Genomic DNA, 115,046 nt, shown 5'->3' with positions numbered 1-115,046 from the left:
TGGTGTTCAACTTGCCAACATACAGAATAACACCCAGTGCTCATCCCGTCAAGTGGCCCCCTCAGTGCCCGTCACCCATTCCCCCCACCCCGCCCTCCTCCCCTTCCACCACCCCTAGTTCGTTTCCCAGAGTTAGGAGTCTTTATGTTCTGTCTCCCTTTCTGATATTTCCCACACATTTCTTCTCCCTTCCCTTATATTCCCTTTCACTATTATTTATATTCCCCAAATGAATGAGAACATACACTGTTTGTCCTTCTCCGATTGACTTACTTCACTCAGCATAATACCCTCCAGTTCCATCCACGTTGAAGCAAATGGTGGGTATTTGTCGTTTCTAATGGCTGAGTAATATTCCATTGTATACATAAACCACATCTTCTTTATCCATTCATCATTCGATGGACACAGAGGCTCCTTCCACAGTTTGGCTATTGTGGACATTGCTGCTATAAACATCGGGGTGCAGGTGTCCCGGCGTTTCATTGCATCTGAATCTTTGAGGTCCCCACGTTCTCCTGCTGTGTGGCAAGTGATGCCCTCAGTCTATGTCCCCCTTTCCTCTTCTGGTTGGTGCTGGCAAAGTCCCTTTCCTCTGAATGGCCCAGCCCATCTCTGGGACTGAGGTTCGTAGTGGCGGTTGGAGGTAGTGGTCCAGGCTCCAGAAGGGGGAGTGGAGGGATGCGGCTAACCCACTGCCCTCCCAGAATGGGAAAAATCATAAACTTAGCTGAGAAAGCCCAGGTTATAGGAGGCACACCTGGAGACCACAGGCTGGGGGGGAGGGGCAGGAGGAGGGCACCTAGGTGGGGCTATTTGCTATCTGAGAGCCTGTGTTAGGCAGGGGCTAGTAGCACTGTGGGGCGCCCACCGCCCCCTCAAAGCGGCCCGGCCCGGGGAGCAGCTACGATGCTCACAGCTAGGGCTTCTGAAGCAATCAAGAGATGGCTCAATTGCACAGAGAAGTCCATGCCTGAGGGTGGGTGGATAAGAACAGAGCAAGTGCCATGGGGAAGCCCCCACCAACCCCCTCCACTGGCAACAGCCCCCCAAAAGCCAATCAGCCCCCCAGCTCTCCCTGGCTTCCAGCTCTACCTCCACAGCCATGTCTTACCTCCAGCCCCCCCCCTCCCCCCCCCCCCCCCCCCCCCCCCCCCGCAATGCCTCCAAACTGTCTTTCCCTCCTCGGTTACTCCGTCCCCAGGCCCCTCCACACTTCCCACCGTGGCCTGGCCTGTTGGCTTGCAGCGCCCAGGGCAGTCTGGGCTCCCGTTAGCCATGGGAGAAGCCTTACCCAGCACCTCATCAGAGAAACCGGAAACGCCCAAGTGCTGCTTACCTGGGAGGCAGAGACCTGCAGAGTGGCTTCTGGAGATGGGCTGCTTGGGTGCGCCTGGCATCTCTACAGCACTGAACCTTGGAGCCACCTTGGGCCAGGGACTCAGCCTCCTCTTCCTCGTCTGTAAAATGGGCACAGTAAGAGCGCTCACCTCTTAGGCTGCTGGGCGGTGACCCGAGAGTGTGGGAAGCCACTAACACAGTACCTAGAACACAGGGGGTGCCCAGCAGAGGCAGGCACTCCCTCATGTCACAGCCTCACATCCCAACCTATTCTCCAGGGGCCCATGATCTCTTGAAATGCAAATTAGATCTGTGACTCCTATTGAAAACTCTTCCGTGTTATCTCACTGTTAGCAGAAAATCCGGCCTGAGGCTCTCCCCTCCACTCCCCTCAATCTAGTCCCACTGGCCTCTGGTGCTGAGGGCCCTTGCATTGGCTCTTCCATCCGCCTGGAACACCCTTCCCTGCCCCTCAAAGGCAAGCCCAGCTCAAACCTCATCTCCTCAAAGAAGCCTTCTCTATCTCCCAGTCTGTAGTCCCCAGGAGAAGGCAGCCCCACATAGCTTCTCAGCTAAGACCTGACTGAACAAAGAGAAGGTTGCATTGTAATGGGGGTGCGGGAGGGGTGCTTTTTTGCAGGTGAAACTGGCCTGGTGGCCTGCCTGGCACTGAGCAGCTGTCCACCACTGCCCCAAGTTCTCAACCCTTCATAAGGAAAGGCCTGGCCACTTGCGAACACACAAATATGGTACAGCGAGCCCAGAGGTCCAAAGTACACATTTTTATTCTCGTGGGGACTTAGCCATCTCTAGTTTTGCAAGCAGGAATAAATGGAATCCACAAGAACCTCTCCCTCAACATCTTTCATTACTATTTATCACTGACCGAGTTTCCCATTTTTCCTAAAGAGACTGTGACTTGGGGGTGCCCTAAAACGAAGCTTGACAAGTGCAGCACATGGGGGTTAGTCATCCTGCGTCTGTGCCCACTGCTCCCTGGCTGAGCCACCAAAGGCTGCGGAGGCTCTGAGTAGTGGCCCAGCAGCTCTGTCCTTCACTGAGGGAGGAACTCAGGTCAGCCCAACAGCCACGGGGAGGGAGGCAGGCAAAGAATCTTTAACCCAGTTTCTGTCCACGGGACCTGGGCACTTGGCCGAGGCTGGAAGGATGCTGCCTCCACCGCCTCCAGCGCATCCAATAGCCAGATGGGCCTGCAAGAACCCACTTATCCACCCCTGTATGTCCTCAGTCAGCAGAACACAGGAACAAATGTCCTCTGGAGTGCCCCCCTTCTGAGAGGGCGTGCGCACTCCCAGCCAGGGTGCTCCAAGGTCAGGAGCAATCATCCTGCTGCCATCGGGGTGCATCTTCCTTCCTGCTCCCCACTCAGGCCGACGGGGAAAGGGGTGCCTGGCCCCCCAGGTTCACAGGACGGTCTCCCGGATGACACCGATGAGGCTGTGGGGCCGCTCAGCCTCCGCTGCTCGCCGGGGCCTCCTCTCAGCTCGGGGCCTCCCCGCAGGGACGAAGGTGCTGAGGTCTCCGCAGCTCCGCAGGTGCAAGAGGCCAGGTTGTCTCCGCGATGGTGGCACGTGGGCCCGGGAAGTGCTGGGCTGCAATGGGGCCATGATCTTGGGGAGAATAAGTGGGGGAGAGAGATGTCAGGCTCCACCAGATGTGGCCCTCCAACCTGCCTCCTTGATCAGCCATGCGCTGCTTATCTTAGTTGCTTTTGGAAAAGATCATAGGGTGTTTTCCCAAAGTGGAAGGCACTTGGAGTTCCAGAGATACTTTCAACAGACTCCCACTTGCCTAACATTCCTACGAAATTCCCCAAATGTTCAGCTGCTGACCTGCCTCACTTCACATCCCTGATTCATCCGTTGCAGGTTCTTGCTTTACATTTAACATTCTTCTCATCATTTTTATCCAATTTCCCTGGGGTCTGAGACAGTGGTTCTCAACAGGGTCGCCCGTTTCTGGAGAGGAGGGGAGTGGGTAGTGTGGATTCCCGACTCCCCCACAGCAACTGGGATGCAGCATCTCTAGTTCTAGTGAGAACCCAGGTGATACGGAAGTTCTTGAAAAGTTGATACCCACGGATCTGACATTGTGACCTGCTAGTGAGTTTATAAAATGTCAACCCCAAAGCCAGTGATGCTTCTGATTGACCAGATAACCCTTCAATTAAATAATAATAATAATAATAATAATAATAAAAGCTAGGCCAATTTATTTGTACAAATGCTTAAGAATGGTTTCACTGCAAGATCTGTTTTACAACGTAGCACATACGTAACTTTAAATATGTATACAATATCACTTACTTTGGAAAATGGCAAACATAGGGAAACTCTTCATCCATCTGGGACTGAGCAGGGGAGATCTGTCCAGTATGTACAATTACCAGGAGTTGCCTAGTCATGACTATAGGACCTACGATACTGTTATCACCTTCATTTCCACCTAAGGTCACAGAGCAGTTCCTGGGATGCCTTCTGGTTTAGTTTGCACAATTCGGAGATTTTAAAGTCATTAGAAGTTTAATCCCTCCAAAAGATGGGACATTAGATTTTGCTATCACACTGTTATTAATTTGTATTTAAAGCCCTGTCCTTTTTTCTTCATTAAGAAAACTCCAACGTGCACAGATGTCAACTGTTGCTACACATAAGTTAAGGCAAGTGATTTTGAAACAAATAAACATTTCAACGAATTGAAAACCTATTCAAGTAATACTAGAAAAAATGAAAATGTGCAAAGCTGGGTAGAGTCAATAATAAAAGCTCTTCTTCTACTTGTCCCTACCTCCTTGTGTCTGGAGGTGGGTTGGGGAAGTGGTACTAGGATGCCTCCCCACTGGGATCAGCTCCTGGGAGGCACCAGCACATGACCCGGAGTCCACTGCAATAGTCCCAACACATGAACTTTCATCCAGACTTGGCACAAAGACCCAGCAAACATCTGTAGTGAGAGCATCTGATGAGCTGTAAGTGCTTATTCATTTTCCCCAAAGCTATTTTCCAGGGAAGACTGTGCAGAAGATCCAGACCAAAGGTTTGGCCAATACTGACTCACTAGAGCTTGGCAGCCTTCCAGGAGTGGCTCCAAGTACTTGCTCTGTGTATTGGGCTATTGGGGCTGGACAGAGGGAAGGAGGCTGGGAATGACTTCTGGCACAGACCAGGGTTATGAGGAGATAAATGTCTTCCCTGCACAGATACTGCCCGCAGCCTGACCCTAGACCACCAGCTGACCACTCCATTAGAAAGCAGACAACAAGAGGGTCCTCGGTTCATGTAGCTCCTCATGCCAGTAGTCACATCACTCTTCTGCTTCCCTGAGGGGCTGGGAGAGAAACTGGCTTCTGGCTTCTGTAAGAAGAGGCCAGCAGTAGCAAGTGAGAAGGGGTTTATTCAATCTGTCTTAACTCACCTAGGACTCCACTGCCCAATGTATGTGTTGGTCACTTACTGCACACAGGCACAGGCAGCTAATGTCCATGAGCTGCTGTGCCCTGATGTCTACAGCAGCCACCCCACATTCAAGGGGCATTGAAGCAAATGCCTAAAAAGTAACAGCTTTTTTTTTTTTAAGATTTATTTATTTATAGAGAGCTCAAGGGAAGGGGCAGAGGGAGAGGGAGACAGAGAATCTCAAGCAGACTCCCTGCTGAGTGTGGAGCCACACGCAGGACTTGATCCTAGGATTGTGAGACCATGACCTGAGCCGAAGTCAACAGTTGGATGCTTAACCCACTGAACCACCCTGGAGCTCCAGGTAACAGCTTTTAAAAGAAGTGGGTAATTAAAGCTGTGACCTAAAAAAATAAAATAAAATAAAATAAAATAAAATAAAATAAAATAATAATAATAAAGCTGTGACCTACCCCTAGTTCTCATCAGAAAGAAATCCCATTCATTCAGAGGTATAGGTGTTTAGACCACCTAGTCCAACACTTCATTTTAAAAATGAGAAAACTGGGGCGCCTGGGTGGCTCAGTTGGTTGGACATCTGCCTTCAGCTCAGGTCACAATCTCAGGGTCCTGGGATTGAACTCCATGTTGGGCTCCCCACTGGGTGAAGTCTGCTTCTCCCTTTCCCTCTGATCCTACCCCTGGTTCTTGCTCTTTCTCTTAAATAAATAATAAAATCTTTAAAATATAAATAGATAAATAAATAAAAATAAAAATGAGAAAACTGGGGCACCTGGGTGGCAGACCAAAGCATCTGCCTTTGGTTCAGGTCATGATCTCAGGATCCTGGGATCAAGTCCTGCATGGGGTCCCTGCTCATCAGAGAGGCCGCTTCTCCTTCTCCCTCTGCTCCTCTCCATTGCCTGTGCACATGTGTGCGTGCTCTGTCTCAAATAAATAAAATCTTTTAAAAATAAATAAATAAAAATGAGAAGACTGACACCCAAATGGATTATGCCCAATTTTATCTTTCCACTGGGTGGTCTCAGATTAGGGAATTGTGCTTTTTTAATCTATAATCTATAGAGAAAAGATATTTATTCCTTTAAGTCCTATCAGCTTAGGTATCTTGTCAACATCTTGTGGGAATATCAAAGAGTTCCCAGAATCCTGCCAATATTAAAATTCATGTTGGTCCATCATTGCCAAAGGGCTGGGACACCATGCCCTATCCAGGGAAACCCAACTCAGCAAGTCGAGCACTGAACATGCCCCGCACTGCCCAGACCCCATGCTTTCTTTTCCCAAGGATGCTTCCACATCCCAGGGAAATTAGTTTCTCTCCCTGGGCCAAGAAACTTATGGAAAACTCATCACGTCTGAAAAGAACATGCTCTAGCTTCCTCTTTCTCCCTCCCTAGACCTCCTCACCCCAATTTCCTTGACACCATGACCATGAACTTACTGTGACTTCCGACAGGAAATCAGAGAAGCCATTTCAGCTGCTATGGAAACAAGTGATCTGACTTGTGCCCAAGACTTGTGATAAAACTACCTGTTCTAGGAAGCTGGCACTTGTGATGGCCTCCTCCATGTGCTCCTCGTCGGACTTCAGAACAGATTTAATGTTTTCCACGAGCTCATGGATGTCTGGGGTCATACTGCAGGAGGACTGCTCCAGGAACCTCGCCACCAGCAGCTTTGTGTCCATGTAGGACTTGTAATCGATCAGAGACCGTGGCCGGCATCGCGAAGCTCTGCACCTCAACCCCCTCCTCAGGGTCACCGTGGCCAGATCCGGTCTCCCCTCGGTCTGCGTTGCAGCTTCGCAGCTGAGCACGGGGACAGCTGTGGGTGGGGACAAACAACATGTGCCTGTTGGCCACGCCCCTGTAAGCCCAGCAAGGGGCCACTGAACTGGGCGTGGAAAGCATGTTGCAAATGCCAACAACCATGCACATCTTGCTTTTCATCTTGCAGAAGGAAAGGGGGAAAACAAAAACAGAAAACAACACTTCAGGGAAGCTTCTTCCCTGAAGTTCCAATAGAACGTGTCCCCAGAACATTTTATGGTGCCACATAAAACACAACCACCAAGGGAGAGACAGATGATAAGGAAAAGCATCCAGGGTGGAGCCTGAGACAGAGCAAGAGTTCCATGGAGTGATGGCTGATATGTGGGGATGGACGGGCAAGCAGAAAAAAAGATGGTTGACCCGATGAGAGAATGCTCCAAGGGGGAAGGATGAAGGAACCACTTAAAGAGAGAGATTGAGGAGAGACAAGACTGTGGGATGAGTGGAGTGCTCTGCTCCTTTTGACTGTACCTTTGTCCTACACATCCTCAGGGCCTGGTGCTGGCTTATCCACGCTCACACCATGGCTGTGAGGTAGCTCTAGGGCTACTACAGAAAGAAAAATTGAAGTGCGGAAGAATCAATCACGTCATTCCAGAAGTCAGCGGCCTGGGAAATCCCCCACAGGCTCTCATTTCCATAACTACCTACATCGGAAGGGTTTAAGGACCAGCAGAACATTACTGCGCCATCAGGTGGGTGAAGGGGAATGCAGGCCTGGTCTCTGTGTTCATAAGCCAGCCAGCAGCCTTCAGTGTACTCGAGCCTGGAGATTTCTGTGAAGGCCTGGCGATCAGGAATTTGGTATTCAAGGAAGCAGAGGGTGGGAGAACAAGTGGAGTAAGGGGGGGGGGGGGCACTCCTTTTCCTCAGGAGAAAGGCAGGCTCTATAAACCGAGGTTAGTGGCCATCCTCCAGGCTGCCATGTGCCTGTCAGAGAGAGCCAGAGTTTTCCAGGAAAGCTCCCTACAGACACTCATGTGTGAGGATAGTCAGGGACTACACTTAGTCACTGGAAGGCAATCTGGTCCGTTCTACAGTGGAGGATTCCAACAGGTAAACACATGTCTCCTCCCCCTTGCAGGACCACAAATTAGGAGGGGATTCTAGAAGGATCTCACTAAGCTGTGCAGACAGCCAAGTTCCTGTTGAAGCTGGCAGGTGGCCAGCGTGAGTCCTCAACTTGCCAGGTAGGTTAGAGACCTGCAGTGAATCAGGCCTAGGGAGCTGAGGGGCCAGGTTGCTGGCCTGTGGGCTTGCAGAGGCACGCGGTCGGTCCCAGGTGGTGGGACTCTTCCCTGCTCAGAAGACAGGAGGAGTTGTTCTCTCTGGCTCCTACTCGGTCAGTCCAGAGCTGTGGCAAACAACACAGGCTGTCAGAAGGACAGAGCCAAGACTGGGAGGGGGCGACATGGGGCCCCAGAGAGAGCTGGGTGAGAGCGTTTACAAAGTGGTCATTTGCACAGAGCTTGAGGAAAGCATAGGCACTTGTTAGAATGGTCACAGAAAGGAGCCTCTGCTGGTGGAGTTACAGATTTTCATTTTCTTCCTTTATCTTTGTTTCCTTTACTTTTTTTTTTTTTTTTTTACAATTTTCCAAATGAAGAGCTATTTGGAGATATTTGGGTATTCATGTATTCAGAAAAAGGACTCGATGTTATTTTAAGTTCTTAAAAGTTTTTTAATTTAAAATTATTCAAATAACGTCTATAACAAACTCCACACAGAGAGGGAGAGAATTGGAGTGTGAGTTTCACTCTATCTAAAGTTCTTAAAACAGGTCAGATTTAAATAACTCAACTACCCATACACAGTAAAAATAAAATAAAAAGATAACTCAGATCATAAGGGGTAAAAAAAATAAAAAATATACCCCTTTAACTTCTTCCTTGAGAAAGTTTATTTCCATAAGACTGTGAACACCCAGAAATCAGAATGATGTTTGCATTATTTTCGTGTACCTAAAACACTATCATGTGCAACCAAATGCTTTTGCTGACAATGACTTCAAAAGAAAAAACTCTACCAGCCTTAAAAATTGTGGCAGGTGAATATTCTTAATGTGCATGTAGAATATTTTATTTTCCCAAGACCTCTTAACCTCTTTCGAGACCTCTCTCAAACCGCGGGGCAGTGGGCAGCCAGAGCCACCCGCTTTCACCTGACACCTTTGGGCAAACACGCATGATGCTGTGCAAAGAACATGGGAAGTGACATCACCTCTCTCCACGGAATGGTGCAGCACAGGGTCGCTCCTCGATCTTGTCCTCAGGAGTGGGAAGACTCTCCGACTTCTCATGGGATGTAGCTGGTTTGCATCAGGAATTGAGATGGATGTGCTTTCTTCTCCAGGTGTGTTAGGAATGTCCTCACCTGCTTTTTTTTTTTTTTTTTTTTTTTTAAGAAAAGAAACATAAATTATTTCACCAGCTGCTGCCTTCAAAATGTTGGGTAGGAAACACCCGTGAGCCCAAACCTGCAGGGACAGGGGAATACAGTCAACCACATTTGCTCAGGCTGCTGGCCCCCTAAGTTTTTATTTCCCAGCACTATGGGAAACGCTGCCTCTCCAAACAACCCCTCTGAGCCTCAAACAAGCAAACAAAAAATTTTAAGTCCAAGAGCAAAATACAGAAGCCTTGTCAAAATGTCAGGGTTTTTTTCTGCAAGTGCTTAGAATCTTCTCCAGGGAAGCATCCTAGTGCAGCACTGGAAAGCTCCTTGTCTGTTTTCCAGTTTCTGACAATGCAAGGTGACATGGGTGGATGATAACAGGTCAGGTGACTTCCCTGAGGGCTGCAGACCCAACGCAGGCAGAGGAGGTGTCAAGACCCAGAGTGTGAGCCAGGTGTGAAAGTCCTGACGGCCAAGGGAAAGAGCCAGTGGCCGCTGACTGGATGGGTAAAACATTCAAGAAATGGACAACTTCTGCTCAGGACAATCAAATCACATCATTGGTAAGACTGGATCTGGGAAACTTTCTTAAGAAATGGAAGAACCACAAACATACTTAGGGAAGAGAACACTGCTGCATTATTCTAAGATGTAAAGTGAACAGAACAGAAACTTGTTCCAAATGGTGCTGCTGAAAAATCACCACCATCAAAAATAGCTAGAGCGTTGATCCATTATTTATCACCACTGCCATTTTGTGCTAGTGGACAGTTTTCCAGGTCATTTAAAACCTCTCCAAAGACAGAATGCTGTAATAATGTTCCATTAAATGACAGGGATAACTGTAAACTGACTCTCATTTTTTGAAGCAGGACGGAAAACCAGCATTCACTACCCGTGAAGGCAGCATGGCCTGGACCCGAGGTTATCAATGATGGCACAATCTCACAGCAAATCACCTTACAATAAAAAAACCCCTTTTTCCCTTTATTTTTTTTTAATTTTTATTTATTTATGATAGTCACAGAGAGAGAGAGAGAGAGGCAGAAACATAGGCAGAGGGAGAAGCAGGCTCCATGCACCGGGAGCCCGACGCGGGATTCGATCCTGGGTCTCCAGGATCACGCCCTGGGCCAAAGCGCTAAACTGCTGCGCCACCCAGGGTTCCCTCCTTTTTCCCTTTAAAATAGCCCATCTTATTTTAACAGGAGAAAGAAGATCTTAGGTGGGAAAACACAGGAAGGCCAAATTAAACTCTGTAATCCATTTCCCAGGTCCCTGAGAAGAGTCTGGTTACTCAGCAAAGATTCTGAGGCTATCTTTATTTCTGCTCACGTTATTATCTCCAAATTGCCAATGGCTGACAGTATTTTTACACCTGGAGAGAAGAATGTAATCTGAACCATTGGCTCCAAGTTATCTGACCTCCAACAATATATCATATAAGTCATTATTTCATGATGTTTTCCTCAAGTGAATCCTGAGTTTGGGCAGCAATCATGTATTTATTACCTTGCATCACTGGCACGCAGATCGGTTCCAAGGGGCTCATGGCACCTTCTGATCCTTCTGGCATATGGAGTGAAGATCCCTACATCACAGGAGAAAAGAGAGTTATTTTTTGATCTTCAACTCATCCCCAACCTGGACTCCACTCAACGTAAAAGCATGCTCAGGACCCAGACTCCCACCGCTCTCTGTAGGCTGTGCTGCTTTTTTTCTAACAGCAGTCAGTAAGCCAAAGAAGAACTACGGCCCGTACCTGTTCCTGGTCTGTCTGGCTCACCACAGCTTCGTAAGGAGGCGGGGGGTCCAGGGGACAGAACACTTCCACACCTTTGATTCGTGCTCCATAGATGTGTGGGAGTGGAATGACATCACTGCCAAGCATCCTAGAAAAGCATCTTGGCATGAGGAAGCACATCCTACAGACTGTGGGTCTGATGGTTCTTGCTTCCTTGTGATGGCCTCTGCCTCCGCAAGGTTACCCACTGACAGTGGGGGAGACCCTTCACCCCTCATGACAGTCTCCTGACCCAGGAGCAGAGGAATAATCCAAGCGGATGGATTATTAATAATCAAAGCCTGCAGTTTCTTAGGCAAGCGAGAATGTATAAAATGCAATGCCATCATTTCTTTTGAATCCACTCTTCTAGTGCACCTGGGTGGCTCAGTGGTTGAGTGTCTGCCTTTGGCTCAGGTTGTGATCCCAAGGTCGTGGAATCAAGTCCCACATCGGACTCCCTGCATGGAGCCTGCCTCTCCCTCTGCCTGTGTCTCTGCCTCTGTTTCTCTCTGTGTGTCTCTCATGAATAAATAAATAAAGTCTTTAAAAAAAAATACAGGGAAGACCAGGAAACCTGTACTCAGGCCGTGGAATACCAGAGAATGAAAATAAGAAATACGAGCAAAAGTTTAATGTCTATTCTTGAAATATGAAAAAGGGCATAAGCTGAAGGAACCAGGTGAAGGATTCTGGGCCAGCCGCATGCAAGGGCTGCTTTTTTCAGAAAGGCGCTCTGTGGATTCACAGTGGTTTCATTTTATTCCTCTGCCCTTTTACAAAAATGCAACCGGCAGAGGAAACAAAGTTGAAAACGATGCGATGTTCTTTTTTTTCCTAAAAGTAAAACCAGTGAGCCCTAGGGACTCCTTCTGTCCTCTCCAGAGGGCTAGTCTTCAATCCCGAATTAGCATAACCCCCTGAGCCATCTCTCCAGCACTCCCAAATCCCTTGGCTTTCCCCTTCAGCCAACTCCCCGTGTTTCTCCACTGCTGTGTTCTCCCCAGGGAAGTGAATACCCCCAGCTTTGCTAGTTCATTTGTTAGCTCTGGTGGTCTCTGATATTCCCCCCCTCAATGGCCACCTGTATGTTCACAGAGAAGAGAGGCTTGCTTGGGGCCAGGAGGTCAGAGGAACCACCTTCCACTTTAGATCTTAAACGACCATGGAATCCCTTTAAGAAGGAACACTGTGGGGGAGAGGAGGGCACATTTTCTCTAAAAGGACCAAAAATGAATGGCTTCCTATGGTGGTCACTATAATGACCAAGAAAGCCTCCGTGTTACAGAAGATGCTTCTAGAAAAGAAAAGGAAAGTACCCTCCCTATTAGCCAGTTCTTATTTCACATCTTTTGGGTACACAGGGATCTGTGGGGAGCAGGGAACAGGTGTGCTATGTCCTGGCAGGTTTTCTTCCTGATCCTTTACAGCCCCTCAACCCTAGCTAGGGGGCAGAATCACCTGAGGAGGTCTGCAAACTATGGGAGACCCAGGCCTTGCCTCTAGAAATTCTGCTCCCCGCAGATAAAAAGAGATTTTTCTCTCTTAAAAAATCAGCTAAGCGGCCATGGGACACCACAGGTGAATGAGGAAGGAAGCTGGGCCTCAGAAATAGTAGGAGCCCTCCCACCCAGAATCATCCCAGAAAGAGACTCCAGAGCCTGGGCTCTTTCAAGTTCACCCCAAACTCTCCAGGAAACCATCAGCAGTTCATGCTCATGAGTACTGAGGATGGACAGGAAACCCAAACAAGTACACACAAAATGTGTTCTGCTGAAGCTGACCACTCAGCTTTGAGAACTCACATGAGGTGGATACAGCAACTAAAACAAACAAAGAGTGGTCTTCCCTTGTGTCCTGGGAAGGTGTTGGGGTTACCGGGCTCTGGGGGCACAGGGTACAGAGTCACCCACCCACATAGCTTGGCTCCACTTGAGTTTGGGTTTTGAACTTTGTTAGGAAAAGGAATAAGATTGTTATGTCTACCACCAAGAAATAAATGCCCAGGTTCGGTTTTCCATAATCTTCCGTTTTCTGTAACATGTTATGTCCCCATGGTACAACCAGGTCCACAGTCACAGAATAGGCCAGAGGCTCCAACCGATTTCTGAGGATGGGGGTTGAGGGGAAGGCTCCCCTGGGGTCATGGAGGAGGAGTGTACAGTCCTGGCTGTCCCCACAAATCCAGTCACGAGGCAGAAACCCATCTTTGGACAGAAACCTTCACTGCAATCAGGTTTCTGTTTATGACAGTAATTTGAGAAGTCCTTTCTCAAGGAGGTACCAATGCACGAAGCAGCTGTATTTATAGAAGTTAAATAAATAAACCTCTCTGAGAGGTCATAGTACCTTGCAGGAAGTGGGGAGCTCCCATTGTGGGAAAACTCTTCACATAACCAGTCATGGAAATATTAAAGAAGGCATTCCTTATGATTCTTGCCTGCCTGCTTACAAGAAAGAATCACCAATCAGGGTCAAAGAGCTAGTGTCTATATCCACAAAGAGCTAGTGGATAGGTAAGAACCTAGCAAAGTCGGTCAAATGTAAAAATACCTTTGATACAATATGTATCTAAAGGTAAATAAATGTACCATTTTAACAGAGAAAGTGGCCAGCCATCTGATACTGGGAGAATTTCAGAAAATGAGGTTATTTGCCCACTGGAGATAAGATCTAGGCCTCCAGGTATATACTTTACACCTAGCAGTGTCTTCTTTCTCACAAGGATGTATTACTTTAACATCCTCCCCCATGTTCCTTCTGGAAAGTTCTGAATGGTAAAGCCCTTGGTGAGAAAGAAGCTTGTCTGGCTTTGGCGAGGGGCAGTCTCAGGACTCAGAGGGACGAATCCAGGGATGCACCCACAGGCCAAAGAGTGGAAATACCCACACTGATCAGCATTACTGTGGAGAAGCCGAGAAGAGAAAGGGAAGAGAGAGGGGAAGGCGGGGGCAGGGCGGCCTGCAGGACACGCTGCCCAACAGCACGACTCCTACACACCCATGAGTCACTTACCCTTTCTGCCACTGCGGGAAATTAAATCTGTCTGTTGCCTCCTCTTAGGTCAACCAAGGGCTCACCTACAATCTCAGAGAGCCAATTAATTCTTCTTGAAGAGGACATTTCTCTTCCCAGCTATGAAATAGCCGGCTTTTTTTTTTTTTTTTTTTTTTACTGCCTTCTTATGTGTCCCTCTGCACACAGCCTGAGACCGGGCTAAGGTATGAGCAGGTGCGTCCTTTGGTGCACCAAGAATATGTCTCTCTGGCTCCTGTTAATTCTTGGCTTATTTTCTAATAGACAAGGAAAGTCATCCTAGTCCCCGAAACTTGGAAATTCCAGGACACTGCCCCCTGAACAATAGGGAGGCTGAATTGTGTCCAACCGCCCCCCCAACCCTATCCCCCCACTCCCATACCTCCACATCCCCATTGCCACCCCCACCCAGCAGCCAGCGCCTCCAGCATTTTGGCCATCTCTAGGTCGCCCTGGGTGAGGTGGAGAGAGCGTGGAGGTGGGGTGTAGCTATGACTCTGAGCCACAAGTCAGGAATATAACCCATGGAAAAGAACGCTAACAGGGTCTGGGTGGTAGCTCCCACTGGTGACCTGTTTCAAGGTCACACGGGGCCACCCTGAGCATTGGCAAGTGGATTCCCAAAAACCCCAAGCCTGGCACCACATGTGTCTGACAACTCTCCATGTATACTCTGGGGATTAAAAGTAGAAATTCTTGGCTCTCTGAATATCAAGCTAAAGACACTAGCCTTTCTTATAGAACCCAGAGATTTTCTTTTGGAAAGTGAAATATAATTTGCTTCTCCTTAACATTCAGCTTAAGATCACTTCCCCCACGAAGCTCTCCGCAGCCCATTCACCATCATGGGTTAGGTGGTCCTCCTCTGTGCACTCAGGATCTCTCTTCTGAGAACTATTTTGATCCTTGCAACACTCATTTGTAATAATCTAGACTGTGAGCATCCTGAGAGGGGAAGGAGGACAGTCTAAGTCACCTGGAATGTCAACAACCCATCACGGTGACTAGTACACAGCAGAGGACTGACTAAATGTTTGTTGAATGAATAAGCAAAGTTTCTTTAGAGAGGTACAATTCTAGAAGTCTATAACTATCAGATGAACACACACAGCATTTCTTTCTGCAGATAGTAATTTCTGAGATTTAAGAAACAAATGATAAATTTTGAGCTAGAATCTGAGAAAGGAAATAAGCCTGATGTCTACTTTTTTCTAGACCAGGGAGAAGTTATGAATAATTAATCCTTTTTTAATGGCTGGGAAGAATGTCATGATTTGGGAACCTGCTGAGGGTGTTATAATGAACATCGATTAGGCCTGAGCGCGTTTCCAGGGCAACAGCAGCTCTCAATCAAGTCACCATACAGGTGGCTGTCTCACTGGGTATCAGTTTTCCTGGGAAGCTAATTGAAAAAGGGAATCCTCAGGTCAGGGTGGGACTTTCTTTGGTTTCATGTAGTTTAGCAGAAAAAAGAGCAGGGTTGGGGAGGTGGGGTAGAGAACCCTGAAAAGGGCACCTGGGTGGCTCAGTGGTTGAGCGTCTGTCTGCCTTTGGTCAGGTTGTGATCCCAGGATCCTGGGATCGAGTCCCACATCAGGCTCCCCACAGGCAGCCTGGTTCTCCCTCTGCCTGAGTCTCTGCCTCTCTCTCTGTGTCTCTCAGGAATAAACTAATGAAATCTTATTTTTTTAAAAAGTTAAAGAAAAAAAAAAAGAAAATCCAGAAAAATGACACAATCTGTCTAGACTTTGGGGAGAAGTGGGCTCATGCTGTGAGTCCTGGAAACCTTTCCATCTTCAGAACCAAGGGCACCTCACAGACAGCTTGGGGATGGGAGCTCTTGAGAAGGCTACCTGCGGTTCATCCGGGGTGTGCAGGAGTAAAATGTGGCGAAATAGGAAGGCGGGGGAGCCGGTGGCACAAAGTCATCAGGGTCAGGGAGCCGTCCGTGTTCTTCCACTTCCTCGGCAGAAATTTGGGACTCATCCTAATCAAACAGCACCTCTGTTAGTCAACAGCCTTCGAGACAAAGGCCCAATGGAACACGGCCAAGGTGCCACCTCGTATAGACTTACGATGCAGGATCTTCTGGCTGCAAATATCTGGAGGTAACGAAGGGCAGCTGCCACCAAGCAGACAGTGGTGGTCAGGGCATTCAAGGCACACAGGGCGAAAAGGACTTTCTAGAACAAGGAAACAGGAACACCGCTGAGTACTTCAAAGCTGATGACCAGAAGGCAACAGAAGAACTTTTTAAATAATAATAATAATAATGTCCCAAGAAGGCAATTTTTATGGGGACATGCAGGCCAAGGACTTTGATGTTTGGCTCATGGTAAGTGCCAGATAATTGCTGGTTATTAATATGACTCTCATGCAGGAAGGTATGCTTCCTCATTTTAAGAGCTTATCTTAGAAGCTTCCTGTCCCAGAAAGCGCCATCATTACAATTTTTCTTTTTTCAGGCATCAGAATATTGTCTGGAAGCGTTCCTTCCAGGAGTGTCTCTTCTGAAGTTGGTGTCTCCAATGACACCGATCCCCAGCCTCCCCGTCCTGAAGCCTCCTCCCCACCAGGACTGCGAACTGTTCTATCTTTGGCCACTGATTCTATTTCGGGAGTGACTGGCAGAGCTGCCCCGGGCACCGAACGACGACAGTGCAGGGTGCAGGCCAGCCAGGGCGTAAAGAGGGTGTCTCTTCTCTAAAGCCACGTCTCAAAATAGCAGTCAAGACAATTCCAACAGTTTCTGTTGCTCCTTAGTCCTGGCTCCCTAGTGAGGCTTTCCCCAAGGGGGGTCTTGGCTCAGAAAGTTTGGGGGTGACTCAACTACCAGAAATCCAGAAGCCAAAGATAGAAGGCTACTTTTACATTCTACACAATTCAGAGAGCTGGCAGCCAAGAGATTTCTCCTTCAAACAAAACACAAACCCAAAACAAAGATCTGAAGAAAGCCTTCAAGCGAGGGATTATCCAAAAGCTAATAACTCAGGGTTCACCAACTGATCTTGTCACTCACTGGGCTAAGGAGCCCTAAGTCAGCACTCAACTTTTATCCAATGCCCTAATAAAGGGTAATTTTGTACTTCTCTGCAACTGGTATCATTTATTTTTAACCCCCTGTTTGTTATAGTGCTACCTATGAAATGAGAGGTAAGGTGCATGAATTGCAGGACTCCTGGGTGGCTCAGTGGTTGAGCATCTGCCTTTGGCTCAGGTCATTATCCTGGGATCGCGTACCCCATCGGGCTTCCCGCAGGGAGCCTGCTTCTCCCTCTCCCTGTTTCTCCCTCTGCCTGTTTCTGCCTCTGTGTGTCTCTCATGAATAAACAAATAAAATCTTAAAAAAAAAAAGTGCATGAATTTCCCTTGGATTTACTAACGGGTATCTCTCCTAAGCCTCTGTGTCCTGGCTCGGCAGCACCCAACAGCCCTGGGGAATCACTGAAGCCAACAAAGGAGCAGCAGAACAAGGACAAATGGGCATGCAGTTTAAAGGTTTTGCTCAGAGCAAGGTGCCCGTCTGGCTTAGTCAGTAGAGCATGCAACTCTTAATCTCAGGGTTGTGAGTTCAAGTCTTATGTGGGTATGAAGCCAACTTTAAAAAACAAAGTGAAGGTTTTGCTAAAAGCTGCATCATATATGTGTAGCTACACTGTGTGTGTGTGTGTGTGAATATACATGTATATAAAAATATTTACACACACATGCATATGTATATACTTAGACTTCTTTACATTTTTTGCTATCTTATAATTCTTGAACACAAAGAAAGCCATCCGTTCGTCATTTAGGAGGACACACAGTAATCTGTGCTTCCTCCTGAAGTCATTCTGTCTCTGGGTCACCAATGACGGTTAGCTCCTATCTGCTTTCAGCAGCCCACTTGTTTGAACGAGGTAACCAAGTGGGAATATTTCCACTAACTTTCCCTTCTTTGAGGGCTCTAGCATGTAGTTACTGACAGGGGTGGAATCCATTCGAAGTACCTTAAGTAGAAGGTGAACAGCACTACAAGGCTGGACGGGAAAGAGTTTCAAGGCATTTTCTTTGTCTGTGCATTTGGCTGGTTGAAATTCTTCACAACAGAAGCAAATCTTGCCTTCGCCCAGGTCCACCTTAGGGGGGAAAAGGCAGAACCAGAACTTAATTATGAAGAATAAATACACAGGATATATATCGGAGCACCCACCATACAGGATGAGATACAGCAGGATTCCATGCCGGGTGGTGTCTGTATCTGCCAGGATCGGCTCAGGTGTGCTGTTATAACAACAAGGTTATTTCTAGAATCTGCTAAGGCCTGCTGCAGGTCAGCCGGGAGCTCTGCTCATCATAGTTCATGAAGGACCCAGGTTGATGAAGCACCTACCGGCTCAGGATTGATGGACCATGGTGCCAGAGAGGTGGAGAGCATGTGATAAAATGCACACTGGAGCTTAAAGTGGGCTTGCCAGATAAAGTATAAGACACCTGGTAAATTTGAGTCCAGATAAATAACATCATTTTTTAGTATAATCGTGTCCTAAATTATTGCATGAGATATGTTTTGTAGTAAAACAACAAAAAAACAATTAGCTGTTTATTTGAAATTCAGATTTAATTGTATGCCTTGTGTTTTTACTTATTAAATCTCATAACTCTAGCTTAAATCTTTAAGTGTCTGCTTTCGGCTCAGGTCATGATCCTGGGGTTCTGGGATCAAGCCCTGCATCAGGCTTCCTGCTCAGCGGGTGCCTGCTTCTCCCTCTCCCTCTGCAGTTCCCCCTGCTCTCTTTCTCTCTCTCTCTCAAATAAATAAAATACTCTAATCAATCAATCTTCCTCTTGAAAGTGACACTCATCATTTTAGATCACATTTCATTGCCAAAGCTAATCTTATGGCCCTACCTAACTCCAAGAGGACAAGGAAGTTCAAGCTGCCATATGTCTCTGAGAACCCCAGGGTGTACCTAGCAAACAGGAGCCCTAAACCATGCAGGCTTAAAGAGATTTCTCAGCTGACATCTCCAATGTGATTTGAAGTGATAACATCAGTGATGAGTAATCTCGTATTTGTACTGAAATGTTTTTGCAAACTTTTGGCCACTTTTCAATGTTTCCCTTGAATCGAGGTATGAAAATAGGCAATACCTGTTCTTGGCTAATTAAGACCCATAATGTGGGAGCAGAGGTTCATTTATATTTGCTCTGCCTCTTGAGCTATTGGAGTTGGCTATTCAAACTTTTGGCTAAAGAAAAAAAAAAAAAACCCATGCCTCTTTCATCCTTGTTAAATTAATTAGGCAGCTTTGACGTCACTAGTTGCAAAATTCTTCAGGAATCTTTTAAGAATAACTGAACATCTACAATGTTTGAGTTACTTAAGCAAAAAAGAGTCTTTTTTCTTATTGAATTAAGATTTTTACCTTCTAACCAAACCTACCCTCTACTTACCCTCTAGTAACAAGCTTATGGTATTTTTCCAAATCTGGAGAAAACATAGTTCCTTGTAATAGAAGTTGATTAGGAAGCAAAGGGAAAAATTTCTACTAAAGAGGACACTTTTTTTTTTCCTTTGGTTTGGTTTTCTCTTTTTTTGGATGTGAAACTTACATACACACACAAAAAAAAATCACATACACAAGTCTTAAGCACACCATTTGCAGAATTTTAAGCAACGCATACCCCTGTGCACCCCAAGCCCTTATGAACATACAGAACACAGTGTCACCACAGAAAAGTCCATCATGCCCTTCCCCATCAATCCCTGCCCCTACCCCTCTTACAGGCAAATGCTGTTTTGATTTTTTTCCACATGGATTTGTTTTGCCTCTTCCAAAACTCCATGGATCCTATAACATTTTGTACTCTGTGTCCCTAAACCACACTGAAAGGGATGCATTATGATATCAAACACCAATGCCTAGATTTTGATATTAATTCTGCCTCTGATACAAAGAATCACAACAACCAGAGTTACCTCGAGGGACTCCATCTCTATCCATTCATTTCCACTTGGTTTCTGTCCTTTCCTGGTTTGCCCACAGAGACCCTTATCTCAACAGTGTCCCCACACCTAGTTCCACAATCCAACCTCCAGACACATGCAAAAGCAAAAAGCTATCTGTGTTTGACTTTTTCTTCCATCATCTCACATTTTTTTGAAGGTACATCCTGCTGCTAATATCTACACTAGATTTTTACCTTCTAAGGGGAAAACTACTGTGGCCATTCAGGCAGGATTTCTCTAGGCAGGGTCTGGGCAGGAGGGATCTTACTTCCTCTCGGGGATCACTGCCTTTCTCTTAGCCCCTCTTCCATTAATTACTAAGAGTCCTTACACCGGGCTAAATTCAGCCAGTGTTACTCCCAATGGGCTTCTTCCTTTAAAGTCCAGCTGAGAATGTAATAGTAAGACAACTATTTAGTAGTTACAGATAAGCAGCCATAGAGTTGCTACAGTTGGCTCATGTACACAAGACCCTTGCCCTCCCAAACACCAACCATGCTCACTTTTCTCAACACCATGCAGCACTGGTTTCTATTTCTTGTACCTAGGTAAGCTTCCAAACCTTACCTAATGATTCTGCTTCCCCCCAGGTAATACTCTGTGTCATCTTACAAGGTACTCCCCATCCCACTGGAGTCCACTCTTGGTCCAAGGCCTTCCATGGAGGGAAAAAACAGGCCTGTGTGGGCTGCACACACAGCAGCAGCATTGTTTATGCATAGCCAGACTTCAATGTATATGGAATCCTTGGCTCTCCAGAACTTCTGGGGAAGGGGTGGGGGAGGGGGGCAGGGGAGGCCATGGTGAGCTGGTCCGGATGGAACAATTTTCCAGATGGGTGAAGGTTAATCTCTTTACACAAGGCTTTTGGAAAGTTTTATCATTATCCAAATAAAAATGAATATTTGGCTGAGCCCAGCTCACACAGCAGCCCTGAGGCTCTGTACAAAATGGTGCCAGGCAGTGGGGCATTTATATTTCTTGTTCTTTCTGCTCCTGACCCTTCGCCTCCCTTCTTAATCCAGGTTCTGCCCCAATGTTTCTGCAAAGCTATTCCAACTTCTCTTCGATCTCTTTAACCATCCACAGACAACCCTGTACAAGGCTCTACATGAAAACCATCCACCCTTCAACCTTGATACTATTTCCTGATACCACTAGACCCTCCCCTCCCTCTCCTTATCACCACTATTGTGGTTCTCCACTCTGACTGCTCATTAGAATCTTCAAGGAAGGGACGCCTGGGTGGCTCAGTGGTGGAAGTCTGCCTTTGCTTCAGGGGGTGATCCTGGGGTCCTGGGATCGAGTGTCACGTCAGGCTCTCTGCAGGGAGTCTGCTTCTCCCTCTGCCTCTCTCTCTGTACCTCTCATTAATAAGTAAAATCATTAAAAAAGAAAAAGAAACTTAAAAGGAAGCTTTTTAAAAACAAGGACACCATCTCTGGCGACAAGGGAACTATAACGATGAGCTCTCACACTGGCCCCATCAGAATGACAAATGTCAGGGAGGAAATGCTTGCTGCTGGAGGAGCATCACCAGTACCAATGTAAGTTGAACCCTTTAATAAGGGAACTGGCCATATATTTTAAATTAAAAATGCTTATTCCCCACCCACATTGGGAAACTGGTTAGCAGTTTCTTATAAAGGTAGACAGACATACATTTACCACATGACCGAGCAAACACCACACCCGCTTATTTACTCAAGAGAAATGATAATGGGCCCACAAGAAAACCACAACCATACAAAAATGTTTACAAGGGTTCTGTTCATAATACCCCTGAACTGGAAACAATGGAAATGTCCATCAACAGGAGAGTGGATTAAACAGTGATATTTTTATGCAATGAAATACTGATGTGAAAAAAAAAAAGCAAGCAACTGATACAACATAAAATTATACATGAATCTCAAAAATGTTATCCTGACCAAAATAAGACAGAGACAAAAAGGTACATACTCTTTGACTCCATTTGGGTGAAATCCAAGGACGGGCAAAACTAATGGTCTAGATCTTGTTTGGGGTGTACACATGAGTGTATACATTTATCAGGATGAAGGTATACATTAGTTAAAGCTCAGTGAACTGCACACTTAAGATCTGTGCATTTCATTGTAAATTTTAGCACCATTTTTAAAAATGCTCAACCACTGAGCCACCCAGGTGCTCCCTGTTGCTCTTTCTTAACACTCCTTTACAAAGTTTTCTGATTTTGTCACCCCTTTGCTTAATAACCTTACATGATGGGATCCCAGGCTCACAGCCTTTTCTGGTTTTTAAGGTTCTCTGAAATTCCCCCTTGTCTTGCCCACTCCTGGAGGCAGCTCATGCTCCCTATCATTGCTTCAAAGCCTGCCTGGCATCGCCCTACTTTTATACTTTTAACAACACCATCTCTCCCCCTAAATTCCCTATCCCTCATTCCTTGTTCTTCCAAGTGATAACAGTCCTGTACAGCTGCATTCAGAGATTATCTCCTTCAGAAAACAGTCCCTGAACCCCCTGTGGAAAGATGATTTTCCACAATGTCCTCTACGTACATCTCTCAGGCATTTATCCTTTTTGTTTTTGGATCCCGGGGTCCTGGGATCAAGTCTTGCATCAGGCTCCCCATGGGGAGCCTTTTCCTCTGCCTATGTCTCTGGCTCTGTCTCTCATGAATAAATAATAACATCTTAAAAAAAAAAAACACATTCAAACACCAAAGGTTTGAATGTGTGTAATTTTTAAAAAATGAGACAAACAGAAGAAAAAATACACCTTCCCACCAGGAATGATCGGGGAGCTTGGGAGCTTCCTCACCTAGGGAAAAGCGCCCTGGGAGATATGCAGGATGGTATGCATGGCTACATGGTTTTCAGCGGTCCAAACCCAAACCACCCCAGACAATAAGGTAATGGAGAACTAACCTGTTCAAAACAAGAATGTTAGTTAGACCTGTAAGTAGGAAAAACAGTATGTAGGGCAATAGATATAAAAGTCCCACTTTTGGAAAATAAATCATGATTAGGTTCACCTCCTACACATTTATGTAAGATAATATAAGTGTGAACACATGGAGCTTGTTAGCAGAGATTTGGGGTGACTGGCATGGTGGGGAGGGAATGAGGAAAGTTTCCCCTTCCCCAAAAACTTTCACTCGTCAAATAGCCTTCTTATAAAAAATAGCAATTATGATATGGTCCCAGTGAAGGAAATTATGTGTTTTTATCCATAAAGAGGTGCCCCAAAAATCTGTCAAATGGTTAACCATGCTTACCCAGAAGAGTGGATTTCAAATGATTTTTTTGTCTTGTCCTATACTTTTATGACTTGTTCAAATTTTTACAGTTTTATAATCAGAAACAATCATGGAGTTGGTTTTGTGGTGGGAAAAAAAGATTTAATTAAAAATACACTTAAAAATATAAAAACATACAGACGTCTAGGCCTCCTCGCCAGGCCATTTGAGAATCTCTGGGAATCTCTGGGGCCCCAATTCAGGTGTTCTTGGCAAAGTTTCCCCAAGTGAGTCTAATAGACACCCAGGGTATAGAACCATAGAATTTCTCAGAAAAGTCCATTAAAGATACCCTTGATCCATTGCAATCTGGCTTCTGCTTTTTCCAAAGCCACCAGGGCTAATTCCCCATCACTGTGACCTGAGTCCTATCCTGTCTTGGGCTCTACTACTCCCCTCATTTATTCATCATTCAAGGTATTTATTCAAATACCTATATTCCAGGTAACCTCTCCTTATCTTCCCCCAGATATAAGCCCTTCTTCTTGTGCATGACCCGAGCATTGTGTCTTACTCTGACGACCAAACCCAGTGGATCTACTTGTGGTTGGGCACGTATTCATTCCATCCACAGACGTTACTGAAGCATTTGCTGTACTTATCCCGTTCCTCTTGCACGTGATAAACCTCCAAGTCCAGAAAGAGGTCTTACTTTGCCTTTCTACTCTCAGCAGCCTCTAATCAGTGTCTGGACATAGAGATGCTACAATTTTGCCAAACCATCTTCCAATATACTGTGACTTTTCACTTCCTGTGCCTGTTCTCTTTGCCCCTTCTAGTTTGCTGTGTGATTAGTAACTGGAAAACCAAACTTGGTTCAACATTTCTTTTCCTGGGAACTCTGTATGTTAAGGGGTGGGAGGCAATGCAGGGGGCCATTAGGAACTTTCAAAATAACAGAGAAGCAGACACTGCCCTTGGGGGGATACCAGCTCAGAAGAACAGAGAAGATAGGTGTATGGAGGTCTCTAGCCCAAAAAACGAAAAGGATAAATGCCTGAGAGATGTACGTAGAGGACATTGTGGAAAATCATCTTTCCACAGGGGGTTCAGGGACTGTTTTCTGAAGGAGATAATCTCTGAATGCAGCTGTACAGGACTGTTATCACTTGGAAGAACAAGGAATGAGGGATAGGGAATTTAGGGGGAGAGATGGTGTTGTTAAAAGTATAAAAGTAGGGCGATGCCAGGCAGGCTTTGAAGCAATGATAGGGAGCATGAGCTGCCTCCAGGAGTGGGCAAGACAAGGGGGAATTTCAGAGAACCTTAAAAACCAGAAAAGGCTGTGAGCCTGGGATCCCATCATGTAAGGTTATTAAGCAAAGGGGTGACAAAATCAGAAAACTTTGTAAAGGAGTGTTAAGAAAGAGCAACCGGGGGCACCTGAGTGGCTCAGTGGTAGAGCATCTGCCTTTGGCTCAGGTCATGATCTCGGCTCCTGCAGGGAGCCTGCTTCTCCCTCTGCCTATGTCTCTACCTCTCCCTCTCTGTGTCTCTTATGAATAAATAAATTTTTAAAATCTTAAGAAAGAAAGAAAGAAAGAAAGAAAGAAAGAAAGAAAAGAAAAGAAAAGAAAAGAAAAGAAAAGAAAAGAAAAGAAAAGAAAAGAAAAGAAAAGAAAAGAAAAAGAAAGAGCAACAGGTTTGTGGTGAGTCCCTGAAGAATTCTCCTACTGGGGAAGGCCAGGGCTTAAAGCATTTTAAGAAATGCAGCACCACCTCCACTTGTACCCTCCTGCTTTCCAAGGGGTAACAAGGCCTTGTCACCAAGTTCCAAATAGATGAGATTGACTACAACTTCTCAAGAATCCATTTCTTTTGCTTTGTGCCACAGGGAAGTATTTGTCACTGAGAAGTCGTTTTATTTTATTTTATTTTTAAAAAAAAATTTTTATTTATTCATTCATAGAAACACAGAGACGCAGAGGGAGAAGCAGGCTCCATGCGAGGAGCCCGATGTGGGACTCGATCCCAGGACTCCAGGATCGCACCCTGGGCCAAAGGCAGGCGCCAAACCGCCGAGCCACCCAGGGATCCCCAAGAAGTCCTTTTAGAAAGTTCAAAGATGGCCAGCAGTTGGGCGTACGCCCAAAAGAATGGAAAGCAAGGTCTTAAAGAGATATCTGCATGCCTATTTTTATGGCACTTCACCATATTTGTGGTTAAAAAAAATGTACAGTATATGTGTGCAATGGAATATTATTCAAGCCTTAAAAGGTTAAGAAATTCTGACACATGCTGCCGCATGTGGACATGTGGAAGGCATTAGGCTAAGTGAAATAAGCCAGTCACAAAAAGATACAGCTGGGGTGCCTGGGTGGCTCAGTCGGTTAAGCATCTGACTTTGGCTCAGGTCATGATCTCAGGGTCCTGGGATTGAGCCCCGCATTGGGCTCTCCCTCCCCAACTCGTGCATGTGCACGTTCTCTCTCTCTCTCAAATAAATACATAAAATCTTAAAAAAAAAAAAAATACATGCTGTAGGATTCCACTTATATCAGGCACCTGGAGTAGTTGCATTCTCAAGAGTCAGAGAAGTAGAAGAGTGGTTGCCAGAGGCAAGGCCCAGTGGGAAGGGCAGGGGAAGGGCCAGGAGGGTGGGGGAGTAAATATGTACAGAGTTTCAGTTTTGCAACAAGAAAAATGTTCTGGAGATTGGTTGCACAACAATGTGAATGTACTTTAGCTACTGAACTTAACTTAAAAACAGTGAAGATGGTACATTTTATGCTACATGCATTTTACCGCAATTAAAAACTAAAAGAAAAAATTGGGAGGTTATGCAGGCCCACAACCTCTTATCCACAGTTCTGAAGTCCAAAAAGCCCTGAAACCAAGTTTTTATTACACCCTGCTGTCCTGGAGTCCAATGGAGTGCTACAGAGTAAAGAGTGGATGCATCAGGATTATCTTCTCAAAACCCAAAAGAGTCTGAAATGCTGAAACATAGCCGACCTCCAAAGGTTTCAGATAAAGGGCTGCTGACCTGTATTCTGACAATCTCCATTTCCCCTCTTGGGATGAGAACAGAGAGATATTGCTTGTGGACAACTGACCATTTCACTAACTAATGACCTGGTATCTCACTGCGGTTCTGGGGCTCTGCTCTCTGGTCTCTGTTTGGAAAAAATAACTGATGACCTGAGTAAAACAATTAGCAGGCAAGCCTTTGTTTTGTGTTCTCATTTCCGCTGACTGACTTCAGATTTCACTTTAGGGGGTTGCTGGGTACACGCTGGCACCTCCAGGAAAGCCATACAGGCCAGGGTGGGTGCAAGCACACAGTGGTGTTTTAGGATGACTTACCAGATCACACCTGGGCACACTGGACACAAACTGGGCCCCCTGGCAGCCGAGGATAAATCCAGCTAGATTTAAGAGGACACACACCACGGAGAGCAGCACGAAGAGGTTCATCTGAAGCGGCAGGAAAAGAGGCCATTAGAAAAGACAATAGCTAAATTCAGAGATAGTTTTGTCTGAGTTAAAAAATAATTCATATTCTCTTCCTAGCAGACACACTTTTTTTAAAGAAGTCGGAACTATGTTTTAATGTATGAACTTTTTGTTCATGTTTTAGAATTTTTCAATTTTGTTGAGGAATACCACTGCCTCTCAAGTCTTACACTCAGTAATTTCAAGTCCCTAGTTCTTCCTCTCTTTGCATATAAAGAAGCTCTGACTCCCTCAGCTCCGATCTGTTCATTGCATTAAGCCATAGCCAATTCCTCCTTATGTCATCACTATTTATTCAGAGTTTTGCAGGATCAGTGGTAAGTAGGCAAATGGAGAATTTTAGCATGTAAGTGGAACCCAGGAAAGTCAAAGTGCTCAGAGCCCTTACTGGCCAGAAGTCTCCATATACAAGTAAAAACAAAAGTAAGTCTTTTCTCAGTTCCAAACAGTGTAGGTGCTAAAAAATAAGTCCACAGTGATCTTAAATATACTTTCTCTAAAGTTAAATGCTCCAAACGTTATGCTAGATAATTCAGAATTGACAGAAATCAATCAGGGGGGCAGATTACTTACTGCAAATTAGAGACTACTGAGGCTTTTCCACTTGAGAACTATATTTATTATCAAAACCAAATCTTATTGCAAATATAAAAGATTGGAGCTAATGACGATCGTTAGAACTAAGCATCAGTTAGGGTAGCTAATGCCAGAGTTGGCTGTTAAGTGACTTCACATATGAATTCTAGTTTGGAAAGCTGATTCTTTGTTGCTGGTATTCCAAGAAGCTTGAAAGTGTCTCCTCTAAACCCATGTTATGAGTCAATATTTAATATCACATGATGCCCCTTTTCTTAAAAGGAATTCTTTCTGCCTTTCCAGGAGTAGTCTGGCTTCTGCTTCTCTCCTTATTTTGTTAATCTGTAAAAGGACCATACACTCTGTCATCAAATGTTGGAGGAAATGCTGGCATCAGCTGCTGTGTTACTGTTTCTCATGATTTCACAGTGTCTATAGGGCTTGACTGGAACAGCATGGAGCACAGCCCTCTATGTACTATGTCAGTCATTATCACGCCAAAGCTTTGGAAAAGGAAGATGTAAAGTTGGCCAAGGACAAAACATGATCTTCTCACCTGGGCTGGCAGTTGCTATTCAAAGAGACCCAATACATCTGGAATTTTCACACCCAGCAACACAATTATTGTTACTATGGGGAAGTCTAACTTTCCTTCAAAAATTATCTTTTCAGGGCAGCCCTGGTGGCGCAGCGGTTTGGCGCAGCCTGCAGTCCAGGGTGTGATCCTGGAGACCCGGGATCATGTGCCACATCGGGCTCCTTGCAGGGGGCCTGCTTCTCCCTCTGCCTGTGTCTCTGCCTCTCTCTCTCTCTCTCTCTCTGTGTCTCTCATGAATAAATAAATAAAATCTTTTTTAAAAAATTATCTTTTCATGCACTATCAGATGGCTTTAAAAAAAAAAAAGTGTGGTTATAATCCTTATGTCCACTAGCACATCAAAATCTTCCTAACTATGGGGCACCTGGGTGGCTCAGCCAGTCGAGTGCAACTCTTGGTTTTGGCTCAGGTCATGATCTCAGTGTCTTGAGATAGAGCCCTACATAGGGCTTGGTGCTCAGCTCAGAATCTTCTGGTCATTCTCCCTCTGCTCCCCCACTCATTCAATCTCTCTCAAATAAGTAAATAACATCTTTTTAAATAAATAAATAAATAAATAAATAAATAAATAAATAAATAAATATTCATAACTAAAAAATTAGCAGCATCAGATATAGAATGAGTGAGGGTTCATTACTTCCTGCACTGGTCCCCAAATCTCTTTATTAAAATCTTGAATCCAGGGCAGCCCGGGTGGCTCGGCGGTTTAGCGCCGCCTTCAGCCCAGGGTGTGATCCTGGATACCTGGGATCAAGTCCCACATCAGGCTCCCAGCATGGAGCCTGCTTCTCCCTTTGTCTGTGTCTCTGACTCTCTCTCTTTTTCAAGAATAAATAAATAAAATATTTAAAAAAATAAAAAATTAAAAATAAAATCTTGAATCCAGCTCATCAAATAACACTGTTAGGAAAACCAACAGATGAGCCACAGACTGGGAGAAAATACTTCATGTATATATTAAACAAAGAAGCTTTATCCAGGATATACAAATAATTTTTTAATTCAATAATAAAAAAACAGCAACACAAAAAAATGGGCAAAAGACTTGAACAGGAAGATACAGGAATGGTCAACAAGCACAGGAAAAGTCATTCAATATCATTAGTCATCACGAATGCAGTTAAAACCACAGTAAGGAGATCCCTGGGTGGCTCAGTGGTTTAGCGCCTGCCTTTCTGCCCAGGGTGTGATCCTGGAGGCCCAGGATCAAGTCCCGCATCAGGCTCCCTGCATGGAGCCTGCTTCTCCCTCTGCCTGTGTCTCTGCCTCTCTCTCTCTCTCTCTCTGTGTCTCTCATAAATAAATAAATAAAATCTTAAAAAAAAACACACACAGATACCACTCACATTAACTAGAAGAGTTAAAATTAGATAGAATGACAAAAGCAAGTGTTGGTAAGGATAAGGAGCACATGGACAAACACATTGCTTATCTGAGGATAAAATGGTGTTGCCATTTCTTAAAAACTAAATATAAATCTCCCATGCCAAAGAATTCCAAATACAGTTGGCCCTTGTACAATGCAGGGCTGAGGGGTGCCAACCCCCAACCCCTGCACACAGTGCAAAATCAGAGTATGACTTCTGACTGCCGATAAACTTAACTATTCATAGCCTATTATTGACCAGAGCCTTGCTGATAATATAAACAGTCGATTAACACATATTTTGCATGTTATATGTATTATATGCTGTATTCTTACAATAAAGCAAGCTAGAGAAAAGAACATGTTACTAAGAAAATCAGAAGGAAGAGAAGATATATTTACAATATTGTACTATATTTATCAGGAAAAAAACCTGCATGTAAGTGGAGCCATGAAGTTCAAACCCCTGTTGTTCAAAGGTCAACTGTGATTTATGAAGATAGTCCACCTCGACTCCCTATTCCTTAAGTATGTGCTGCACAAAGTGAGTTCCTTCCAAAGAACACAATATGGAAAGGCGAAAGGGAGCAATCTTCCAGTGGAGAAACCTGACAAATATGACATCAACCAGGTGACCAAAGTTAACGTTGCTGGTAAGTCATGTGGATGGCATGTACCCTTGATACCATGTGCTGAAAATGGCATTTTACCTCCGGTTCTTCCTCTGCCAAACCGATGATAACCTCAGTCTAATCATAAGAAAAACATCAGACAATCCAACTGAGGTCCATGCTACAAAATACCTGACAAGTACTCTTCAAAACGGTCAAGGTCATCAAAAACAAGGGAAGTCTGAGAAACTGTCACAGCTAAGTGGAGCCTAAGGAGACATGACAAGCAAATAATGTGGTAATGTGATATACTAAGCTGGGATAATGGACAGAAAAAGAACATTAGATATAAACTAAGGAAATCTGGAGGTGCCTGGGTGGCGAAGTCAGTGAAGCAGCTGCCTTCGGCTCAGGTCATGATCCCATGGTCCTAGGATTGAGCCCCAAGTCTCCCTGCTCAGTGGGGAGCCTGCTTCTCTCTCTCCCTCTGCCCGCCTTGCTTATGCTCCCTTGCACTTTTAAAATAAATAAATAAAATTTTAAAAAAACTAAGGAAATCCAAAGAGTATGTATTTTAGCTGATAATAACGTCTCAATGTTGGTTCATTAGTTGTGACAAATGTATCATGTCAAAGATGGGGAAACTGAGTATGCTGTATACAGGATCTCTCTGTGTTATCTATGAAAAACTTCTGTAAGTCTAAAACTATTCTATAATAAAGTATTTAAAAGTTTTCTATTAATATATTTATGTATATTATGTATATATAAATCTATTTATACAAATATTAATATATTTGTATTAATATGTTGATAATTAAATGTATTTAAAAACTGCAAAAAAATCTGAATATATGCCTACCTTACAATCTGCAGTTCCACTCCTAGGAAAAGACCCAGAGAAATAAGTGCAATTGCCCACAAAAAGACAGAAAAGAATGTTTATAGCAGCTTTATCAGACCAAAAGTGAAAATAACTCAAGTGTCCAAAAGCAGGATAATAAGTAAGCATATTGTGGTATTTTCAAACAGTGGAATAACTTCCAGGAACAAAAAGGAACACACTACTGATAACAACACAAAGAGGTTCAAAGACATTGAGTGAAGTAAACCAAGTACTAGATGATTCCACTTACATGAAGTTCAAGAATAGACAAAATAATCATGGTGATAGAAATCAGAAGAGCGGTGCCTGTTTGGTGGGGGGAGGGGATTGACTGAGGAGAAAGCAGAGAATTTTCTGAAATGACAGAAATGTTCCATATCTTGTTTTGGACAGTGGCTACATGGGTATATCCAACTCTCAAAACTTGGCTAACTGAACACTTATTATTAGGGATTTATATAAATTATATTTATTATATTAAAAAGAAAGCAAGAAAGACAATTCTGAATCCACCTGCCAAGACGGGAGTGTGAGATCATACAATGAATGAGGCTACTTCTCAAATGTCAGAATAACAAACAATCTGAGAGATTGCTCCAAAGATTCACTGCCTGGTAGACTCAGCTTCTCTCTCCTGCACTGGATGAGCTGCCAAGGAGAAATCAAAGTCAGATTACCAGCACACCAAACCCAGAATGAGGACCTGGGCCAAGGCACATAGGCCATGTACAAAATCACTGTGCACTGTCCTCCAAACGTATTCCTGCATGTGGCTTTTCTATTACTATCATTAAATATCAGACCAAACTTACTGGCTATTTGGTCATCTGAATTACTCTAGTGTAGACCACAGCAGCATGTATCAGGCATGGGGGCTATTAGGATACCAAGCATGTGTCTTTCAGAGGTTGGACCAGGTTCAAGGGTATACAATATTGGAGTTATAAGGGACCCACTTAGGATTTACAGGGACTTTCAGGATAGACCTCTCTGGCTTTAACCTAGTTATAATCATATAACCTCCAAGACCCAAATTTCCATCCCAGTCATCACAAGAGGGTATCCCTACCCCCAACAGGAGGCAGTAAAACATCAGCTACTAAGGAAGAAACATCATAGTCGCAAAGTGCTCAACTATATCTCAGAAGGGGAAGAATTTCTTACAGTTCTTATGTGCTTTTAAAAAAAAATCATTGCATGGGGATCCCTGGGTGGCTCAGCCTGCGGCCCAGGGCATGATCCTAGAGTCCCGGGATCGAGTCCCATGTCGGGCTCCCTGAATGGAACCTGCTTCTCCCTCTGTCTGTGTCTCTGTCTCTGTCTCTCTCTCCCTCTCTGTCTCTCTCATGAATAAATAAATAAAATCTTAAAAAAAAAAAAAGAAAAAAATCATTGCAAGTGATCTGAGTTTTCTTTGTGGCAACCACCTGAATTTGGAATCAAGATACCTAGTTCAAAATCAGGCTTTCCCACTTGTTCGTTGTGATATTTTAAGCAACCTCTGTAAGACTCACTTTTCTCATCAGCTAAACAGGTCCACATTCCTACCTCACAAGAATAATGAGAGAATCACACAAAATGATGTAAATAAAAATTCTCTGCATGCTGCAAAATGCTACGCAATCGGTTTTATTAATAATAATAGGCACTTCCTCTTTGGGGGAGAAGCTTGTTATTACAAAATGAATTTCATGAAACGAATTTCACTAGGTCTGGGACCAGCATTCTGGTCTTAAAGCTTTTAATGCACCTGAATTAACATCTTTATAAATTTCTTCCACATATTTGACCTAATTTTTTCCTGATCTTTAAGCTTAGTTCCTATTGTTCTCAACTCAAATTCATTACCACCTGCTCAGCGAAGTGAACGCCATGGGTTCCAGTTCCTAAATTCTATCGAGGCCAACTCATCATTGGGATTTACCATCAGGACATAGAAATGCCCAGAGTCAAGGCAGAGATGTCTTTCTAGAACTTGCATTTTAGACATGAAAGACAGTGGGACCCAAAAAGTGGAGAGCTTGCCCTCTGTGACTGGCACCCTGTGGCTCTGAAGGGTAAGATGCAAAATCCAAGATCCAAAGAGCGGGTCCTCTCACAGGGACTGACAACATAAGTGACACTTTTTATGCTTTTGGTTTTACTGTTACTAACTTGAGCCAGTACTTTATGATACTTATATACCAGGTAGCTTGATGCAAAGGTATTATATTTTTTATTTTGGTCTTTGGAATTCACCTCCACTTTGATCTCTTGCAGTTGTGCCCCCAGTTCATTCCAGGTCTCAATTAAATGATCCAATAAAACACTGTTTGGGGAACCTGAGGTCACCCAGAAGAAGCATCACTTTCAATTTGCCTGTTTCTGCCTGCTAAAAATTCCTTATAATCCCCATCACATAATATCATTAAATAATTATGCCTATCACAGCTTGGTATTGTTGACTGTCTTATTTGGTACAAGATTTCAATTCCCTAAATAGGTTGACCTTTCCCTACTGTCTAAGGACTCGTATTTTGCTGCTTCTTCCCTACCGCTCCAAACTCAAGATGCAGCTGAAACTCACCCAGCCATGTTTAAATAAATAAATAGTTCCAGAGATTGTGTGAAGGTTGCATTGTTTAAAAATGAGGAGGTTTAATATGGTGGAGAGAACATAAGCATTTAGTGCTACCAATTCATTAAAATGGTCCTGAAGAAATAAACAAACAAACAAACAAACAAATAAATAAAATGGCTCTGAAGGAAAAGTCTTAAACATTTTAAAAATTTATTTGTTTATATTTATTCATGAGAGACACAGAGAGGCAGAGACACAGGCAGAGGGAGAAGCAGGCTCCCTGTGGGAAGCCTGATGTAGGACTTGATCCCAGGACCCCAGGATCATGACCTGAGCTGAAGGCAGATGCTCAACCACTGAGCCACCCATGTGCCCCTGAAAGAAAAGTTATAAAGGCAGAAATCCATAAGACAGAAAGAAAAGGAAAACACCATCAGAATTTTAAAAGCTGGAAAGCTAATGGGCCAGTGTGAATTGAACTCAGGGGTCTCTGAGAAAAGAGATTCCTACAATAGCAGTGAGGAAAGCCAAAACCACAGGATTCGCTCCTCAGACTCTCCAAATGTTCAGAAATGGGCAGCAGTGAAAGTGAGGCTAGAAACTGCACTGGCTTGGAGTCTAAGAAGCAGTTAGAAATCGGTACAACCACTATGAAAAAAGTATTGGTGTTTACTATTTCTAACAAAATTCAACATCTACGGCCCTATGACTCAGCAATTCACTTTTAGGTGAATTTAGGTGCAAGACAATTAATGCATGTGTCCATAGAAAGACATGTACAGGCATGTCAGAGCACTGGTTCATGACAGCCTCAAACTGGAAACAACCCAAATACCCAAGAATAGGAGAACGGATGAACAAATCATAAGCTCATAAAGGGAATAACACTCAGTGCTGTGGTCTGAATGTCTGTGTCCCCCACAAAATACATATGTTGAGACCCTAACTCCAAGATGTTGGTATTGGGAGAGGGCACCTCAGAGGGGTGATTAGGTCTTGAGGGTGGAGCCTCATGCATGGGATAAGTGAATCTGTGTGTGTGTGTGTGTGTGTGTACCCACGCATTCACATGCAGGTGTGCATTTCCATTTAAACATCAAAAGCGGGATCCCTGGGTGGCGCAGCGGTTTAGCGCCTGCCTTTGGCCCAGGGCGCGATCCTGGAGACCCGGGATCGAATCCCACGTCGGGCTCCCAGGGCATGGAGCTTGCTTCTCCCTCTGCCTATGTCTCTGCCTCTCTCTCTCTCTCTGTGATGACTATCATAAATAAATAAAAATTTAAAAAATTTTTAAACATCAAAAGCTCACCAAATTCTTCATGAAGAGAAACTTCTCAAAAATTTCCAATTTAAAAAATATTATCAGTTCAGAATTCTTTCCCTTCACGCTTTTATTCATCTTTCTTTCCTTTTTTTTTTAGTGAGAGGGAGTGGGGAAGGAGCAGAGAGACAGGGAAAAGAGACAGAGAATCTTAGTCAGGCTCTGCGCCCACTGTGGAGCCCAATTGTGGGGCTCAATCTCACGACCCTGAGATCATGACCTGAGCTGAAATCAAAAGTCAGACACTTAACCAACTAAGCCACCCAGGCACCCCTTTTTATTCATCTTTTAATTTCCCAAGAAAATACCACTGGTGGTCATTTAAATGCTGTCTTCCCCACCCCCCCTCCCCTGCTCCCCATATACAGCCTTTTGATACTACTTGAGATAAATGAAGCCAAAATACACTTTTCTCCAGTGGGGCACAAAATCTGAACCAAAGACACAAAGACATAGATGGTCTTAAATTATCCTGAATGAGTGGATAGAGGAATCCATCCATCAATCTATAAGCAAAGGAAAGAAAGCCAATTCTTTATGATAAATACTACATGGAAGTATCATGCATTCTTACTAATATTCTAGAACATATACAGAATAGATTCTGAAGGGCAAACACTGGCTTTACTATCACTGCTTGCATGAAAATGGCTACCACCACTGTTCCTCATGGAAACTACCACTTTCTAGGGAAAGAAAATGGAAAGAAAGGGTTGGGATTCCTATCCGATTATTTCAAAGGAAGTACGAGTGTAGGTGGTGAGTAAGTGGGTAGAAGAACAAAGCACACAGTCCTTAGAATTTATGTTATGTTTTCCCATTGAAACAAGAACACTGTGTGATCAAACTGGGAATCTAACCAATATTTTAACATTTATGTCCTCAGAGACAAGGAGTCCAAGCTCCAAACCACTGATTAGTCACTGGTTAATAAGACAAATGTCATACAACCTTTGACAGTTAATATAACTGTTTAGTTAGCTCTTAACATTTACCATTTTAATTCAATTTGCAGAAGCATTTTAATACAAAGATGTAGAATCATGAGCAAAGCTATCTGAGCACCACACACTTATGCTGGAAAAAAAATGAAGACACCAAAGTAAAATGATCCCTGAACTAAGTTAGCAAAATGAATTTTAAGATTGACCACCCAGCACCAGGGCAACCAACAAAACATAACAAATCACAGCTCAAAGCCCAGACTCTGGCTGCTTTAAACTATCTCAGGAGCTCATACACTCACTGGCTTGGTTTGTCTGTGTGCCTTTAATCCTTGGATCCTAAAAGAACCTACTCCAAGGCTTCACTTCCTTGACACCCTTTAAACTCCTTCCAGAAGTTTGGCAGATATATTGCCAACATCCAGACTGGTTCCCTTTGCCAACAAGCCAAACACAGGCCCGTTGCTCTGAATGCAACCAGCCATCTCCCTTTCCTTTCAAAGATATTTAAGTATCAGATCTATTCAGGTTATTGCTGTCCCCAGATTCTCTTTTTATAACGTGTTTAAAATATAATAACGTTTATCTCCAGTTCCTTTTTCAATAGGCGCAAAAGGCTTCTTCCTATCCCCACCAGAGTGAGACAAATTGTCATCAGTTTGTTTGGGACCCAGCCTTGAGGTGAGCTAAAAGCACTTACGACAGAGAGTTGCTAATTCCTGAAATGTAATGTGCAAATCATTCCTGAAATGATTTGAAAATGAACAAATCTCAAGGGTACTTCCAGGGCTCCTTGCTCATGAAAAAGAAATCCTGCCTTGCTGTGGGGTCCTTTCCCCTGTTCCCTGGCAGATCCCCCAGTCTCCATCACCCCTCATTGCTAGAAAAGTGGCTTTTCTCATGACCTGAGCAATCAGGCAGAGCAGAAGAGGGGGTGCCCTCAGCGAGCATCGGGCTCCATTATTCCCCGATGTAACTTAGCTCTATCACCCTAAATGGGTGTGCCCTCATCAGGAATGGGGTAAGGACCAGGAGGAAAACACCCTAATGAGAGTCTCAAGAGAAATAATCGAGAGGATGACGTGGCATGTGAGCCTGGCTATTCAAACAAGGTGAAAGGAGCAGAAATGAGGTTTGCTGCAGCCCTTGGGAATAAGGTGGTAGAAGTAAATGTGGATTTGAAGATACTAACAGCCACAGGAAGGTGTAAACAAAGTTGCAGATCTGTGATTCTTGAGCCTCTACTTTTCTTACTCCTTTATTCTTTTCTCCTTTCCTCTGTGCTTCTCTAGTTTTGGTTCTTTCCCTCCTTCTAGTTGCTTCTCCACTGCTGTTAGCTTCTCAAGGATTGGCATGTTGGAGAATCAGATCTCTTGACTCCCTGGCAATGGAGATGTCAGCTCTTGAGAAGCTATGTAGAGTCAACAGTCTCCACAGATGGCCACCACCAAGTTTGCCTTCTGTACCTGCAGGCTGTTTCTCACATCAAGCGGTGGAGTTCAAAACACACTGGGGAATATTATCCAGCCTTAAAAATGAAGGAAGTACTGGCATATGCTACAAAGTGAATGAGTCTTGGAAACACTATGCTAAGTGAGATAAGCCAGATATTGCATGATTCCAACTATAAGAGGTACCTACAGTAGACAAAATCATAAGTACAATGGTGATTACTAGGGAGATGAGGAGTTACAGTTGAATGAGTAGAGAGTTTCTGTTTGAGATGATGAACAAGTTCTGGAAATGGATAGTAGTGATGGTTGCACAGCATTGTGAAGGTACTCAATGTCACTGTACACTGTACACTTTTAAAGAGTCAAAATGGGGGATGCCTGGGTGGTTCAGCAGTTGAGCATCTGCCTTTGGCTCAGGGCGTGATCCTGGAGATTCGGGATCAAGTCCCACATCGGGCTCCCTGCATGGAGCCTGCTTCTCCCTCTGCCTACGTCTCTGCCTCTCTCTCTCTGTCTCTCATGAATAAATAAAATCTTTTTTTAAAAAGTCAAAATGGTAAATTTTAAAATATGTACATTTTACCCCAACTTTTAAGAATTGCAAAAGAAAAAAAAGAGGTGAAATCCAATTCCCAATTTCCCTCTTTTCTTTTCTTTTTCTTTTTAAGATTTTATTTATTTATTCACAACAGACACAGAGAAAAAGAAGAGAAATAGAGGGAGAAGTAGAATCCTCACAGGGACCCCAAAGCAGGACTCGATCCCTGGACCCAGGATCACCAATCCCAAACTGAAGGCAGATGCTCAACCATTGAGCTACCCAGGCGCCCCACCCTCCCCTTCACTCTAAGCTGGTTTTAGGAACTCATGTGATCAATAGAATGCAGTGGACATCCAAGGGTGGATCTTAGGAAGCCTGATGCCCCCTTTTCCCCCCAGGCCCTTGGAACATTCTTCTCAGACACTCTGCATCACAGAACCCAGCCACCATGCTGGGCAGCTATTATGTGGGGAGGCCACACAGTCATGCTCTGGTCAACAGCCCTTGCTGGGCTACTAGCTGTGTCAATTATAAATATATTCCAAAATATTTGATGTGTGAGGACTGTTATTTATTTCAACACAATCTGATGGCAGGAGAAAGAGAAGAGAATGGTCAGGGGTTTAGATAAAACAAGTCTGAACATGCGTCAGGGATTTTGGTAGCTGGGCCATGAGTATGAGAGGAGCTGTTGTATTCCTCTCCAGTTAGGGGCATATTTGAAATCTTCCATGTCAAAAGAAGGATGAAGAGCAAGTGGACAAAAGGAAATGGGGAGTGGGAGAAGAAAAAGGAGAAGGAGAAGGAAAGGAAGAAATAAACCAAGTGGACTCGTGTCTCCACAAAGTCAATCCCTGGAAAAAAAATGTGGGGGGGGGGGGATGTGGCAGGAAGAATGTTCTGGAACAGAAAAGACTAAAGAGAAGAATCTAATTATATGACTGAACCTTCATTAGGTCCTGGGTTTAAAAAAAAAAAAAAAGAGCTAGTCTATACAGGCATACTTTTTGATAACACATCAAACTGTGCATTTACACATATGGAAATATTCACAGATCATACTCATTAAAAGCTTTTGATTAAGAAGTTATGCAACATTTTGGAGTAACTGGGGAAATGTTAATTAACATGGGCTGAATATTGCATGGCATTAGGAAATTACCAATAACTAAAAAAACAAAAAAAAGAAATTATAGTAACTTTCTTAGTTGTGATAATGTTATTATTCTGAGGTAGAAGAATGCCTTATTTTTAGGAAATGCCTCATGAAGTATATAGATGTGAAGTACCAGAAGCCTAAGACTTTGAAAAAATGAAGAAACAAGAAGGCAAAAATTCAAGAGGTCCAACATCTGTCTACTAGATGTTCTAGGAAGAAGGAGCAAATGGAGGGAAGGAAATAATCAAAGAAACAATAAAGAAAAGTGCTCAGTGTTGAAGAAAGACACATCTTCTAATTAAAAGACCTCAAAGCCGGGCAGCCCTGGTGGCGCAGCAGTTTAGCACGGCCTGCAGCCTGGGGTTTGATCCTGGGGACCCTGGATCGAGTCCCACATCAAGCTCCCTGCATGGAGCCTGCTTCTCCCTCTGTCTAATGCCTCTGCCCCTCTCTCTCTCTCTCTCTCTCTCTCTCTCTCTGTGTGTCTCTAGGAATAAATAAATAAAATCTTTTTAAAAAAATAATAAAAAAAAAAGACCTCAAAGCCTCAAGAAATAAAAGTACTCCAAAAGGGTGAAGAAAAAGAAGACTCACGCCTTGACACATCCTCATGTAATTTCAAAAGACCATCAGAAAAATTATCTGAAACTTGGAAAAAGCAAAGGAGATTTTGGTATTCCAATTATCTGCTTATTTAATTGGCTATTTTTTTAATTCGCTATTTTTTAAAAAGATTTTATTTATTTGTTTAACAGAGAGAGAGAGAGCGCGCGCCAGAGAGCACAAGCAGGAGGAACAGAGGGAGAAGGAGAAGCAAGATCCCTGCTCAGCAGGGAACTTGATGTGGGGTTTGATCCCAGGACCCTGGGATCATGACTTGAGCCAAAGGCAGACACTTAACAGACTGAACCACCCAGGCACCACTTAATTGGCTATTTTACAATTCTGCAGAGGCACCATTTAAGTTGTAGATTTTCTTTTTGGAAGAGATGAAAATAAATTCTGTCCAATGGAACAAGAAACCCTTAAAGTTACCACTCTGGGCCTGCTAGACATCCACCAGTTTTGTATCCATCACAGTAGTCCCCTCTTAACATTACCTACAAATATTTACCTTCTCAAATGTTCTTTGAAGCAGTTTTCCCTCATTAATGACACATGTTCACTTTTTTTTCCCAGGAGTCATGATTTTTATCTTCTTGAAAATTAAGTTTTATCAATACCCAGGTAAAGAAAAGATCTTGAAAGCTTCTAGATATGAAAAAAAAAAAAAGAGGCTGCTTACTAAGGAACAAGAATTAGTCAGCATCAAGCTTCATTCAGTGACAGAAGTCATCAAGGAATGCTTTCTAATTCTGGATAGAAAACTTGTTGAACCTAGAATTCTCTATCCAGACAAACTACCCTTCAAATGGGAGGGCAAAACAAAGACACATCAAGATATTCAAACCCTAAGAGAGCTCCCCGCTTCCCTCACATCATTTCTGAAAAGTTTTATTCGATCATGTTTCTGGCAAAATAAAAAAGGGATTCAAGGAAAAAGAATGCATGAGGCATGAGGTCTAAGAAACAATGGCTGTAATCCAAGAATACAAAGAAAAGAAATTTTCACATGACATCTGTGCAGCAGGCCTGGAACATGATTACGTCCAAACTAGAACAGGAAGTCAGTAGTCCTCCATATGTCCAAAGGAAAAAGTGGAAAAACTAACAGAGAGTGTAATTTAAGAAGCCAGATGAAGAAACCTCACACTTAGACTCAACTGATTTTTAGCAAGTATTCTGAGACTATCAGTGAGGAAGGAAGTCTTTTTAATAAATGATGTTGGGACAACTGGATACCCACATGCAAAAGAATGCACTTGGACTGCTGCCTCACAGCTTATGCAAAAATTTACTCAAAATGGACCACAGACCCAAGAATAAGCTAAAACAAGAAAACTCTTGCAAGAAATATATAAGTAAAGCTTTATAATCGTGGGTTAGATCAGCCTTCTTAAATACTACTGTTTAGCAACATAAGAAAAAATGGATAAACTGGACAACATCACAATGAAAAACTTGTGGGCCTCAAAGGACACCATCAAAAAAGTAAACTGCTAATCATATATCTGATAAGAGACTTGCAGTAAAAAGACAACCCAATGGGAAAATGTGCAAGGAGTCTAAATAGACATTTCTCCAAAGAAGACATGCAAATGACCAAGAAGCGTATGAAAAGATTCTCAGTATCAAATCAAAAACACATTGAGAGACCACATCATACCCATAAAGTTGGCTCTCATCAAAAAGGCATACAATAGTAAGTGTTGGCAAAGATGTGGAGAAACTGGAACCAGGACACACTGCAGACAGAAATGGAAAGTAACACAGCCGCTTGAGGAAACAGTTCCTCAAAATGTTCAACACAGAGATACCATATGACTCAGCCATTCTATCCTAGGTGTATCGGCAAGAGAAATGAAAACAAGTCCACAAAAACTCTGTACACTAATGTTCACAGCAGCATTATTCATGATAGCCAGAAAGTGGCCATGTCCATTATCACCTGATGAATAGATAAATAAAATGTAATACGTCCATCACTGGAATAGTACCCAATAATTCAAAAAGGGGAAAAAGTACTAATACATTCTCTAACATGGATAACCCTTAAAAATGCTATACTAAAAAAATATGCTAGGTGAAAGAAGCCAGTTACAAAGGATCACATATTATATGATTCCCTTTATTTGAAATACCCAGAATAGGCAAATTTATGGAAGCAGACAGTTCATTAGTGGTTTCCCAGGGTTGGGGGTATTGGAAGGAAATGAGAGGGACTTTTTAAAGATTTATTTACTTATTTTGAGAGAGAGAGAGAACACACACACACGGTGAGTGGGGAGGGGCAGATGGAGAGAAAGAATCTTGAGCAGACTCCACACTGAGCATGAACCCCAATGCAGGGCTTGATCTCTTGACCCTGAGATCATGATCTGAGCTGAAATCAAGAGTCAGATGCTTCACCGACTAAGCCACCCAGGCACCTTGGAAATGGAAGGGACTTCTACTGGGTACTGAGTTTCTTTTTGGGGTGATGAAAATGTCCTACAATTGGTGGTGAAGATGTCTGTGCCTATCTGTGAACATGTAACAACTACTGAGCTGTACACTTAACATGGGTGAATGTCATAGTACATCAAATAGAGTTCAATAAAACTGTTTTAAAAAAGAAGGGATCCCTGGGTGGCTCAGTGGTTTAGTGCCTGGGTTCGGCCCAGAGCATGATCCTGGAGTCCTGGAATCGAGTCCCATGTAGGGCTCCCTGCATGGAGCCTGCTTCTCCCTCTGCCTGTGTCTCTGCCTCTCTCTCTCTCTCATGAATAAATAAATAAAATATTAAAAAGAGAAAGAAGAAAAGAAGAAGAAGAAGAAGAAGAAGAAGAAGAAGAAGAAGAAGAAGAAGAAGAGGAGGAGGAGGAGGAGGAGGAGGAGGAGGAGGAGGAGGAGGAAAATAGCAGCTAGATCATCTCTGAGATTAGATGCCTTCTTTGTCAGAAGAACAAAGAAAAGAGCCATTTATAAACTCCAGAAAAGCCCCTAGGTGGCTCAGTGGTTGAGAGTCTCCCTTTGGCTCAGGTCGTGATCCCGGGATCCTGGGATCGAGTCCCGCATCGGGCTCTGCATGGGGAGCCTGCTTCTCCCTCTGCCTGTGTCTCTGCCTTTCTCTGTGTGTGCCTCTCATGAATAAATAATCGAAAGAAAGAAAGAAAGAAAGAAAGAAAGAAAGAAAGAAAGAAAGAAAGAAAGAAAGAAAGAAGAAAGAAAGAAAAAAAGAAAAAGAAAAAGAAAAGAAAAAGAAAAAGAAAAAAGAAAAAGAAAGGAAAGAAGGAAGGAAGGAAGGAAGGAAGGAAGGAAGGAAGGAAGGAAGAAAGAAAGAAAGAAAGAAAGAAAGAAAGAAAGAAAGAAAGAAAGAAAGAAAGAAACTCCAGAAATAACATAAACCTATCCGTCAATGTCATGGTCTGAAACTGAAGTGAACTGAAACGAGGTATGGTACCTAGCAAATGACAGGATCAGAAAGAATAACTAACGGATGTGACTTGGCTGCTCAAGACTGTCCTCTTTTGAGGGACATGGGATTATACCTCCTTTCCTCTAGACTCCATCACTCATGGTGCTACCAAAAATAATTTTTGGTGCTACCAAAAATAATGTCGCCGATCCCTTGAGCAAGCAGGACTCATGAAGGCCAACAGAAACCCACTTTGCTTTCTCCCTCAACGTTGCTGAAGCCCACTTTGTATGGCTGGTTTGTGCTGATGCTCAGATAAATTTGGGGCCAGGCCCACAACCTCTCTGGTCAATATCAGGTGCAAAAAATCCTCCGGCCACTTTAAGTTACAAAAAGTCTCCTTTCCGTAATTAGAATATCTGGACCTGGGTCCTAGTCAAAACTTGGAGCTTCATTTTTAAATTCAAGCTTCTGTCCCTCTTATGAGATGGATCACTATAGGGGAGGAGCAAGCTTGCAGGGGAAAGACAAGGGGTGGCTGCCATCTTCTCTGCTTCCATGCTTTTCGTGTGCACTTCTCCTCCTGAGGTCTGCCAGCCACAGCTCTGTCATTTTGGAGAGGAGGGAATCACAGAGAGACCGGGCCATGTTGGTAAAGAAGGTAAGAGCAGTGAGCACGCCTGGGTTGCTGAGCGGTTGAGCGTCTGCCTTTGGCTCAGGGCCTGATCCCAGGGTCCTGGGATCGAGTCCCTCGTCAGGGTCTCAAGAAGGAGCCTGCTTCTCCCTCTGCCTGTGTCTCTGCCTCTCTCTCTGTGTTTCTCATGAATAAATTAACAATTTATTTTTAAAAAAGAAGGTAAGAGCAGCCACAGTTCACTTGACTCTTCCTGTCTGCTTTCAGCCAGTGTTCACAGACAACTTTCTCCCAAATGATGTTCTGAAGCAGGACTGCTGAGCCTACTATTCTCTACTCTTAAAGCATCCAGAAGAACAGGCCCAGCCTCTCCCCACTTGGCCTTGGACTAGGAAAGCACAACAGTACTTTCCCAACAGTAGTTTTTAACTCTGAGGCCAGAAGGCACTTCAACGAGCCCTTTAAAATTCCCCAGGCAAGTGCCTGACACCAGTCCCAGTCAACCAAGGGTTCTCCAAATGCTTATCTTTTAGCACTCACTCCTTTCCCCATGCGGAGGTGGACTCAAAATGCCACAGCAATTCAGTAACTTTCTCCAAAACATTTGTCTCTTTAATCCCTAATCTTTTTATAGGCCAGGGGATGGAGGTCGGGTAAGGGTTGCAAAATGGTTTTCACCCAAAAGCTTTACAAGTCCTGCTTCAATACTCTAACACTGGACGGGGGGAGCTGTTGGCATTAACTCTCCTGTACTGCAGCCCCAAGTGGATCTGAAAATAAAGAATCCAAAGATGCCTGGGTGGCTCAGTAGGTGAAGCGAAGCATCTGACTTCGGCTCAGGTCATGATCTCAGGGTCCTGGATGGAGCCCAGCCCAGCCCCAAGTGGAGCCCAGCTCCCTGCTCAGCAGGGAGTCTGCTTATCCCTCTGCTTCTGCCCCAACCCCCTCTCAAAAAGGGTTTTTTTAAATAAAATCTTTAAAAATTAAAAAAAATTTTAAAAATAAAGAATGCAATTCTCATATCCTATTACAATCACATTCATATAATGAAAATACTGTAAATGCTATTGTTAGCTTTCACTACTTTAGAAACAATTTATGAATGAAATTTCAGTGGTATAATATAGTTTAAGAGCAAAATGTAAATGTTGAAACACTGAGAATATAAAAGAATAGTTCTATCACCAGGAGGCAGACGGAGGGAAAAAGTAGATTTAAGGGCTAATTTCTTCATCTTATTTTTTTTTAAAGATTTTATTTATTTATTTATTTATTTATTTATTTATTTATTTATTTATTTATTTATTTATAGAGACAGAAACAGAGAGAGAGAGAGGCAGAGACACAGGCAGAGGGAGAAGCAGGCACCATACAGAGAGCCCGACGTGGGACTGGATCCAGGGTCTCCAGGATCAGGCCCTGGGCTGCAGGCGGCGCTAAACCACTGCGCCACCAGGGCTGCCCTAATCTCTTCATCTTATAAAAAAGAATCAAAAAGATACTATCCAAAGTTGATGAATTGAGAAACAGAAGTTTATGAAATTATTTAAAATTATAGTCATTGAGAGGAGAAATAATAATTTCAAAAAAAATAGAAGATAAATAGGAGACAATGTTATGAATCTCTCATCTTTAGGATGGAGATAAACACCAGGGCACTAAAATCAAAGTTTAAAATGGCTAATGGGGGGATCCCTGGGTGGCTCATCAGTTTAGCGCCTGACTTCAGCCCAGGGTATGGTCCTGGGGTCCCCGGATCGAGTCCCACATCGGGCTCCCTGCATGGAGCCTGCTTCTCCCTTTGCCTGTATCTCTGCCTGCGTCTCTGCCTTTCTCTGTCTCTCACAAATAAATAAACAAAATCATAAATAAATAAATAAATAAATAAATAAATAAATAAATAAATAAGTAAATAAATAAAATGGCTAATGGGGAGTGTGCTCAGGTTTGGGTGATTGGAGAAATGCACTATTTTTAATTAAAGTAAGGAGTTTAATAATGACTATTTTTATAAAATAGTCTAATGACTATTTTTAATTAAATTATTTATTTATTTTATTTAATAATTTATTTAAATTATTTATTATATATTTTTAATATATTTATAAAATAGTCTAATGACTATTTTTAATTAAAGTAAGGAGTTTAATAATGAACTCCTTAAATAAGTATTTTCTTTATCTTATTTTTTTTTAAGATTTTATTTATTTATTCATAGAGACACAGAGAGAGAGCGAGGCAGAGGCACAGGCAGAGGGAGAAGCAGGCTCCATGCAGGGAGCCCAACGTGGGACTCGATCCAGGGTCCCCAGGATCAAACCCCGGGCTGCAGGCGACACTAAACCACTGCGCCACCGGGGCTGCCCAGTATTTTCTTTATCTTAAAAGGCATATAGTAAATTATCAAATGTCATGATGTCACAGTGGTATGTTTAATGTTTAATGTAGTGCATGTGTATGTCACATATATACATCACGTTATATATGTCATATGTTATATATACATACACATAGTTTATGCTACACATGTTTGATAAATATATATAACATGTTTATATGCCACATATATGTTTATATATGGTGTGCATATATATACTATATATGTTTGACACACACAATGTGCATATAGATCATTTATAAGAATATTTTGTGGATATAAACACAAAATAAATAGAAGACAGTCTCAGAGAGGTGATTTATTTATTATGCCCTAAATTATACAATCAGGGGACCCAAAGTCCAGGAGAGTCAGTTTGCATTAATGAGAAAGATCCAGGTCTGACTCAAATCTATACTCTTTTGTCTCCATCAACTTGCAGAATATCTGCTAAAAGACAATGTCCATTTATAAATTATTCTATTTTCTCCATTAAAGAACTCCATGGGCCACTCTTTCATATCCTTATTAGGAAATTACAGCTAAAAAAAAAAAGGAAATTACAGCTAGTAAGATCCAATCTGCCACCACCCCAGCCCTGACATCCAACACCAAGCGTTCACCATTAATTAATCTAATTTGAGCACCCACTGGACTTCTTGTTTTTCATCTGAGTTACCATAAATGACCAAATATTTAAAATGAATCCCTTTCATTAATTTTTGAATTCATTTTTTAAATTGTTATAAGAGTAACATTCACAGAAGAAAAAAATCACGGTCCTACAGCAGAGTTCTTGATTATGAATAACGGAAACCAACGCAGGCTATTTAAACAGAAAAGGAATTTCTTGCAGGGCTATCAGGTAGCTCACAGAATCCCCAGGAACCAGGCTCAGAAACCTGGGAAGAAGCCAAGGGAAGCTGGGAGCTGGGACCTCTACCAAGGTCGTGCCCCAGGAAAACCAGGTCCTTGGTTGCCAGCCTTGGACACCGGTTGTCTCTTTTGCTTAAGGAAGTCTAAGCTGCCCGGCCTATTCTGCATTAGCTTCAGAGTCCTGGGCAGGAGCTTCCATGAGTAGAGGTCAACTGGCTCACATCCTGGTTGCTGGTGTACAGGAGTGTCAGTATCTGGTCTCAGAAGCTTCCAGCATGGGAGGCAGGACCCGGCCTCCAACCGAGATTCACACAAAGGCAAATAAAACTCCAAAAGAAAGTTCTGATATACGGAGGCTGATCACCAAACCCAAACAAAACAAGGAAACCAAACAGCCTCTTGGTCCCACAACACAATGCATATCCTCTCTAGATATAAAATGGGAAATCAAAGTCTCCTCTTTCCCTTCCCGCTGCACTCAACAGAAGTGCCTACTGTAAACAGTTCCTTGTATATCCTTTCAGAAATGTTCCACGTGACTATAAACACATATGTAAAGATCTCCCAGATTTAAAAAAAAAAAAAAGTAAAAAAAAACCACCGTATGTATTATAACTTTCCATATGACAAGTTATCTATTTTAAGATGCTCGCCAATTCAAAATGGTCTCCCTTCTTGCCCCAAATCACTCATGGCTCCTGCGTCTCTCTCATAGGCATAGCAGAAGTGGATCCCTCTAGCTATGGGGCCCGGACAGCCCAGACACAGGACTGGCTGGAGGGCTCCCTTCTATAACCCAGACACCTACCACCACAGTGTGTCTACAATGCACTTTGACATACTTCGGCACAGACAGTGTGATACTATGTACCTATCAGCTGGCCCACCCAACACCCTAAGGACGGTCAGGGATTCAAATACCAGGAGAGTCAATTTGCATTTATGAGAAAGGCCACACTCCAGAAGCTTCCTTTGCCTTCCTCTCTCAACAACAACCAAGCAACTTTGTTATGAAGTTAGCTTGTTTAATTGCATAAAGGATGAAACTCTTAGCTTGTTTAATTGCATAAAGGATGTTAAAAATGGGTTTTCTGTGAAATTTGGGGTAAGAACCAAAACCAACATAATTTCCTGTCCCAACGCTCATCAATTCTGGGGCTGACCATACTTTTCTGACTCTGTATTAAACAATACTGAGAACAAGCAAAGATAATCTAGCTACTTGCCCCAAGAACTATTTGTTCCTCAAACGTAAGACTGTGAACCAACTAACAAAGGTAAGACTGTGAACCAACTAAAACAGTTTATCAAAACTAACAGCTTACTCATTAAATCTTGCTCCCAGGACCTCCCCTCCATTCACCCCCTAATCCAAAACTATTATGTCATAAGCTTTGCCTAAACCCTACCAATTCTTTATCTTGCAAAGGCCACTTTATAATCCCCCAGCAGGGGTCCTCAAACCCTACAAATAGGCTCTCTTTGATTCACCCTTTCTGAGAACTAGAGGCAAGGAGGTGTCCTCCCTTACTGCAGCAGATCTCATAAACTTAGCTTCGCATGATCAGCAGGATTTCAAGGAACCGCAATGGTTTTCAAGACAAATGGGTGCAACAAAAACCAGAGGTAAAAAATTGTTCACACTGTCCTGAAAGCTTAGTAAAAATTTTAGCCCTTTACCCTTTAAGCTTCCAGAACAGAGTGCATGAACAACTGTTTTGTCTGTTGGCTAATAAGTGCTTGCATGTGTAGCAGAATTTGGCCTGAGGCTCACTTTCATTGTAATAATTGACTTGGCAGGAAGGTTACCTCAAAGCTTTGGTAATTACCTGTCGCTGACAAACTAAACATGCTAATGAGAGCACACCCAGATGGCTGAAGACAGTTGGAAAGCAAGAAACTGCTTAGGCCTTGATTCTGCCCAGAGATGGGCCACCCAGAGTACTTCCAGTTCCTGAAGATGCCAGGTTCTTACCCAATACACGGTTTTGGGGAGCAGATGATCAGAGGAGAGAAATGAAAGCTCTGTTGCCAGCAGACTAAGCCCACTGTGGTCACAGATAAGCCTGAGCCCAGCCCAGGGTGCATTCATGATGCCTAAATCCATATTTTGCTGCCATGGGTTACCTGATGACACGCCAAACTGAGAGACCAAATCTCCCCTTTAAGATATTCTCAGTGGATGACGCAAATGATTCATAATGTGCTTGCCTTAATCTTAGGTCCCATTTTACACTTTACAGTTTCAACATGCATCCCTGTCTACAATCCTAAGAAATGGGCGCATGCCCATTGTACAGATGAGGAAACTGATCAGATAATTTCCTTGGCCAGTCACTGATTGAAAGTGGCAGGATTAAGACTCAAAGCTGACCCTCCTCGTGCCGTGTTCAATTCTGCCTCTTGCTCTTTTCAATCAAGGATAAACTTCCTCCATCTCTTGTCACTTGAGAACTTGAAAAAGAATTGGACAGTCACAAATAAGAAAATTATTTGTTTAATTATTTATTTATTTATTTATTTATTTATTTATTTTAGAAAATAATTTAAATTACAAACACACACACACAGAGTTGCTGGGCCTAGAGAAGTACTGAACAATTTGCTAATGGAGGACTAGTGGAGGAATGGTATAAAGAAAGGAGCAGTGGACTAGAAGTCAACATCCCCAGTTCTTTCTAATAATAGTTCATGCGTTTGTGAACTGAACAAGCTAGTTAATTCCTGAGCCACTGGTCCCTTATATATAAAATAGGAAAAATACCTGCTGTATAAACCACATAACTAAAGATATAAACTCTTAAACATTATATACATGCAATGGAGGATTATTAATTATTCTGAAGAGGGAGAATAGTCATCTATTTTTATTCCTTAAAGAACCAAGAATGAAATAATCATAGTATTTTTAAAGGGAGCTTATAATGGCCTGTTGAAAATGTCTATTAAAAGTTAAAACACCCTCCAGGTAACTAATAAGGTTTCTGGAAACCTACATAATGAGAGCTAAAGGACTCTTAAAAGATTGCTCTGATATAAGTTCATCATTTTACAGAGGCAGAAACCAAGAGATGGGGGAGCCTCGGTGGCACAGCGGTTTGACGCCGCCTGCAGCCCAAGGTATGATCCTGGAGACCCGGGATGGAGTCCCACGTCGGGCTCCCCACATGGAGCCTGCTTCTCCCTCTGCCTTTGTCTCTGCCCCCCCCCCCCCCCGTGTCTCTATAAATAAATAAAATATTTTTAAAAAAAAGAAACCAAGAGATGCTCCCAAGGTCACCGATAATCAGTGGTGATGTGTCAGCATTAAAATGCAAGTGTCTTGAACCCTCAAACCAAGACTCATTCTGAATTCTTGACAGCCAGGAAATACACTTGAAAGAACCAGAATGCACAAAGTTCAAGCTTCAGAGTTCATTTTATAAATGTACAGATTCCTAAACTGCCCACTGGTATTTTGACCTCTCCTGGTCTTGTCATCAGAAATGAAAGGGCCACCATTTACCTCGCAGCTAACCCACCTACAAGTTTCTGACTATCTGGTGGGCTAATTCCTCAATCTTTTGAGAGTGTCTGGGTGATCCATGACTCTCCCTTCAAGGCACAATAAAATGGAAAGAACCCAGATCCCTAAATGGCTTTGTGGAGCAGAACCACCTTGCCAGCCTAGCCTGTTTGGACAGTTAGATGAGAGGATGGAATGTCTACATATGTTACCAAACCATTTTTAGTCTCTTTTGGGGTAATGAAGTCTTATCCTAAATTCCATAATCTTGAAGTTAGAAGAGAAAATAGCCAGTTCATCTACCACTTCTATTCTCCATCTAGGGTACACACACAAGTGCACACACACACAGCTTGATCCTACTCGTAGTCAAAAATAGTTATAAATGCAATGGAATATTACTCAGCCATTAGAAACGACAAATACCCACCATTTGCTTCAACGTGGATGGAACTGGAGGGTATTATGCTGAGTGAAGTAAGTCAATCGGAGAAGGACAAACAGTGTATGTTCTCATTCATTTGGGGAATATAAATAATAGTGAAAGGGAATATAAGGGAAGGGAGAAGAAATGTGTGGGAAATATCAGAAAGGGAGACAGAACATAAAGACTCCTAACTCTGGGAAACGAACTAGGGGTGGTGGAAGGGGAGGAGGGCGGGGGGTGGGGGGGAATGGGTGACGGGCACTGAGGGGGGCACTTGACGGGATGAGCACTGGGTGTTATTCTGTATGTTGGCAAATTGAACACCAATAAAAAATAAATTTATTTAAAAAAATAGTTATAAATGTTTACAAACCATGTTCCAAGATTATTATTTTTGTTTTGGACACATGAATATCTTATCGGTATAAGGAAGAGGATCCAGTAAATGAACAATTCCAGCTCTTGAGTTTCCATGAAAACTTGAGTTTGACCAGTATAAAACCTAATGTAATCACTGAAGCAATCACAAAAGGAGCACAAATATAAACAGTTTTCAAAAGGAAGTATTCAAGGGTTCTCGATAAGTGTGCATCCAATAACTCAAAATGAAGATAGCTTGCCTCTCAAAGGGCTCTCTGGGAAGACCAACCTGCACCCCCTTCCAACCTCTAACATCAATATACCCCCTGACCACCCTTAAGTAGAAAGGGGAAGAATACGACATTCCAGAGGCAAGAACAAAGAGACAAATTTAAGACAAAAGCAAAAAAGAAACGTCGGGAACTCAGGACCTAAACTTCTTATTGGCTGCCAAATTAACTTCACAGTCAACAACAGACATATCTATAGCACACTGGCCCTAGGACACAGGGTGAAGAAGTTGGACAAGACCCCTGTCTTCATAAACTATCTACAGTAGGGAGACAGACAGCAAGTAGTAAACGAACAACACACAGGTTAATTATGGACTATCAAGCCAAAAGTCAGTGCTGGGATATGTTGAGAGGTAGGGACACAGGGACACAGGGCCACTATTGTTGGGGTGGTTAGGGAAGGCCTCCTTCAGGAAGTGACTGCTAAGCTGAGACCCAGAAAAAAAGGAGCCAGCCAAGCAGGGGAAGAAGGTCCCAAGTTGGTTAAGACAGCCTGGTTGTGTTTCAGCCAGAAGGAGCCCCTGTGGGTAGAGTACAGGATATGAAGGGGAGAAAAACTGGGAGTGACCAGCCAAGCCCCCATCTGCCACCCCGCACAGGGCCCTACTGGCTCTCTGATGGAACGTGGTCTCCAGCAGCACATTCCCTAAACTCAGGAAGAGGCCTGGGGGAAGCCAAAGAGAAGGTGAAGCAGCCATTATGGGGGATGCGGGGTGGGGGAGGTGGAAGAGCCATCCCTTGATGTCACTAGATTATCCCCTCTGTTCAGCAAAGAAAACTAGACTCAGGAAAGTTAAGTGGCTTATACATTATACAGCTCTTTAGGGGATGAGCTGGGACTCAGACTAGGAGTGTCTCACTGACATATCCAGTTTCTTTCTAACATCACATGACTTTTTAAAAATTTTTTAACATAATAAAGGCATGTGGCGCAGGTTATAACAGAATACTGCGGAGATTCACGTGAACCGAGGATTTTTTACTTATGATATTGACCAAGGCTCAAATGATCTCTTGATATACCCAGAAAGTTTGTCCTTGTACAATGCCTACCAACTGATTTATCTTCTTTATAAATTGATGTTAATTAACATTTCAAAACAATCTCTACTTGACCTTCTAAACACGTAATTCATAAGTTAAAATAGAGAAGTTCCTGTATTCAACAGGCTTATAATTGATGGCGATACAGAAATATGACAGAAGGCCATTCAGGCAGGCATGTGGACCCCTTGTACATGGAGACATAACATTTACTGATGTGAAAGTAATTAATGTACTATGAAACCGAAAAAGCAGAGCAAAACATGGTATACGTACAAACTGGTTATAACTTAGAGCAACCCTGTCAGGATCCCTCTTACTTCTGAGAGCTTTCCCTGTATCTTTGCTTAACAAACCTCTATCGCTTTACTAAAAAAAAAAAACAAAAACTGGTTATAACTTTGACAAAGTTGTACCTATTCTTATCAACAAAGATGAGAAATACATCTAAAGGCATGCAATAAAAATACATCTCTATTAAGGTCATTTTCTTCTACAGTTGTTTGAGCTCACATAATACATCTATGAGGCATCTTTCCAAAAGAAAACAATGTTAGAGAAATAAATGTCTTAAAAGGTTGACCTTCTTAATATCTACCTAGAACACACGCTCACATTCTTCTCACCATTTGAAATCTTAAAAGTACAAATAGCATTAGAGATTTTCTAATTTCAAATTAAATGCCTGATATTTGTATTACTGAGCATTTCAGTATGGACCCAATGGAAAAATCAGGGCAAAAAATGACTCCTATACTAATTACCATTAGTATAAACATTGGACACCAACCAACATTTTTCTAGAGAGTTGTTGCAAAACAGACCTCAGCCACTCATATGTCATAAAAGTCATCCGAAGTCTCATTTTCTCCTACTCTGCTATCTTGTAGATTAAAATGCTGCACCTAATTTACTCCTTCCAGAAATATTAACAGCATTTCACTAAGTGCTATAACTGGTGGATTTCTAAAATGTTGCCTAAATTGTCTTGTGGGCCTGAAAACTCTTTAGTTTTTCAAGACCATCAACTCAGTACTAGGCTCCATTACTCTGACTGTATTATACAGTGGGTTTCTTCTCCCTGCATTTAAGAATTTAGCTAGTTTTGTATTTATCACCCACCACCCAACAAACAGTGGTCTGCTTGAGATGAACTGTTAAGTATATACACAAAACCATTTTAGAAGATTATTTAACCCTATTTCAAAATGGATGGGAGAAAAATCAAGGGACGTGATATGGAAAAAATTTTTTTCATTATATGTATTTCAAATCGCATTTGTCAGAACTTCTACTTCATCTTTAAAAGTTGGCAACTCTATTGGTCTATTTTTTATAGTATTCCCTGAACCCAAAGGACATAGCAAATAAAAACAAAAAACAACAACAAAAAAAAAAAAAAAAAAAAAAAAAACAAACATTGGGAATGTACCAAATGCCACTGAATCGTGAACTTTAAAATGGGTTAACTTTATGTGACTTTTACCACAATAACTAAAAAAAAAGGATAAAGTTACCAACGTATGCCTTTATTACCATAAAAATATACGTGTGATAGAGAATATAAGAAGTCTAAGCCATGAAATTGAGATGTCCAACCAAAGCAAAAAAATAATAATAATAAATTATGTATTCATGATTTAATACCTGAGATTTACTTCAAAAGAATATACAGGGTGGGGGGTCGCCTGGGTGGCTCAGCAGTTGAGCATCTGCCTTGAGCTCAAATCATAATCCCAGAGTCCTGGGATCAAGTTCCATGTCAGGCTCCCTACAGGGAGCCTGCTTCTCCCTCTGCCTGTGTCTCTGCCTCTCTCTGTCTCTCATGAATAAAATGAATAAATAAATAAAATCTAAAAAAAAAAAACCTATAAAACAAAAAAGAATATACAGGGGAAAAGAATATGGGGAGCAGAGGGATGGGTGCAGGTCTAGCTGAACAAGGCTGGCTGAGTTGGTAGTTGCTGAGTGATCAGCATAGGGAGTTCATTACATTATTCTCTCTGCTTTAGTATATGTTTAAAAATGTCCATAGCAAACCATTTTTTTACAATTACATCTTTACAATAAATCTAACCCTGTTACTAGAAACTGGCTAGGTACATGAGAAGTTTAAAATGTATCAGAAGGGCCCCCTGGGTGGCTCAGTCAGTTGAGCATCTGCTTTCAGTCATAATCCCAGGAGCCCTGGAGCCCTGCAGCGTTGGGCTCCCTGCTCAGCGGGGACATCTGCCTCTCCCTCTCCCTCTGTCCCCCAAGCCCCGTTCATGGGTGTGCTCTCTTTCTCGATCTGCTCTCTCTCAAATAAATAAATAATCTTTTTAAAAAATGAATCAGAAAAGTGACAAAATTATCATCTCGCTTTACCATTATGAGAATATCTCCTTCCAAGAGTCATCATTGTTAGCTTCTTTTTTTAACGAACAAGAAAGCTTTGGCATTTCTTCAGTGGTTGAATCCGACAGACTTCATACATAGCACATTTTAGAAAGAGTAACAATTTATGAGATCAGTACATACCAGGAGTATCATAGGCCGCTTCCAAGTTGTTAATCCTATGATTCCAGAGAGTATCACCTACAAGGATAAACAGTATCATAAATCTAGAAATGTGACCAATTCCAATAAACTAATCCTAGTCTTTAAAGCTTTTTTTCTTTTCAAAAAAAAATCTGAAACCTCAAAGCCTTCTAATTCAAACACTTAATATTCCTGCTGATTACATGAGCCCTGGTAGACCACTTTGGGCTCTCTTTCCCCCCAAAGCCCCCAAAGCTTTTTTTATTGACTATATATGTTTTTTCTTAAGGTCAACTAAGAACACACAAAGAGGGGTGCCTGGGTAGGTCAGTCAATAGAGCATCTGCTTTTGGCTCAGGTCGCGATCTCAGTCCTGGGATGGAGCCCCATGTGGGGGGGTCCCTCTGCCCTTCCTCCTGCTTGTGCTCTTTCTCTCTCAAATAAATACAATCTTAAAACAAAAAAAAACAAAAAAAAACCACACACACAGAGTAGCCTGTCCTTCCAGTTAGTGAAGGAATCAGTATTGCCATCCAAGCTCTCTGCCCCAGAGCACCTAAACTATTGCCATTATCAGCCTCACATGACACAGTGTACCTGCAGCCCTCTCTTCATTATTTTTTTTTCTTTTTTTTTTTTCCTCTCTTCATTAGATGGATACCCATCCTTTGTGGGACAAGTCAACTCCCTGAAGTGGTACACAAGGTCTGTCAGAACCATCCTCTGCCCACTTCGCAAGCCTGGTTTCTATGCACTCCTGCCCCTCCACCACCCACCTTCCTCCCAGGCACACCTGTCCCCCATCAGATTGGCCAGGCTTTAGACACCGCAGGGCTCTGTGTAGCTCTTTGCTGCAGTGTCTTCTCCTCCCAGCTCCCCTCAGAGCTGCCTGAGAACTACTATGCATCCTGCAAGATCCTGGCTAGCAGTCACCTCCTCCCAGAAGCCCTCACTGATCCCACCACCCCACACTCCTGGATGCCCTCTACACAATCTTCTCCCCAAAACACTCTCTGTCGTAATAACTTTTGAGAAGTGCATCTCTGCCTTGCCCACCAACTGTGAACTCCTACTTTGTCTCCCAATCCTTGGCTCCCAGCCTGGTACCTGTCACATGACTGGCAAGTGATAAATGTTCCTCAGCATTTATTCCACAAAGAGGAGAAGGACTACGGTGAGAAAAGTCTCAAGGTGCCTGGGTGGCTCAGTGGGTTGAGCATCTGCCTCCCGCTCAGGTCATGATCTCAGGATCCTGGGATCGAACCCTGTGTGGGGCTTCCTGCTGAGTGGGGAGCTGCTTCTCCCTCTCCCTCTAGTCCTCCTCCTGCTTGTGCTGTCTCTCTCTCAAATAAATAAATAAAATCTTTAAAATAAAATAAAAGTTTCATATTGCAAAGTGACACTTCGATAAATAACAATCCAAAATCCTTGGTAAAGAAGAATCAGCATTTTGCCAAAATATAAACTGTAAATCAATGTCAGCCCTCTGGATAACACAGTTCACTAAGCAGTCAGGAAAGAACAATCAAAGTGATTATTCAGCTCAGGGACATTCTCATGTCACTGGAGCACGTTTACCTTTGTGGAACAGTATGCATGCATCTGCTCAATGCCATCATGAGGGTTTTCCTTTATGTGCACTTTTTACCAAAATCCCTCAAAGGTACCAGCTCACAATTATTGCTTATCAACTACAAATCAGTAGGGATTTTAGTGTTACTTCAAATCAAAGTTCACAGGCCTATAAATGCTCTCCGTTTTCCATTTACTGGCTTGAGAGTAAATCATTTTACTATGTCAAACCAGGAGAGGACAAATGTACCCACTTCTATCAAGGATAGGAAACCACTTGTGGCCAGATAGGCAACAGATTCTTGTATTCCATTTATGTTTAAACATACTATCAGCTGCCTGCCCACTAGCACTATATCCTTGCAATCATCTTACATTCAATAGGCTCTTTCTTCATTCTGAATGATTTCTGGCTGGAGACACACAGGACATGTGTCTGCATGTGTCTGCATCTACTTTACAAACTGGGACTTGAAATCCATGAGACCTTGGAGTCCACGTTCCCCACCTGGCTTCTAAATAACTATGTGACCTTGGCCAAGTCAGATCACTTTTCTGGTCCTCATTCTCATTTCCTTAGAAATGTGGTTAAGTGAAGGAAACCATTTCTGGGCCTCTTCCAACTCAAAAGTGTACCCTGCTGTGATGGTAGTGATTCCTCGGGATTCCCTGAAATCCAGCACTGGTTCCACCTGCAGACTGTGTGTGGGCACAGATGCTTGCATGTGTGTGTGCATGTTAAATTTTTGTGTGCACACATGTGCGTGCATGTGTGTGTCCACATCGGCATGTATTCCCTGCCTGCCCACCCGGCTGCTCACTGGACTTAGCTCAGGAAATGGAACTATTTTTGCAAAAACATACTGAGACATTTGACTGCCCTTGAGGGAAACACTAACTGCTCACTTCACTAAAATATAAATATGATGTAAATTATCAGTTAGTGTTTGGTATTTAGACCACCTGATTCCCTTAATATAAAACCCTGTGGTTCAGCTTTTTGGAACACAGTTTTTTCCATTAAAACAATATGATCATTAAAATGAAGTGTCCAGGGACACCTGGGAGGCTCAGTGGTTGAGCAACTGCCTTTGGCTCAGGTCGTGACCCCGGGGTCCTGGGATCAAGTCCCACATCGGGCTCCCTTCAGGGAGCCTGCTTCTCCCTCTGCCTGTGTCTCTGCCTCTCTCTCTGGGTGTCTCTCATGAATAAATAAATAAATCTTTATAAGATAAACAAAAATAAAATAAAATGGAGTGTCCAGCCCAGCCCATAAAAATAGCTAGAAACCTCAGCTATACTTTCCACCTCCCCCACCAGCCACATCATCCCACCTTCACCCACATTAACAATTTGGTGTGCTTACATATTTTACACATGTACATATTTTTCTTTAAATTCTTATTACTAGACAAATATGTATATGTGTATATTTACACATGTACAGAGGTGAACTTTTATAAAAAATGGGTCATAAAAGATACTTGTCCTCCTCTTATTTTTCATTCTCAATAAATGCCTCCAGGGAATCTCTTCACGTCTGTCCACTGGAGTAGCTCTCATTCATTTCCGTTTAATGGCTATATAATATTCCTTTGTATGGTTTACCTAATGCAGTCAATCATTTCCATATTCATTGATACTCTATTTCCAGTTTTTTGCCCTCATAATCAATGCTATGATAACCATTTAAGACCACGTAATGCCTAAAAACAAGTGCTTTTTATTTCTGTTGGATAAAATCCCAGGAGTAGGGTTGATAAGGTAAAAGGGAAAAATATACATATGTATTTATATATTTAATAGATTGTGACAGATATAATTGTCATTTAAAATCAAGGGTCTCTGAAATGAACTAAGCTATCTTTATTATTTTTTGAGGGAGAATTTTGCATATGTGAGCAACAAACTAAACTTAAAACATAATTTTTAAAATATGTACAAAATGTATTTGACAAATAATAAATATCAATAATCTCGAAATACCTATGACCACAAAGATACTTAAGACCCAGTAGGAAGAAATATAAACCTTATTAACCTTATTAAAATATATATCTTATTAAATATAAACCTTATTAAGCAATATTAAATAAAGACTCAATTCAACATATACCATATTCATGGATTATAAAGCAAAATACTTAAAGATAATAAATAAATTTCCATTTGAATTATTTTATAGACTCAGCACACACTCACATTAAATCCCAACAGGATTTTTCTAAGTTAGGGCCAGAGTCAACAAATGAATGAATGGACTAGTGAATAAAGGAATGAATGAAGATCAGAAATAGGGGATGAACCTGCTTAAAGATGACTATTTCAGCCTAAATGCATTTTCACTCATGTGCTCCTAAGAGAATACCAACAGCAAAAAGCAGCTTCATTAGCATTCTTTCCACCCAGTGCAAGATGAAACTTGCCATGAGTGAACAAGCAAGCACGTATTTTCTGACACTAAATTACCTTTATATTATTATAATAAGATTTATTATAATTTTGGTTTCACTCACTTGTAACCCATTCCTTGTAGCTTATAGGAAAAAGCAGAGGCTTTTCTTTTTTCAAAGATTCTGCAAAGAAGGATTCCAAGATACTACATGCAAGAATCACTGTTACCCACCATATATGGTTAATGTGCCTTCATTTCCCAACTTAAAAATCAAATCATAAAGATCAAAATCTCATTATTTTACTGCCCTATTTTTCCTTTGCTACCCATGAACATGCCTTAGGGCAAAAATGTTCTGGATTGTTTGCCAAAAGTTGCTATATCTAAACATAGAGATAAAAAGAGCCAAACTATAAATGTCCCATGTTTACCTTATGAATTAAGCACACAATAATCAAACCTCTCCAACAACCTATCTTGCCCTGTAGGTTTTACATTGGCAATTAAAAAAATAAAGGGTGTGTGTGTATGTGTATGTATGTGTTGGTGTGTATCATTTTTCCCTATCTGTCCAGCATGATTTACATTAAAAAAAAACTGAGGAAATGGGCACCTGGATATTTCTAATGTATACATGATGGTTACTAGAATGTCCCAGAGAAAACTGGCCTTTTCGCTTTACTTGGATCAAATATTGCCTTGATGTTTAAAAACACTGATAGAGGTTCTACTATGTGCCAGGCCTGATACTTGGGCCCAACAGCAAGTTCTCCTATATATTCTCTAAGTACTCCTCACAAAATTAGTTCTGAGGCAAGAATTATCACACCCATTTTACAGACTGGTAACTAAGGCTAAGAGGCTCAATGACTTACTCAAGAGTTTATCAATGCCACTCTGCTGCCATATAAAATAAAGGACCCAAGAGAATCAATAAAATCTATCACAAAAATTATATTTAAAATGGCCCAAAAATATTAAAGTAGTATTTGACGATTATGATAGGAAAAATATATATATTGCTGTTAACTGGTAGAGACTTCAGAATTTTTGAGTTAGTTTCTCCTTCAAACATTCATTCTTTTTTAGGTTTCATCACTGCAATTTTTTAAAACATGCTTACCTTGAGGTTCACCAGTGTCTGTTGCTTTATAAGCAACTGGAATCTTGAATTACAGACTCAAGGGAGGGGGGAACCCTGAGTTTAGGACAGAGACTCAAAGTAGAAATGTATGCAGATAATATTAAGGATATTAAGACTCCCAGAGAAGAGCAAATAACAATAATAATCAATTCTCTCTACCTTTCGCCGGAAATATCTTCCAAGGATCAGATATGCCATCAGAATAAGGAATTTTGGTTTTTGAAGGAGGAAACACTACTCTTTGACTAATCCATTGCAGTGTGGTAGTTAACTAAATGTGCCCCAAATCAAAAGCCAGGACAGAATGAACTGAACATGGTCCTGGAGATTCTCCTCTGCTACCCACCTGGAGTCAAACTTCAGGATGCTTTTAAAAGTGGCTAATCTCCTGGCTTCATGCCCTTTGGGAATAACAGTAGATGGAGTCATTAAACAATACCAGGAAGAAAATAAATGATCCCAGAATGCTTAAAAACAGTGAGTATGTTAAAAACAGTCCCCTCAAACTGCTGACAGTATGAATGTAGAGTATGGACAAAGACGCTTTATAGGACTTGTTAACTCTTTAAATATATAGTAAAATAGATAAAAATATCTTCAAGGTGGGATCCCTGGGTGGCGCAGCGGTTTGGCGCCTGCCTTTGGCCCAGGGCGCGATCCTGGAGACCCGGGATCGAGTCCCACGTCGGACTCCCGGTGCATGGAGCCTGCTTCTCCCTCTGCCTATGTCTCTGCCTCTGTCTCTCTCTGTGACTATCATAAATAAATAAAAAAAATTTTTAAAAAATATCTTCAAGGTCCAGAAAAGTGAAGGAAACTTCCAAATCTCAGGCTCAAGGCAAGAATGCATACAGAGATATATATGAAGAAATATTCTTGACTTATACTGTGTCAATAAAATAGTCCTTTTAATGAATATATCTGTCCCTTGAATTTAATTTTGCACCAAATATAAAAGCAAAATCTGTATTGAAACTGAAAGAAGATTTGCCAATTTAATGGCTAGAGCAGACTCAGGCAAGTAATGGTCATTTCAAAGCTTGGAAATGAAGGTATCTTTACACTGTGTTCCTACATGGATCCCAAGTAACCTTAGACAAACTGGCACTGCCACCCAAACTACACAGTTTCATATACCAACAAAACTTCTTAGTGATAAGTAAAACATTATAGGTCCATACAGTGGCATCTCATTCGGCAATGAACAGAAATGAAGTATGCCATAATCACGTGCCATAATCTGAATGAACCCTGCAAACATTATGCTAAGTGAAAGGAGCCAGTTACAAAGGACCACATACTGTATGATTCCATCTATATGAAATGTCTAGTATAATCCATAGATCCAGAAAGTAAATTAATCAGTGGTTGCCTAGGGATAAATGGGGTCAAGGGAGAAATGGGGGGTGACTGCTAATGGGTACAGGGTTTCTTTTGGGGGTGAGGACGGTTTTCTAAAATTGGCTGTGGCAATGGGTGCACATCTCCCTGAATTCATCAAAACTCATTGAATTGCATGCCTTAAATAGTTGAATTGTATGGAATACGAATTATATCTCAATAAAGCTGTTATTTAAAAAAAAAACTGCTGTCAAGTCATAATTTTTAAGCTTTTTTCATAAAAACCTTAATTTAGCTATCTTTATATTAGTACATTACAATGTGCTTTTAAGCCCTTTTCTTTTAGACATCCATACTGAAATATTTAATGGCTGAAATTATGACACAAGGGAGTTGCCTTGAAATAATCCAGTAGGGGGAGTGGGTGTGGGTGAGAAGTGGCCGTGTGTTGATTAACTACTGAAGCTGGATGATGGGTAAACAGGGGTTCACTATACTATTCTTTCTACATTTACTGAGATTTAAAATTTTCATAGTAACATGTTCCAAGTGGAGGTGGGGGTAGTTTCTTAAGACTGCCTGGTCATTTCTATGCTGTCTCTCTCTTCTGTTTATATTTTCTTCCTGTTTAGATTTTCTTTTGAAAAATGATACACATATTGAACTATTTACAGATGAAATGGTGTGATGTCTGAGATTCGCTTCAAAATTATGTGGGAAGTTAATCTGACAAATGGCCCAGGGAGCATGATGGAGCTCATTCCTACCCAGCTTGAAACACTCATCCTCCTGATACTATCAGAACACACAGAGCCAGCAGCAAAGCCAGAAAGAGGCACAGATGAAACAATTGTTGGAGCAGGGTGAAAGGTATAGGATGCTTCACTGTACAATGTTTGAGTCAATTTCAAATTCCCCATAATGCACAGTTTAAAAAAAATTACAAAAAATAAAAAGCCTTTCTTGGGTACATAAATTCAAAAGGTAGGGGCGCCTGGGTGGCTCAGCAGTTGAGCATCTGCCTTCTGCTCAGGGCATGATCCTGGGGTCCCGGGATCCAGTCCCGCATCAGGCTCCCCTCAGGGAGTTTCTGTTGGCTCTACTGCCACTTTGTGAATTCTGTGGTCAAACTCAGAAACAAGCCACAAAAAATAAGCATAATGAACCACTGCAGGTTTGCATATAGAGGTGAAGGGTGAGCTGTGGAAAACAATCCAGCAGAAGAGAATTTAGTTCCAAGTCACCGATTGTTTCCCTGCTCTGTTTTGCTGGATCCTAGAATACAAGGCCACGCCCAGCCAGCAGGTCCAGGAACAGTCTTCATCTTCTGACTGACGGCTGTATGTAAGAGTGTGTGTGTGTGTGTGTGTGTGTGTGTACAAATATATATATTTCATCAAATCCAACTCTTTATTGACTGACATCTAAGTGTATTTGCCTCTGAAATAATTCAGTCATACACTGATTTGGGGTTTTGATTTCAGAAGAGAAAAAAATAGTTTTAAATAATCCTAAACTAGCGATATTTGAGAGGACGAGAGATTATGATTTTATAAAGAGGAAATCCCTACAAATGTATCCAAGACTCACATCCGACCCACGGTATTTAGAGAAATGAAATGCACCCACCATTTGGCTGAATTTGGTCTGACGAGTGGACTAGGGAGCATAATGAATCTAAACCCTACGCTGTTTAAAAAAAAAAGACTCCAGGAGGCCCTGGGAAAAGCCCAGTACCAGGGCCAGGAGGGTAGGATTCCTCTTACATGATGTACAGAGTGTGGACTCCAGTTATCACAGCATGGGCTATTCCACAGTAAGACCATCCAGGTCAGAGGATTTCAAAAGGAAAGCAAATTGGCCTCTGTTTAAGTATAAAACACCAGGCTGGGCTCACTGCACCTAATGTTCTCGATGTTCTTATTCAAACAATTATTTTGGGTTCAATTAGTTGCCCCTATATTCCTATTTTTTAAAATTATTTTTTAAATTATTTTTTAAAATTTATTTATTCCTGTGAGAGAGAGAGAGAGAGGCAGAAGCAGGCTCCATGCTGGGAACCCGACACGGGACTCCATCCCGGGACTCGAGGATCACGCCCTGAGCCAAAGGTAGGGGCTAAACCGCTGAGCCAGGGATCCCCGAGTTGCCCCTATATTCTTAAAATCTGGTCTTGAATCTGGGTATGCATGGACCTGCAAAAGGACAATTTTATGTTTATTGGGCACATGCATTCATTACAGATCTTCAACTATTGGCACCGCCAGACTTTCAGATTTAGTTACTTCATAAAAAAAGGTTGGTTACTCTCAAATACCCATTTTCCACAATCATTCCACAAAGACCTATATTTCCCAGTCTCTCAACCCCCAGCAAACCTCAAGAGGTTGGGTGCCTTAGGAGCTCTGACATTTTAGGAGGCAGGGATGAGTAGCCACGTGGAGTCCACAGTCAGGGGAGGCAGCAAGGCCGAGTCACTGATGTGGGGGTAGACATCTCTGGTTACCTGTCCCCTGCTCCTGAGGCTTTGGAGAGCTCATGCATAATGACACTTTGGGTTCTTGAGAATTAAAATCTGCACAGCAGCCTGCCTGGCTCCAATAATCAAGTGGGAGTTTAGGGCCCTCCCTTAATGACCAGGTACAAGTGTGTTTGCACACACCCTGCCATTATCTCCTGAACATGTCCCCAGAGTGAAGCCATCCTACCCGGTACATTTCACATTTCCGTGAGCCTTAAATTGGAATAAAATAAGTGGCGTGCCCCAGTCAAGCTGTCACTTCAATCACCGGGCAAATACACCTACTATGTGCCAGGCACTGTGACTACCTCCTGAGACAAAACGGATCAAATGACTGCCCTCCCCGCCCAGACGTTTTCGCAGACGTAAATACTAAGTGGCCCCAAGGGGAATCGTTTTTCCTCCTACTTTCCTACCATCCATCCACCCACCCCCATTCGTCCAATCTCCCAGAGCTGGAAATCTAGTTTATCCTATGAACTCGACAGGAACAACAAAATCCTTCAGCCTGCAAGGAACAGGCAGTGTCCAGGTACAAGCCAGTTCGCCCCTAAACTACTCTCTCTTTGGGCCTTTTTTTTCCCCCCTTCTTCTTCTTTTTGGGGCGGCTTCAACGTCTGCAAACACTTGGACTGTTTTAAGAGGCTGCGCTGCCAACGGCAGCCCCGGGCCGGGAACCGGGGACCGGGGGCCGGGAACCGGGGACCGGGGGCTGGGAGGGTGCGGGGTAGGGGGCCCAGCGCGGGGCGGGGGAGCCCGCCAGAGGCCCCCGCTCTCCCCGCACCCGCACCCCACCCCACCCCACCCCACCCCACCCCACCCCCGGCCCCGTCCCGTCCCGGCGCGGGCGCGGCACTCCCCGCACTCACTCACCGACGAGCCGGCCCAGAAGGGACACGAGTTCTTCACCTGCGGGGAGCTGCTCAGCGACAGCGCCCCGAAGCTCAGCGCCACCATGCAGCAGCCCAGGATCAGCTGCAGCAGCCCGAGCGACAGCAGCGGGCGAGCGGGCAGCAGCGCGGAGCCCGGGGCGGCGGCGGCGGCGGCGGCGGCCCCGGCCCGGCGGGAGGAGAGCGCGGGCGGCGGGGCCAGCACCCCGGGGGCAGCGGCGGCGGCGCAGCGCGGCCGCGCGGGGGGCTGCAGGGCGGCCCGGGGCCAGCGCGGCCGCAGCGGGGGCAGCGGCGGCTCCTGCGCGGCGGCGGCCGCGGCGCCCGGGCCCCCGGCCTGCGGCCCGCCCGAGAGGCCGGCCACGGGGCAGCAGGAGCCCGGGAGCACCACGGGCAGGGACATGGACGGGCGGCGGCGGCGGCGGCGGGCGCCGCGCACTGGGCACCGCGGGCGGACCCCGAGGCCCAGGGGGAGGGGAGGAAGCGAGCCCGGCCCAACCACTTGCTGCCGCCGCCGCGGTCCCGCCGGCCGCGCCCACCTGCCGCCGGGGGTCCGCCTCCGCGGTCGGCCGCGCGCGCCTGCGCCTGCGCCCGCGCCCGGGGTCCCGGGAAGGTGCGCGGCTCCGACCCGCAGCGGGCCCCGGGAGCGAGGAGGGGGCCGGCTGGGAGCGCCGCCGACCCGCCCGCGGCTGGGGTAACGCGGGGGAGCCCGGCTTTAAACTTCTCCCTGCCCCCCGCCCCCCCGGAGGGAGGCATGGCCGGAGGAGGGGTTACGGGTGACTCGGAGGGAGAAGTCTAAGCCTCCGCTTCGGGGAAGGACGACGCAGAGCGAGGTCGCCGCTGGCCGGGGCTTCCGGGCGCGGACGCTGCGCGGCTTCCCCGCGGCCGGGGTGGGGGGGGGGGTGGGCGGGCTGCTTCCCCGCGGCCGGGGGGGTGGGCGGGCTGCTTCCCCGCGGCCGGGGTGGGGGGGGGGGGGCCGGGCTGCTTCCCCGCCACCGACGTCCGGAGCCAGCGCGAGCTCCGCTCACCTGGGACGCATCCAGCATCCAGCATCCAGAAGGAGAGAACCGGGGGGCGGCCCGGAGCGCGAGGCCAAGGTAACACGGGGTCCGCCTCACCTCGCCTCAGGGAACACAGAATCCCAAACTTCTGAAGAAATAGCTTCATCAATCCTCATCTGCTTTTGGTGATTTATAAGGCATATTTAGGGCTTTAAAAAAAAAAAAAGACTTGCCTTTGCAAAAAAGATTTCTCTAAGAGTATATGCCCTTCCCTCCAAAGATTCTTATGTATTGAAAGTATTCTCTCCTTTTTTTAATGATTTTATTTATTTATTCATGAGAGAGAGAGGCAGGGATGCAGGCAGAGGGAGAAGCAGGCTCCCTGCAGGGAGCCCCGATGTGGGACTTGATCCCAGGACCCCAACCTGAGCCAAAGCCGGATGCTCAACCACTGAGCCACCCAGATGCCCCTTGAGAGTGTTCTTATACGTAAAACCATTATAATAGGGCTTTTTTTTCCCCCAGGTTCACAACCAGAGCAGGGGTCTTTTTGCAGTGAGTCAGTCTCGGTATTGTATTAGGCAGTTCATTGAATCAGTAAGAGGGTACCTAACCTCCTGCACAATAAACCCAGGGAAATCTGTATCTGTTTTTATGCTTTGCTTGCAAAAGCTGTGTTTATTTTGGTCGGTACTTACTCCAGCCCACAATGGGATCCATTGCCAATGGGCATGTGTGTTTACATATACAGTGTTTGAATTATTAAAGCATCTGTGATTAATAGTCCCGGGGACCTCTTTTACAAAGTCCTGTTGGAAGTAAACTTCAAACTCCAGAGAAACAGGGGGCTATATTTTAGAATCAATGCCTGAAGAATGTTGTTTCATGCACTTTAAAAACATCGTACAGCACATGTTCTTAAGTTGCAGGTGATGTTAAAAGCTTCTTGTATATTGAGTTTATACCTTTTATTTTATATGTAAACCAAAAGGTGTTTAATTTTCAGGATCCTAACACACAATATAAAAAGTCTAAGTCTTGAGAAATTCTTTCAGCTTAACAAATCTATTCCAGTGGTCAATCCTTGACACCTGAAATGTACTATCAAAATGCATTGTGTCTGGGAATGTTGGTGCTAGAAGTTAGATATGCTCCGTCCCCTTGGATGGTTAATGACTTAAAAGGGAAGAGTTCCAGGGAGCTGATAACCATCTGTTTCTCACTGCAGGTGCTCACTGCATGGGTGAGGTTCATTTTGAGAAAATTCACACAGTTACACTTTGCATACCACTCTGTATTTTCTACTTCGATACTTGAAAGTATTTCTAAGTACTTTACCCTTAAATTTTTAAAGCCTCTTTCCCTGACCAGTAGTCCTCCCTTATCCACAGTTTCGGTTTCTGTGGTTTCAGTTACCTGAAGTCTACTGCTGTCCTGAAGCAGATGATCCTCGTGACATATCATCAGAAGGTCAGTAGTCGCCTAACGCTAGGTCCCAATGCCTACGTCATTCCCTTCACTTCATCTCATTGTGGAAGCATTTTATCATCTCACATCATCACGAGAAGAAAGGTGAATACAGGACATAAGACCTTTTGAGAGAGAGAAAGACCACAATTCATATAACTTTTACTACAGTATATTGGTATACTGAACAATTGTTCTGTTTTATTTTCACTTATCAATGTTACTCTCTTACTGTACCTAATTTATAAATAAAACTTTATCATAGGTATGGTTTGGTACTATCTGTGGTTTCCAGTGTCCATGAGGGGGGCTTGGAGCATATTATCCACCCATAAGAGGGGAGTACCCTACAGAAACAGATGATACTGCAGGTAATGAAGAAAATTCCTAGTTTCAAGCCACTACACCTTTTCCAAAGCTGTTGGTTACAAGTTGTCATACTGTAGGTTTTCTTTTTGAGGGGACTGGCCACATTTATGGCGTGAGCTGCTTTTTCTGCTTGTCACAAACGTGAATCCAAGTAACATTGCCCCAACCTTTAAGATTATGCCAAATATACGCGTCAGTATCTGAATGCTGGAGTTTGTAATCCAAGCTTGATTCTCTTCATCCCCCAAAACTCGCTTACATTAGTCCTCAGTTACACCGGATCAAGCTGAGCTGTACATAAATGAAATCAGAGCCATTGGTCTCAGGTTGGCTGAAAACACACAAAAGTGAGGACTTTGACACAACAGTATGGCATTTCCTCTAAGAGTTAAACACAGAGTTATCACTTGACCCAGTAATTCTGTTCATACATATACACTCGAGAGAAATGAAAACAAAAGCTTCTACACAAATAGCATGATTCATGTGTGCCAAAAAGTAGAAACAACTCACTTGTGGAACAATGGATAAAGAAAAGTGGTAATCTTTATATTGGAATATTTTGGGCAATAAAAAGTATTGAAGTATTGTACCTGCTACAACATGAAGAACTCTGAAAACATTATGCTAAATAAAAGAAAGTCACAAAAAGCCACACATTATATGATTCCATGAATATACCATCCCCAGAATAGGTAGATCCATACAGACAAAATAAATTAGCGGTTGGGGGTGGGGAGGTATGGGCCTGAATAGGGGGAGGGTGAGTAGTAAAGGGTATGGGGTTACTTTTTGAGGTGATAAAATGTTCTAAAATCGGTGGTGGTGATGATTTTACACCACTGTGAAGACATTAAAAAGCTCTGCTTTGTATGCTTTAAATGGGTAAAGATAAATGTGAATCAATATCAATGTGAAGATCTCAATCAAGATAAATGTGAATCCTATCTTAATAAAGCCCTTACCAAGAAAAACATTTTTGAGAATAAACAAAGTGAAGAGGAACATGTGGAAAATTTGACCCAGACATTTCATTAACGTAGGTGCCAGCTTTCCTTAAGATCAAAGCCAAATTCCAAGGAGAAACTCCCTCCTCCTCTTCCCTTCCCCATATCTCATTTTCCACTCCCTGCACTCCAGCCTTGACTGCTCAGAAGTTAAAACTCTCTCCCTCAGGTGTCACTGGACACCTTTCCACCAACTGCCCGGTTCCTCCTCCCTTTCCTCAGAAACCCCCACCAGGTTGCTACTCCCTTTTGGAGTGGGAGCTGCTGCAGAGGACTCCTGAGACGCATTCCCTGGCAGCTTATCTGCAGGTCCTCACTGTGCATATCACAAAGAGAAGAGCTTCTCTGAATAGGCACAGGGGGGCTCTAGAAGTCTCCATTTACTGTGGTGGCTCTGGGGCAGCTTCGCAAAGCATGCTCCGCGGACACCGGGACTGTTAGGAGGAGCATGTCAAAATGCAAGCTCACAGGCTTCCCTAAACGCCCACGGAATCCCACCCTCTGGATAACAGGCCTGGGAACCTGAATTTTCTGTGAGAGGGGACTGTCGGTAGCAAATTAGTTGGAAGGGGAAGGCAGAGGACTTGGCTTGAAAGTAAACCAAGATGTAAACATGCTTGGGGGGGGGGGGGCTTTGTGGGTCCCCAGCCAGTCACGGTTGCCCAGGTGACCTATATGCACAGGAAGGATGTAGACCACTGCATTCTAAGGGGAAGGGCGCCACATGAGAAACCAGATATCCTGGGTTCTAGCCCCTCCTCCACTCTGTGATCTTGAGCCAGTTCCAAGCTTCTCTAGCTCTTGGTTACTTCATCTGTCAAGTGCAAGTTCGTTAGCTTCATCAGCCCAAGGCTGGGCCATGCAATCAGCTGGAGTCCCTGAGATCTGCAGTTTTGAAGTTCAAACATTCCTATGACCAGGATTACTCAGCTGACCCTCAAGAGAGCAGGAGCTAAGAAAAGCAGATGACTTGGGGTGTGGAATGGTTAAACTTGCAGACCCCAAATACCTAGGACAAATCTGGAGATTGATTCTAAACGTTAAAGCCTTGCATTCCATGGTCTCTTATCTTTCATGAGGTACAGTGTGGCATGAGGATTGCGTCAAGGAAATGGAGCAGCAGCTTCAATTAAAACCGTTCACTTTCCAGAGAATGAATTTTTTTTTTTTAATTAAGAGAGTGAGACTAAAAAAAAAAAGAGAGAGAGAGAGAGAGAGTGAGACTAGAAAAAAGAAAACAGCCCTGAGCAGAGCTGGGCAGACTGGGCACTCCATTTTTCTGAAATAATGGTGAAGATTCCAAATTCCACTGGCCTCAAGACAGACTTCTTTGTTCTACCAAAGGGCTGTAGCTGTACTTTCCTCATGGTGGAAAGAGGACATAGTCCCTATTTGCCGCAATTTCAACAGTCCAGAAGGATAGCAGACAATAAAGTTTCTCTCCATGAGGTGTTATGATATTAAATCACTCTCCCAGCTCTTCTGAGCCAGGAAACAGCTGCCCTTGGTAGCAGATGTGAGTTGGGTGCATTGGAAAGTTCATGCATGCTTACCAGTGCACCTTGCTCTGATTTGACAAACTAGCATCCTGACACATATCAATCCTTCGTGCCAAACCCATTTTTACATTTGGGCTTTCAAACGTGCTGTTCCCTCTACCAAAAACACTGCTCCGTGTCTTCCCTTTGGTGCCCAACTTACATGCACACATATTTCCCTGGGACATCCTTATCCATCCCTAGATTACAGGTTAGAGCTCCTTTGCTCCAAAAGGTCATCCTCAATATCCCCATGAACCACCCCAGAGACCAGATGAGGTGAGCCTGCTTTGTGCTTCATAGTACCCTCTACTTCCCATCCTAGTTTTTGCAACACCATATTGCAATTGCCTGATTTCTTGTCTCAACTGCTGTCTAGACTCCATTTGTGGGAGACACTCATATTTTTGTGGCATGGTCAAGATAATCTTTTTTAAACACTGGCAGTTCCCATTCCTGTTTAGTCCTAGCAGCAACTGCTGATGAGAACATATAAATCGTTCTACCAAGTGAAGAGCAGCCATGGGTGCCCACCTCACCACCTCTCAAAACTAAGTCCACCCAGACCATCTCCAAAGCAGTAGGTTTGGTTATGAAAGAGTAGGCTGTGTATTTGTTCAGATTCTTTCCCCTCAAAGCTTAAGGGCCCAATATAGACCAGTTTGAATCGAAAGAAGTAGATATTGCCTACCAGAGACAAGAAACAGTGCTGTGACCTGCCAGGACTTTCTCTCTGACTCTTGTCATTCTGCCAGGCTTGTCCTCATGATGGCAGACTTGGCTACTCTGGCATCTCATCTTTATAGCTTGCAGCCAAGAAAAAGAGAATCCTCACGTCTATCTAATGGGAAAAATCCTTAGAAGGATCATGATTAGGGGTCACTTGGGAGGCTCAGCCGGTTAAGGTTCTGACTCTTGATTTCAGCTCAGGTCACGATCTCAGGGTGGTGAGACACTCAGCACAAAGTCCACTTATCCTTCTCCCTCCCCCTGCTGTGCGTGCTCTCTCTCTTAAATAAATAAATAAATATCTTTAAAAGATAAAAGAAGGATCATGATGAATGCAGCATGGCTTGTTTGTCCATTCTTCAACCAATTCTTGAAGTCCGGGCAACTGAGTACTACAATTGGCCATCATAGCCCACATGCCTACTCTGTGTTTAAGAAGGAAGGTCTGCACTGGAAATGAAGAAGGGAGGATGGAATGTGTTGGACAAACAAAAAAACAAATAGCTTCCACATGGCCGTTCCAAACCTGGGTGCATCCCATCCATCTGTCACTTTGGTCTGCCATTACTCTTTCCAGCAGCAAAACCTTCATACCACACCCTTGAAAGTCATCACCCTGGTCACAGGAACCCCTAGTACCTTCTGACTTCCAAGAATAAACTAATATACTGTAATCACTGGACCTTTCCATTGTACTGTGGACTTAAATTTGAATAAAGGTGGGCCCACATGAAAGAAAAATAAGATTTTGATACTACCTACATTCACCACTCAATGTTAGAATAATGTCGGGAGTCAGCACAGTTTCAGCATGGAGCTCCATATCTAAACACCATCATCTGGGCAGCCCCGGTGGCGCAGTGGTTTAGCGCTGCCTGCAGCCTGGGGTGTGGTCCTGGAGTCCCACATCGGGACTCCCTGCATGGAGCCTGCTGCTCCCTCTGCTTGTGTCTCTGCCTCTCTGCCTGCCTCTTTCTCTCTCTCTCTCTGCCTCTGAATAAATTTAAAATAAATAAATAAAAAATAAACACCATCATCTAAGTGAAAAAAGACAGCTCAACAGGAGAAAAATCTGTTAAGAAACAAGTGAAGTATGTGCTTTTAGGAGCACTGCATTTCAGAATCATAGAGGATTGCATCTCAAGGACACTTTAGTCATTCTCTAAGGCAGTGATTCTCCATCTGTAGGTCAAGAACCATTTGGAAACCATGCCTTATGTGAAGACTGAACAAATAATATCTCATATGGATACCTTTACAAATCCATATAGGTATGTTCACAATTGATAAAGAAGTATTATAAGCCTTACAGACTTTATCTAGAATTAACAGATACTGAAGTAGAGTGTCTATCATATGATTGTCAGAGAAATACTATTAAAAAGCTCAGATAATTCAATTCCTGAGTATAAACCCAAGAAAAATGAGTGTTTATGTCCAGCAAAAGACATGCACAAGAATGTTCATAGCAGCATGTTCATAGAAGCTTGTTCATAAGAGCTCCAAACTGAAAATAATCCAAACAGCCATCAACACAAGAAAGGAGAAATAAAATGTTATATTCATGTAATGGAACACTACCCTGCAATGAAAAAAATTAACTCTTGCTACTCTCAACAATGTGGATAATCTCAAAAACATAACTCTGAGTAAAAGAAGATAGGCATAAAAAAGTTCACCCTCTATGACTCCTTCTATATGAAGTTTAAGGTCAGATGTATATATGCTGGTAGAGGTCAGATGGTTGTCTTTGGCAGAGAGTGAGGGCAGTAGGTTAGCCCAGGGGGGAGACATATCATAAAAACAAATTTCAGAGATACTGGAATGGTCTACATCTTAATCTGGATGATGTATACACATGCAAAAATTCATCAAGCAATGCACTTAAGATTTGTATACACTTCTGTACTAAGTTATAATAACACAAAAAAGTCAAGATACATGAAAAAATTGGAACTCATTTTAAAACTAAAAATTAAATGTTACTGAAAATTTTAAAAACAACGATCTGATCTTCCAAGAGGTTTTGACCATGATTGCACATTCAGTAGTACAAAGATTATCTCTCAGGTCTGATCTGGAGATCAGAGCTGTTTTTGTTATATACTACATTGAGGTTCTATGTCCCTGTTGTACCTGTGGAAGGTACAAGTTCTGTTCCAACCTGAGCAGCATGGTGACTTCTAGGTTCTGATAGTCACCCTCGAACCTGGGCACTGTATATGACATAAAGACCCTTGAGACACCACTGATGACTTAGAGGCAGTGTGATATGATGACGGAGCTCTGGATGGTGAATCCAAACATCTTGATCATAATGGCCTCCTTACTGCAACGCGGCCTTTGCACCTGCTGTTCCCTCTATCTGGAATGATCTTCCCTCAGACATGTCTTGCCCCCTCACTTCATTTATGTCTTAGAGAAACAATCCCTGACCTCCTTATCTAATGTGATACTTCCCCATCCTCCTTCATTCCCTATCCCCATAGTTTGGATTTCTTCCTGGTACTTATCACCATCTGACATTACATTGTTTTTTGTATGCATGGCCATGTGACAAATGCAAGCTCCGTAAAGTCAGGGACTTTGTGTTGAATAAGCCTATATTCTTATCTCTGAAAACAGTGCCTGGTAAATAGGAATCAATAAACATTTATGGAATGAATGGATAAAAGATCTTTGCTTTTCTCTCTCACTTGCTCTGTGATCTTAGACAAGTCACATCACCTCAATGGGCTTCAGTCTTATTCATGAACAGAAGTAGGCTGGGGGTGGACAGGGTAGGGTTTAAACTAGATGGTGTACATGGTTCTTTCCAGTTCTAACATATAATTCTAAATGCTCTCATCTCAAGGTGCCTTGGTCTCTTTTGAATAGTAATATCCTGATTACGAATCATCTCAGTGGGAAAGTACAAAGAAACGTGTGTGTGTGTGTGTGTGTGTGTGTGTAAGTAAATGAAGCTGAAAGAGAACCCAGGGCCCTGAAAGCCTGGTGTCAGGCTACCTGCCACTTGAATATCAGGTGTCCCACTCAATGTGGCTATGTGATCTGTCAGCCTCAGAAGTTAGCCCCAGAGAGCAGAAGCTGTGCCCCTCTTCAGATGAGGGTATGACTAGGGTGCACTTGGCTATGATAGAGCACTAAGGAGACTCACGTATCTAAACAACCAAATCATCTTTGCTGGGTTTGGGTGAGTGGGTGGAAACCTAAGGTGTGGGTGGAGGCAGGGGCAGGGAGTGGGGAGCAGTGGTGCATGGTTTTCAGTTTTCTGGAAGCATGGATGGATGCAGTCTGGCAAAAACCTCTGAGGACCCTAGAGGCCACCAGCTATGGACCTCATAAACGGAGACCCTAATGGCAACACGAAATGTATGGACAGATGCTGATAAACGCTGAGTACACTCTACCAGAGCTGATTCTGAAACAGCTCCAGAGAGTGGTGGGCTATGGAGCAACTGTGCTGGACATAAGAATCAGAGAGAACAAGAAGACAGATGTCTCCCATGTGTGCAAATCTTTTACTCTCACATCATCTCCTATCATATGCCAGTAGCCATGCAGGCAGTTAATTCTTTCTCATTTAGAGATGAGGAACTTGAGGTTCTGAGATACAGAGTGACTTCCTTAAAGTCAAACACAATCCTTCTGACCTCTAATGCTGTTTCCTCCCGGTATACCACAGCGATATTCTGTGCACAACAATACTTATGATTCAGGAAAGTGTGGCAGAGGGCTCTCGAGTGGCTGAATTAAACAAGATATTGTGGAGCCAAGGGCAGGCTGCTCAAAGATGGGCCACTTTGGCATATTGATCATTTAAAATAAAAATTAATTTAGGGGCACCTGGGTGGCTCAGTGACTGAGCATCTGCCTTTGGCTCAGGACATGATCCCAGGGTCCTGGGATTGAGTCCTGCATTGGGCTCCCTGCATGAAGCCTGCTTCTCTCTCTGCTTATGTTTCTGCCTCTCTCTGTGTGTCTCTCATGAATAAATAAATAATTTAAAAATATTAATTTAAGAGGTAGTCCATGCAAGAAGGACACTCAAACTGTCCTCTGTCCCCCAGAAGACAAAAAAAGAAATTTCCCATGTGAAAGGTCCCCTCCCTGTACCAGGAGGTAAAGAGACATCCTTATCACCAGAGATAGGAAATTTAGAACTAAGAGGGTTGCATAAACCCTTGTTACTAATTTACTACCCCAGCCCAAACTCTGCTTAGGATTTCCTACCAATTGAAGCTTCCAAAGTTGTTTTCTTTATCCTGTCAGTTCTTCACAGATTTATTGTCTCTTTGTCTGAAAAGTATAAAAATTACCTTCCTCGATCATTTCTTGAGGTCTCAATTTCATTATTCAGCCTCTGTGCACATGCAATAAGCCTTTTCTTTTCTCCTACGAATCTGTCTAAAATTTAATTCTTAGTCCAGCTTTAAGAACTTAAATGGTAGAAAAAGAACTTTTCCTTGAACATCTTCAATTCTGTTTGTTCATCCCCATTTCTAAGGACAACTCTTTGCCCTATCCCAACCATGAGGTCCCAGTCATGGCTGCCATGTTCTTGCCTGACTCCCTCATTTGCCTGGATATTGGGTCTAGAGCAAGTACCTGAACCTAAGGGGGTCCTTCCGGCTCCTCCCCTCTGGGCCATGATCAGTCAGTCCATTTCAATAGAATGACTCCATCATTGTAACTGCAAGTCAGACAAATCCATAGGAAATGTTCAGATAAAAAAGTAGGATATCCTTTGTAATATTTTTTTATCCTTTGTAATATTTCCTAAAAAGATGTTTGACAAAATTCAGCATCTATTTCTCTAAGTGAAAGGAGCAGTCACAAGAAATCACACGTTATATGACTCCATTTATATGAAATATCCAGAAACGGCAAATTGAAAGAGCCAGAAAGTAGACTAGTGATTGATTAGGGCTAAGAGGAATGGAAGTATAGCTAAAGGGTATGAGGTTTCTTTTCAAGGTGATGAAAATGTCCTAAAATGGACTATGGTGATGGATGCACATATCTGTGAATATACTAAAAACCATTGAATGGGCAGCCCCGGTGGCTTAGCGGTTTGGCGCCTCCTTCAGCCTGGGGTGTGATCCTGGAGACCTGGGATCGAGTCCCACATCGGGCTCCCTCCAGGGAGCCTGCTTCTCCCTCTGCCTGTGTCTCTGCCTCTCTTTCTCTCTCTGTGTCTCTCATTAATAAATAAACTTTTTTAAAAAATAAATCAAATAAATAAAAGCCATTGAATGATACACTTTAATTAAATGAGTGAATTGTATAGTATGTAAACTATATCTCAATAAAACTGTTTAAAAAATCCATTTCTGACTCTTAGAATCTCTTAATAAAATAAATGGCAGGAGCACCTGGGTGGCTCAGTCTGTTGAGTGTCTGACTCTTGATTTCAGCTCAGGTGATGATTTCAGGGTTGCGAGATCCAGCCCAGAGTTGGGAATCCCTGCTCAGTGGGGAGTCTGCTTAGGATTCTCTCTCCCTCTGCCTCTGCCATTCCTCCCACACACACACAAGCATTTGCATGCACTCGCTCTCTCTCTCTAAAATATAAATCTTTAAAAAATAATTAAAAAATAAAATAAAATACACAATTGAGTAACTTAGCCTTAAGATATTCTATTGAGGGATCCCTGGGTGGCGCAGCGGTTTAGCGCTTGCCTTTGGCCCAGGGCGCGATCCTGGAGACCCGGGATCGAGTCCCACGTCGGGCTCCCGGTGCATGGAGCCTGCTTCTCCCTCTGCCTGTGTCTCTGCCTCTCTCTCTCACTGTGTGCCTATCATAAATAAATTTAAAAAAAAAAAAAGATATTCTATTGAAATCCTACCAAGTTCATGCACAATATCAGGACACTTAAGATAAATTTAGATTTCCTTTATTTATAAGGTTAATTTATTCCATTTATAGGAGTTATTTAAAGTCTTCAGAAAGATTTGTTTGTTGGACTAATTAAAATTCTTAAGAAGAAATAAAATGTATTAAATTGATACATGATGTTTGAAATGTTAAAGCAGTTTAACTGAGTTTTTAAACAGATCATATAATATTTAAATATCCCTTAAAAGTGATTGTTAACGATGACTAGATTTATAAATAGAATTAAAAGTTCTATTAAAAACTAGTAATAAATCGAAAGCAACTTATTTCAACTAAAAGTAAACATCTAAAGACTCTTCTGCAAGTAAAACCTACTCTCAATGTAACCAAAAGCTTCATTAACAGTCCAGAGGGGCACGTGACCATAGTTGGCCAATCAGAAATCTTGCCTAGAATTTCTCAGCTGAGCTGGAAGAGTCTTTCTTATGGAGACAGCTTGGAATCCAGGGTTTTGTGAGCTGCCTAAAGTCACATCTTGGGCTATGTGGAGGAACCCAGACTGCATGGAGAATGAAAGTAATGGACAAGAGAGAGAAAGAAATAAGACCCAGAAAGAGAGAGAATGTCCTGGTGGCATTCAAGTCTCAGTTCTAGCTATTCCTCAGGCTCACCTGCTCTTCACACTTCCTGCCCTCAGGCTATTCAACTCTTTCTTCAGTTATATGAGATACCTCAATATCTTTATTTTTTTTTTTTTCCCTCAATATCTTTAAAACAAAAAAAAAAAATCTCCTTTTCTGACTACTCTGATTCAGGTTTCTGGGAACACCAACATTTCCATATCGCCACTGTACTTTGATAAATTCAGGTAAGAGCTTTATATTGAGAACACCCTAGCTCACAGAGGAAAACTTGTGTCATAGTTAATATCACCAAGTTGTAAGCAAACTTGGGAAATTCTGCAATAAGAAAACTTGTATTTAAGCTGCTCGTCATTTATGGAATAGTAAGCCTACAATGCACAAAAACTAGCTCATAAACATAAATGCAAGAGCTAAAACTATAAAACCCCTAGAAGAAAAGACAGGCATAAATCGTTGTGACCTTGGGTTAGGCATGGATATGACACCAAAAGCAAAAGCAGTGAAAGAAAAATATAGATGAATTAGACATCATCAAAATATGAAACCTTTGTGCTTCAAAGGACACCATGAAGAAAATAAAAAGACAATCCACAGAATGAGAAAATTTTTGCAAAAAAATGTTTCACAAAGACTTTATATGCTAAAGAACTCTCACAACTTAGTAATAAAAAGCACAACTAACTGAACTTAAAAATGGGCAAAGAATCAAAATAAACATTTCTCCAAAGAGGATATATAAATGGCCAATAAGTATATGAAAAGATACTCAACATCATTTGTCCCTAGGGGGAAAAAATGAGATACCACTTCACACCCACCAGATTAGCTAGAATAAAAAAGACAGACAATAATAAGTGTTGGAGAGACTGTGAAGAAGTTAGAACCCTCACTCATGGCTAGTGGGAGTATAAAATGGTGCAATTCATGGAACATTCTCCAGGATAGACCATTTGTTGAACTACAAAACAAATCTTAACAAATTTAAGAAGCCTGAAATCATATCGAATATCTTTTCTAACTACAACAATATGAAAGTTGAAATCAATAAAAGAGGAAAATTCACAAGTATGTAGAAATTAAATAACACACTCCTGAACAATTAATTGATGAAAGAATAAATCAAAAGGAAGATCAAAAAGTATTTTGAGACAAATGAAAATGGAAAACTAGATGTCCATGTGCAAAAAAATGAAATCAGGCCCTTATTTTTCATCATACACAAAAATTGACTCAAAATGGATGAAAGACTTACATATAAGACCTGAAGCCATAAAACTACTAAGGCAAATTCTTGACATTGGTCTGGACAATGATTCTTTTTTTAGGTATGACACCAAAATCACTTGCAACAAAAGCAAAACTAGACAAACGGATTTACATCTAACTAAAAAGTTCTGCACAGCAAGGGAAAACAGAGTGAAAGGCAACCAACCACATGGGAACAAATATTTGCAAACCAAATATCTGATAAGGAGTTGTTATCCAAAATATATAAAAAACTTTTTTTTTAATTTTTATTTATTTATGATAGTCACACAGAGAGAGAGAGAGAGAGAAAGAGAGGCAGAGACACAGGCAGAGGGAGAAGCAGGCCCCATGCACCGGGAGCCCGACGTGGGATTCGATCCCAGGTCTCCAGGATCGCGCCCTGGGCCAAAGGCAAGCGCCAAACCACTGCGCCACCCAGGGATCCCTATAAAAAACTTATACAACTCAATAGGAAATAAACAGCCTGATTTTATTTATTTTTTTAAAGATTTTATTTATTTATTCATGAGACACACACACACACAGAGGCAGAGACACAGGCAGAGGGAGAAGCAGGCTCCATGCAGGGAGCCCGACGAGGGACTCGATCCCGGGTTCCCAGGATCAGGCCCTGGGCTGCAGGCGGTGCTAAACGGCTGAGCCACCTGGGCTGCCCAACAGCCTGATTTTAAAATAGACAAAGGACTTGACTTTTTTGACTTTTTTTTTTAAGATTTTATTTATTTATTCATGAGAAACACAGAGAAAGAGAGAGAGAGAGAGAGAGAGAGAAGCAGAGACACAGGTACAGGGAGGCGCTAAACTGTTGAGCCACCCGGGCTGCCCGGGACTTGACTATTTTTCAGGATAAGATATGCAAATGACCAAAAGGCATATGAAATGTGCTTGTCATCACTAATAATCAGAAAAATGCAAATGAAAATCGCTAGAGGTATGCCCTCCACCTATTAGGATGGCTGTTATCCAAAAGACAAAAGATGGGCAGCCCGGGTGGCTCAGTGGTTTAGCGCTGCCTTTGGCCCAGGGCTTGACCTTGAAGACCCAGGATCAAGTCCCACATCAGGCTCCCTGCGTGGAGCCTGCTTCTCCCTCTGCCTGTGTCTCTGCCTCTCTCTCTCTCTGTGTTTCTATGAATAAATAAATAAAACTTTTTTTAAAAAAGACAAAAGATAAGTGTGGTCAAGGGTGTAGAGAAGAGGAAATCCTTGAAGACTATCAGTAGGAATATAAATTGGTACAACTATTATAGGAAACAGTATGGAGGTTCCTCAAAAAACAGAAAATAGAACTACCATATGATGCAGCAATCCCACTTCGGAATATATATCCAAAGGAAATGAAGTCAATAACTCAAAGAGGTATCTGCACTCCCATGTTCATTGCAGTATTATTCATAATAGCCAAAATAGGGAAACAACTGCCTGTTGACAGATGAATAAAGAAATTGTTGTCTCTCTCCCTCTCTTGGGAAAAAAAAAGACAATTGATAGATACATAAATATATAGATAATGAAATATTATTTGGCCATAAAAAGGAAGTCCTGAGGAACCCAAGTGGCTCAGTCAGTTAGGCATCTGCCTCTGGATTTTAGTCTCAGTCATGGTCTCCAGGTGGTGGGATTGAGCCCCATGTTGGGCTCTGCACTGGGTGTGGAGCCTGCTTGGGATTCTCTCCCTCCCTCTCCCTCTGCCCTTCCCCCACTCCCTCTCTCCCTCTCTAAAAAAAAGAAAAAGAAAAAGAAATTCTGCCATTTGTAACAACATGGATGAATGTGGAGGACATTGTGCTAATTGAAATACTCTAGATACAGAAAGACAAATGCTCATGATCTCACTTACATGAGGAATCTAAAAATGTCAAACTCAGAACCAGAGAGTAGAAGTTGGTTGCCTAGAGGTGGGAGGTGGGGGAAATGGGGAAAATATCGGTCATAGTCCACAAACTTTCAGTTAGGAAATAAATAATTCTAAAGTTCCAACATACAGCATGGTGATTATAATTAATAATCATATATTGTATACTGGAAATTTGCTAAGAGAATAGATCTTAAGTATCCTCTCTCTCATTCACACACAGACACACACACAGACACACACACAAATGGTAACTCTGTGAGGTGATGGATCTGTGAATTCATTTAATTGTGGTAACCATTTCAGAACATATGCACGCATTAAAAGTCATCAGGTTTTACACCTTTATTGTTTTCTAATTAAAGATTTTATTTATTTATTCATGAGAAACAAAGAGAGAGAGGTAGAGACATAGGCAGAGGGAAAAGTAGGCTCCCCACAGGGAGCCCAATGGGGGACTCGATCCCTGAACCTGGGATCACACCCTGAACCAAAGGCAGATGCTCAACCACTGAGCCAGGTGTCCCAGTTTTACACCTTTATTTTTTTAAATTATTTATTCATGAGAGACAGAGAGACAGAGAGAGAGAGAGAGAGAGAGAGAGGCAGAAACACAGGCAGAGGGAGAAGCAGACTCTATGCAGGGAGCCCGATGTGGGACTCGATCCTGGGACTCCAAGATCACAACCTGAGCCAAAGGCAGACATTCAGCCACTGAGCAACCCAGGCATCCCCAGTTTTACACCTTTAAAAAAACATGCTGTACGACCTAAATACAGCCAATTTTTATTTGGCAATCATACCTCAATAACACTAGGAAAAAATAAACTAAAAATAAAATAAGTAAAATGAAATGAAATAAAGTAAAATAAAATAAAACAGTGTGGCCACATTGGAAAACAGTTTGAATATTCCACCCAAATGTTAAACATACAGTTACTTGATCCTCAATATTATTTCATTTTTTTTAAGTTGTATTTATTTATTCATGAGACACACATAGACAGAGAGGCAGAGACATAGGCAGAGGGAGAAACAGGTTTCCCTTGAGGAGCCGGATGCGGGCTGATCCCAGCCTGATCCCAGGACTCCAGGATCACACCCTGAACCGAAGGCAGACACTCAACCACTGAGCCACCCAGGTGTCCCTTGATCCTTATTTTTAATTCTAATTATATATACAAGAAATAAAAACCTATGTCCATACAAAAGTTTGTATACTAAGACTCATAGACACATTATTCATAAAATCCTAAAAAGGGAATCAACACAAATGTCCATTGGCAGATGAATAGCTAAAAATGTGTTATATCCATACATTGGAATACTATTCAGTCATAAAGAGGAGTGAAGTACTATTACATGTTATAGCACAGATGAACCTTGAAAATACAGTAGGTGAAAGAAACCACATTGTATGATTCCATTCATACAAAATTTCCAGAATAATCAAGTCTGTAGAGACAGAAAGTAGATTAATGATTGTTCGGCACTGGAAGAGTGGGGATGTAGTGAGGGGTTAGAATGGGTATGGTGGCTAATGGGTATGAAGTTTCTCTTTTTTTTTTTTTTTAATTTTTTTTAATTTTTTATTTATTTATGATAGTCATACAGAGAGAAAGAGAGAGAGGCAGAGACACAGGCAGAGGGAGAAGCAGGCTCCATGCACCGGGAGCCTGATGTGGGATTCGATCCCGGGTCTCCAGGATCGCGCCCTGGGCCAAAGGCAGGCGCCAAACCGCTGCGCCACCCAGGGATCCCGGGTATGAAGTTTCTCTTTGGAATACTGAAACTGTTCTGAAATTATATTTTGGTCATGGTTGTACAACTGTGAGTATACTAAAACCACTGAACTCTATGCTTTAAATAGGTAAACTTTATGGAATGTAAATTATATCCTAATAAAGCTGTTCTAAAAGATTCTCCTTAGAGTTTATGTTTAATACCCACAGATATTGCACGTTCTAAATTAAATCTTGTCCAACATCGAGATTTTAAGATTTCAGGAAAACAAATGCTGTTCCTTCCTCTAAAAGCCTGGAAGTAATTAGAATGAGTTAATGCATGAGAAATAGCTTAAGAAATATGTCAAGAAGAACAGAATGCCTGGGTGGCTCAGTCTGCCTTAGGTTCAGATCATGATCTCAGGTCCTGGGACCGAGTTCCGTGTCAGGATCCCCACTCAGCAGGGAGTATGTCTCTCCTTCTCCCTCTGCTCCTCCCCCTGTTCGTACGCTCTCTCCCTCTCTCAAATAAAGAAATAAAATCTTTAGGGGCACCTGGGTGGCTCAGTGGTTGAGCATCTGCCTTCGGCTCAGGGCATGATCCCTGGGATCAAGTCCCACATGGGGCTCCCCACAGGAAGCCTGCTTCTTCTGTGTCTCTGCCTATCTCTGTGTATGTCTCTCATGAATAAATAAATAAAATCTTTAAAAAAATAAAATTAAATCTTAAAAAAAAAAAAAAACAACCTCCCAAGTGTCATATTGGATTGTTCTCCTTAGCAGTAGACTTTCCTCCTCAATACAAAAGTGAAGTCTAGACTTGCATTCACTACTGATGTAATCTTGGAAGTGTTGGTGAGCTGTTGATAGAGATCTGGAAGCTTCTTCCAGCTCCTGGGGGCTCCAAGTGCTCCTTGGCTGTGGATATATCACTCCAACCTCTGCATCCGTCTTCATGTGGCCTTCTCTGTGTGTTTCTCTTCTCTGTCTTATAAGGATACCTGTCATTGGATTTATGGTCCATCAAGAAAATCCAAGATGATCTCATCTCAAACTCCTTAATCTAATTACATCAGAAAATTTCCTTTCCGAATAAGGTCACGCTCACAGGTTCTGGGGGTTTTGAAATGCACCTGTGTTTGGGGGGGCCACCATTCAATCCACTACGGTATTGTGAGGATCACTAAGAAAAGCTGAGAGGGCGCATGCATTGAAAGTGTGTTACAGGAACCACCTGATAATGGCATTTAAAGAAGACAGAAAATAAACCATCGCCATCCAGATAGTCCCATCCTCCTCTCTTTTATGTTAATAGCTTGCCCTGGAACAATCCCAGAGCTAATCAGTTAGCCAGGTCGTGCTTCATTCTCTCTCTCTCTCTTTAAGATTTTATTTATTTATCCATGAGAGACACAGAGAGAGAGGCAGAAACATAGGCAGAGGGAGAAGCAGTCTCCATGCAGGGAGCCTGATGAAGGACTCAATCCAGGGTCTCCAGGATCATAACCTGGGCTGAAGGCAGGTGCTAAACTGCTGAGCCACATAGGGATCCTTTCTTTTTTTTTTTAAACAAAAAACTTTAAAACGTATTATATCACCCATCCTATTGTTTGTTCCTTCTGTATAAATGCCAAAATGTTTTACTCTATTCTGCTCCAAACTCCACTACAACCACTAATAAACTGCAGACACAGAATTAACTGTGTCGAAATAGTTCTTTCCCTAGAGCCTATCCTTGGTGAATTTTAAATGCCTATTGAAGAGAATCATCCAGTGTCTATTTTCTGACAACAAGTCAAAAAGCAATCACCTTGCTTTTCCAATGAAGCCATACCAAATTTGTTTTTTCCACTCCAAGAATAACAGAAACTTCTACAGACGGTCACATGGCAGAGAATGAAGCTTTGGAATGCAAAGCCTTCCCTTCTTCTGTGGAAGGCTCTTGAGTCGTTAAGTAGTTACATTCCAGCATCACAAGGAGGCTGGGGGGCAGATGCAGCCAGAAGACTGTTAGAGGCAGCCCTGGCATTCCTCTCCTGGGAGATAACCAAGTTTGGTCATGGCTTCAAGAAGTTAGGGTGCTCAGCAAAAGGTGTGGTCACCATTGGTGTCCATGAAGCTACCTGGAAGGAAATGCTGTCTTCCCTGGGTCCTAATCAGCCACCTACCACCTCCTCAGACACCCACCTGGATGCCACCTGTTTTACTCCTCACCCTCCTCCCCACTCCAAAGAAGTACACAGCAGCCCAGCACTGCTACTTCACCTAGCAGTGAAGATGGGAGTCCATTTCCTCCCCTGTCTGCCCCACTATAGTCTTTCTCCTCGCTATAACCAGAGAGTACCCCCTTATATTCCTTCCTTTCTTATTTTTTTAAGATTTTATTTATTTATTTGAGAGAGATAGTGAGAGAGCACAAATGGTAGGGAAGGACAGAGGCAGAGGGAAAAGCTCCCTATGAGCAGGGAGCATGACACAGGACTTGATCCCATGACCCTGGGATCATGACCTGAGCCTAAGGCAGATGTTTAACCAACTGAGCCACCCTGGCATATTTTCCTTACTTCCTAACAGCACATGATTCAGTTAATTCCTAATTGGGTAATCCTTCCCTCTTACCTAATATCATGTTTCCCCCAGTATTTCTACACTTGCCATAGCTTAGGCCAATTTATGTCATTAAAATCTGTCTGTCTTCCATTGGCAAATGAAAAGTAGATAAAAGTAAGGAAACTTTCAACTTTCAACAAATATCCAGTTGCTCTGGATATCCATGAGCAAAGAAGAAAAAAAAAGAGCCTTAACCTAAACATCACACCTTATACAAAAATTAATTCAAAATAGATCACAGACTTAAATGTAATATTAAAATTATAAATCTTTTAGAAAAAAAAAACAAAATCTTAAGGATCTAGGGTTAGGCCAAGAATTATTGGTTTTAACACCAATCACACAATCTATAAAAGGAACATTTGAAAATTGGACCTCACCAAAATTAAAAACTCACTCTGCAAAAGACCTGTGAAGAGGAAAAGAGGACAAGCTGCAGAAAAAACTTACAAACCATTTATCTGACAGAGGATAGTATCTAGAATATATAAGGAACCCAGCAGTAAAAAGACAATCCAATTAGAGAATGAGCAAAACACACAAAGTGGCAGTTTACTGAAGAAGATCTATATGTGACAAACGCACACATGACAAGAAGCTCAGCATCATTAGCCATCAGTGAAATGCAAATTAAACCTATGACACAACTATCAGAATGACTAAAAATAAAACAGTGATAACACCAAATGCTAGCAAGGACATAGTTAACTGGATCAGTCATACGTTACTGATGGGAATGTAAAATGGCACAACCACTCTGGAAAAGAGTTTGGTAGTTGGTAGAAAAACTAAACACACAACTATCGTGCAACCTGGCAATTGGGCTCTTAGGCATTTCTCTCACAGAAATGAACAGAATGAGCTATTGATACCCGCAACAACTTGGATAACTTTCTGGAAATTATGCTGTGTGAAACAAGCCAATCTCAAAAAGATATACTGTATGACTATTTATATAGTATTCATTTCAAAATTCATTTCAATAATACAAATGGAGGGAAGATTAATGGTTGCTGGGGTTTAGGGATATGATATGATTATAAAAGGTCAACAAGAGATCCTTGTAGAAATCGAACTGTGGTGGTGACCTCCAGAATCTACATGTGTGATAAAACTACATAGAATAAAACACACACACACACACACACACACACACACACACACACACACACATTCATGTAAAACTGGTGAAATCTCAATAAGGTGGATCCATTGTATCAATTCAATTTCCTGGTTGTGATATGGTACTATAGCTTTGCGAGATGTCACCATTGGGAGAACCTAAATGGAGTATGGGATCTCTGTATTATTTCTTTTTTTTTTTGTATTATTTCTTGTAACTGCATATGAACTCAATTATCTCAAAACATGAAGCTTTGGCAAGCCTAATGATGGTTGATATGCATAAGATTAAGGTTAAGGAAACACCTGGATTAATGAAAAGCAAAGGCATGAATCTATGAGATAAAACTGACCTCACAGAATGGAAATAGCATAGAAAGAAATATCCAGAATAATCTTTGCCTCATGGAACAGAGCAGGGAGTTACCCTGTCTGGGTGTCCCTAGATCATTTATAGATTACTACCCTGAGACCAGGTCTAGCAGTTGGTAGCTTTTTTCCTACCTATGGGAAAAGGAAATGGAGAAAAGCACTCTGAAGGTATAATAAATCACTTTACACTAAGCCCTGGGGCTGAGGCTGCCTCTCCTTCCTTGGATGAGATGTTCTGTTCTGTTCTGACCTACTCAAATTTTCCAACCTCCAAATCCTCACTCAGCTCTTCTAGTTCTGGGAACCTAAACAGCATCACTTTACACTGGGAGGAGGGACAATCCACAAGCTCTACCTCCCTATCTTCCACCCCAGAGGAATCCAGGTATCTACTGTTGATCTGAGAGAGAAAAAGTGGCCCATCTCTCAGCCAGGCAAGCACACTTACGTACAACCTCAAAGAATGTTCCATCAGTTATTTAATTCAGGTTCAGCAATGTAATCCAAGGTAAAGAAACTCCTTCCTATTTTTTAACTTTAAGGAGTGCCAGGCTCAAGGAATGTGATGGAAAGCAGTAGTAGAAAAACAGATAAAATGGCAAGGATATAAATTACCAGAAGATGCTTTTCAGCAGGGGAATGGATGGGTGAGACAAAAAAATGTTAAGATATCTTGGGAAACAGAAGTCAAATATCAAAAAGGTGACATTAGCAAAATGAAGAGTAGGAGGTCCAAGCCCCCATTCCCCAAGAAAAACAACTATTTCAAGGGATTTTAAGGGATTGAAGTTAAGTTATCAGCTTTAAATAGATGGTTTTAACTACAAAATATTTTATGCAAGCATCAGGATAGCCACAAAGAAATGTGTAACAGGGCAGCCTGCCTTCAGCCTAGGGCCTGATCCTAGAGTCCTGGGATCGAGTCCCACATCAGGCTCCCTGCATGGAGCCTGCTTCTCCCTCTGCCTGTGTCTCTGTCTCTCTCCCTCTCTCTCATGAATAAATAATAAATAAATAAAATCTCAAAAACAAAATGTGTAGGGGATCCCTGGGTGGCTCAGTGGTTTAGCGCCTGCCTTTGGCCCAGGGCACGATCCTGGAGTCCCGGGATTGAGTCCTGCATCGGGCTCCCGGCATGGAGCTGCTTCTCCCTCCTCCTGTGTCTCTGCCTCTCTCTCTCTCTCTCTCCCTATCATGAATAAATAAATAAATCTTTTTAAAAAATGTGTAACAGATACACAAAAATATAAAAAGAGAAAAATCAAAGCTAATCACTACCAAAATAAAATATCAAATAATGAAGACAGCAAAAGAGACAAAACAACTGTAAACAGATAGAAAATAACAAAATTATAATAGTAAGTTCTCATCTATAAATAATTTCTCTAAATGTAAATGGATTATACTCCCCAATCAAAAGGCGTAGAATGGATGAGCAGATTTTTAAAATATCCAGTGATATGCTATGTTATAAGACACTCACTTTAGATTTAAGGACACATCTAGGCTGCAAGTGAAGAGATGGAAAATACAAGTGTTAATCAAAAACAACAACAACAAAAACCTGAGATGGCTACACTTGTATTATGCAAAATAGATTTTAATTTTTTTAAAAAAGGAGGTTATTATATAACTTTAAAAGGATCAGCTTCACATGAAATTATAACAATTATAAATATATATGCATCCAACATTAGTGCACCTATATAAGCAAATATTGACAGATCTGAAAGGATAATTGACAGCAGTAGAAAAAGAACAAGTGTTGATGAGGATGTGCAGAAAAAGCCTTTGTGTGCTGTTGATGGGAATGCAAACTGGTATATAACCATCATGGAAAACAGTGTGGAGATTCCTCAAAATATTAAAACAGAGCTACCTTAGAATCCAGCAATCTCACTTCTGAGAATATATCTGAAGGAAATGAAACCAGGTACCTGTACTCCCACGTTCACTGCAACATTATTCACAATAGCCAAGATATGGACACAACCCAAATTATCCATTGACAGATGAATGGACACACATTCTATGTATATTATGTATACACATTATATCAATATTTCTATACAACAGGCATTAGGATTACATAATATGAGCATTATATATATAAACAACACAATATTATCCAATCTTAGAAGGAAATCCCGCTATTGGCCACAACGTGAATGAACTTGGAAAACATTAACCATGAATGAATCTGGAGGCTGAGTGAAATAAGCCAGATACAAAAAGACAAATACTGCATGATCTCATTTATATGTGGAATCTAAAATAGTCAAACTCCTAGAAGCAAAGAGTAACATGGTGATTTCCAGGGGCTAATAGGAGGGGGAAATGGGGAAATGTTGGTCAAAGGGTACAAAGCTTCAGTTATGCAAGATTATTAAGTTCTAGAGATCTAATGTACCACCATATGACTATAGTTAGCAATACCATATTGTGTACTTGAAATTTGCTAAGAGGATAGATCTTAAGTGTTCTTACCACCAAAAAGAAAACTGTTGAGTGGGGAGCACCTGGGTGATTCAATTGGTTAAGCATCCAACTCTTGATTTTGGCTAAGGTTATGATCTCAGGGTTGTGAGATTGAGCCCCATGTCGGGCTCCATGCTGGGTGTGGAGCTTGCTTAAGTTTTTCTCTCTTCCTATGCCCCTCCCCCTGCCTCCACTTGCACGCGTGCGCACGCGCACACACATGCACACACATGCTCTTTCTCTGTCTAAAGAAAAAAAAGAAAAAAAGAAATAGAAAGATGGGGAGGGGTGGATTAAAGAGAAGTAAAAAAAAAGAAAATAGTATATAAGGTGATGGATGTATTGATTAGCTCGATGGTGATTATTTCATGTGTATACATATAACAAAACTCAAGTCTGCACAACTCCTTCCTGATCAGACCCATCCTTCCTTCCCAAAGAACGAAGGGTAGTTTCCCAGATTCACGTGCTTTAGTAGGGTGCTGAGAGGGGAGCAATAAAGTGGGTCCCATACTCCTTGTGAAGGATTCCATGAGCCCATTGCATTTGCCAATATCCAGTTGTATATTCTTTCATTAGACCCCATGTCTGTTGGAGGGGAGGCAAAGCTCCCCTTTGAGACCCTCCCTTCAGCTCTTGGTAGTCCCAAAGACAAGTTAATGCCTGTTGATGAGTCCTCTCTGGGTCCAGCTATTTTATTTTAGATCCAGTATCAGGATCCTTTTGAGAAGATGTCCCACCTACATTGGTGTCTGGCACCCAGGGAGCGTCTTGCTTCTAGAGCCTCCTGGCAATGGATGGCATCTGGTAATCCCTCTGCCATTCAGAGTCCACACGGAATGCACAACATCAGGCTCACAAAAATAGCAAGTGTGCAGCACAGAACAAAATGCTCAAGTCTGGCCCCATGTTGAGCTGTTGTTAATGACTACTGATTAGAATCACTAATTCTAAAAATCACTAATCACAGAAACACTGATTAAACCCAAATCAAAAACAAACTATTGTTTTTGGTCTGGACAATGCATGTAAACACCTCTGTTTAAATTGAAGACGGTAGAAGAGAAAGTTGTTACAATTTTTCACTCACAAAAACACATCTACTCTAGTCCCAAATCAGAATGCTTTCCTTTTATCACTTCTACTGCTAGGAAGATAACAAAGCCATTTAAAGCCTAGTAGAGGAAGTTGATTTGACCTTGGCACAAAACTTTCTGTCAAATCAAGAGATACAGAGCCTAAACCATCTCTCAGCAGCATGTGAATACTAATCAACAGTAAATCAGAGTAATGCATGAGCTGCCAGCCCCAGGACCACTACAGGAACAAGACTTTGGGTTCAGGAGAGTTCACCCCACCCAGGGGCCAGCGCATAAGAAAAAGAACCAGGTCACAAAAGCTGAATTATAAGGCTTTCCATACCCAGGGGAAGGGTCAAGACAGAGAGCAGATACCAGTTTCACAGACAAGTCCCTGTGATAGTCAGATGCGTCTCTGTTGTCCAAGTTTTGTCAATGGGGCTGCTATGGGAAGTGACAGTCACAGAGTGTCACACTACTTGTAATCCACTTAATAGTCTAAAACATTGTCTTTCAGCTACAATTGCCTGGTCCTCTGAGAGCCACACACCTGGACTACATACTCTTCTGGCCACCTCGGGAGACTCCTTAGTGACTTACTTTTGTGTTCTGCCTTTCTCACATTGGACCACAGATTGAGAAAGAACCCCTTGAAACTGCCTACAGTTTGGGTCTTTAGGGTGATGATGAGGCTATTGTCTCTTATAACACACAGGGCCTCCTGAGTGCTGTGTAATAAAGGAAGTTCCAGGAAAAGCTCTGCTTCTCCTGTATAGCTGGTTTATTTTTGTTTGAACGATTGTGTGAGTCTCGTCATTGACAGCACTGCACACTTTGTTTTAGCTACCGAATGGCTCAGAGTCCGGCCTGTGTCACGCCACCAGCAAAGAGCACAGGATCCTATGACAGTTGTTGTTTATGCCAGAGTCATCCCTGAAACTAACTTCTTTTCCTGCACCAGACTTTTCTGATGGCATCACCTTTTTATTATTTTCCATCCTGTTTAATTCTACATGTCTCTGAAAGCCACTTTAAACAATCTGTGGGAGAGAGATAAGGTATAAACAAGTGAAAACACATCAGACAGGTAATTGACTGAAATCATTTGTTTTAAAATACTTTTATCCCACTCTTTTGTAATCTTATCTTGCCTGTCTTTAAACGGCTGTTTACAAACCATCATTTTCCTTATTGAAGTGTAGAATGTGTTTTTAAATGGATGTCAATTTTTAACTTTTGATGCATTTATTCCCACTTTTGGACTTCTTCCAAATGATGTGCCATAAAGAGCTTCTAATGAGCTCTGCAAGAGCATCCTGGGGGTGTTTTCCAAGACAAAATAGACTTCTAGATAGTTCTAGGGAGCCCCAACAAACATGGGCAGTAGTGAAAAGCAACACAGCCAAATGGAAGAACCCAGAAGTCTGAAGTAATATATGTGAAGCTCAGAAAGTAGGAGCAGGTCACACTTATCTGGATCCTTCTCACTGCCCCCGACCCCCGGGCCACAGTGAATGATCCACCTTCCTCCTCTGGGTCTCAGGCTTCTCCTCAGAAAAATGAGGAGAGTTGCCAAGTGATTAGATTTGGTTAGGAGGACAGTGGGAGAGGAAGAGCACAGAACACCGTCTGGGAGGGCAGGCTTTGAGACAGGGAAGCCCTGAGAGGCAATGAAGGGTTGGACGGCCAAGAGGCATGGCAGAGAAGCACTTCACTCCTCAATTTTGTCTGTGACTGCCTCTAGGAGGCACATCAGTGCTTACTAGGAAGCCCGGGGCTTTGGGGAAGGAAGGGTGAGTGGGAGAGTGAACCAGAGAATCTGTGTAAGGAAATGATGGATCTGTGTGAGGACAGAGGATTATCTGAGTTTTTAGAGATGAAGCCGTACTTATCATGTTTTTCTCCAATTCTTTCTCCCTAGTATAATTGTTTAAAAAACCATACGTATCTTTTATTTTAAGATTTTATTTATTTCTTCAAGAGAGACACAGAGAGAGAAGCAGAGACATAGGCAGAGGGAGAATCAGGCTCCCCACAAGGAGCCTGATGTGGGACTCAATCTGGGACCCCAGGATCATGACCTGAGCAAAAGGAGATGCTAAAACACTGAACCACCTAGGCATTCCTAGACATCTTTTTAAGACATCTTTTTTAAGACTTTATTTATTTATTTATTTATTTATTTATTTATTTATTTATGAGAGAGTACAAGCAAGGGGAGGGGCAGAGTGGGAGGGAAAAGCAGACTCCCTGTTGAACAAAGGAGCCCGACATGGGACTTGATCCCAGGACCCTGAGATGGCACCTAATTGAATGAGCCACCCAGGCACCCCTAAGATATCTTTTTTTTTAAGATTGTATTTATTTATTCATGATATACATACATACATATATATAGAGAGAGAGACAGAGAGAGAGAGAGAGAGAGAGGCAGAAACACAGGCAGAGGGAGAAGGAGGCTCCATGCAGGGAGCCTGACGTGGGACTCGATCCCAGGACTCCATTATCACGCCCTGGGCCAAAGGCAGGCACTGAACTGCTGAGCCACCCAGGGAATCCCAAGATATCCTTTTATTGCAGTAAAATCCATATATAAGATTTCTCATTTTAATCCTGTGTAAGTGTGCAGTTCAGTGGCACCCAGGACATTCACACTGTTGTGAGACCATCACCACCATCCATCTCCAGAGAGTTTTTCATCTGCCCAAACTGAAAGTCTATACTCATTGAACATCAACTCCCCATTCTCCCTCCCCTCAGCCCCTGGCAACCACAATTCTACTTTCTATCTCTATGAATTTGACTATTCTAGGTACCTCATATAAGTAGAATCATATGATTTGTCCTTTTGTGACTGGCTTATTCCACTTATAACATCTTCAAGGTTCACCCGTGTTGTAGCACGTGTCACAATTTCCTTCCTTAAGTCTGAAACATATTTTTGTATACATATGATACATTCTGCTTATCCATTCATTTATCGGTGGATGATTGTGTTGCTTCCATCTTTTGACTATGGTGGATAATGCAGCTAGGACCATGGGTGTACAAATACCTGTTCAAGTTTCTGCTTTCAATTATTTGGGAGTATACCTAGCAGTGGAATTTCTAGACTATAGACACATCTTTTCTTAAGATGTTTTTATTGCAGAAAATCTCTAATGTGCACAAAAGTAGAGGGGACAGGAGAAGTAGCCCCATGTACCTATCAGTACCTATCATCCAGTTTCAACCATCACTAACCCGTGGCCAATCTTGTTGCATCAATACTGTCTACTCCCTTCACCACTGGAGTGCTTTAAAGCAAATCCTAGACACAATATAATTACATTTACAGGTGTTTCAGAGTCTACTCAGAATGGAAATGACCTAGATATTTCTTAGGAAATAATATATATTGTGAGTGCCTAATTACTGAACACCAGTATGGATAAATACACATTGAATATTAATTGTTATTTGGAACTGTTCAAAGTGGCAGGCTTTTAAAGAAATGTTTTGTCATAAAAACCTTCAAACATACTACAAACCAGAGAAAATTGAACAATGAACCCCTATGTGCCCATCACCCAGCTTCAATGACTACCAATAGCAAGACGGTACTCCTTTTAAAAATGTAGGCATTAGATTGTTCAAATGACATTCTGACACTTTATTCCTTTGGAGGAGACAGCAAGGACCAGAAAGGGGCTGACAGCAGGAAGAACCCTTTCAATTCTGCGAAGGTTTATTACTCACCCCTAAAAGCATATATTTTTAAATGACTGAATCTTTGCTATAATTGCTCATAAATATCAGTCTGAGTTCTCAGCCACAATGTGACTTGTGGTTTTTCTGAGCTTACTTATCTTTCCTCCCTGGTCTAAATCTAGGTGACTTTCAGCTTTCCCAACCTACATGGTTATTTGCAGAAGGAACAATTTGACATTTAAATAAATGCGACAGCTAAGATGTTATTTCTCCATTTATCATAAGCACAGAAAATGCGTGATCAAGAATAGATTCAGTGCAGATATCTAACTTTATATTTAATGAGGAATTTGTATAACTTTAGAAACAGATGTATCTCCTGATTAACTTTATAAATGAGTGTATCACTGAGCTTTTGTTGTGTAATAAATCACTCCCAAAACTGAATGGCTTAAAACAACCACCACCAAGATGGAAGTATTTTCCTCATTAGATATCAAAACTTAGTCTATATCATTGATTCTAAGACATATTTTATTGCCCTTGAAATTAGACTGCATAGGTCTAATAATCTATGGCATCATTTAATTAATCTTCACCAGGCATTAGTCAGGACATTGTTGTCACCTTTACAAAACCAATCTTAGTCATGGCCATTCAAATTATCATCACTATTCAGTTGAATATGGTGCACTGTTATGTGCATGTGTTAAGTGATCTTCAAGAAGATTATACTATAATTCAGCATGAAAATGAGAAGCTATCGTGTATCGTGTATCTCAAAAAGTGCTGAAACGGATCAGTTGGATAAAAAAAATCGGTATCAGTGAAACAAATTTTCATTGTTGAAGAATTGACCTTGATTTGATAGATATTCTTTGCAGAGCTGTGCTGTATGGGACCTGAGAAAAATTAGATGGCACTGAGTTATATTTTGTAACCGAGATGCATACAAAACAATTGCCAATCACATACTTAGAGGAATATCAGAACCTTGACTAAATAAATCCTGTAACCAATAGTTGACCACTCCTTTAAGAAGGGCTACATCTTGGAGCACTTGGGTGGCTCAGTGGTTGAGCGTATGCCTTTGGCTCAGGGCATGATCCTGGGGTCCTGGAATCTAGGCCTGCATCGGGCTCTGTGTGGGGAGTCTGCTTCTTCCTCTGCCTATGTCTCTGACTCTCTTTCTGTGTCTCTCATTAATAAATAAATAAAATCTTTAAAAAAAAAAGAAAAAATGGGCTACATCTTTAATGCTCCTGATAGCTGACAGAAAATCCAAAATACCATTGGCTCAGGAAGGTGTGAATTGGTTTCTCCAAGATACAAAAGAATTCCAGTGGCAGACTGTACCATATTGATAGCATCACAAAGTCTTCAGGATTTGTTTTACTTTGCCATTCTGCTATCCTCTGCACATGACTTCTGCCTCATGGTATAATATAGATGTTTCAGATGCAGACATCACATCCATATTCCAGCTAGCTGATGGAGGAAGTAATGAAAAGGGAATAAAAGGCAGATATGGATGACTTCCTAGAGAGTTTCCCAAAAGTTCCACATAATACTTTTCTATTTCATTAACTAAAACAGTCATACAGCCAGTCCTAGGAAGCCATTCCTTCCTAGTTGCAAGAAACGCTGGTCTGTGGATTTGTTCACATCTTCTCATAATTCTATCAGTTTCATATTTTGTACTTAAGTTGTTATTATTCTCCATTACCATTAATGCTTTTGTTTTTAATTTTTTTCTGCCCTAAGAAACTTCCTTTTAGTTAATATTTGCTTGCTCTTTTTCCATTCTTCTATTTTCAACTTTTCTAGTGGTGGTGTTTTATTTTTTTTAATTATAAATTTATTTTTTATTGGTGTCCAATTTGCCAACATACAGAATAACACCCAGTGCTCATCCCATCAAGTGTCCCCCTAAGTGCCCGCCACCCAGTCACTCCCACCCCCCGCCCTCCTCCCCTTCCACCACCCCTAGTTCGTTTCCCAGAGTTAGGAGTCTCTCATGTTGTCTCCCTTTCTGATATTTCCTACCCATTTCTTCTCCTTTCCCCTCTATTCCCCTTCACTATTACTTATATTCCCCAAATGAATGAGACCATATAATGTTTGTCCTTCTCCGATTGACTTACTTCACTCAGCATAATACCCTCCAATTCCATCCACGTTGAAGCAAATGGTGGGTATTTGTCGTTTCTAATGGCTGAGTAATATTCCATTGTATACATAGACCACAGCTTCTTTATCCATTCATCTTTCGATGGACACTGAGGCTCCTTCCACAGTTTGGCTATTGTGGACATTGCTGCTAGAAACATCGGGGTGCAGGTGTCCCGGCGTTTCACTGCATCTGTATCTTTGGGGTAAATCCCCAGCAGTGCAATTGCTGGGTCGTAGGGCAGATCTATTTTTAACCCTTTGAGGAACCTCCACACAGTTTTCCAGAGTGGCTGCACCAGTTCACATTCCCACCAACAGTGCAAGAGGGTTCCCTTTTCTCCGCATCCTCTCCAACATTTGTGGTTTCCTGCCTTGTTAATTTTCCCCATTCTCACTGGTGTGAGGTGGTATCTCATTGTGGTTTTGATTTGTATTTAGTGGTGGTGTTTTAAATGTATCTGTTGTAAGTATAGTTATACTTTGAAGACTCAACTCATTGTCTCTGTTTTAAATAGGTACTTTTAAATACATTTATAGTTACTGCACTTGTTGATTCATTTTTACTTGCCTCTACCAATATATTGTGTATTTTCCTTTAGCATCCTTTTCTTATTTTTTCCTCTATTTCAGACTGATGAATTAATAAAGTTTTCTATATTTTTTCCTTCTAATTCCCTCTATGGATTTGTAACTATATTTGCATTTCTGTACCAATTTTTTCCATAGATATTCAAAGTTACTCAGTATTTCTAAACTACTCTACAATTTGAAAAAAACCTCACCACAATTTGCACATAGTAACTCTTTACACATCTCCCACGCCTTCATGTTATTATTGACATAAATTGAAATTTGCCATTTCATCAAAAATATAGTTATACTTTATATCATATAAGGAGGTAATATATATGACATCATAGCACAAAGGGGAGAATGGAGCTATATTTAAGCAGAGTTGCTATATTTTAGCAGGATTAAGTCAGTATCAATGGAAGTAGATTGCTATAAATTTAGAAATGCATATCATAATTCCTAGAGCAACCAACAAAAAACAAAATCTCAAAATTAAAAAAAAAAAAAACCACGTAAGATCAAAACAGGACACACACACACCCACACACACACAAAACAGGACACCAAAACCACATACAATGAAAGAAAAAATAAACGTGAGATTATGAAAATGTAAAATGTGTTTCAAAAGATACCCCCTTAGAAAGTGAAAAGACACACTCTGAATGGGAGAAACTATGTGCAAATCTCGTATTTGATAAGGGACTTGTATGTAGACCATATGAAGAATGTTTACAATTCTGTAATAAAAAGACAAATAACCCAACCTAATTTAAAAATGAGCAAAATATCCAAATAGACATTTCTCCAAAGAAGATGTAACAGTGGCAAAATAAACACATAAAAAGATGTTCCACATCCACAGGAATGTATGGAAATGTTGAATTGCTATATTATACACCCGTATGTGTGAAACTAATGCTGTATGTTAACTACCCTGGAATTAAAATAATAATTAAAAAATAAATATTAATAACTTTAAAAAATGCTCAATATCATTACTCATTAGGGAAATGCAAATCAAAACCACAAAGAGATCCCACATCACATCCACTAGGATGGCTAGAATTAAAAAGACAATAACAAGTGTTGGCAAGAATATAGAGAAACTAGATCCCTTATACACTGCCAGTGGAGTATAAAATGGTGCAGCTACTTTGCCAAAAGTCTGACAGTTCCTCAATATGTGTAACATAGAGTTACCATAAGACTCAGCAATTCCCTTCTAGATGTATACCAGAAAGAAGTTAAAATATATATCCACTTAAAAACTTAAATATAAATATTAACAGCAGCATTATTCATAATCACCAAAGAGTGAAAACAGTCCAAATACCAATCAACTGATGAAGAGATGAATAAAATTTGGTATATCCATACAATGGAATGCTGTTTAGTAACAGAAAGAAGAATGAAGTACTGATTCACACTACAACATGGATGACCTTTGGAAATATTATGCTGAGTAAAAGAAACCAGATACAAAGGAAGACATGCTGTATGAATCTATTTATTTAAAATGTCCAGAATTGGCAAATCCATAGAGACAACCCCTTCTTCCATCTTCCTCCCAGGAGAACACAGGCATACAAGGCTGGATCTCCAACAATGACCTTGAAAGTGGAAGCCAATGCTAGGAATTTTGGTGAAGACTCCTTCGAGGTACTGTGGATCCACCATACCATATCCAGAAATAGTATTTCCCAGTTTCTTTTATTCAAGAGAGAAGAAAATTCTGTTTAAGTCATTGATATTTTGAATTTTCTGTCACATGCAACTGAATCTCATCTTCACTGATAAAATAACTACTGAGACAATGGTGGGAGGGAATGTTGAAGGGATGTGGTTAAGAGAGTCACACTCTCAATACCAATAACAGGTCACCAGACAGATACTGTCAAAAATAGATAAGTCAAGAAATAACAACATAACCACACTATTTAAAAATGGAGAGGAGTTAAAAAAAAAAAAAACAGCTAAATGAATTTGAAAGTCATTGCTTCAGAGAGCAGAACTGGGGAATGGGGAAGGTGAAGCAGGGGCTACTTCCTTTTGTTATAGGTTTTTTACAAAATATTTGGGTTTCTTGATGATATGCATATGTTACTTTGATAACAATCAAAATTCATTTCCTTAAAAAAAAAAAAAGCTAATCAAGCACAAAACAATTTCTCTAGGAATCTCAGCATTCAGCATCTAGGGCAGAAAATCTGAGCCTTTTCTCACACAACTTAAGCATTAAAAATGCTGACTCTGATCCCACTTCTAACCACCAACTAAAATTCTACACCCAGTTCTAATGGACGTGGGGGTTCCCATACCACCATGAGATTCTCAGGCACCAACTGGGTACCCAACAATTCAACTCAATTCTGATACTGTCTACCTGGAAACAGCATCAGATCCACAGATTAAAGGTTTGGTTCTACAAGACTTCCTCCTCCCTGCCCACTTCAGATGCCAATCACAAATCCAGGTTGTCACTTGTGCTTCTCACCCATCGACTATAAATGGACCTCCACTATTGGATTGGATTAATCTGCTAAAAGTAGCTCGTAGAACTCAGAGAATTATTTCACTTACCAAATTCTTTGTTTATTATAAAAGGATATAACTCAGAAATAGCCTGATGGAAGAGATGCACTGGGCAAAGTAGGGAGAAAGGGCGTGGAGCATCTAAGGTCTCTTAGTGCATGACTCTCGCACACCTCAACGTGTTCACCAATCCAGGAGCTCTCTGAAATCTTTTTTTCTTCTTTTGGCTTTTTTTGGGTTTTGTTGTTATTGTCGTGGTTTGTCGTTGTTTTACGAAAGCTTCTTTACATAGGCATGATTGATTAAATCATTGGCCATTAGTGATCAATTTATAAACAAAAGCCTTTTATGGCTCTACTGCTCTCATTACTTAGGAAATTCCAAGGGCTTTAGAAGCTCTGTGCCAGAAACAATGGATAAAGACCAAATACGTTTCTTTTTTTAAAAGATTTTTTTAAGTATTTGAGAGAGAGAGCATGCGTGTGCGCATGCGCCTGCACAGCAATGGGAGGGGCAAAGGGAGAGGGAGAACCAGACTCCCCACTGAGCAGTGTGCCCTACTGGGACTCCATCCCAGAACCCTGAAATCATGACCTGGGCTGAAAGCAGATGGTTAACTGACTGAGCTACCCAGGTGCCCCTATGTTTCTTATTATAAATTACAGTATCACACCAATCCTTTTAGCTCCTGTCCTTGCTGTGTACCTGGCTATTCCCCTGACAGAAGGACACTCAGAATGGCTGTTTACCATTTAAGGATGACACACTCCCTTATTCCCAGAAACTTGATGTCTCAAACCTTTCATTTAACTACATCTATCCACAACATAAGAGCCCCAATATTGGTGTACTCAATAAATTCGCTCAGTGTATGTGAATTGATGCACTTGATCCTGCTCCTTCTTAGCAAGGACTGAATTTCTAAAGGTGTCATGGGCAACTTGCAGGACGCTTCATTTGGAAATGGCATGAAAAGAGAAGTGAGCCAAAAAGCGCACACAAGGCATGTCACAGAGCGCCTCATAGGTTTGAAACCTTGTGCTATCTTCAGATGCCAGTGCTCTGACAGCATAGCCCTCACCTAGGGTATGCAGAATGTAACCCTACTGGGCAAGCTCAGGACCAATCTTTAGTCTCAGATCTTTGCCAATAACCCAGCCCTCTCCGTGGCCGTTGTTCACATGTCACTGAAGCTGTATATCTGTGAGGCACTTTGTTCTTTGTTTTAAAGATTTCATTTATTTATTCATGAGAGACACACAGAGAGAGGCAGAGATATAGGCAGAGGGAGAAGCAGGCTCCATGCAGGGAGCCCGATGTGGGACTCTATCCCAGGACCCTGAGATCACAACCTGAGCTGAAGGCAGATGCTCAACCATTAAGCCACCCAGGTGCCCCCTATGTGAGGCACTTTGAACCCATTAGAGCAGGGGAGACCTGGTCTCTGCCTTCACAGAGCTCTGTCCTTCAAGTTTGTCAGAAGATTCAACTATTTAAACTTAACGACTTTATAAGGGGGCATAGTATTTTGACCAACTGGGTAACCAGAAAGAGGCAGAGACATAGGAAGAGGGAGAAGCAGGCTCCATGCAGGGAGCCCAAAATGGGACTCGATCCTAGGTCTCCAGGATCATACCCCGGGCTGAAGGTGGTGCCAAACCGCTGGGCCATCAGGGCTGCCCCATCTTCCTCTGTTTTCAAGTATAAATACCCAGGAGTGCTTGGGTGGCTCAGTCAGGTAAGTGCCTGACTCTTGATTTCAGCTCAGGTCATGATCTCAGGGTTGTGAGATGGAGCTCTGTATTAGGCTCTGTACTGGGCATGGAGTCTGCTTAAGATTCTCTCTCTCTCTCCCTCTCTCCATCTGCTCCTCTCCTCCCCCACCCCCCCAAAAAAAGTATAATTATCCAGCATCTTGGGAGCACCTTGGTATACACACTTAGAGACTTAGCACAAATGTGGCTGTTCATATTTTCCAAAGCCATCACAGCAAAATTTCCAGTCTTGCATTCTTCCAGAACCTGGCCTCTCTTCACCCAAAGGCAGATTCTGTTTGGTCTCTCTTTGAGCCCTACTGAGACTGATAACCGTTTCATTGAATAGAATGTGGTAGAAATAATGATTTCTGACTTGTGAGGCTAGGTCAGAGGAGATGTAATTTCCTCCTGGCTGGCTCCCTCTTGACTTGAGTGTACATCTGAATTTTTCACAATTTTTCCTAATCTTAGTGTGCAATATCTCAGTTCTTGACTGTGGAACACAGCCATCATGCTGTGAGGAAGTCTAAACCAACTCTCAGAGAAACTGCATAGGAAAATGGAAGTAGAGGGCACCTAGGTGGCTCAGTGGTTGAGTATCTGCCTTCGGCTTAGGTGGTGATCTCAGGGTCCCGGGATGGAGTCCTGCATCATGGTCCCCACAGGGAGCCTGCTTCTCCCTCTGCCTATGTCTCTGCCTCTCTCTCTGTGTGTGTCTCTCATGAATAAATAAATAAATAATCTTTTAAAAGGAAAATGGAAGCAGAGGAGAGCTGCAAGTCCAGACAACAGCCAGCACCAACTAGTAGACATGTGTGTGAATGAGCTCTCAGAAGAGTCCAGCCCCCAGCCTTCAAGACCTCTAGCTAAGGCTGCAAACATTGGTTATAATCTGAACTTGAATTGCTCAAGTCTACAGAGCTGGGCAAAGGTGAAGCCCTTCTAACTGTAAAATCCTTTCCCATTTTACAAGAGCGGGTACTGTGTGCAAAGGAGGTAGGGAGTTTTATTGGTGTCTCTCAGAAGCTCTTGGAAAATGCAAAAAAAATATCCTTTGGGCCTCAAATCAAAAGCCTTTGAGGAAAAGTCTCCAAGCATACAATAGAGAATTGTCTGGCAAACACAGATCCAGGGCTCCCAGCCGGGAAGGCCAGCTGAGAAGGAACATTTCTCTGGGACCCTTCATAAGCCTCTCCAGCCCCTATTATTTGTGTGATTATGCAGCTGACAAGATTTCAGAAATGCATGGACAGCAAAACCACAGACCAGCGGCAAACCCAGGCGCAAAGAAAAAAACTGAGTTTCACGTCTGTTGCAGAAGACCTGGCAGGGAGCAGATTTCCTCATGGCCATATCGCTGTCACCTTCCTTCATTAGTCAGGCTCCTAATCTTAGTGTGCAATATCTCAGTTGTCACCAAAGAGAACTCTCAACTGGCTGAGTAATTACAGCCCAGAATAGCACACTGGAAGTGGGCAAGCCAGCAGGCATTGCTAAATTATGGAACAGGGTGGGTAGCAGGGAGATTTCTGTGAATGCTGGTGATCCACAAGTCTGCCTGTAACATGACCTTCCTTTCTACCTAGGGAAAAAGTTGGAATAGCCAGTGTGTTGCTATTGTTGCACATGTTGCTATATGCTTTAGGGAAGGAGAAGCAAATTCAAAGTAGAGAGCTATTACATGTCACCCCCAAAAAAGTCGTCATCGTCATCGTTAACTGTCTTTTATTCATTTTGCCAGATTAAAAGGGGGGGGATAGTTTTGTTGTCTTGTAGTTATAAAAATTAATATATTCTCACTGTGAAAAATTCAGATGTACACTAAAGTCTAAAAAAGAAAGTAAAAAATATATATAAAAAATAAAAATAAAAAATAAAGTAAAAAAAATCACTAGTAATTCCATTATTCAAAGCTCAGTAATAACACCGTTAATTTTTGGTGTTTTCCAGTACACAGCTGGTACTTACCACCCAGATCTTTTCCCTCTTTCTTCTAGAAAAAATTTTTCCCAAACTTCTTTTGGAACATATTGCCTCCCGCTAGTTCTCAGCCTAGTGGTTTAGGGATTACTTTGATGTCAGCTCCATGACTGGGTCTTTAATGATTTTGGCCAACAATTATTGCCCATCCCCCGGCCAAGGAATGTGGTGCAGGCTTGGTCATGTGACCCAAGCCAGTCCAACCGGAGTGAAATTCATGTCTTTCTAGGGCATTGAAACAAAGAGGCTTTCCAGGTCCTATTGGACTTTAATGAGGAAGCGTGTAACCCAGGAACTGTTGGCAGCTCTCTTGGTATCGTGAGAGAAGAAACAACTCCATGGAATGCAGGAGAGAGAGACAGAAAGAAATCGGGCCTTCAGGGACATTACTGAGCCCCTGGAAAGTGTGCCTTTTCAGCTACAGAAATCTATAACTTGCTTTACTGTTCAATCCGCTTTGAGTCAAGTTTGCAGTTACTAGCAGCGGGGGAAGTATTCTCATCAATGTCAGATCCTTCAGACATCTTTCTGCGTACATCCCCTTACCTCACCCCCACACTTAAGAAACTTTATGAAAAAAACAGGGCTTGTAATATCTTTCCATATCAAGAGATACAGACTTACATAATAATGATGTCTAATGTTCTTGTCATTTATATCTCTATTTACATGTCATCTTGGTCAGGCTTTTCCTAACCTACTTAATCTAAAGCAGCTCCCACTCCGTCACTACCACAGTCCTTTTTAATTTTCATCATAGCACTTACACTACCCAACTTTTAAAAATTTATTTATCTATTTATCCTATGTCACCAACCCCTAAAATGTCAGCTCCGTAAAAAAAGAAATCACCTGAGTTCGGTGGTTGAGCATGCCTTCAGCTCTGGGCCTGATCCCAGGGTCCCGGGATCAAGTCCCACATCATGTTCCCTGCGTGGAGCCTGCTTCTCCCTTTGTCTGTGTCTCTGTCTCTCTTTCTCTCTGTGTCTCTCATGAATAAATAAAATAAAATCCTAAAAAAAAATAAATCATCTATATCCTTAGATTTTATCCCAGAATTCTTACAAAGTAGATGCTAGATAAGCACCTTTGAATGAATGACTGAATATCTAATGTATCATGTGTATACCATCATTTATGTCCACCAAGTTCCTATTGTTTGATATTTATTTGGGTTGTTTCCAAGTCTTCAGACATAAAAATGGCTCTGTGACATCTTTGTACATTTATTATTTCCTTAGTATAAATTCTTGAAGCTGAACTGTGGATCCAAGCCAAAGGGTTGTGATGTATACTGCTATGTCGTCTTACAATCTGTACCAGTTTATAGTTCCACTACAAAACATACATCTCTAAGGTTCTACATCCTTCCCCACAGAGGAAAACCAGTATCTCCTTGCTGTTTCATTTTCATGACATTATTAATGGAACTAAATATTTTTTCACATATTCATTAGTTAGGTGCATTGTTTTTTTAAAAAAATTCTATCCTAAAAAAAAAAAAATTCTATCCTTTGTCCATTTTTCTTTCTTTTTTTTAAGATTTTATCTATTTATTCATGAGACACAGAGAGAGAGAGAGAGAGAGAGAGAGAGAGGCAGAGACACAAGTAGAGGGAGAAGCAGGCTCCATGCAGGGAGCCCAATGTGGGACTCCTTCCCGGGTCTCCCGGATCAGGCATTGGGCTGAAGGTGGCGCTACACCGCTGAGTCACCAGGCTGCCCTCTGTCCATTTTTCTTTTGGGTTTTCAGCTTTCCTTAATGATACGAAGGAATATTTTTTTAAAGAGTAGGTTGAAGGTATTAACCTACAATTTGTATGATATTAAAATCCAGACATCTAGAGCTGAGCCTCCAAACATTCACAGAAGTTAGAAAGTTTTGCTGCATTCTGATTCTTTCCTTGCTGGTTGGCTTCTCAGAGAGGGAAATGTTGGGATCCCAAGGTGGTAGAGGCCAAGTGGCTGCACTTGATTCTCAAAGACATGGTCAGCATGGCTACAGTAATGGGCAGTAGAGAGGATCAGTAATACGCCTGACATGCAGAGGTCTTTGGCTTGGGCTAGTTGATAATAGTATCCTCAGAACTCAGAGAGATGGCTAGTCTTCAAAAATCTTATTTGATTTGCATAAGCCAAAAGCTTTAGTTTTGGTAAAGAGACATGAATTTTCATAATGGAAAGGCACAGCCCCTCAGTCAATTTCCCATTGTGAGCAGTTCACATGACCAAAGCCCCTTGAATGGGGGGGGGGGGGGGAGGAGTTGGGCCCATTGAGGAAAGAACTCACTACACCACTAGAAAAACCTCCCAGCCTTCCTCCAGAGGACCTGAGACCATTTATCAGATGACTATGGATTGGAAAAAGAAGAAATAATCAGACTTTTGGAGGATTACTGATCATTTGTTTAAATTGAATTACTGGTTTGAATTGATCCTACTTTCTTATGACCCAAAATACCACTCATGCCCACCAGTTAGAGGACTTAACTGAAGTCAGATAAATACGGGATTCAGATCTGTTTCATTGAGGAACGGGTTCCTGAACTCCCCTGTCGTTATCTCTCTATATCAAGAACATACAATTGGATTCAATCTACATAATAACTGACAAAATCCCCCATAGGACCATAGCTGTATCTATCTCTCCATCCATCCATCCATCTTACTACTACTAAAGCTACTATTACTACTATGATTAATAATCAGAAAATATCAAGACACTATCATAACAATAATAAGAGCTACCTCCTATTGGGTACTATGTATCAAAGACTGGTTTAAGCCCTTTATATGGATTTACTCGTTTCTCATGACACAGAGATTGCTAGGAACCTACCTCATTTTATTCATTTTTTTTCTTTTTTTTTTTAGAAAGAGAGAGCGCAAGCGTGAGTGTGAGCATTAGTAGGGAGGGGCAGAGGGAGAAGGAGAGACAGACAAAATCTCTAGCAGGCTCCATGCTCAGTGTGAGCCCAACGTGGGGCTTGATCTCATGACCCTGAGATCATGACCTGAGCTAAAATTAAGAGTCCAAAGCTCAACCGACTGGGCCACCCAAGCACCCACCCCTTTTTTTAAAGTAGTCTCCACTCCCAGCATGGAGCCTGATGTGGGGTTCAAACTCACAATCCTGAGACCAAGACCTGGGCTAAGATCAAAAGTCAGAAGCTGAACCGACTGAGCCACCCAGGAGCCCCTGTTCATTTTTGAGACCTTACGGACCAGGCACTCAATTAAGTGCATGTTACAGGAAGTACCTATGACTGGTTTGTCTGGTTGTTGATGATAGTCTTTTTTTTTTTTTTTTAAAGGATTTTATTTATTCATTCATGAGAGACACAGAGAGAGAGAGGCAGAGACACAGGCAGAGGGAGGAGAAGCAGGGAACCCGATGCAGGAATCGATCCTGAGACTCCAGGATCATGCCCTGGGCCAAAAGCAGGCGCTAAACCTCTGAGCCACCCAGGGATCCCCTGTTGATGATAGTCTTAAACAGACTATCCCTTGTAGACGAGAGCTTTGGGCTATCCTCCTTGGAACTTCTCTCCAGGCCTGACATATGGCCTGTTGATCCTCTCCCTATTAACTCCATGTTCAGCACCTGCCTGAGGTCTAGGTATGTGGAGAGATCTGTTTGGACACAGCTCAAGCTGCTCCTCAGCATTCTAGTTCTTAAACATGGGTGTTTGCCCTCCAACCTCATCAACAGTAGCTGTGGATGAGGGATGACCCAGCAGCAAGGGACACATATCTAGTCACTTGTGTCATTAAGGGGCTACATTATGCAGGCCTACAGCTTTGTCTCCCACATACCCCAAAATATCTGGCACCCAAACATGCAGAGAAGGAAGCTCTATTTTTGCTAGAAGGCATTTTAACCATTGTTTTGGGTTTTAATACCTTCTTATCGGGCAGCCCCGGTGGTGCCTGCAGCCCGAGGTGTGATCCTGGAGACCCAGGATCAAGTCCCACATCGGGCTCCCTGCATGGAGCCTGCTTCCCCCTCTGCCTATATCTCTGCCTCTCTCTCTCTCTCTCTCTCTCTCTCTCTATGAATAAATAAATAAAATCTTATAAAAAATAATAATACCTTATCTTCACTCTTAGGATCCTAATAATTCTGGGATGTTAGTCAGAGGAGTTCAAAGGATAATGATAATCAAAATAATGGTTTTTGAGCCTCCAGGATATTATACTAAATGAAAGAAGACACACAAAAGGTCACATATGTAGGAGTCCACTTATAAAACATCCAGAGTAGGCAACTCTATAGAGAAAACAGACTAGCAGAGGCCAGGAGCTAGGGGAGGGGTGCATGGAGAGTAACTACTTAAAGGAAAAAAGTTTTCTTTGTGAGGTGATGAAAATATCATGGAACTAGATAGAGGTGATGTTTGCTCAACACAAAACATACCAAGTGTCACTGAATTGTATACTTTAAAAATGGTTAATGGGTAATTTCATATTATATGAATTTTACATTAAGAAAAAAAGCGTAAGATTTCCTGAACTGGTGCATGCTAGCACCAGGCTGGGACTGCGTCCAGGCTGGGTGTCAGCTGGCCCCAGTGATAATGGCTGTGTTTCAAAATGAGGTGGAGATCAAGGACTTCCAATATGATGAAGACTCAGAGGCATATTTCTAGCCCTGCCCATGTAGGGATAACTTCTGCATTATGAAGGAAGATTTGGAGAATGGAAAGACGTAGCAATGGGAACAGCTGCTTTGTCGTTGTAAAAGTGATTTATGACAAAAATCAATTTAGGTGTGGAGAAACAGTCCCAGCCTCTTCCACCCACAAAGAATTAGTTAAATGCTGAAGAAGACTTTAGAAATCCAAATCCTGAACTCTTGGGAATGAGTCAAGGTGGAAAAATCAAAGACAAAGTTACTGACTTCTTCATGGGGACAGCTATTCTATAGCTGGCTCTTCTGTTAGAATGTGGATCCTTTCTATTGGCTGCCAAGTTCATCTTCAATTAAGGAAGCAAGTCCATGGGATACCTGGGTGACTCAGTGCTTGAGCGTCTGCCTTTGGCTCAGGTCATGATCCTGGGGTCCTAGGATCAAGTCCCACACCGGATTCCCCACAGGAGCCTGTTTCTCCCTTTACCTATGTCTCTGCCTCTCTCTCTCTGTGTCTCTCATGAATAAATACATACATACATACTTTATATAAGCAAGTCCATGACATGACATACCTGGATTTTGTGTTTAGAACTTTGAATTGGAAGTGTCCTTAATTTTCCATGTGATTTTATTTATTTATTATTTATTTATTTATTTATTTATTTATTTATTTATTTATTTTAATTTTATTTATTTATTTATGAGAGACACAGAGAGATAGAGATAGGCAGAGACACAGGCAGAGGGAGAAGCAGGCCCCATGCAGGGAGCCTGACTTGGGACTCGATCTTGGGACCCTAGGACCACTCCCCGGGCCGAAGGCAGGTGCCAAACCACTCTGCCACCCAGGGATCCCCCTCCATGAGATTTTTTTTGAAGATGAACTTTTGGCCTAGTTTTTTCAATTAGTTTTAAATTTTTATTATTTTTTTAGGTTTTTTTTAAAGCTTACATTTATTGAGTACCTACTATGTGCCAAGTCCTGTGTTAAGGAGTCACCTGTATTGTGGCATATAATCTTCACCACCAACTGTTTGAGATATGTGCAATTTTTACACTTAGTTTAGAGATGAGGAAACTGAGGCTGTAACATGGAGGTTATATGATTAGCTCAGGCTCTCTAAGCAGTAGTTTTCAGAGAGGCATGCAAACACAAGTAGTCTGCTCAGGGGCCAGCATCTCAGTCACTGTGCTTTGTTAATTCACTGGCCTCAGAGGAAATGTTCACCTGTAAGTTTTGTCAAAGAGGAAAGAAAGCCAACCTATACTGGTGGTAGGTATGGCTCATACTTGTGTAGTACCTACCGTGGGCCAGTCACTTATGTCAATTCCCCGTTTCTCACAATCACACTTCGTGAGCAGAACTACTGCTATGCCATTTTTGTAGATGAGGAGACTGAGCCTTACCCACTCACCCTGGGTCACAGGACCAGTCCCTCAGCTGAGGATGGGAGTGACTGGCTATACCCCAGGCCCTCCGGCTCCTTCTCCCAGCACCCTTCTCTTCTTTGAGCACAATTGTCTATGCAGCAAATAACAAAGCTATTGAAAAAAAAAAACAAAAAAACAAAGCAATTGAGAGGGAGAAGGCATGGCCTTCCCTTCCCATCCCACAGAATGAGCACTACGATCCTTCCATGGAAACCTCATTCAGCTCAGTTAGTCCAAAAGCTGAAGACTGTAGAATTGGCTTCCTTTCCTCTCTGTTACATGCATATCTACTGATGGATGAGTATTGACTAATGATGAAATGTTAGTGGGGATCCCTGGGTGGCTCAGCGGTTTAGCGCTTGCCTTTGGCCCAGGGCGCAATCCTGGAGTCCTGGGATTGAGTCCCACATTGGGCTCCTGGCATGGAGCCTGCTTCTCCCTCCTCCTGTGTCTCTGCCTCTCTCTCTCTCTCTCTCTCTCTATGTCTATCATAAATAAATAAATAAATAAATAAATAAATAAATAAATAAATAAATCTTAAAAAAAAAAGAAGAAGAAGAAAGAAATGTTAGTTAATTTAAGCCTGAAGAATACAGGCACAGGGATAAATCCAGTAGCTGGCCTAGAACTATTATCTGATCTTCTGTAGTGTACTAGCCAACCTTGTACTTCTTTAGTGGAATTTTCAGACTGTATTTCCCCAGGCCACATTCACAAATACAAACACTGCAGTGACCTTGCTAACAAAGGTAGCCGCCATGGCTCAGGAATCCCATTTGTTCCTTATTCAGCAGAACTTTAAGGTGATTTTTTTTTCTTTTGTTTTTTTTTTTTTTTTTTTAAGATTTTATTTATTCATGAGAGACACACAGAGAGAGGCAGAGACATAGGCAGAGGCAGAAGCAGGCTCCCTTTGGGGAGCCCATTGTGGGACTTGATCCCAGGGCCCTGAGATCACACAGAGCCGAAGGCAGACACTCAACCAATGAGCCACCCACACGTCCCTCAAGCTGATTTTCTAAGCAACACAAATATATCTGCCACCCTTCCCCAGATCTCTCTTTCTGGTTCCAACCCATTCCAACCATATTAGCCACAGAGAACAGGACTTGAAGAGATATACTCATTATTTCCCTTTAGAGCCACATGGAACTTCTGGCCTATCTTGTCAAGTAAGTGGCAAACCATCCCAAGAGAGGTGCAGAGTTCCTTCTCCATGTTCAGAACTCTGGCTTCCCTTGCAGCCTCATGGATGCTGCACGCTGCTTGGGGAATGGGAGGGGAGAGGGAATGTAAGGTGAGAGATGAGCTAGGGCTGCAAACCCAGTGCCCTTGGCCATCAACAAGGCCAGATTAGTGAGGCTGGACAGGTACTGTCTGTATGGGGCAGCAGACACCCAGATCCAGCCTGCAGTCATATATAAAAGTGAACCCAGGGCATCCCTGGGTGGCTTGGTGGTTTGGCCCCCGCCTTTGGCCCAGGGCGTGATCCTGCAGGCCCGGGATTGAGTCCCACATCAGGTTCCCGGTGTGGAGCCTGCTTCTCCCTCTGCCTGTGTCTCTGCCTCTCTCTCTCTCTCTCTGTCTATCATGAATAAATAAATCTTTTTTTTTTAATTTTTTTTTATTTATGATAGTCACAGAGAGAGAGAGAGAGAGGCAGAGACACAGGCGGAGGGAGAAGCAGGCTCCATGCACCGGGAGCCTGATGTGGGATTCGATCCCGGGTCTCCAGGATCGTGCCCTGGGCCAAAGGCAGGCGCCAAACCGCTGCGCCACCCAGGGATCCCCATGAATAAATAAATCTTTAAAAAAAAATTTAAAAAGTGAACCCAGAGCTGCCAAACCTACCATTTTTACAAAAAGCCCCAAATCTGGACTTGTGTGTAAACTTTGGTATTTATTTTTTTTAAGATTTTATTTATTTATTTGAGAAAGTGTTAGAGAGAGCATATGAGCAGGAGGAAAGGGGCAGAGGGAGAGGGAGAAGCAGACTACCCACTAAGCAAGGAGCCCAATATGGGGCTTGATTTCAGGACCCTAGGATCACGACCTGAGCCCAAAGCACACACCTAACTGAATGAGCCATACAGGCAACCCAGCTGAGGTTTAAATTTAACAAAATGTCATCGCCCTGTGTAGGCCAAACAAGTTTGTGCACTAGATAAATTCTGAGGATCTGGCAATTTGCAGGCCCAGCTCTAAACTGTTGTTTTTTTTTTTCTTTTTTAATTGTACATTGAAGGGTGCCTGGGTGGCTTGGTTGGTTAAGCATTTGACTCCAGGTTTTGGCTCAGGTCATGATCTTGAGATCATGGGATTGAGCCCCACATCAGGCTCTGCATTCAGCATGGAGTCTCCTTCAGATTCTCTCTCCCTCCTGCTCACTCTCTCTGTCTGTCTCTCTCTCTCTCTCCCTCTCAAATAAATGAATAAATAAAATATTTTTTAAAAGTTGTAAATTGAAAATCACATAACATGATACACAGACTATTTCAAGGCATTCTGTGAAAGGGGCCTCTAGTTGGAGAAACAGGAAGCCTGGATTGAGAAACAGAAAACTTTGTTTTGAATCCAAACTGTATGTGTGATTTAATAGCTGAGGGACTCTGAGCAAGTTAAATAACTAAGTTATAGATTACTTGTAAAATTGTCAGAACCACATCTGCCAATCTCACTATGCAGGGCTATTGCAAAGAACAAACCTGACTATCCATTCAGGAAATTCCTACACAAATAATTTACAGTGTAAATTCTGAAAGTCAGAGAATGGATCATATTCAGTACATAGTGTCTTTGTTTATCTGGACACAGACATACTCAATAAATATTTTTAATTGACTTAGCTTGCCAAAGTTCCTGCTATAATCCAAATTTAAGGAATTAATCTTTTTAATGATCTACAAAATAATTGGTGTGACTACTGAACATAATTCACATAGTGACTAATTCCTGCTAAAACCATTTATCAAAGTTCCCAGACTTGGTGAAATTACATGTTAATGTGTAAATCTTTGTCTGGTAGAGGTGTGAAAAATTTCTGTCTGGTGAAGATATCTACAAAAGTAATCATTTACTATTCTATAAGATATTAACCAGTTTTGTATGTAACTCAGAATTCTTATTGTAATATTCCTTAATTGCTTATATATATATCTAGCTCCTCAAATGCTCTTTAAACCAGTATGAACACCTTACTGGTTCCTTCATTAAGTAATGCACTGAATAAAATCTTTGACATGTGCTCATTTTATATATTTGCATGAGAATCATAATTTCATTCTTTTGAAAATCATACTTTAATTTAGTTTGTCTTTTCCTAGCCAAAGTAAATTCTTAGCAGTTTTTCTTGACCTGTTTTACTAATGTTCTCCAGTTTATATCAGTGCAGAGTGGAAGTTTAAACTGGGCCCAATGTCAGCAAATCGTTAGGCCACTGATATGTTTTTGTGAAAGACAGACATTACATTTCATTTTATTTCTCATTCATTAATTCATTCATTCCATTTTTCCAACAAACATTTCTGGAACATATACAGGGCACTGAAGAGATGAGTAAGTCACATATATACTCCCTTTGAGGAAGCTTAGAATGAGTGTACTTTCATAACTAGAATATCAGAGAATACGGATAAAGGGCTATGGGAGATTACTGAAGGAATTAGTGTTAAATTTGATTGGAGATATCAGAGAAGGAGTGATAGAAAATGTGACATATTAGCTGGACCTAGAAGGATGAGTAGGATTTTGAAAGATGCTGCAGAAAAGGAGAAGGTATTCTCAGCTGAAGGAGAACTGGTCAACTGACATCAACGTTTTTATGGTTCTCTGACCCAATTTCAATGTGTGTGGGGTGGTGTTTGGGGGATGTTCCACACACACAACACCAAGCAATTCTCAACTACCACCTGGGTGTCAGAGAATTCACCTCAGAGAATCCACCCAGAGATAGCATCAGATTCTACAGGTTAAGAGCTCTGCCCTGGGGATCCCTGGGTGGCTCAGCGGTTTAGCGCCTGCCTTTGGCCCAGGGCGCGGTCCTGGGGTCCGGGGATCGAGTCCCGCATTGGGCTCCCAGCATGGAGCCTGCTTCTTTCTCCCTCCTCCTGTGTCTCTGCCTCTCTCTCTCTCTCTCTATCATAAATAAATAAATAAATCTTAAAAAAAAAAAAAAAAAGAGCTCTGCCCTGCAAGACTGCCCTCCACTCACTTCAGATGCCAGTCGTAAGCTTCAGGCTATTACTTGTGCTTCTGATCTACAGGCTACAGATTGGAGGTTCCAACTATCCCCTCCTTAGGTTCCTTTAATGGGCTGGAATAGCTCACAGAACTCAGGGAAACATTTAACTTAAAGTTACCAGTTAATTAAAGGATACAACAAAGGATACAAATCAACAGGCAGATATATAGGGGAAGGTATAGGGCAAGTTTGTGGAGCTTTCGTGCTCTCTCCTGGGTGCCACTCTCCCAGCATCTCCACGCTTTCACCAATCAGGAAGCTCTCTGAACCCAGCCCTCTTGGGTTTTTGTGGAGGATCCAATGCACAGCCATGATTGACTAAGTCAGTATTCATTGGCTGGTTCAACTTCTGGGGGTGAGCACTGAAGATTTCAATGCTCTAATCACATGGTTGGTTCTCTTGGCAACCAGCGCCCAACCATGAGTGGAGACCAGAAGTCACCCTCCTTAATATAACAAGAGATGCCTTTACCACTCTTTAAAATATATATATATACATTTATTTATTTTTATTTTTTTTATTTGAGAGAGAGACAGAGCGCACAAGTAGGCAGAGCAGCAGGCAGAGAGAGAAGGAGAAGCAGGTTTCCTGCTCAGCAGGGAGGCCCCACCCAGGACTCATCATGACCTGAGCTAAAGGCAGATAGATGCCCAACCAACCAAGCCACCCAGGCACCCCCAGCCTTTATCACTCCTAGCACTTAGGAAGTTCCAAGGGTTTGGGGAGCTGTGAGCAAAGACCAACATGAGAAATCTATTTTGGGGGATCACTGGGTGGCGCAGCGGTTTGGCGCTGGCCTTTGGCCCAGGGCGCGATCCTGGAGACCCAGGATCGAATCCCACATCAGGTTCCCGGTGCATGGAGCCTGCCTTCTCCCTCTGCCTGTGTCTCTGCCTCTCTCTCTCTCTGTGACTATCATAAATAAATAAAAATTAAAAAAAAATAAAAAAAATAGAAATCTATTTTGGTTATCTGAATGACCAACTATATATTTCTTACAAATCACAGTTGGGAACAAGTCCTCCTATGACATTGGAAATCACAGTTGGGAACAAGTCCTCCTATGACATTGCAACATACATGGGTTTTTGGCCGGAGAAAGTTACCTGAAAAAGGATTTGGAGTCTATTGCACAAAAACTACCCCAAAACTTGGTGGTTTTAAAAAACACTCGTTTATCATTTCTTACACATCAGCCGATACAGCCTGGGCATAGGTAGAATGTTTCTGCTCCACCTCTCTCTCACCCTGCTCAGAAAACAGCGGCTAGTCTGAGGAATTTCCTCAGACTAGGATAGCAGAGGTGCAAGAGAGAAAAACACATGGTCAATCCGAAGCCAAAGGCTGTGGAACTACATTCCAACCCTTTTGTGGAAGGAACCACAAAGTCATCTGGCAAAGGACACATATAAAGAGAGGACATGAAGAATTAGAACCAATGATGCAGTCTACACAGCAACAGACAATAGAAAATCTTGAATGCTATGATAAAGAATTTAACTTTCTTCTAAGACACTAGGTCTTACTTACTCTCCCCAGAAAAAAACCCAGTAATTATATAACATAATAAAGGTGTTAGCTGTTAGCCTAGGTGACTCAGTGGTTGAGCTTCTGCCTTTGGCTCAGGGCGTGATCCTGGGTCCTAGGATTGAGTCCCGCATCAAGCTCTGCTTCTCCCTCTGCCTAGGTCTGCCTCTCTCTCTGTCTCTCTCATGAATGAATGAATGAATGATTTTAAAGTTAATCATAATGCACTACATAAATGTATCAAATCAACACATTGCATACCTTAAACTTACACAACATCACGTCAATTATATCTCAATAAAAAATAAGAATTAAACGTAGGCAAGGGGAAGTCATCCCTTTTTTTAAGCAGTAGGGGACATTCTCAGTTCTATTTTAGAAAGATGATCCTAGGGCAGCCTGGGTGGCTCAGTGGTTTAGCGCTGCCTTCAGTTCAGGGTGTGATCCTGGAGACCCGGAATTGAGTCCCGAGTCCCACGTCAGGCTCCCTGCAGGGAGCCTGCTTCTCCCTCTGCCTGTGTCTCTGCCTCTCTCTCTCTCCTGTGTTTTTCATGAATAAATAAAATCTTTAAAAAAAAAAAAAAAGATGATTCTATTTAGCAGGTTGGAGGATTAGAAAGTTTACAACCATCTGAACTGGTGTAGTGGCTGTGGGAAAAGCGACGGGGGACAAATTAAACATAGTTCTTAAGTTGAATAAAGTAGCTCATTTTTTGGAGGAAGAATAAGAAACTCAAAGGCAGCACTCATATTTATAAGTTGGTACGGTGAAACCATTGACAGTGATAACTACTACTAGCTTGCTACTTTCATTGCGCATTTATTGTGTGCCAACTACTACTGCAAATATTTTATGTACACCACCTTGAGTCCCACACAGTGGCACTTAAAACTATGATACAGTGGGAAGCCCCAGTGGCTCGGAGGTTTAGCGCCGCC

At 42.4% G+C, this 115,046-nt stretch overlaps 1 protein-coding gene and 1 pseudogene across 2 annotated transcripts; one reads left to right on the top strand and one right to left on the bottom strand.

Moving 5' to 3' along the window:
- Positions 1–2,108: 2,108 nt before the first annotated feature.
- Positions 2,109–65,057, bottom strand: ENTREP1 (endosomal transmembrane epsin interactor 1). 2 transcript variants are annotated; one of them, XM_072762327.1, is made up of 11 exons: positions 64,453–65,057; positions 54,607–54,663; positions 26,408–26,518; positions 17,816–17,944; positions 15,902–16,009; positions 15,680–15,813; positions 10,770–10,899; positions 10,520–10,598; positions 8,834–8,989; positions 6,313–6,605; positions 2,109–2,972 (listed from the first exon to the last, which is right to left on the bottom strand). In XM_072762327.1, exons 1-11 carry the CDS (start codon positions 64,867–64,869, stop codon positions 2,766–2,768), a joined length of 1,821 nt encoding a protein of 606 aa, XP_072618428.1. In that variant the 5' UTR covers positions 64,870–65,057; the 3' UTR covers positions 2,109–2,765. The 2 variants fall into 2 exon arrangements, with proteins under 2 accessions (XP_072618428.1, XP_072618419.1); XM_072762318.1 differs by having other exon boundaries at positions 8,834–8,986; positions 64,453–64,952.
- Positions 65,058–106,852: 41,795 nt separating this feature from the next.
- Positions 106,853–107,099, top strand: LOC112922045 (diphthamide biosynthesis protein 3-like; annotated as a pseudogene).
- Positions 107,100–115,046: the final 7,947 nt, after the last annotated feature.

The sequence above is a fragment of the Vulpes vulpes genome, chromosome 1, assembly GCF_048418805.1.
Source record: "Vulpes vulpes isolate BD-2025 chromosome 1, VulVul3, whole genome shotgun sequence".
Lineage (NCBI taxonomy): Eukaryota > Metazoa > Chordata > Mammalia > Carnivora > Canidae > Vulpes > Vulpes vulpes.
The sequence above is the reverse complement of the archived record's forward strand: the minus strand, read 5'-3'. Positions and strand labels throughout refer to the sequence as shown.

Excerpts from the sequence above, each read along its gene's own strand:
- ENTREP1 (XM_072762327.1), bottom strand. The coding sequence starts at position 64,869 with ATGTCCCTGCCCGTGGTGCTCCCGGGCTCCTGCTGCCCCGTGGCCGGC. Across the intron at positions 10,900-15,679 it reads ACACCCCGGATGAACCGCAG|GATGCTTGGCAGTGATGTCA; the intron begins GTAGCCTTCTCA and ends ATGCTTTTCTAG. Across the intron at positions 2,973-6,312 it reads GTGCCAGCTTCCTAGAACAG|ATCATGGCCCCATTGCAGCC; the intron begins GTAGTTTTATCA and ends ATTCTCCCCAAG.